This window comes from Varanus komodoensis, unplaced genomic scaffold (assembly GCF_004798865.1).
Source record: "Varanus komodoensis strain SLA01 unplaced genomic scaffold, ASM479886v1 scaffold16, whole genome shotgun sequence".
Taxonomy (NCBI): Eukaryota; Metazoa; Chordata; class Lepidosauria; order Squamata; family Varanidae; genus Varanus; species Varanus komodoensis.
This window is the reverse complement of record NW_025335468.1, coordinates 22889509-23033687: the sequence shown is the minus strand read 5'-3', so window position 1 is coordinate 23033687 and position 144179 is coordinate 22889509. Positions and strand designations below refer to the sequence as shown.

At 41.6% G+C, this 144179-nt stretch overlaps 1 protein-coding gene across 1 annotated transcript; it reads right to left on the bottom strand.

Moving 5' to 3' along the window:
• Positions 1–94250: 94250 nt before the first annotated feature.
• On the bottom strand, positions 94251–142628 carry KIF18A (kinesin family member 18A). Its single transcript, XM_044425897.1, has 16 exons — positions 142301–142628; positions 141499–141656; positions 139668–139772; positions 134831–134941; positions 133820–134017; positions 131088–131264; positions 130416–130490; positions 130017–130126; positions 125335–125497; positions 122755–122919; positions 121261–121382; positions 118281–118519; positions 100923–101400; positions 99465–99569; positions 98187–98296; positions 94251–94499 (listed from the first exon to the last, which is right to left on the bottom strand). Exons 1-16 carry the CDS (start codon positions 142626–142628, stop codon positions 94384–94386), a joined length of 2760 nt encoding a protein of 919 aa, XP_044281832.1. The 3' UTR covers positions 94251–94383.
• Between the last annotated feature and the right edge of the window lie 1551 nt (positions 142629–144179).

Genomic DNA, 144179 nt, shown 5'->3' with positions numbered 1-144179 from the left:
TTGAAAAATATAAGTTGTGAAGAATGCATCTCTTGTGGAGAATTGGCACATGCTCAGCACATGCTATCTTGGCTTCTATAACTAATTAGGCAAAAGTAAGCACAATTTGCTTAGAGAGTTTGCAAAAGTGCTTGAGAATTTGAAAATTCTATTTCCATGTGCACTAGCTTTCTTGCAAACTAGTTTTAGCCAGAAACCTATACGTAACAGCCTAACCATATCCATTTGATTTGATTTTTTATGATTGCTTGGAATAAACTGGCAAAAGGAAGTCTTCTCTGACAGTCTGAAGTTTCCTAAATCACAGGGATGCTGAAGGGACAGGCCAGGGAAGGGGGGGGGCGGTGCTGCCTTTTATGTACTCTACAACCAAGCACTGGACAGCACATGAGAAGGTCACAGCTTCTCCAATGCAGCTGCCAGGAACTTTATACATTTTATTTGTTATATCCCACCGTTTTCCTTTCCGGGAACTCAGGGATGCTCACATAATTCTCCTCCTTCTCTCAAGCTTATCCTCACAACAACCTGTGAGGCAGGTTGGGCTGAGAGTCTGTGACTGGCCCCAAGTCACCCAGGAAGCTCCAGGGCTGAGTGGGACTAGAACCTGGATCACCTGATTCTGACTCCTGTGCTCATAATCACTCCACCACACTGGCTTCCTTTGAGGCTTCTGCAGAGCTGCATGTTGTCTTAGAAGCATCCTCACCATGGGAGAGAGTAGATGGCAGATGTTCCACAACTCTCCTTTGACACTTGTGGAATTTCATCACTCGTGAACCTTCTCAATCCTCCACATTTTGTTAGTTGCTTCTCAGAGGAATCCACTGCAATGCATAAGAATCTGTTGAACATAAGAAACCAGAAGCAGGCCATTAACCCATCTAACTCAGTATTATTTATTAAGTATTACTACTTCCTTACAGTCTCCCCCAATCTAGTGTCCTGCAGATGTTCTGAACTTGCCTATCACCACAGTCCACAATCAGGAATGTTTTGAATCCAAAGCCTCTGGAAGGCACCTAGCTAACCTACACTGTTGGGCAGTGGCACTTCCCAGCCTTACCTGGAGATCATGGGATAGTTGAGTTGGAAGGGGCCAAGAAGGCCAGCAGGTCCAACCCCCTGCTCAGTGCAGGCCTCCAGGTTAAACCATCTCTCTCAGATATCCAGGTGCCTCTGTAATGCCTCCAGTGTGGGACAGCCCACAGCCTCACTTGGTCATTGGTTCCATTGTCATACTGCTTTCCCAGTCTGAAACTTCTTCCTGATGTGCAACTGGAACTGGGCTTCTGGTTGAGATATTAGGGACTATACCAGGGGCCATGGAACAGTGGCCCCTTTCCTAAACATAGGGGACTACCTTATACCAGGTCAGGCTAATGGGGTCTTCTGTTCCAGTACCATCATCTCTGATAGGCAACAGCTCTTCAGGGTTTCCAATGGAGCCCCATGTTGTGTGCTCCAAGGGATGCCCAAAGCACCGAGCTGCCAGAGAAAAAGACAAGATGGACATCCATCCCTAGTCATAAGCAGAAGCTGATGGAACTGACAGTTTTATCTTACATCAACTCCAGTGATAGGGCAGCATCCTCTACTGTACCTGAGGGCAGCAGGCCAATTCAGGGAGTGCAGAGGTGTGTACTCACCTCTGACACACCTCTGCTTTCCAGCACCCTGTTGTATTGCAGCTTGAGGAAGCTGCCTCTCTCTGCCTAATGACAGGGTTGGCCATGCCTGCTCCCTTTAAGACCATTGAGAGACCAGGGGCCAAACTCAGGACCTCGTGCTCTACAGATAAAAGCATGTGCTCTACCACGAAACCATGTTGCTCTGTAGATCAGTGAACATGGAAATTTAGCACGAAGTGCATAAAAAAACAGTTGCACGCATATCAGTTTGAAGGTGTGAGTGGGAACTCTGCAAAAAGACTACCATAGATCTGGCATTAGTTATTTATTTAGCACAATTTACTCTGATGGAATAATAACTCTGCAAAAGAATGTGATTTCTCTTGGAACATTTAATTTGTGGGGTCATGGGAAGAATGAGGTAGAAGTCAAGACTGACTGAAAGAACATGACCAGTTCAATGTCTGTGAACCTCTTTCTTGCACAGATATGTATTGCAGTCGTGATGCTGTCATGGTTAGCATTCCCGTAATGGAGAAAATTTTATTTTTATTACCATATCAATAGTAGGGATGGACAAATCTGCTCAATAACAATTCTGGATCATTCGCATTTTTTCAAACACAAATTCCTTCTGCTCCATTTCCACAGAAGTTTATGATTTAGCAACCTGAACATCTTTAGCATTTATATATACATGAAAATTCTTGTACCTTTTTGTATATAGTTGCCCCTAACAGATGCATTTTTATTAGGGGATCAATAGTAACACATTTTACTAACATGCCTTTTGTATGCTGTTTTCCCAAGTGAATGCATTTTTTGCATTTTAAACTGGAGAACCACATCACAAAATTCAGAAGAGTGGGAAAACCAGATAATTTGGGGTCAGTGTATTAGTGTAAGGAGTGTGAATTTGGTCATTTTGGAGGAAGAAGTAAACCAAACCATTTTCTTGTCACCCCTATCCTATAGCATGGGATCTAATTTCAGCCATCCATATTTCATTCAGGCCACGCTTCCATGTGCTGGCTGTTGGAACTGCCTAGAGCCACCGCGAGGTAATAATATACCTGGTCTTTCTTAAAGGGACACTGTCAGCTGTGTCAGGGATATGCATAAGCCTTCTCTTTTGTTAAGTAAATTACTTGCTAATGGCTCAGAATGTGTTGAGGCAAGAGTCCCAAGGCATATGAAGATTTTTCTTGAGAGGCTGTCATCAGAGAAGAGAAGAGAAGGTCACACAAATGCACACACTAGCTAAGGGATGGAAACTATGAGAGATACACGAGTGTGTGTGTGTGTGTGTGTGTGTGTGTGTGTGTGTGTGAGAGAGAGAGAGAGAGAGAGAGAGAGAGAGAGAGAGAGAGAGAGAGAGAGAGAGAGAGAGAGAGAGCGCGCGCGCGCAAAAGAAGCTGATTTCTTTTGATGAAAGGGAAGATTTTAGGAAACAAGGCTGGAAACATCTTAGGCTGGTGATTATTTCCCCAAGATGTGAGATCTGAAATGAGGGTGCAGTTCTAGAGCTTGGTGTGCTTGGGTACGTTTTTTTCTCCTCCACCTATGCTCTACTTGGATACTTGTAAATCAGCTGAATATTACACGAATGCCAGAGATCTCCAGTGCTCCTTTCTTCCAGCATCATTCCTTGGTGGAGTGGGCAGTGTGGAAAAGCTTCTACATCTGTGTTGCCACTCTGCACCAATATCGTCCAAACTAGAATATCCTGAGCAAAAGCATCTTGTTTTGTCCAAATGTTCTTCCCCTCACACTCCTGCTTACAGGGGAGGCGTGGCCTTTGATTCCCCAGAATTGTGGAACTAGGTGGGCGACCAAAGATGAGAACCTTTTCTGTTGTAAGACCACTTTGTGGAATGCTCGGCCATAAGAGATTTGCTTGCTCCCAACATTGTAACAGTTTAATTTGTATATGAAAATGCAGCTCTGTAAGAAGGCAGCTGGTTAAGAATTTTAATAGTTCCTGAGTGTGCTTTAGCTATTGTTATTAACACCTGTTTTTCTGAACGTATATTGTGGTTTATTTATTTGGGTTTTTCAGATGGTAAAGACAATTGCTGACTTTGTTTTCTGCCCTGAGTTTCCTTTCAGAGAAATAGGTAGTATATATGCTTTAAAACTAAAAACTGGAATAAAATATGCTTGCAAAAGGGAAATAGCACTTATGATTTTAAGCTATTTTAAGGTTCTGTTTTTGTTTCTTTTTTAATTCTGTAAGTGGAAGTTTTTATATTCATATTGTGTTTTTACTATGTTGTATCCTGAGAGTGCAATCTTTTTGAACTGCCTAGAGAGCTTTGTCTATTGGTTGGTATAGAAATGAAATAAATGAAATGAAAATATAATAGACAAACCGTGAAGTACCAGTTGTTCAAAGCCCCTCGCCAGCCTTACCAGGAACTGTGAAAGGAGTAAAAAACTCTTTGCTTGGAATGGCCATTTGGATTGAGGCTTCTCTTATTGTTTTTGCATCAAAACACTCCTAGGTTTGGTTCTTGCTGCCTCCAGCTAGAAGGTCACTGGTAGGTGAACTGGGGAATATTGTAGCCTCACATCCTGCAGAATTGCTATTAGGACCAAATTAGGCATTACTTTAAACCTGAGTCTGGCAGTCATGTGTTTCTTTCATGTTTCACACCAGGGCAGGTGCAGGAGTTAAATATTCCCCTATTCCACATGTGAGAACACAAATCTGAACCTGAAGCCCTGCACTTATTCTAGAATAGAAAAATTATGGAGAAGGGGAAAAAATGTGGCTGCTAGATATACATTTAAGTAATGTCTCTTTGGGTCCTAAGCCAGAGCAGACAATAGCAGGCCAGATGAATTGATGGCCCCCACCCGTCCCTTCCGCTGATGGCTCACTCACGCATCTTATTGTATCCAGCCCACATCTCAATGGAGGCTACCTGGTGAGCTTCATTATTACACAAGTTACTCAACCCGGGACTCCTGTGTCCAAGTCTTGGCACTGTTCACAAGAACACCCATTTATAATGTATATATGCCAGCATTCAAAGGATGTTCGCAGAGAAACTGAATCAGAAAGGAGGTCTGCATTTTCCCATTACTTTATCTTTAACATTTCTATTTGTATTCCTTTTCATGTTCACGAAACCACGTTCCACCTTCTGAAAACACAGATGTTTCCCAGATGCTACAAATGCTGGGTTGAAGTCTTTTTCAAAATTTAAGCAGAAATGAAAGGTGCACCTTTTTCTCTGGTTGTATTATACAGTATCAACACCTAGATACTTTCACTTTTCTTTTTTAAGCACACTCTTTAAACTGTAATCCTATGCAACCCATATTCCACTTCATCTTGTTTCAGCACAAACGCAGCCCTGCTCATTTCCTGGTGCAGAAGGCACGCAGATTGCATGGAGGGCTTGGGGTGGCGGTCCTCAAGTATCAAAGCTCATGTGAGAGATTTCTCATGTTATCTCACTTTCCTGTTGCCTCCGTGGTGCCTCTCCAGGAACTCTAAAATGTTCCAGTATTAGTACAAAGAAGCCACATGAGGGAGCATTTGGAGAATTGAAATGTATTTATTTCATCATTGTAACTAAGCAAGAGAATTGAAGTGTTCTTGGAGCCAGAATCTAAGCACAACTCCAAATGACTGCTGTTTCACAACTTTTCATTCAATATATGAATCATCACGAATGCAATGTGCATGTGTGTGTATGTGATGTTCACCTTATCATGGATTCCCAGTATTATAATGCCAGGACAATTTTGGACACCATCAGATAGTTATCATCCTCATGTGTTCTTAGGGCAGGGGTCCTCAAACTACGGCCCACGGGCCAGATATGGCCTGCCAAGGTCATTCATCCAGCCTGCCTTAGAGCTTTCGGACTCGATTGGAGAAAACAATCTCTGAATGAGTCCAAAAGCTCTCAGCCGGCGCAGGCGTGCTCTGAAACTCATTAAGTTTCAGAGACTAGCAGAGAGCTGGCGCACACGCCAAATTGTGACAGCTCCCTTCAACTGTGCGTACGCCGACTGTCTGCTAGCTCTGGCTAGCTCCTGCTGCTGTGCTGGTCTTGCCAGAGTGAATTGCACATGCGCTGGCTCTTCCCCCTATTGACCATCTCATTAGCCAAAAGCAGGCCCATACTTCCCATTGAAATGCTAAGTTTATGTTGAGTAAAATTGTTCTTCATTTTAAATATTGTACTTTTTTCCTGTTTTTTGCACTACAAATAAGATATGTGCAGAGTGCATAGGAACTCGTTCATATTTTTTCAAACTATAGTCCGGCCCCACAACAGTCTGAGGACAGTGAACTGGCCCCCTGGTTTAAAAGTTTGAGGAGCCCTGCCTTAGGGTGCAATCTCATGGCTTCTTGACACCATCTGGGGGTGGAGTTGGGCATAGGATTCTTGGGAGTCCCAGCACAGAGGCCCTCTGCTCTCAGTGCTGATTCCAGCAGCTGAGCCCTACCCTATCCCTTCACAACCAACATGGGACGAGCTGTACTGCCTGCCACTCCAAGAGTGGATATGCACTTTGGAGAGTGGGGGAAAGGGGCCTTCCCGGGTCCGGGGAGGGAAGAGGCTATGCCAGTTTCTATCAGTGCCCCAGCTCCTTCCTTGCCCCTTCCATGGCACTCACAAAAGCAACTATCTAGCTAAAATGCAGCCTTCACAAAACTGGTGCCCTCAGATGTGTTGGATCACAATGTCAGTTGGGGATGATGGAATATTCAGTACCATAATCTGAAAGACAACAGTTTGCAGAAGGTAGCAGGAACAGATTGGTGCTTGTTAATCAGAGGCTTGTATGACCCTGAATCAAAAGATGTTTGGCTTCTCGTGATCATGTGCACGCACACACACACAAACTGAGCATCTATATGTAAGTTTTGCATGTAGAGCAGAAGCCTGTCCAAACTTCAAGGAAGTCCATTCAGCCATATGCCATGCCTTTATTATTAATTTCACTTAGTTATGGGTAATTTAGTATTTATTTTCAAACATCTCAACACTGCTTTCCATTACCTATTAAGATTTCAGGTCAGTGTACAGTCATTTATATCACAAAATAAAGCAACAGATGAAAATTACCAATTAAAATGTTTACAACAAATTAAAAGCAACACATGCTTGTATGAAGAAGATCCTGGCACCAGAAAGATTGCCTTAGAGGGGACATGCCAAAGCTGAGGTACCACTGCCAAGAAATCCCTTTCTCTCCCTCTTGCATAATGTACCTCTGATAATATACCTTTCTGTGGTGGGAGCCCCCTTAAGGAATTACAAGAACTTTGGCTTCACCAGCTCCATCATGGGGGTGCAGGAGGGGCTCGTCCGAATGGCTTGCACCACCATGAGCTTCAACACTTGAGCTCCCCATGGTGCCCCTGGCACACAAGGTGCACTGAAGCTGTTGGCCAGCAGGACGGCGGATCAATGGCTGGATCCATGCCCTGTGTCGTTTTATGCTATAACTGATAAAGCTGCAGCCAGTTTATTAACGCACATCAGTCTCAGACAGAAGCGCGATGGATCGACCTTCGTGCCCTTCTACCTACCTCCTTGTAGGCTCTGTCAGTGCCATGTGATGACACGGGTACTCCATGCGAAGAATGACATGATGATCAGATTTATGTGAAATTCCTCCCGCTATTGCTGCTTTTTGAATTAACAAATATGCAGGCAATGCAATGAACATATGATAGTGATCCAAACACACAAGCAAAGCAGCTCAATAGTGTCATAACACGTACTGCAAACTACCAATAGCACAGCCAGTTTAGACATTTTATATAGATGCGTAGATGTGCTGTTGGCAGTCATTTTGCCTGTTTGGGCATTATTTTAGGTTTGTCTTTGCAAAGGAAAGAATTGCATGAATTGGACCATCACACACATGGACCTTCATGCAGATTACCTGGCTGACGTATTGCTTGAGCTTTGCAGTGAATAGAAGGGGCACATGTCATAGAAAGCTTGGTGGCACAGGGTGTGGGTCTGGTCTGCACATCCCCATGTACATGGATGCCCTCTAGGAATGACTCTAGAGGAGTTATGGGTCTGGACCAGATGTGGATCTCCCTGTACAGAAGCAGCCTGGGGCCATGTGTCTCTTCAAAGAGAACCACAGAACCAGAATTCTACTTAGTATTCAGCCTGAATTTTCATCCACTTTCTATCCTCACTCCCGCATAAAGCAAAGTGCCTTTCAGTATGTTCAAAACGGCATTTCCATAGAATGGTAGATCTGGGAGGGGTCTAAGGGGTTATCTAGCCCACCCTGTTCTCCATACACACTCTGCAAGACAGGAGGCAGCTACAGACTTAAATACTTTCAAAGACTGAGCACCACCACTTCCTATTTATTAATATAGCCATGTTGCGTGGTCATACAATGAAAGGGAAGGGCCCCGGTCTGGATTTCATGACCTTCTGCCCTACCCCACAGAACATCAGCAAGATGCTCTGGTCTGTCTTGCATGTGTCTAACATTTAAGTTCTGCACTCTCTCCTACATTTTTCATCAAATCCTAATTATAAATATCACACTGCAATGGCAAAAGAAGCTGAGAGGCACTGAACTGCTATCAATTTGACTGAGGTTAGTTTATTTTTCATTATAGGTAATCATCTGATCATTTTTATTAAAATGAAGCAAGTCAGAGAGACTAATGTTTGCCATTAATTCCCTCTCTGGAGAACTATTCTTTCTAGCTCCACTGAGTTGGACTTAAAAGGCAAATGGTATTATAAGTGTTAATTTCAAAGTGAATTATTCAAGAAGTGCTCTGTGTCAGCAAGCTTCATTTTGTGGAACTATATTTATGTCTTCCTTAAATACAGTTCACCCATTCCACGATCTTTTATAGATCCAGGAAGTATGTCGGGCATGAAGAAGTGCTTATGGTAAAAGGAAGTTTGGGCAGTTAAGTCTAATTAATGTAAAAACAAGATGCAACCTTCTTTCAGGAGTAGCTTAGGACCAAAGCATGTTACTTTAAAGACTTAGCAAGGAGACCAGTCTTTACTCTGTCTGTGTGTGTGTTACAAGAGTAAGAGGCAGAGGCCTTTAATCCTTTCCTCCTGCTGTACTTGCAGGCCAGTTTTGGGCTTTGTGACGAAACTTATTTTGCCAAAGAGTGTTCCTTGAACAATGGATGACTATTTGGTAATGTAGACGTTAAGTTTGGATCAGGAATGTGGCAGAAGAGAAAAGCTCACAGGCTCCCACATATGAGCCTTGCATCGCACTGGCCCCCTGTGCTGGCCTGAGCAGACAAGAAAAATAGATGCAGCTGCTTTTGCCGTGTTTCCAGCCCTCCCACGGAAACACCCACGGGGTGCGGCTACATGTGGCCATGGGCTAGCTGTTGCCCATCCTTGCTATTAAGTAGCAGCTCATTTGGCCCCAATTTGGCAAGTTCACAGATGTTTGCAGATTTAGGATAGCCACTTAGGCCCATCAGAAAAGAGGAAATGCACCATCAAAACAAGGGGAAACATTACAGATGCCTATGATCATTTAGGAAAAAAATGATAATAATCTAAATAGAAATGCAATATATCTAGGGGTTGGGTGCAGCTTATTCAATCTGTGACCATCACTGCAAATCCATCCACTTGCAATCTCGGCTGGCATCCAAAAATGAGGGAGTGCTAACCATGGGGCATCTTTCCATGTCACCCTGGCAATATGCTATGGTTAGTTGGTTATGGTGAGAAAAACCCACAGTCTGCCCAGCAGATGATCATCATGGACTGTTTACCTCTCTCCCCCTCCTTTGCCCTCAGGCCTCCCTTGGGTATCCCAGAAAGCCCCCAGAAGACCTGTCTGCCCTCACCCCATTGCAATCCTGAGCCATTTTGTGCTCACCATGGCCTTTTTCTCCCTTTTCCCCTCCTTTAGGAAACCACATAAAGCAATCTCCAACTGATAGAGGCACATGGGAGGACAGTCTGTGGTTTGTCACCTTTTTTTAAAAAAAAAAAAAGATTTTTGTTGGGCTTGCACAAGTCAACACTTGTGCATTTGTACAGGTTTGAAATGCCGTGCCTCATCTGTGCATTTTTTGCTATGTGCAATAGGCAACCCCCATGGGCATCAACCCAGCTGCTTTCTTCTCGCCTTTGATTTGTCTTGACAGCTGTGAAGGACCTCTTACACTGCTCTTCTCTGAGTAATTTCTGCCCAACAATCAGCAACTTATTGTTACATGTGCTCTCTATTCTTTAGGCAGTTTGGCTCAGAAGTAAATCTTATTACGTTCAATGGTGACTCCTGTAAGCGCACAGGAGCCTGCGGCCGCAGAGAGTTTCAGAGTGTTTCATTCTTGACTTAAGATTTCTGTGACAATGATGGCACTGTGAATTCAAGAGAACAGTGCTGTACACCAACACTCGTCGATTGAGCTAAGGACATTATGACTGCAGAGAGGCATGGTAAACTGCTTTGGAAAGACAAACTAGAACTTTTCCATTCCAGGACTGCATCCCAATTAAAGGCATTTTCATATAGCAGCCACGTGAATGTTAGCTGATTGATGACTCTGTTGAATACATTTGAGAAACATGCTTCCTTTGTTTTTATACCTTCATGACTTTATATATGCATTGCTATAAACGCCTTTTATAAATCCCCCAAAAGAACATCATATAAACAGTTTAAAACAACAACATTAACTAAACCATACAGCACTGCAATAATAAAATAAGACTTTAATCTGTTAATATACAGCCATGGTGGAGAGCAACATAAAATCCAATACCAATTACTGGAATTATACACCAGCAAACACTGAGGTCTATAAAGAGTTTTCGAGGGGCACTGAAACAGGACGTTGGTGCCTAAGTCCATTCCATGGGGAGGGTGCCTCCACAGAGAAGGTCTGTCTCCTGGTTGCCACCAAATAGAAGCTCTCCAAATTGTGGCACAACCAGGAGGGCTTCCCGAACTGACTGATCTAGGAGGACAGTAAGGGAGAATATGCTCCTTTATACATGAGGCATGTAGCAAAGCATAGATTTAGGTGAGGTGCTAGCCCTCTGATTGTGGAGGCTCCTGAGATTCCGTGCCCTCACAGGTTGCTGCAAACAATGCTAGAGGAGCAATGGAAGCAATTTCTTCTCTAAGAACATAAGGGTTCTGCAGGATCAGACTGGGGTCCATCTGGTCCACCATCCTGCTCACTCAGTGGCCAACCAACTACCTTCAGGAACCCACAAGCAGGACATGAGGACAACAAAGCTTTCCATGTTCCCCAGCAACTAGCATACGTAAGCATACTTCCTCTGATACTGGAGGTAGCATATAAACATCAAGACTAACCAGAGTGAGCGGCATAGTTTAACTGTGTGGAGAAGTACTTCCTTTTATCTTTCTAGAACCTCCCACCAATTAGCTTAATGGGATCACCCTGGGTTCTTGTATTATGGGGAAGAGGACCTTGACCTTGTCCTGAATGGGGTTGCACTCCCTCTTAGGGACAAGGTCCGCAGCCTGGGAGTGCTCCTCGACCCAGAGCTTTCACTTGAAGCTCAGGTGAAAGCGGTGGCGAGGAGAGCTTTCTTTCAGCTTTGACTGATCCATCAGCTGCATCCCTACCTGGAGAAGGACTGCCTGGTGACAGTGACACATGTGTTGGTAACTTCCCGACTAGACTTCTGCAATGTGCTCTACGTGGGACTGCCCTTGAAGACGGTCCAGATGCTTCAATTGGTTCAAAATAGAGCTGCCAGGCTGCTGACAGGGACTGGGCGTTATGTTCACATGACTCCAGTCCTCTGTCAGCTTCACTTGCTCCCCATTGAAGTCCGGGCCCAATTCAAGGTGTTGGTGATGACCTATAAAGCCCTAAACGGCTTGGGTCCTGGTTACCTAAAGGAACACTTATGTCCATACATGCCCCCCCCACCGTTCCTTGAGATCAGCAGCAGAGGCCCTTCTCCGGGAGCCCTCCGGGAGGGTGAGTACCCGGAGGAGGGCTTTCTCTGCGGTGGCGCCCAATCTATGGAATGTGCTCCCCAGAGAGGTCCGCCTGGCGCCGTCGTTATTTGTTTTTTGGCGCCAGGCCAAGACCTTTTTATTTAAATGTCATTTTAATTGTTAGCTTTATTTATTGATTTTATATCTTTGGCCAGGACATCTCCAATTATATTGTTTTTATATGTTTAATATGTATTTATTTATTGTTGTAAGCCACCCCGAGGCTTCGGCGAATGGGGTGGCATAGAAGCTCACTAAATAAATAAATAAATAAATAAATAAATAAATATGAGAAAGGCAGAAAAATGTCTTCCACACCATGTATAATTTTGTACTCCTCTATTACGTCACTATTTACTGGCTTTTTTTCTAAGTGACACAACCAAGCCGTTGCCACTTTTCCATGTAGGGAGATGTTCAAGCCCCTTGGTAATTTTATTGCCTTTTCTACCCTTTTTCCAACTTTACAATAACTTTTTCTGAGATGTGGTGACCAGAAGAATATACCATATTCTAAGTGTGATCATAGCATAAGGGGTGTCTGGTATTGACAGTTTCATTTTCCGTTCTTTTCCTAATTACATCTAACATGGAGTCTGCCTTTTTCACACCCACTGCACACAGGTTGACTTTTTCATCAAGTTACCACAACCTCAAGCTCTTTTTCTTGGTCAGTCCCATCAGCTTATACCTGAAGTTGGGAGGTTTTGCTCCAACTTTACACTTGCTTATGTCTGTCATTTTGATGCCCATTCTCTGTGTTTGGAGTTCCTTTTGGAGAGCCTCAGATCCCTTTTTGTTTTACGCACCCTAACTAGCTAACTTTCTTTCAGCCACTCTAATTATTTAGGCCGGTTTGTCAACAGCAAACCTGGCCACTGCTCATTCCAAATTCCAGATCATTTATGAATGAGTTGGAAAGCACTGGTTCCAATACACTGTTTACGCACCTCCTTCGCCATTCATTCCTTCTTTCTGCTTTCTGCACCTTAATTACTGATCTGTAAGATCCAGCCAGCATTGGTTTTTCCCCACTAAGCAGGCCTCTGAGCTGACCTGGAAGCGTTGCACTGGCAGAATGGAGAGGCTACAAGGCAGGACAGAGTCCTGGCCAGAACTCCTCTCTGCCCCCTAACAATCCCCCCATACACAATTTCCCCCTCTCCTCTTCCGCATCTGGGGCTGCAACACTGACCTCAGGAGAGGAATTGCTGCAGACATTTCTATGGTGGCTGGGAGGGGGCAGGAATGAGGAGCTGAGCAGGGATTCTCGCCTCTGAGACAATAGCTTGGAGGTGAAAATCCACAGTAGTCCTTGGCCCTATTTAAATTTAAGTACTCGTTCCAAAATTAAATTGAGGACACCTTTTTAGCGGCTACTATGACTGAAGTTGGAGCCCTAGAAGAAAGTTACATGCACAGCATGGTTGTAAGAATACCTCACATCCACAACAATCTCATATGGGTAAAAGGGGCTAGTGTGAAGAAGAGTAAGATTCTAATTCCTAACAGCCATTGTGCTTTAAACAAATAGTAGGCCAAGTCCCAAAGTAACGTTTTTCAGCTGAGTATCAAGAGCAGCACTGCACACTTTAAAGTCAGCTTCTGTCCAGAGGGCTGGAAGATTTATGATGAGCTACAAGCCTCCTTAGATTTTTCCTCCTCTACAACACGGATTTGGCAGAGGGGCTCTGCTTGACAGAGATAAGTGGTTCCCCCCATCCACCTCAGGGCAATGCGCGCCCAATGTGTGCTGAGCTTTTAAGTAAATCGGAGTCCCTAGCAACACACTTCAGTGGATGTTTATTTGGAAGGAAGATCCCGTGCATCTCCAGCCGGAATGCGTTCCAAGGTTGTGTCCTACTGGAATCATCATCAACAACTTCAGCAGTGGATGCTTCTCATTCTAGAATCACAAAGTCAGCCATGGTTGCGGTTGCCCCACTGAAATGAACCTAAAGCTGAAATTAGGAATGACGAAAAGGTAGGCCTCTGGATTGTACATTGTTCTCAGTACCCAACTAAGTAGGTATATGTATATTATTATTACTAATATTGATTTTACAGTGCTTTTCAACAAAACAAAGCCATAAAAAGACACACAGACATAAAAAGAAACAATAAAAGGAAACTATAAAAAGAAGCAAATACATAGATATAAAGAAACACATACATTTCTTACATAAATTGAAATAAATCATTTACAATAAGGACAAGTGAAATATGCCACTGTGTGTTTGCATGTGCGTGTGTGGAAAATACAGCTATTAATAGAAAGATGTATGCATAAGCATCAAGAGGGGAAGATCAAATAACCATATGTTGCTATGACATTTATCAACTCCAAATAGCACGTGGAGGTGGGGGGAACTGTCAGTTGCTTTTAGCAGGTATAGCTGCATGGATATGACTTGGTTGCTTAAGCTGATAAAATCTGTGTTTCAATCTTAGTGAAATTTTATCATGTTTTTAAAATGTATCTACATTTTATTTTACTTTCTTAACTGTTGTACAACACATAGAAAGTGTCATCTATTGGGCAGTGTAAAAATAAAATAAATAAGTACAGCTTTGTTGATTTACAAGAGGGATTTTTTGTAGGAGATTGTAGAAATGTAGATTGTACAGATCTAAATCTACAGATTGTAGATTTGCTGGATTTTAATGATGGGAGGGAGCCTGGAATTTTCAGACAAAGCCACAGTTGAAAAGTTCAGCAATATACTGGGACCTTCCCACATATAAGAGGTGTTTGCTGAAGGACTGCTCCCTGGGACTTCTTAAACCTGAATAACTTTTTAGTATTGGAAAATGGCTTCACATGTCAAGACTGACTGTCACCTGTTGTTGACAAGATTAAAGTTTCACACCCATAGATAATCTTCAAAGCAATAAGATTAGGAATTATTTCCATTAGTAATAAATCATTCTTGGTTTTTTATTCATCCAGGCCATATTCTATTGTAAGGAACCTTTTGAAGTGGCATCAAAAATACATTAGGCACTACAGAAAAGATAGCACATGTTTGTGATTGAGTAATTTAAGAAATTAGGAAATGGGTAGAGATGATAAGGTCCATCAATAAAAAACCAATATACTTTCTTTCTAAAGAGTTATCCATCACTGATGCTTCAGATATTTGTTAAAGAAACTCTCTCTTTTATTCCTAAATACAGTATAAGCTCAAAGATTATTAAGGGATATGTACACCAGATTTATTCCATATGCAAACCAAGTTCATCCAAAATTGTTCATTAAAAAAACCATTATCATCTAAAGTTTCAATGACTTAGGAATGTTTCTGGTTTTCCAAAATGAATGTGTGTGATTTTTACCACACAAGAGTACATAATGTGCAGTTATGAAAAAATTAATATGGAAATCATATTAAATTCAGAAGCAAGGTGTAAGCTTTCAGCATTCTTAATGGAAGAAATGGTAATCTGAAGTCTTCAAGTTTGTTTTGTAATTGGACCAGCCAGAAAAGTGATCATGTTTTTCAAGTCCAACATAATTTAATCCATAAGGATGCCAAACTCAGTCAGCTCTGTGCACAAAATTACATTCAATAAATGTGCTAATTGAAGTGGACTGAAATATGGATTATGTTCAGAATTACGTGAATTAAGACAATATGCAGTTTCAGCACCTAAAGTTACCAATAGGTGGCAGAAAGTCAAAAAATTAAAAGTTCCAGATTTTAATAATGATCAAATATACAGGAATTCCCCTCCACATCTTTTCACATCCGCGTGGAATTAAAAGCAAAGAGAAAAATATTTGTCAAACAAGGGGATTACTTACTAGAATTTACCATATTTTTAATAATTTCAGCCATTTCCCTTGAGTGTGTGAAAATTCCTATAGTGCAAATGAACTGATCCCTGTTATTTTCTTTTTTCTTAAAGCCACCTATAAGTTCTTATGGAATGCAGCATTTTCCAAATCCTTCTTGCTATCGTTTTCCTTGCTGTTCCACGTTAACATGGTTTCTCATGGATTTTGTCACCTCTGTCAGTCTTTACAAGCTATACGCTGAAATCAATTAGTTGCAAGGCACTACTTTTGATTCAACATTAAGTGATCAGAGAGCAAACAATTTGTCTCAAGAGGTAGTCAGAAAAATCTGAAATCAGACTGTGATGTAAGCCATTCCAATCTGAAGGTGTTCAAACTGGGTCAGACATAGAAACTGATATACTTATCTAAAAGGGCACTGCTTTGTGCTCTCCCCCCTCTCCCCTAAAAGTTAGGCTATCTAAAGTGAGGAGAAAGCCCTTTAAAACATTAGCTGCAAGACTATAGAACAGCCTTCCAGAAGATGTTAATCCCCTCTTGTCCTTCAGAAGGAAGTATGAGGCGTCAGAAGTGGGAAAAGCACCCAAGAGAGTCCTCTGGGGGTGTACAATCAAAAGAACATTTACAGTTTATTCAGACATACAGGAAATACACACAGGATGTAGGCAGTCCTCAAAGGGACTTCAAAAGATGGAGTCGGGACAAGATGCTTTTATAACCTATCCATTACATACACAGTTTGGGGATGGTAGGGAATTATGTACACAGGATGCTAGAGGTACATGAGGGTAAAACAAAAGGGATTAAGACAACACAATATGAAAAGAACCTTCAGGACAGGTAAACCATTATTCCATGTCCTACACTCTGGGATCAGCAAGAAAAGATCTTGACCTTCCTCTTTATGACAGCCTTTGAGGTACTTATAGAAGGATATCATGTCCCACCTCAGTCTTCACTTCTCAAGGAGGAACATGCCCAGTTCTCTCAGTCTCTCCTCATAGGGCAGTGTTTCCAAACCCTGGATCATTTTTCTTGCCTTCCTCTGGACCCTTTCTAATTTCCCTGCATCTTTCTTAAATCTTGGTCCCCAGAACTGGAGACAGTATCCTAGATGAGATCAATGAAGGGGCAGTCACAAGAGGCGGGAGGCAGCATGCGTAAAATCACAAAGAGTCGCAGTAGGAAATGCCAATCCATCATGGGTATGATTGCCTCTAGAATACGCCATGCGTTGTCAGGGTGGCTGGTGCCCCAAAACACAGCTGTGCTGTGGAAACTGGTCCAGGTCCATACAACATGACAACCCATTGTGGTTCACTGCCTATGATGGAGTATCATGCCATGTAAATATATTAAAATGAATAAAATATGGCAGGTTTTAAAAAATCTTTAAAAGATTCTGGACTGAAAACTAGAGAATGCTTCAACCTGCATAGGGTGGCATCAGAGAAGAAAGCAAGCAGGATCTCTGTTTTTGTTTTATGTATGAAAAAATGTAATGGCTTCCTCATTGGGGTTTCTTGTCCAAGATGACGGTGATGGCGATGGTGAAATAATACACTGTGTTGACTGTGTCAATGAAACAAAAATGCAAGAAGCAAGCAAACAAAAAGTTTTTAAGTGAGTTGAAAATATTATTTAATTATCAAAGCACTAGCCAGTGTAAGACCAGAGGCAAGGCTGTCCTGTGTCAGTTCAAGATCCACAAAGCCAGGGAAGCTGGACTGATGCCTTGCCCGCTGTGTTCCGCAGTCAGAGATGATGGGGTGCAAAGTTGCAAGTTGCGCTTGTGTACGGCTTACCCTCCTTGCACCACACTTCCTTTAGTTTTTCAAGCCCAAGCCTGAATGGAGGAAATGCCTGGGACCAGCAAAGTTGAGCCACTGTATAACCTTGAGGAAGCAAATGAGCCTTAAGATATTGCTAGAGGAGTCTTCCCATGAATTGACCCGTAGCCATTTGCTGCTTGTAAGTGAGCATGTTACTGATCATGGGACATTCCCAGTAAGGCTTCAGCCTAGCCTTCCAGTGCCCTGGGTACGTGAGATAGCCTCAACTCTTTTCTTAATTGGCTGGAGATTTTTATCATTTTAAAATGATAATCATCTCTAAAATGACATCATCTCTGTTTTTTCAAAGGGAAACTTATTATTACACTGTTCTGAAAAACAAAACAGAAACTCAGTCTAAAAAGCAGAGCACAAACAAGACATTAACTGTTGAATGTGTACAAATAGTTTACTTCTTGAGTGAGCCTACGCAGGATTCCAGAATAGGTTTTTCCTCTTTCTTTCCCCATTTATCCATGACCAGTCAATCAGCAAGAGTGATTCCATTAGCCTGCAGAATTATCTCACTCTTATCACTTTGACAATTTCCTGTTACCCTTCTCCAATGTCCGAATGCTGACAGGGACAGCAGAACACAGGGGTCCTGGGAGCATCCTACTTCAGAGTGAAACTGAGAATGCTTAGCTTAACTCTGCCAGGATTTTCTGCTATAAGCTTACAGGGGGTAGTAAACGATGGATTTTAAACCCCTGCTCAGAATTTCTTGAAAGACACACCTCCTCAACAAGCCTAAGTGATAACAGTGGTTTCTCCCAGACTTTTGAAGAAATCCATGATATGCTGAGCAGCCATATGACTAAAATTACTAATCCTTCCATTTGCAGCACCTTTTAACTTACTGTATCAGCGGCAATTTGCACTGGATGGGTTTGAAATTTTTCACAACGGTACAGCAGATCAGTTATGGATGCAAAGTTTTACAGTAATAGCTCAGCAGGTGTCATTTTGAGAAGCAGTAGAATTGTGAAGCTTATAACATGGGAACTTTTTTGAGGGGGAGAGTTACCTTACCTAAGGGACACTCCTATGCCCCTTTAATGATCGTACATTGTTTTATGGCAAGTACAAACTTGTTCATTATATCCCATTTATGCCTGCTTGACTCAAAAGATATCTCAAGCTGCTTTACAATGTAAATGTTTGAAACATAATATGTCCAATAGGGGAAGCAGAATACATAGAAACGCAGAAACAGAGCGAGTCAGATGGGTCCCCTGGGCCATCTAGTCTGACCCCCAGCTCCAGTCAGCTCCGCCTATAGCATGCCTACCATGTCATGCTTCTGCTTCATTCTCCCAGCAGCCACAGTGCTTCTGAATGCTCTTGCTGCCCACACCCCTTGGGAAATGCATCCTGTCATGCCCATCTTCTTCACTTCCCCTTCCACCAGGAAACACTATGCTATTTCCTCTTGCACCACAACCATGCAGCAACTGGGTACTGTGCATTCCTGTAACCTGGAATTATGGCATTTGACTGTTTTGGAAGTGAAATGAAGGAATGGCTGGGATAGTTCTGGAGGTACAATATAAGTGGAATGCGCTCTGTTGCAGGGATCAAAGTTGGAGTTCTTCCTCTTTTCCAAGCCATGTTTCATTTTACTGTAGTTGCTTTTCAGTGACCAATCAGACCTCATTCAACTAAATATTTTCAAAAGCCCTCATCTGTATTATCCATTGAGGGCTAGAAAGAGACACACTTTAAATCTGTATCCAGAAGCCACATCCTTCATCATTTGTACTTTATAGCAAGTATAAAGAACCAGAACCAGGCTGATGTCAGTGGGGAAAGGGTTAACCCTACCCCAGGCTAGCATTTTAAACTGGAATGGGACTCTGTGCTTACTTCAGAACAACACGGAAAAGAGGGAGCTGCGAGGTCGGGATTTAAAGTAATATCTGTTTTGACCTTTGTTATTTGGGTTACAGAGAAGGATAGACCATTCAATGGTCTTAGATATGATTAAGGATATGATTAAGATTATCTTTCATATTGCTTTGGGTCTGTCCTTTTCTCAGATTAATGGGACCAGCCCCTTACCTAGGGGAGATTTCATGGCTCATTAACCGAGCACAAGCTTTCCATGCAGAGAGGCCTAGGTTCAGTCCTCCGTGTCTGCAGGGGGTGGTATGTGCCACCAGGCTATCTCTGACTCCAAGCAACCCTATGAATGAAAGGCCTCCAGAATGCCCAGTCCTTGCCAGCCCTGCCCAGCTCTTGTAAATTCAATGCTGTGGCTTCCTCTATCAAGTCAAACCATCTCTTAGCTGTTCTTCCCCCTTTTCTGCCCACAACTTTCTCTAGCATGATTGTCTTCTCATGCCTGAAAAGTTGGAGAACCACATCTAGTCCATGTTGACTGTCCTGGGCAAGCTTGACCCAGGATGTGACTCAGGACAAGGCAGTGTCCTGAGTTCCTGTGTTGCACCTAAGAGCAAATGGAGCTCAGCTCCATTTGGGCGCCCCAAAGCAAATCTTCCTGCCAAAAAGCAACTGTCCCATTTCCAGTAAGTGGAAAACATTCTCTCTGGGTATCAGCAGCCAGCATCAAAAAGACAAAGTGTTGGCTATCATTTATTCATAGCAACACAGAAAATCCTGCTCCCCGGAGCAGATTTTGTAGCCTTCACAGTTAACTCCCAGGTTGCTTTGCTGCCTTCCTAGAAATAAAGGCAGGGAATTTCGCCTCTGTCTGCAGCAAAGGCTTTTTAAATTAGACAATGTGGAAGAAAAGTAATCTAAAGAAAAAACATGCCAGTGACTTCAAGTAAATAGATGTGAATAAAATCACACAAAGAGGCTATGTGTTCATATAACAATACAACAATATAACAATTTATATTGTTAATTTATATTATTCTATTGAAGTTTATTTATGGTTGTGAGCCGCCCCGAGGCTTCGGCGAATGGGGTGGCATAGAAGTCTCCTAAATAAACAAATAAATAAATAGTGTGTGTGTGTGTGCACGTGTGCACACGTTATGGAAAATGTGAATTGAATGGTTTATATGCATAACAACTGGACCTAAGGCACATTCAGCACACCTCATGGAGAATGTGTACATTATCATTCTATGAAAAAGGAGTTGTCCACATTTTGCAGTCACTCTAGACTCACTTGGAGGGGAGTGTGACTATGATATGATTTTGTATATTTACCAGAGTCCCGATACAGTGGGAGCTTCTGTGAATGGAATGAGAATACATTTTGCTTATTTCTCCATTCCATCTGCACCTACCCAAACACTTCAATCGGCTTCAGAGGCTTGTGGGATCCTTTGGAACAGCTTGGCAGGTAGTGTGGGAAACTGCAGAAAAAAGGGAGAATTTTCAGAAATCACATTCCTTCCTTTGTATTCACAGAAGTTTCCACCAGATCTTGAAATCTTCCAAGAACAAAACTGGTTACAAACCTCTCCCTGTGTGTTTCTCTCTATGTGTGTGTCCTCAGTGTCCCACCTTCTACAGAGTCACTTTTGGTGCAGACTTCTCTGATGGCAACATCCTGGTTTTGGACCCCAGGGAGATCAATTTGGTTCCCTCATTATCAGCTTTTAGACAGCTGGTAAAAATTGTACAATTCTACAAAGCTTTTAGTGATTCCTATAGCTTTTTATTTTAGAAGATGCCTCTGTTTTATTGCCACACATGCCTTTTATTAGCTTGGGTTAGTTTTATTAACAATTGAGTTTTATTATTAGTGGTAGAGATGTGACTTGGATCTGGATGAAGCCCATGAACAGAACTTGGGTCCAGTTCTGTTGCTGCTCAAGCCGAAGTGGGCTTTCCTCCAATGTCAACAGAAATGATTCCAGAGCCAAAGATGCCTTCATTACTGAATCGTTCCAGCCTCCCAAAATTGAGGACTCCCTTTTTGTGTGAATTCCTTTAGCTATCCTTCTGAAATGTTCAGCTTTCCTACTTAGGAACACCTCTAGGCTGTCTGTCTTTTGCAGCCCAAGAAACATAGGAGATATGCACATCTCCTTTTGGAAAACTCCGACATGTCAAATCAGCTCCATTCAAAACTCCCTGTAGCCATCATTTTGAAGTCTGGCAGAATGAACTTCATCTATTCCTGAAGTTTTCATCCAATCTGCAATGGTATTAAAAAACACTTGATCAGCAGCTCCCTTTAGGAGAAAATTAAAATATAAAGACATGATGCAAAAAGACCTCTGCAGTTATCATCCAATTCTGAACAAGAAAATAATATAGCAATTTTTAAAAAATTCCCCATGATAAGTCAATGGGAAACACAAAGCTTCACTTTTCTGAATGTGGACTCTGAATCAATCCAAAATGAAATTGGCTGTTTTCCAAAGCTGGGGGTTGTTTCGCACTTCATTTATTCCATAGCTTTATTGGAAGTCACCTTGGGCACTCTTGAGTGGTAGACTGATTCAGAATACACCATATAGAAAAAGGTGCTGATGAATATGTAAATAAAGGTGGGTGGTTGGCTCTGTTCTACCTTGATGTCTTAAATGATTTCATGTTGGAAAGTTGGTATTGTTTTTCAGAACCAAGAATTAAGGGCTGTTCTGTAAGCCAAGACTACACAACAGACAAGTAACATTTCCAAATGCTTAATGGCAGTGTTGGGAGGGGAAGACCTTCAGTGGCAACTGGTTGGTGTCTAACCATTTCCTCACCTGTCATGTGGACATGCTTGTCTTGTGATGGATCCATGCAACTTCCTTGCAGATCAGGTAAATGTGTAAATATATGTGCGATAAATGTCAGAATTTTCTGTTGAAGTTCAAAGCATTTAAGAACTGCCAGCAAATCTCCATTCACAAAGCTTCTGGCATTTATTGCCATAACCATGCATGCTAAAATAAATACCCAGAACATAATGAATGTGAACACTCCTAGTGTTTTGGAATGTCAATATAAAATACTGAATATTTTGATACATGTTTGTGTGTGTGTGAACTAGAGAACAGTGGTATTTCACATACACACAAACACACACACACAGAGAGAAACGTTTGACATTTCCTATTTAAAAAAAATCCAGCCAGCTGTGTTTTGCCTGTCTGTTGCAGAACTGATTCCACAGCTCTTACATATCCAAATACATTAATAAAAATCTATTGTAATTTCAAGAGACTCGTGATGGCAGGAGCAGGACAAATGGCCGTGCAGATCGCTATTTTGTGCATTGGGGGTTACCTTTTACAGGAACTCTTTACCTGCAACTCTTCCATGTGCAGAATTTATTGCAGAGAAGTATGTTAATTATGATACAGCTGATAATTAATCATAGAAATCTATAACATGCTATAGCCTCTCATTTCCAGGTAGTGCTAAATACTGGAAGCATTAGAAGCCAGCTGAAGTTTGCGAAACATGCAGCTAATACACTCTGCTTTTCTCTTGTGGCCCTTTCCTTCCAGACTTCAGCTTGGGCTGAGTTTTGAATTCAGTTGATCTGCTGGATTCAAGATTCTGAGCTGAAACCAAGCTCTACACTCATCAAATCTGTCACAAAATTGCTATGCTTTAATGTTTGGCTCATATAAAATTATTCTTCTGACATAAGGATAACACAAACATCTTGAACCAAAGTGTATTTATAAACATCTGAGGGCCATACTTAATGTGGGTTGGCGAATCTGTGAATAAGGTCTCTTGCCACTTTTAAAGCTGGCAGTTCATGGGATAGAATGGCATCTCCCAGAGCAGGCACTCAGACTGGCCCTATAAAATTGGAGGGTGGAAGAGTAACTCTTTCCTTCTGTTTTCTCAGTTGAAATAATGCTTCCCTCAGTATGATTCTGAGCTTATCCACTCCAGAGTAAGTCTCCAGAGATCTCTTCTCACAGAAGTATACGCAGGATGCCAGCCTGAGCAGAACTGTTATTTGTAGTATTGGCCTCTGAGAGCAGGACACACATGCAACAATATGATATCGGTTAGCTTTGCAGTGCAGGGCTGTGCCTCCAGTCTGCTTTGCACGCACAGACTTCCTGCGTCACATCAACCTTTGCTCTCAGCTGCCAGGCCCTGATTCAAAGGGCTCGTGTTGTCCCAGCATTGGGAGATGTGCTGATGTGCCTGAGCTTGGAGCCAGGTGGGACAGGTCAGCTTCATTCTTCCTCAACATGTCAATGAAAGTGTAAGGGGATGGCGTTGGCAGGGCGACTGAAGCCTTTTCCTGATGGCTCTTCCAAATCTGAGGCTATGTCCGCTACATCTGTGGCCTCTTGCCTAGTAACTGATATCAGATAGGAAGATCTTAGGGAAAAATCTATAAGAAAAAAGCCAAATCCATGGTCAGCTAAAACCTTTATTGAGACCAATCAAAGCTGCACAAAACTGTGCGTAAACCTTTGAGATCACAAAATCTCTTAATTAGGCACCAAACTCTGTGATAAATCAGCCATTATATGAAATGGGAAATCAGCCATTATGTGATTATTACAAAAGCAGTCTAGCATCAGTAAACCATGCTCTGGTAACCTGATTGGACTATTGTAACTCACTCTTCATGGGGGCTACCCTTGAAGATGGTTGAGATACTTCAGTTGGTTCCAAATAGAGCAGCCAGGCTTCTGACAGGGACTGGCAGGTACAATCACATAACTCTGCTCCTGTACCACCTGCACTGGCTACCAATTGAAGTCTGGGCCCAATTTAAGGTATTGGGCATATAAGACCCTAAATGGTTTAGGGTCTGGATATTTGAAGGAGCATCTCTTTCTGTACATACCAGCCCAAGCCCTAATACAGCTCTGAGGTCCTTCTTCAGGAGCCCTCCTTGAAAGAGGTCAAAGAGTGGCTATCCAGAGAAGGGCCTTTTCTGTGGTGGCACCCTGGCTCTGGAACATGCACCCCAGAGAGGTGCGCTTGGCACTGACCCTTTATTCATTTCAGTGCCAGGCCAAAACCTTTTTATTTACCCAAAATTTTAAAGTTTAGTGTTATTTTAATGATAGGATTTTATTACAAGTTGATATTCTGTTTATTTGTGCTTTATTTCTACTTATTTGTGCTTGAGACCTTCAGGAGAGACTGGATATAAATGTTTCAAATAAATAAATAGATTCAACTGAAGCTGGCAAAGCCTACTTCATTTTTCATTTAAGTTTATGGCCTTATCCTATACTCCATCTAAAGGCTCTGAGAATGCAGACTATGGTTCTCTTTTTACTCGTTCTTCCTCCACTCCTCACTTTTGTAAATTCTTGCATAAGAATGTAAGATCTACACTGCTGAATCAGACAGTAGTCTTATCCAATCCAGCCTTAAGAACATAAGAAAGGCCATGAAGAATCAGACCAAGGGTCCATGTAGCCCAGCATCCTGTTCATAGAGTGGCCAGCTAGAAGCCCACTAAGAAGGACCAGAAGGCAAGAGCGCTTCCCACTTGTCTTCTTCAGTAAGTGGTATACAAGCTATACCACTTGCTGAAGAAGACAAGAAGTATACAAATTGTATACCTCTTATATACAGAGGTATACAAATTGGTGGTAGGCCAAAAGCCCCCCTACCCTTTCACAAACTCTTTGTTTTCCTGTAAAAGAGGCAGGGTCTCACCTCTTCTTTCACAGGGATCTTGACAAACTCAGAAATGTATCCAGGTGTGGGGCCTCAGTGCTTAGCTTACGGTACGTTTAATGTCTCCATTTTTCCTTGCTTGTTCCCCTGTTGCTTGAGCTTTCTGAAGAATTCCCCGGAGGACTTAAGAAGGACTTCCTTCCTTGGGGCTTTCCAGTTCTGCTGCTGCCAAGTTCCTGAAAGCTGTTCAAGGCTTATTTGTTTTTATTTGGTTTGATTATAAAAATTCCTTTTAACAACCATCATGAAGCCTCCCTTAGCTTGATTATTGATTTGGGAACTTTCTCCTTGATTTGGCCCATTCGTGATGGGTTGGATTGTTCCTGGCTCTGAAATATTATTTATTTATTTCATATTTATACTTCTATTTATATGCCGTCTACTACTGAAATCTCAAGACTAGCACTTAAAGAAGATTAATGCTGCTTGAGAATACATACATAGCCCAACCCTGACTTGTTCATAACTTCCTAGAAGGCAGGTGTGAATTGGCAGCATCCTATTTTAGCATTCTGGGCTACCATACACATCCTTCATGTTTTACAAATAAATTAACTCAGGTATCTATTTAATCTGGTTTCACTGTTGTTATAAGCCACTTAGACAATATAGTTTTTTGGAATTATCTTAATATTTTAAACAAAGATTTAAACAACTCCTCTCTAGCAATGGCTACAGATGAATATTTGAGGATCAAAATAATAGCAGAAAGCTTTGTATTTATCTTTTACCATTAATGCCCAACAATATTAGTGCTGTTGCTAGTCTTTCTTTTCCACACTCCAACTTGTCATTTCCATTCTGCATTTTATTCAGGTTTATATAAAGAGCTAGTCATAATTTCTAAAGAGCAAGTCCATACACTACACATCCACCAATTAATGCACACACACAAGCGAGAAACAAAAAAGCAATGGTCAGATTCTAGCACCAGACCAGTGCATTTGCAACGTTTCCAATGTAATATTTATCTCATTAGAGGAGAACACGTCCCTTACCTACAGATGCATTAGCAGCATTGTTACCATGGGAATAAAGATGACCTCCAACACTATACATGATTCATACCTGAACAGCAATATTGATACTACCTCAACCTCCAGTTACCATTATTTCAATTTCAGTGGCAAAAGTAAGTACATAATGGCAAGCCTGTAATTTTTAGATGATTGAAGTCCTTTAGCATGATTTGGACCCAGAAACATTGCAGATTATATGACTTCACTTCAGGAGACATATTCACTCCTATTCATGTGCTTGTAATGGGAAGATAATTAGCCTTTACAGCAGGTTATCAGCCTTAAAAAAAAACCCTTGCCTGCGACAGTCATTTTATTTTAACAATATTCTGTGACATTAGCTCATTTAGTATATGTTACAGAAAAGTGCCTTATGAAGGAGCACTTAGAGTAAATAGATTTCTAAAGCAAGAAAGATAACAAGCAGAGAGAGAGAAAGAGAGAGGGGGAGGAGGGGGGGAGGAACGTACATTTGTGAAATAAACTTAAAATCAAATAAGGATCAGAGAAAGTTGAATGATGTTCAAATAATGGAGCCTTGTAGCTCCTTAATTTAAAAAATGGTTTTCAGAGTCAAGAGACTGCGTTGCATTACAGCTTAACTGTTGCTTCCAAGCTCAGCATAAGACAATAAGGTTGTAGATTTACTCATCAAAGGCTCAAGTTTGTTAACCTGATGTGTGCTAGATGCTTTCTGGTTCTGAAACAACACACACAGTGAAAATATGGACCTGCTGGAAAATAAAGGATATCATCTGACATATACTATATTTTCTGCAAAAAATTTGTAATTGTTAAAACATTAAAAGCCAGTGTTTAATAGGCCTGAATTATTCATATCCTATTTATAAATTACCTTGAATTACCTGATGCTGGCTACAATTAACTTTTTCATCTTCCATTCAAGCTCTATAACAGAGTAAATTATTCTTCAGATAGTAGAACCAGATCGCAGTGACACCTGCTCAGCATTCTGAGATACATTTTTGAACAATCATCCGGATTCTGACATTTATGTATTCGTGTTTTTTGCAGAGGTATGACTTATACACTTATATCACTTGCCCAATTCCAGACAATTATTACTTTTCACTGAGGTGCCAACCCCGTATTGTGTGCATGTTCTGGCAAGATTCCCAGGCGCACCCAAGAAGCTAACTGTTTTGGCGGAGCTGAGAGCTCAGACTCTCCTAATGAGCTTTATGAAGGGGAGTTGGCCCATCCCAGCAGAGATGACAGCTTGGGCTCTGATAACAAGATGGTTGTTGAAATGGACACAGCTCCAGCTGAGGCCCAAGGGTTTCTGTACCTGCCTGTGCCTGCTCATGACAAAATTAGTTCATGGGCAGCTTAGGAGCCCAGTCAACCCGCCTGTGGGGACAAAGAACAAATCTGGGGGCGGGGAGGGGGGCGGTTAGAGATGGAGAGTCTCTCGGATGGAAAGTTCTTTCTCTCCCAAATACGAAGAACTTGGTGAATTTCAGTACATTTTTACCACGTCGGAACAAAAATGACATTCACCTACAGCAGCCAAATTCAACAGATGCAGCTATTCCTGACCTGGAGAGGATTATGGTATACCTGCTTGCCCTATTTGTTATATATTATGGTTTAATTTGACTCAGTTTGATGGGCAAGCCCAGTGCACAAGTCTGATCCAGTGGACAAGGTGCTTGACCCTCAACCTGTATATTCAATTCTTGCCCTCATGGTTGATCTCCAAAGCCAAGGATGGGATGCATATCTGGGTCCAGGAAGTTGGAAGCCATGCCTGGCTCTGCCATGTTTGATTCACTTACCTCCTTGTAGGTTCACACAGCCTTCATTTGGATTCAGATCGTGGCCATTTGGGAGGGCAAACTTAAGCATTCTACCATCTCTTTTTACTGCTGAAATTCCATCCACCCCCCCCCACCCAATGGCAAAAGTAGTGGTGATTAAAAAAGAGGAAACCTCTCCATGGATTCCAATGGTGGCACACTTGCCTTTTCTAACCCCCTCTCAATACACACAAAAGGGGATGGAATTTCAGCACAAAGGCAAAATGGGGGAAAGTGTAACACACAGACCCTGAATCGCCATGATCCCAATCTGAATAGGGGTCATATGTGCCTACATTTGTGGTTTTGGAAACAGCAACAAAGCAACAGAGCCAGAAGGAACTTTATGCCACAGTACAAACATCTACACCTCCCTAAATAGTTGTTTATTATGGAAAGGAGGTGGTTCTCCTTTGATTGAAATAATATTTCAGATGTTGATGGTGGTTATTTTTAATGCACTTTAAAAAAAATGACTGCCAATCTAAAAGCTAGGCTGGTGCAACATCCATATTTTAACAAAGGACTTAAGTTTATATTGATAAATTAAGAACAGCACCTTCTGTAATTTAGGCCTACTTGTACTTTGACCAGCAGACAGACTGATATTCTATCCTCTTCATTAAGTTTGCACACAGTATATATTACCATAAGGGGAAAAAGCTTTCCAGAATACAGTGTACAGCCTTCCACATGTGAGCAGCATACACAGTTGCCAAATGGAACTGTGTGTCAGATGGATAAACATATCAGAATTCTTCGGGTTCCTGGAAGAGTCACCTGCATTCCGTTGTTCAAATGTTCGACAGAAGAAGGTCTTACGCATTTAACTTGTGCAATATCATCCCAGCTTTGAAAACCCACTGATATTCCATTTCCTAGCTAGTGCTGCAGCTATGTTATTTTAGACTTGAACGAAAAGTTCTTGTGCTCCTCACCTCCTTTATATGGCCATGGGTATTACTTCATTTGTGAAGCATGCAACTCATGTTTCGTTTCACCATCTCCACACAACCTTCCAATGGCTTCTACATTACTAATATGCTATAGTGAAATGCAGGACAAAACCTGCTTGCCAACCCTGATTTTAAAAAAGAAAAGAAAAAATGCTTTGGTGATGCGCAGTTTTGCATTTTGAGCTCACTTAAATCACGGCACAATAAAGATTACAGGTATAAACTGGAGTTTGCATCTGTTGCCCCTATTGCAAAACACATTTACTCCTTTCCTCCCCACCCCTTTCAACTCTTAAATTCAATTCTTGGTGCCACTCAGTTCTTTAAAAATAAAAGTATCCACGTCAACAGGAGTCACAGCAGTGTTTTTCACACACGTTAACTGATTTAACCTTTGGTCTATGAAAAAAGAAGTAAGCAATGTTCTTATTTTGAGCACTAATTTCTCTATGTTTTACCATTTATCTTAGAAACCTTTCTCTAGTAATGAGATATTGATCCCTTGTGCTGGATTTACCTCCTGGTATCAAATGAACCATCCAGAAGCAGGAGTAGTTGTTTTCTGCAGGACTACTGAGGCAATAGTAGGTGGGTATGTCATGACAGTTACCCCGTGTTCCATCTTGCACTGCAATGTGGCTTTTACTTATTTATTAATCCACCCTCCAATCCAAAGATTACTAGGATTATTTAATTACTAGATTACTAAGATTACTAGGAAAGGCATACAATGTTTACAATAAAACTGAACCCACAAATGCATCATAAAAGGGACATTATAATCAGAAGCTGTATGATCATGATTGCTATCATAATTCATTTATATAGCTGTATCCATATACATGACAGTTTACAGATTATCTTGTACAAAAATGGCAACACCCTTCCTTGATTATTTTGCAGGCCAAATTCTGATAGTGGGAAGCCAATAGAGGGAAAGGAGGAGCAAGAAAGGCCAAGAGGAACAGAGAACAAGTTTAAACCCTTTCACTTATATGTATACTGGCTGCATTTCCATTTGACGTATCAAAGGAATGTTATCTATTGTATTTCATATGCTTTGTACAAATATATTTAACCCATGGACTAAATATTATTCAAAGACCTTGAAAGCATTAGCAATACTAGAATGTAATGGCCGGGTTGTCCCATGGGATTACATTTACTCTCATCCTACATTAACAAACTGCCCCTGATTAACCTTAGGCACACAAGATGTTTCAAAAGTGCACCAGTTAACTGTGTGATATATCAGCAATGGATTTTCAAAACAGCACCCATAATATAGAGTTAATTTGAAAATCCAGCTGGTGTTTATAAACTGTTCTCTTTGTGAAATGCTAGAACTAGTGACTATAATAGGATCATTCATTGCAGTAACATGGATGGCTGTTAATAATATATTTATAAAGTCAGCCCATCCACCCACCCACTCAGAAGATAAACAGGGATCAGATAAAGCTATCCGTGATGCAAATTTGCTAAACATGTGAGCAGAACTTGACAACAACTGATAGGAACCGAGGTCCCCCAAACTCAGCCTCTGCCTATTTGTCTATGGCTACCTATTATTGACAGAGTTAGAGATTCTTCTCCCACACATTCTGATCGGTTTCCCTTGACTGTACATCCGGACCCTTGTCTTCAGGTCCACCTCCACAGTAGGCATCGTGTGACTCAGAGCTAAAAGGGATAAGCCAAAGCTCCCAGTGAGGTGTATATCCCTGGGCTGTTCCATTTCACGTAGAGGGGTGTGTGTAGGAAGAAGGGTCAGAGTGTCTGAATAATCTCTCACATAAAATACTGTAGAAGTGATTGTTCCTTTCCTGGTTCAGGGGGTCTGGGTAGCCAGGTGGGCTTCTGGTTGCCATTGGCATTGTGTTTTGTCCCTGAGCATTGCTGCTTAGATGCTAGATGGAGAAAGAGCAGGGCAGGAAGGATGCAATAGACCAAGCAGAAGCAAAAGCAGCAATCTCCAAGTTTTTCGTGTTAGTAGGCACAACTGGAATTTTGGAAGAATGTCGTGGGTGCTGTTACAAAAGGGCTGCCAAGTGGGGAGCCTGCTCATTCATAAAATGACTGACATGATGGACATGACTTGTGACAAAGCTCTCACTCTTGGAAACCTAAGGGGTGAGAACCAAAGAAAAGCACATTGCCCAATAAACTAAGTACAAGGTAGAGGTGGAGTCTGAACTCCAAAACTTATGAACTGAACTAAAGAAGGTGCTAGAGGGCAGCACTTTGCTTTGCAGCATGCCAGCCTCCTAATTAATGTTAATTATTATTAATCTCAAGAGAAAGAGCAAGGAGCTGGTGGGTGCTGAGAGGTGTCCTCAGGCACACCCAGCTCTATCCCTTTTCCAGGCAGTGAGCAACACTGCAATCAGTGAGATTAGATAGGGCTATGCTTTTAGAAAATGTTTTTCCACACTTATAGCCCTAAATGTAACCTAAACATACAGTAATGTAATCCTGCAGTGCCATGGAGCACCACATATTAGGAACTCAAGCGGAAGGACATTATGGCACCCGTGCCCTGCTTGTGGGCTTCTTGGGAACACTTGGTTAGCCACTGAGTCAACAAAAGGCAGGGCGAGATGCACCTTGATCTGAACAAGCATTGCTCTTGTTATGTTCGTACGATCACAGACATCTAATGCTGCTAGGTGAAAATAGGCTGCATCCTAATACAGCATGGCAGATCCTGGGTTGCTGTAGAAAAACTGCTCTGTCACTACAGGACACTTGATTTAATGTGAGGAGAATGTATAAGGGCCCAAAGGGGGAGGGGGATATGGAGTGTAATAGAACATTATGTATTATTTTTATATAGGGTTATAAACTTACGGATAATTAAAGCAGAAGATGTAACCTTGGGGGCAGGCTATTGTGTAATCCTGTCGCTTGGAAGAGACAATGAAAGGCCTTTTTAAATAAAGAGTGCTTTTTTCTGGTGTGTGTGCAAAGACAAGTTTTAAAAGTGTGATTCGTTTCACTATGAGTCATCTCTTGAACATTTGATGGATATGAATCAGATGACCTTCCTCTGGCAGCATTTGATGAAAAGAAACAAATGTTTCTGATTGTTTAGAAATCTTCAAAGACATCATGATCATCTTTACCATTTATTGCTTTACCTTCCACATCAACAGTGAAAAAGTAATACTCCGTGGTTTATACCTCTGGACTGTGGCAAGTTAGGTTCTTAGCAGATTCCTTTCTTCTTTTGGTCCTGGTTTGCAAGTGGACAAGCCAAGGGGAAAATTCAGCTGAGTGAGTTGATATTTGATGTCAACTCTGACAAGGGAAGAAGTGTTGGGAACAATGGGTTGTCTTGAGAATTCTCAGGCAAAGAGATTTGACTCCAGGCAAGGTGGACTAACAAACAGAGCTCAAACTTCAGTGGCATGACCCAGCTATGTCCACAGTGCGAATGGTGGGAAGTTGTTCAACTGATGAGAAGCTAGCATGGAACTGCAGACCTTGCCGGGCCCCAATGAACTTGCATCATTATGGTTGGAACAAGGCAGCCAGAGGGCTTCAGTAGAAGGGTTCCTAGATATCCCACTACCTGAGCCAGTTGATTCTCGAGTGACTACTTATGCATTATGAAAACAAGGAGGAGGAGGAAGTGGGATAAAAGAGGGCATCGATTTGCCTGATATTTGCATATCCAGATTTATTGGTACAGATGCAAATTTATGCATTAAAGAGAAATATAAGAAAACTCAGCACAGTGGAGAAGACAGACCAGATGGCTTGTGTGTCTCTTCAGTTTGCTATGTGCCAATGGTTGACAGCCCCCTGCCCATCCTCCCTAGGGTTGATTTTAAACCAGACTTCGATTGGACACCCTCAAAAAGAGAACTGTCCTCTGTCAACCCTCCAAAAATGAAGAATTGTCCTCTGCAATGTATGACATCTGGCCACCCTAGATTACTCCAATGGGAAAGAAATCCCTGGTCCAAAATGAAAACCTTAAAAATGTTGTAAATCCCTGAAAATTCCCCCTGGTCTGTAATCCAAAAGGCTGCACTGAGTTGAATCCAGCACAGGAGACATACAAGACATACTTCTGCCCTTCTTAGGCCTGGTTTAAATGTTCCTTTTGTAATATGCTAGTCACCAAGTTGCCATGAATATGCAAATTTTTAAACGGTCTTCCATTTGTGTGAAAAACTAGCCAAACCCAATGGCATAATTTCATTTCAGAGCCAATGGGGTTGGCAGGTTCCATTTCCCATGCAGTCTGGGGGATCCACATGGGAAGTACTTTTGAAGATCTCACACACCAGTGTGACTATATGGCTGTGATTTTTAGTAGCAGCAAATGTGTAAGGGTGCAAGTATGAACAGCCGCCTAATCCTCATTTGAAAACCTCCATCCCACGCTTTGAAGCAACCTGAATTAGCACCATTGCCTGCCACTTCTCCTGTCATTGCAGCCCTATATGGAGGGTTGTGCCGAAATGCAAGCTTGCACTATAAACACCAAGGATAAGGAATACAACACCTTCCAAACCCCTCCTAATTCTCCTTCAGTGGTACTATGCACTGGCATGTGCCACTAGATCCTGTGACAAAAGCACAGGCTACTGCACTGTAGTCACCAGTGTGTGCCCAGAGAACAGCAGTATTGCTTGAAATAACAACACCAGCACAGTGCTGCCTCAGAGATTGAAGAATGTGTGCAAAGGCAGTGCACACATTTTACTTCTGTCTTAGTCTGTGCTATGTGTGGACTACAGAATTCTACTAATCCACCTGAATAGAACATCTTGCTCCTTACTGAATATTTCAATAGACAGCTGATTTGTCTGCAAATTGTAACTATAAATTGGATCCAGACCTTTTCATGCTCACACTGAAATGAAAGAAACAAGCTACTATTCTTGTCATGTTGCATTTGTACCCCTCTTTTTCTTCTCTTGGTAGGAACTCAAGGCAGCTTACATGGTTCTCCTGAACTCTATTTTTATCCCCACAACAACACCCCTGTGAAATAGGTCAGTTTGTGGCTGGGCCAAAGTCACCCTGTGAGCTTCATGGCTGCATGGAGACGAGAGCCCAGATCTTCCATGTCTCCAGTGCAACACTCTAACCAGCACATCACACTGGAACTCTTGCCCAAATCAGGTCTCAGTGATTTTGATGGCTGCATTCTGAGTTGACTAAATCTAGAACCAACACAATGTCATCTTTGGGTATCTTCTAGTAAAAGGTCATGCATATTACAAAACAGCAAGTAAATTCTGTGCCCCTTAAAGCATTTGAATTATGAGAGAATTGTGCAATGGTGCATCTCTTTTTTCTGTTCATTCTTTCATGTGAATTGGTGACTATAATCGGAACTGGTAATATGTGTGTGAATATTTTGGAAGAATTAATCTATCAGTATTTTGCACTGTTGGCATCTGTTGAGATGGAACTGTAGCTGCAGACAGCAGTGCTTACAATGATTCATGTCTCTATAGGGAAGCTTGTCAAAACAGTTGGTGCTCATATCGATATACAGGAGAACAAGGTTGATTTAAATTTTAGCCCCTAAAAGTAGGGATATTTAATTCAAATTACTAAGAGAGGCTTATTGTCTTGTGCTTGTGAACAAGCATATTTCAGGGCATCTCTGTTTAGTTACTGAAATGTCCACCATAGAGAAACATGCAACATGACTTTCTTGGATGAATTTCTCTCCAACAGAATCACCCTGGCAGACTCTGGCATTTACGGTTAGTACCTAAATAACAGGAGTCATTTTCAAAAATGGATATTTGCAGATGTGGCCACCATGTTCCGAAGTGTCTCTTGCCAGTGTTTAAAACTTCAATACTAGAAGCTCAGAATCAAACTAGACACAACACTAATTTATTTATTTATTTAGAATATTTATATGCTGTCCTGTCGCGAAGGCCTCAGGATGGTTTACATACATAAAATAATATAAAACATAACACAAATGAATTACAGATCCACACTGGCTGCAGTTAAAAACATATATAAACCAATATTAAAAGTTATTAAAATATTGTTGGAATAAAAATGAATAATAATGTCATTAGCAATAATGTTTGTGTTTTATTCAAAATTATAGTGGGGATGGGAGTTATTCTCACCAGGATCATAGAAGGAAGAAAAGAATTAGCACTCCCCTCCAGTTTGCTAAAGTTTTAATAAAAACATATCTATCCAGGAAGAAGTGGAGGAGGAGGAAGAATCATCCAAACATATAGAGTTATATGGATAATGAATTGTTTAGCATCACATTTATCTGGGCTTCAATTAGACTAGGAAGAACAATTTAAGAAAGGTACAAACAAGCTTAAGTCAGAACCAGAGTGCAGAATAAATAGTTCAAAAAACCTTGTCAGTCTCAAATAGTTTGAGCAACATACTTGTTAAACAAAAAGAAAAAAAGGTGAGGGGGACAAAATCCTTCTTAGGACAAAAATAAGATCAGAGAGAGAGACTAGGGGCAGAAGAATCTCTCAATTTTGGTATCTCTCAGTTTTCCAATCTTAGGTTCAGTTCATCCCTAATCATGAGAATTTCCCCAACTTCTATTCACATCTAGATAGCCATAAGATAGATCAGAGTCCTAGATCAGATCTCAGAGATGCATTTGGAAGTCGGAGCTGGGAATTCCATAGCCCTCACACCTGGCCTGGCTCCTTTCAAGACTTGGGAGTAAGGCTTCTGAATAAGGAGTGGAATAAGAGGCATCCCAGGGTTGCCTCAGCTGCTTCTTCTCATGAACACCTTCTTTGCAGGGTAGGAGAAGCTGCAAAAGTCTATTGGATGCCCAGAATCCTCTGAGCTTGGAGCTACCACATTGGAGTCTGGTTTGTCCTGAGAACTTTTTTCCCAGAATTGTATGAGAATTCAAATATATTTTTGTATGCATGTCTCAATACATGTGTTTTTGAATATATTTTGCCTAATGCCTGCAGCTGTGAAAGGATTTTTCCTAGTATAATGCATTTTGACAAATGTATTGTGATTCATGAATTCTGCTGCAAAATTTGGAGAAATGTGATCTCTTTTAAAAGCATAATTTTGTTGCAGTTTGCATATTGCTGCAAAGGTGCAGAATTAGGTAAGTTCACATTTTAACATTTCCCCCATCCCCAGCCCACATATAAAAGAAAATCCCCCCCCCCACAAATGAATTTCTTCCATAGGGCTAACACCCACACATAAAGGATATCAGCATGAGACACATTCATAGATAAAGGCTGCCATTTTATACACATTTATGTGGAAATTCCACATAAATTAATTGTCACTGGAGAAGATCCTGATGCTGGGAACAATTGACAGCAAAAGGAGAACAGGATGCCAGAGGTTGAGGTGGCTAGATGGGGTCACTGGGGCAGTGGGTGTGGGGTTCAGTGGTCTCTGGGAGATGGTGGAGGATAGGAGAGCCTGGAGGAATGCTGTCCATGGGGTTGTGATGGATCGGGCATGACTTTGCGACTGAACAGAACATGTGGAAATTAGTCCCACTGACCTAATTGGGGCTTACTTCTGAGTAGCCATGGAATGGATGTACTGAAATATATAATGAATCAAAGAGGATGAGAAAATGGTAGCGAAATTAAATTAAATTATTTGTATCCTTTTTCACTGAAAAGAGGCATGATTCCCATTTCTAAAGCACAATTCAGGGAAAGAATGTATGAAGAAATGTCAAATAAATATGAAAAGGGATTAAGTTCCATGGCAAACAAACCAAAAATTAAGTCACTGGGTCAAGGTGATAACTTGTATCCAAGAGTGTCAAAGAAATGGGAGTGTAAAAATATTGATGATATGTGAGAAGACCCTAGATGTAAAGGGACCCAAACTTAATTTAATTTAATTAATTTTTAACTACAATCAGTGACCTTACTATGGGACTAGCAAGTTTAAGAAAGGGAAAGTCAATAAAATTATTGTTCTATTTACCTAATGTCTGTGCTGCATAAATTAATCAATTTAATGATTATACCTTCAGTATGTTTTCCTTAATAAAATTTATTGACTTATGACTCTGCTTAGGAAAATACACTCAAGGGTTAATATGCAATTTAGTTACATTTGGACAAAGGCTTGTACATAGTTTACATTAGTTTTTTTTAATCATAGAAGATCAAGTTCTGCTGTGAAAGCACTGATACAGCTCTGCAAAGGAAAAACCTCAATTTCCTCATAAATATTCTGTACTTGGGGAAGAACAGTGAAGAAACCACTTTTTGCAGATGTCACCAAATCATCCAGGATGGAGACTTTAAAGGGCCCAAAAAGAAACCTTGCAGAACCTTTCCAAACTGTGACACTCTTGGAGCAAAAATATCCTTTCTTCACACGCATATATTATTTATTTATCAGTCTGATCCTGTGGGCCAATAAACAAATAAGTGCTGTGCATAAATAAAATATAGGTAGAAAGCTGCGGGAGTGGGGGGAGGTTGCACATCAGGACAGGCAAGGCTGGGGAGGTTGATATGATTGGAGGTTTTCCCTGACAGACAATCACAGGCCCTGACTTATCCCAGCAACCCCTCCTACAAAATCCCCATCTGCATTATATATTCCTTATCTACCTCAGCTGCCTCTCCCTAATTGGTCCACTGAAGTTTTCGGGTAGGTTATTCCTATTTCTGACTGTTCCTCTGCCACCTTAAGGCTTGCTAACCAATCCTGTCCCCCAAGATATTTTTTACATTAAAATGAACACCTTTGCTGATTCCCTTCCTTGTCCTGCTTTACCTGCTTTTTCTGTTTACCCTATTTCAGAAAGTAAACAGGGTGACAGGCACCGTGTTCAGCTAATAGGAACAAAATAAGCGATAACATATGTGCTGTTAGGAAGTCATGGATAGTAGAGACTGGATGCCTGGAGCAGCCCCTTTGGTTGCCACTCTTTCCATGAGACTCTATGGTGCTTTTTCACCATGAACAGGACCCTACAGTGGGGTGGAGGGGGCATGACTGCTAGTCATGATATGCAAACCCAGTTAGAGAGAGAAGGAGGAAGGGAGGGAATGTGAAAATGAATATTTTGAATCTATGTAGTGGCTGTTAGTGTATTGCAGGTTTAAACGTTTTGAGCAAATAGGGCTTGTGAAGCAAAGATAAAAGAATTAAAGGCATTGATGGTATTAGTTACATACTACTGGGAATCACCTCATTATACAAAGCATGTTAGCATTTTTAATTCATAGAAGAACTGAGAGGGAAGAAAACATGGCCTAGAGGGCTCTCTTTTAAAGAAAATGTGAATACAAAGAATGCGTCAACAGTACAAATGTTCATATCAGTTTTATACCAGTTAAACCATTGTACATCCCCACCCAAAGAACTTAAAATTTGGTGGAAGTACCAAGAATTCTTCATTAGGGTTCCTTAACTCCCCCAGCAAACAACAATTTAACAGCAAACAACAATTTAACTCTGTTAAATTTATGGAATAGACAACTTGTAATGTGGAAGCCCATCACATACATCTCACAATGAACTGAAACAAAACTACACATCATATTCATAGATGTAAGGAATCAATTGAGGCCTGTGTTTAGCTAAATTCCAAAAAGCCCTTTCTTTACATCTTTGTCTAACAGCTACATCTTTCTATATTTTTTCTAAAGTAGACATAGCCCCACAGATCCAGATCTTAAGAGTTCTCCCACCCACACTATTAAGATCCAGATTGGGCCCCATCCACCAACTTTAAATTGTAAATGAACAACAACAAGAGATGTAGCTACTAGACAGATTTAAAGTGATATTAATGGGGACCTGTGTCTTTGGGATACACATTCTCTGTCACTAGGATGAAGAGGACTCACTTACAGGAGGTACAGAGCAGATGTGTTCATTACAAACACTATTCACAATTCACAACAAGAGGAAGGCGCAGGATACATGTTCTTTTAAAACAAGGACCATCTTTTAATCCATGGTTCAAGATCTCAAGGGAAAGAATGGAAGGTTTGGCACATAGGATTGGGATAATTAAATTAGGCAAAATAGCAATGATAATGATGCTGAAGGGACTGATGGATTGTGCATGTGTGCTTGAGGGAGGGGTGGGGTGGGAAATGGGGCACTCCTCTCCTCTCTTCAAGGGAAGAAGGTGGGGAGGGGGCAGAAATGGCAACATGTACCTGAAGTGAAGAAGATGAGTGAAAAATGTCAGCTGTAGGATGATTCTTAGGAAACTGCCAGAGATGTTCAGCTGCCTGCCTGACCTGCAAGGTAACATCGTTAGTTATTCATCTACCACAATTAGTGCTGTGGCAAATCCCAGACTGCCACTCTGTTGCCCCCCTTCCCTCCTTCAAGACAAATTCTAGCTGAATCCCAGCATGTTCCTAGTCACTGAGTCACTGATGAGGTCTCACAGGAAGCCAAGAAACTGAGCACCATCAAGGAAAGGGGGAGGGGGGATGCGTATACATAATTTATAGACCAAATAACACAGAGAGATCTCTCGGATTAAGATTCAGGAAATTCAGAAGAAACAATGTAGGCCATCAAGATAACAGATGAGACAATTGGCTTCTTCCATGTTTCAGGCCCTGGAGTCCACTTTGCACGTTGTCAGCCCACTTCTCCTTCCCATGGCAGGGTTGAATCACACAGCAAAAGAGATTCACTTTTCTCATAACCACAGCTTAAATCATCGCTCTGGAAAGAAAGATGTGACTTCATAAATAACAGGATCTGCCCTGTTAAGGAGTATAAAGTGTGGTTTATATTAAAAGGAAGCATTAATCTTTACTGAAGAACAGACACAGTTGTGAGCAAATGCAACATTTTCTTATTCCTATCAAATAAAGAACAGCTGAACAGTCAGAGGAAAGAGAATTGGCCGACATCCTTGGATTCAGCAGTGCCTATGGTGGAAAAAAATGCCCTGCACTTCAGAGCCCATCCATCTAGGTCAGCTAGATTTCACTGGTGCTTAGTTCAGTTGATTGCGAAGACTACAGGCTAGGGGTGGACAACACACATTTCACAGCCACACGTGGCCCTGGTTGCTCTCCGCCATGGCCCTTGCCAACCCTGAATTCAGGGGCAGTGGAAAAAAGAAAAAAAACCTCACAGGAATGTGGTGGTTTTAGTGCTGTGTAGTGCTACAAGGTCAAATTTCAGCAGCAAACCATCATTTCTTCCCCCAGATATTTAGAGTGTGCCTTACAAAACCTGAGCTGCTCAGGAGGGCCCCCAGGCTTCCCACAGTTGCTTGCCCCTGCTGGGGGCATAACTGGCCCTGCAGGATCAAGCCTGACCTGAGTGTAATTGCCTGAATGCGATTAACATGCACTTTTAAAATATATAAAGACTGTGGTGAAGGGTGGGGAGGGGAATTTGACCTCTTTTTCATCTTGCCAGGGTTGAAAGAAAAATTTCCTCATTGAAGCCACTATCTGCATTTCAGGGGAAACCTCTGCTGGTGACAGGGGTCCTTCTGGAAGACAACTGAAATGCCAGACAACATGGACCAGGATCTACATAACCAAACTGGCCAAATGGGTACAGAAATGAAATGCCTGTGATGAGGGCCATCTTAATGCATGGGCCTGATTGGCACTTGCCCGTGGGCCCCATACTAATCTGTGTATGTTAACCCTTGGAAAACTTCCACAATTAACAGTAGTTGTAGTTGTCGTAGGGGCCCTAGTACACTGCTTTGCCTGGGGCCCATAATGCTGTTAAGATGGCCCTATCTGTGATCCCAGGCGGCCATGTGGGGCAGGCACTGTTCAAGGTGTAGGAGGAAAGGTAGGGGGCCCATAATGAAATCAATATTCTCCCCAATAGCAGCCAATGATTTCCCCACCCCCTGTAGCTTTGAAAAATAGTCACTAAGACCTTTGCTTTGTTTTGTTTTCACCCACAAACAATTCAACAACTGGGGGAAGAAAAGGGTGCCTGTTTCCAGAAGTTGAATCCCCTGAGTCAGAAACTTCATCTTTATAATGAGAACTAAGTATAAAGGAGAACTAAGTATTTACGTAGTGTTTGTATGATTTGCTGGAAGAGGAAAAGGAAGGCAACGTTGTTGGCGTAATCTTTCCGAATCCCTAGGTCTACAAACAGAGCTTTGCTTTGCTTTGCCTTGCCTTGCCTCGCCTCGCTGGAATCAATACACAAAGGGTGCAATCCTATTGACAATTATCTCTAGTGCCACTATACTTTGCACCCTTCATTTTGTCAAGATTGCCTTTTTCAGCCCTCTAGATTTAGAACCAATGGGAGGGAGGAAAGAGGGCTGGATACCAACTAAAATTGGCTTTAGTCCATGGTTCCATCTGTGGAAGCTCGGTGGGGCTTGACCTTTGGAGACTGAGACTCATGCCAGAGTACCATGAATGATGTTCGGAAACCATAAGATTGCACACTAACAGCGCAATCCTATGCAAGTATAGTCAAAGATAAATCCCATGGGATCATTAGAATTTACTCCTAGGTAAGTGGGAATAGTATAGCAAACTAAGACATTTTGGATCTTGGGATAAAATATAAGGAGTGGGGCTTTTCTCAGCACCCCAATATAATTGCTCACATAGAAATAAAGAGGAAGATAGAGGCAAATGCCTCTTCAGTAGGGGCTTGACATTAAATGGAATCCTCTTCCTCCATCTCCTCCTCCCCTTCCTCCTTGTCAGTGATGATGATAATGCCTCTTTGCAATCCTTTGACTGTTGTCAAATGGAAGAGATTAAATGGGTTTCATAGCGAAAGGGCACCTGAGGGGCTGGTCCAGTGTGCGTTGGCTGTGGAGTCTGTCATACACAGTCCCTTTTGTTTGTTTTGTTTAGATTGCCCACACACAGTGACTACAGAAATAAATGCTTGATGCAGAGGGATAAAGCTGCCATTTGGAATCCACCTTGTTAAAAATCTTGCCATCAATTTTTGTTTCAAGTAGTAATGCATTTATCAGGGACAGATGAATCTGGCAGTGTTTGGTTTCAGTTTTCTTATTTCCATTTTCTGGGGATTTTCCCAACCTTAGTTCTGATTCATTCTTAATATCAAGGTTTTTTCCCGTTTGAATGGGAGAACGTGTGTATTTTGTGTGCATTTCTCTTAATATATATGTTTTTCCTGTTGTGCATACTTTCTCTAACATACTCATTTTTGTACATATACTTTGATTGCAGAACTCAGTTCAAAACTTTAGGAAGTGTGGGTTTTTCAGATGACTAAGTTTTGCATATCGGCATAGTGGCTCCAAGCTGCAAAATTAGGTATATTTGCCTTAAAATGTGAACAAAACAAAATTGTCTCCCATCACTACCCTTAAGAAGCAAATAACAACAAAACAAAAACAAACAGCTTCTGTTCCTTTTATGCTAATATTAACAACACCATTCCCACAGCATCCATTTCCCACTTCCCATCTCTGTTTGCACAGAATGTGCATTACATGCTGAGGCTGCCAGGGCCAAGCCAATTATCTGTTTTGTGGTAAATCAAGTATTGTGGAGAATCCAACACTGAAAAGTGATCACCTTGTCTGATTTTGTTTCTTCCATTCACTGGGCCAAACTTTTGAGTTCCTCTTCAATTTCACATTTTTCAAAATGTGTTCCTTTAGCTCAAAACAATAGCCTCATCTGTGCAAGAATTTCTCACTAGGATGCAAATAAGTGGCAAAGGAATTGAGGAAAGATTTTATCTACCTAGGGCACTAGTATAAACTGAATGGTCATTTATGAGCCTAAGAAAATAGTCAGTTTTAGACCTGCTCATACCTTCCACATCAAATTGTACAATTTTCAAGACATTGTACATTGAATTTGTATGCAATGATGCTGTATTCTGCTGTGCAATACAAAATAAATAAAACTAGCATATGAAATGCTGAAATATGCATTCGGCATGTTTCCTAAATATCAACTTATATTCATGAAACCTTATAAATTATGTGACATCATGGTTTCTTCTTCCATGAACAAGGGTAATCTTTAAGCTCACCCTGCCACAGGAATGCAGAACATCAGGCCAGAGGTCAAATCCAACCCTCCTGGTTGTCCAATCCAGCCCACTGGGTATTCTTCCTTCCCTTGGCCCCCTTCCCCTCAGTCAGCAATTTTTAATGTGCAGTTTTTCCCTAGTATAATATCCCTCTCCTAAGACTAAGTAACTGGTAATTACAGCTTTAAGCTACAACATCCTGTTTTGGATTTTATTTTTTGTAGGTTTTGTCCCATGCCGTTTTGCCTGCCTACCACTGCAATGTGCCCCTCAGGAGCTTCCCCAAAATTTTGTCCTCAGACCAAAAGAGGCTCAATCCTGCTGCCCTGCAGCTTAAACCAGTGGAAGCGCAGCATGGGACCTTCATAGCTTTTGGACTACCAGAATTACAGTCTATTTGCCAAGCTTATGAGCGTTACAGCCCACCAAGTTGCCTACCCATGGAAATAGAGCCTTCAACAATCAGTAAAGGGGACAGAAAACCAGGCAAAGTGGTTACCAAGCTTACCTTCAGAAAATAAACTTCCAGTAAACAGACCTTTTCAGTACCAGGAGTTGCTCCCTTTGAACTGGATTAGTAGAACTGCTTTGCTGCTTTTGTACACACCATAACTAAGCACACAGGCTTTGGTCATTGATGCCAGGGGTACAAGTGAATTAATTTCCACTACCACTAAGGAGGCTTCTCCAGCAGCAACATTTAGGAAAGCTCGAGCAGAGCCCTAGGGCCACTGTGCTGCTACGGGTTTTAGATTCTGTGCAGTCAGTGTTTTTATTTGAAGGGGGATTGCTGTTCCAGGAGGGTCATGTTATGAAAATTAAAGCAAGGCCAAAGGAAAATAGCAGTAAGCCTGCCTGATCTCCCCACCCCACCCCGCAGGTGCCCACGGGCAATATGAGAAGGCTTCTTGCTCCCTGGCAGAAAATGGCACAAATTCAATGGGGCGGGGGGCATATGTCCTCTTTTGCAAAGGGCAGTCCTCTTTTGAAGGGTTGTCCAGCTGCATTGCATTGTAATGTTAAAGAACTACAAGAACTTTTACCCAGGTAAAGTGAGAACCCAGACAAGAGACTAAACAGAGAGACACAGAGGGGGGCTGATCACATTCTTCCATATTATATCCTGTATTTCTGTTTAAGTTATGATAAATGTTTCTAAGCTTACATCCAAACATAAATTAGCACGTGCAAAAGTTATGCAGATTAGTCCCCCTTTCCTGATTTTTGGAGATTCATAAGTGGCTATGATAACTATAAGATTCACAAGGGCCAGGAAAGATCAGGTTTATTTTGTTTGTTTGCTATACACTTAATTTTAAATTAACTAGGTGTAAAAGGTTTCAAAGATGTCCTCAATCTTGATGGAGCCAAATCAGCGAATAAATTTAGAGAAGTCTGTAATCCATGGATTCTTGGAGAAAAATGAATGGTGCCACACAGGATTCTCTATTTTATTAAATAAAAACAAAGATAGTAGAATAGTTCCAATAAGCTTTTCAGTTAACAAAGGGTGCTATGGAACTCCCAAATCTGCCACTGCCTTCTTTTCTGTAGAAATGTTGCAAATGAAAGGGAATCACTTTGTCTATGTTATATCCTGACTTTTAGGAATCAATTCCCATGTTGAATCCATCTGAGTAGCTGCATCAGAGGTGGGCTGCAGGCTTCATGCAGTCCCACAGACCTGCTCTCCCCAAAGTGTAACCTATTTTTTTGCATGGCATGCAAACAAGCTGAGTCTGACTCTTTGGGAACCCTGCAGCCGCTATTGAGATGTATATTTTTGTATGTAATATGCTGCAGGTAGTGGAGGTACAGGAAAGGTGCCCCTTGGACCACCCAAGGTTGCCTATCTTTATTCTACATTATGTTCAAATATTTGCAAGTGGAACTCCAATTATTTAAAAAAGAAAGAAAACCAGTGGGGGAATTTTTAATAGTGATATGGTGGTAAAAGGCAAAACTTGCCCTCTACTCTAAATAATTCCATAGCATCCTTTTTCCTTTGAGATTGCAATTGGTTTGCACCTCTCCTTTTAGCTATGAGGAGAATGCAAGGGTGCGTCTTAGAGCAAAGCACTCACACATGGGAAAAGGGTTAATGTCCTGTAATATTTCTGCTGTCAAGCTCCCTCCATCTTCCTTTCTTTGACAAAATCATCATTAGAGCTCCATTTTATTGGGGGTGGGGAGGGGATTGGCATAATTAACCCTTGAAGGAATGGCAGTACTCTCATATTAGAGAATTCCATTTCATTGGTGACCTCTTAGCTTCAAGCAAAGGTACCACAATTTGGAGAAAAGAAACCCCTATGTCCCCTTCCAGTAATAGCTGAACAAGTGAATTATCTGTGCAATCTTTTAAACCATGGCTGGGCAACTTGTGACCTTCCAGATATTTAGCCTACAACTCCCATGATGCCTTACCATTGGCTTTGTTGGCTAGGGCTGATGGGAGTTGCAATCCAAAATATCTGAATGACCGCAAGTTGCTCACTCTCACTTTAAACCTTTGCCTAGTACACTTGGGCTCAGAATAACTAATTCTGCACCATTGGGTACAGCAAGATACACCATCCTGCAGTTCCTGCATATTTTCTCAGCACTTCAAGCATGCATGTAGAAATATTTACTACGTCCTCAAACCTTTGAACCAAAGTATTAGCCAGCAGTGACATAAAATTTTGTGTAACTAAAGCTCCTTAGTGCAGTTGGTTCTGCTTATTTGTTGCTGTTTTGTTTTGTATTGTTTTGTAGTAAAATCTGTAAGGTGGCATTGTTTTGCTCAAGGTAACAATCTGCGATGGAATCCTGTATGGCTTTTTTGTGTGCAATGAAGAGTTAACATTCAGAATGCAAACAGCCAGAAAGAAACATAATATAGAATACAGAGAAGGAAGCGACACTGGAGATTGTATCAAATGCACTTAAGAGCAGGTTAGATCAGAAGACCCATCATGTTCCACATGCTGAATGTTTAATAACAGGAGCCTGAAACTTTGAAAGCATGAAACAATCACGGCAAGCATCTTCCTGAGGTCAAGGAGTCTTTGTTGATGTCTTAGCTCGCTCTGAAGGCTCTTGTGTGGGCATTGGCCATAACTTTGCTTTTCAGACTAAGGACCTAACCTCTTCAGCATCACTCAGCTATTCCTATGCATTGGCTATATTCCCCGCACACCTGAGAAGATTATTGTGATGCTTTTTGTCATGAATGCCTGGCACCTGCAGCTTCTATTCATTACATTTATTAGCAATAAAAGGGCACCCGACTTTGCTGAGAGGGCTCCAGAGATGAGGCATCCTCCAAGCTTGGAGGGAGTACTGCTTCCCCAGTACCCAACACTATTTTAGTCCATCCACATAACAGCCAAGAAGATCATAGGTGTGACATGCATGGCCCAGTCCTCCTGGAGGATCATTGTTCTAAAATCTGCCCAGCATGGTGTCCTGTGCGCACCTTCACTCCATCTTGCATTTTGGTTGAGTGCCAAACCCTCAGTTCAGCAGTCTGTGATGCTCCTGTATGAACACCCCAAATGTGGCCCAATTCAGGCAGGTCAAAAAGAATTCATTAGAGCATTACAGTACCGATGCATCATAGCCATTACGGGCACCTGTTCTCTTTATGGTTTTGCACACATACATTCCTATAGACATAGTTAGTTATTTGCATATTTGGACCAGTGGTGTGGCATTTTGGCATGCAATGTGATGGTGTAGCTCACTTATTTTAAATTTTTATTCTTATTTATTGTGATAGCAGTGGACATGGTGCTTTACAGCAAAAGACTTGCCATTTCACTGAAGCACTTCCATCTTCTGGTAGGTGCTGGGGAGCATTGGCGAGTAAATCAATGAAGTCCCCTTTTCTCTCTCCTCCTCTCCAGCTATTCACGCACTGTGTTCTGTGCAGACAGTGTGGTGAGCTGGTGATATCTTTCAGGAGGCGATACTCACATCTGTACCTAGCTGTCACTTCCCTCTTCATGGGAACAAGCTTAGATAAAGGCCCCGGGAGGGGAAAAGACCACTTGTTGTGTCTATGGGAGGTGCTTCCAGATGGAAGTAATGACCGGCATGCTCTGGTGTGGATGCAGAAAGAGAAAAGAAAAGCCTGCTGATGCCTAAGCCAGTCCCTCCCATGCATGCACCTGCCCCCAAGGGGAAATGCATTATGACCACGGAGGCAATACGAGGAGAGAAAGAAGGCAGGCAAGACGAATAAGCACTGCAAGAGAGCCAATACAGTTACTGTTTCATAGTGACCTGCACTATGTGTCTCAGTTGCGGTGGGGTTCTCTGGATAAAAGGCCTGTAAGAAAGTGCCTACCATGTGGCGCTTCGTGCCTACCATGGCGCCTCCATGGGGTATCACGATCATAAAAGTCAATAGAAATGATGGTTTTTAAGAGCACTGCACAAACAGCCAGGTGGAACAGGGCATGTTCCTAACCTGAGGCCCCCAGGAGTATCAGTTGGTGATAAGTAACCAGATCCATTGCCCTGGCATTGTCCTGTGCTGCCTGTGGTACTGTAGGAAGGCGACAAGCCAAGAGCTAAAATCAAGAACAGGTACAAGAGCTGCTTTCTATAAAACGGAACGAAACAAACAAAAAGGTTGTAAGGTAAAACTGATCATACAGTTGACACTAGGTGAGTCAGGAACACAAACACCCAAGAACAAAAGCCCCAAAGCTACAGCAAAGCAGCTGCCATGAAGAAGGGAGGACGGGCTGGAGGAAGTTCAGGAAACAAGAAACGGGAGAGGTGCTGAATGCACAATGACGGTGTGATGACAGGTGAAGTGGTATTGCTTACCATCACCCTAGCGCAGATTCCAGACCTAGCAAGCAACCGTGTGCATGGAGAACAGACGGCTTTGTTTGATCATCTTTGCTTTTGAGAGCCTTAGGTGCAAGGTGCTAAAAATTCTGCTACCTGTCTGGCCATTGTTACTGGAAAGCGCAAGCTTCGGACTACAATATCCATGCTCCATTTATTTGTTTGGTGGCTGCCTGATAGGAAAACGCTATGGCATATTCACTCATGAAACAAAGGTGTCCCTAGTGCAGTTTGCTTGGGGTGGACACCTTGGCTCTGAATGGTTTGGATCCAAATCCTAACTCTGTTTGGCTTTGCTGTGTGGCTTTAAGCAAGACACAACTCCCCGGCCTTCAGTTTCCAGTCTGTGAAAGGGGAATGGTACTGGCTTGCCTTTCAGGGTAGAGAAGGAAATTAGAATAAGGACTGAAGTGCCTTTTGAAACTGAAAATGCTAATTAAATAGTAGCTGGCTAGTTCTCCCTGAAGCCAGAAACCTTTAGCTGGTCTATACCATTCCAAAGGGTGAATGAGGGGCTCCAGTGGCTGACTGTTGTTCTTATAAAATATTCTGTAATCAGGGATATAGTGATATATCAGGGATATATCAGCTTTCACTCCGACAGGCTTGTTTTCAGTGGATTGGACCCAGCCCTCCTATGGGTGGAACTCCACCTGTGGGACCCTCTTGATGGCAGTCCACTGTTTGTCTTAAAGGACGATGGTGCCTCCTAAAGGACCTGCTGCAGATGATCAGAGGACCTCCAGAGCACCATGGACGATGGTGCTATGGGCTGTGGAGAGAAAGGGGAATCAGCAAAACATTACCTGCTCATGCCTCCAGTACAGCTCAGTCTTTTATGCGACTGGAAGTAGCCCTTCTGCTTGTGGAAGGGCAGCTCTGGGGCCAGTCTTTTGTGAATAGCATTTTTGTGTACAGGAGATAGTCCTGCCAGTGGCATATAATTGCTGTGGCTACCTGTTCATTGGTGATGCAGGGATGCATTCCTGCATGATTCCAGTCAGAGAGAGGAAGCAGGAGTTTGTGTCCCAGCCTTCCTTTGCTTTTCCTTCCTTCTGCAGCCAGCCGTAATTCTTTCCATCACCATGTGCCACAAATGTCCATGGCAGCATAGGTGGAGCAGGAGTGGTGTGTCCAGTCAGCACAGTGTCCATTCATTCACATAAGGCAATAGTCTCAGTGGTATCCATTTGCAGTTCTTTTTCATAATGAAATGGAACCGAGAAAAGCCATTTGATGAAAGTAAATGATATGTAATCAATAAAAACTAGTATTTCCCATTTGCCAGGTTATACTTCAATTTAATTCATTTGTTGAATAAAATCTCCATTCTCCAAGCAATGCTTTGTGTTCTGGACACAAGATTGCAACCATCTGAAGTAAACGCAAATAAAAATAGCCACAGATTCCTTGGAGTCCAGTAATCTACTGACATGAAAGTGGTAGAAAAATGAAAACATAAAAACAAGATAGTTTTCATCAGGTAACATCCCTTGCCAAATAGAAACCAAATTTTAGACTATGTTGTATGTCCTTAGGATCATAAAAACTCCAGGAGGTATCATCTAGATGTTGCTAAGGTACTCTGGAAGGATCAGGCAAGGCATATTTACCTTCTGGAGCGGTCTGTCTATCTGCCTGTGTCCATCTGGGCTGCTCCAAAGAACAAGACCCATCAAGCTTTTTAATCTGTGGGAGCCCAAGGTAGGTCTTGAGGGACTACTCTGTATTTTTCATTTCATTTTTTTATTCATCTATAGGCATTTCTAGGATGACAACTATTACTACACCGTTTCTCAGGCTGACATAATTATGTTCTCAAACACTGTCCACCCTCATTAGGTCCTCTCTCTGCAAAGTTCTTTCTGTCTTCTCCAGAAGTTTGGGATCAAGGATTACACATTCAGTGGTGAGTCATCAGGTAACGATAAAGGCATATATCTATGTGAGCTGGCATGAATCCTCATTATCTATTGTTTCAAGCATATTCTGTTCCCATGCCTGATTTTTACTGTTGCTTCTAGCCAAATCCACCTTGGGTGGTAACCCACCAACCCCTCCCACTGAAGGAATAGCTTCCATGAATGGATTTCCCTCACTGCTGTTGCCTCACACCTTTGCCCATAAGACTGGAGGACCACCTCAAGCAGAGAGCTGGGAGTGGGGCAAAAGAGTGGCTGGTGGCTCTAATTTCATTGGGCAGTGCATTCTCTCCGCCTTCAATCTGAAGTTTCATGAAGCTGTCCACAGTGCTGAATCAATTAGGGAAGAGAGTTCAGCACTGTGGGTAGCTTCTTTAACATTTGGACTGAAATCCAGAGTGGATATACTGCCCCACTGACACTGGAGCTGCCAGACTCCGCTGGGGGGCAGCAAAGGCTTCAGGGGAGAGAAAAGAAAGGGAATCTTCTGATGTGTGAGTGATGTCCCCTTCCATGACAATGGATTCCTCCTTTTATCTGAGTTACCAGTGTGCTATATGCCTGCTTATGCTTGACTTCACTGGTTGCATAACTCTATCAGCCTTAGCCTAACCCTTCCAGGTTTTGATGAACCTGCACGTTAATTTTGAAATTTGACCCATCTTGTTCACACACCTTACATGTTCCCTTCTGTAACAGCCCTTCTGGAAAACTGAACTTGCAGCTCTCTTATAGGCTGGACATGCACATGGTAGGCATGTCATGAACAGAGCAGGCTGGATCCAGGGGTCGGACTAGACCCTTCTGACTCGCTCTGTTTCTATCTTTCTTATTATTGGGTCACCTCTACAGTACATGAAGAATCTGTCCGAGATGTGTGTAGTTGCTGGATCCATCCCCAAGAATACTAGAAGTCATGAAACTACTTCCTGGTGCATAATGGCATAAGATGGGGCATTTAGATCAGTGCTGTTTATCAGGTCCAGTGTCTTACTTAACTCTTTTAATTTTTTAACCTGTTTTGAAATTATGTTTTTATTATTCTGTATTTATCATTTTGTGAGCTATACAGGAAGTTTTGATTGCTGGGTGGTCAAGTGAAAATAATAATAAATATAATAAATAATGATGAAGATGTTTGGGATGGTGAGGATTCCCCCCTTCCCTTTATTTAACCTCAATCTCTACCCAAACAAACAGTGTTCCGTGCTTCTTCCATGTTCCACACAGCAGTAAAACAGGCCTGAAATCATGTTAACTGAGAGCATCCATCTTCAAGCTTTCTGAGCATCTTTTTGCTGCTTTTCTCAATGAAGAATACAGCTCATTTAGATTGAAAGCTTATGTTTGCCTTAGCTAAATGTGTGTACTTCTTTACCAGATCAACTGGGAAAGTGACATCAAGAAAAAGTTATTTTTTTTTAGCATATAGGTAGGAAAGAAGCCCCCCAACTAAGCAGTATCAAAACTGAAATGTCCTACAGTCAAGTTTATTTAGAACACCCAAAGATTTGGCAACATGCACCCTACTACATTTTTCCTCCCCATGCCCCTTCCCACTGCAAGATCATGTGCATACACCCCACCCCAAAGTCCACTTTAGCTTAAAAGAAGGCCCTTTTTGATGCTGCTGCAACACCAAATTAGTTGGCATACCACTTGCTTCTCCTGTTGAATGGCCAAAACTCAGCAACCAATGAGGCAGCATACACTGGGTTCCCTGACGTGGGGATAGGAAGTTATCCCCCTGGGTCACCAGAAACCGTCCATCCCTGATTTAGGACATAAGCAGCAAAGACCTTGCAAAGCACCCCTGAAGCTCATCACTGAAAAGACAGGAACACCTCTTGGTCCCTCATTCATACAGCAAAAAGGGTTAAAGCCAGTGTACTGCTTGCAAGGTGTACAAAAATAAATTTGCTACAGAGTGCTAACTGCAAAAGAAATGAGATAGTGCCTGTTTAGCTATCTGGATAGTATCAAATGTTAAGGTGTAGTAACTGGCAATCAATACCAGTAATTTGATGAGTGTGTAACTGTATCTTCCTGTCTGAATCTGATCAATTTTTTTCAAGGTAGTTTAGTGGATTTTTTTTAAAGCAAACTTTTCATGTCTGTACAACTGCTATGGCTTAACCAGCTAATCAATAAAAAACATGCCACAGTTAATGAGTTTGGGCAGTACAGTTTGGAAATAATTGAAGGCCTTGCAAACATTTATGTAACAGCTGAACAGATTGCTTCCTGTTTACCGGCTGTACATGTTGGTTGCCTCTACTAAAAGGCACCTGAAAGCAGTGCAGAGGGGATAAGAAATTGGAGAAGAGATAACAGCTATGAAACACTTGAATGTCACATCAGCATCTAGACTGGTTGTCAATTTTGGACCGATCCATGCCAAGATGTTGGCTCTAATCTTTACCACTCTAATGGTATAGTGCTTGGCTATCTGAAGCACTGCCTGTCTTGGTATGAATCTGCTCAGCTAATGAGATCAACGGGAGACGACCTTCTGTGGACATGGTGCTTGCAGAGGCCTGATTATCGGATACAGACCCACACATGTCCCTTCCAAACTCTGGAACACAGTCCCTTGCATAGCCAACCTGGCACCTGTGCTTTTTGTTTGAACATTTTGTGTTCAAAAATTTTATCCAATCAGCTGTCTGTGGGGAATCCACATGTAGGACATGAGGCAATAGTGCCCTCTCACTGATGTTCCCAGCATCAGCATACGTCAACATGGTGTCTCCAGTATGGGACCCACTTGCTCTCCTGTAGGACAGGCCTGGCACTGCTCTCTGCCTTGGAAAGTCTGTTTCACAGCCAGCCGGTGCGAGCTCCTCTGGAGTAGAGCAGGGGGCAACACAGGGAAGGAGAGAGGGAGGAAAGTGCCATTGCACAAGTACACATTTCTTCACATAACACTGGCCTCTTCCTATTCCTAGTCACTGTCGTGCACTACACCAATTCTCATGTCATATAATATAATATAGTATATCATTGTGTATTATATCATCCATTGTGGTTTTAGTACATGATATTATGGACCATATTTATTCATTTATTTAAATTTTTTATCCCATCTATATCCAAGATGGTTCTCAAGACAGCTTACAAAATCAAAAGCGTAGCAAGACATTAGAGAACATAATTTCCATATATAAAAATATGCTGTAAAAACAGTTCTTTACCCAGCATTTTAATGGTTGAATGATTGAAAGAAATGAAATGAAATGAAAGAAATGAAAGAAAAAGGTTTAGGCCTGGCACTGAAATGGATAAAACATCAGCTCCAGGAGCATACATGCTTTCTCTTCTCTGAATCTAGGAATCCAGTGGCCACCGTTATTTTCAGCTGTCCAAAAATATATAGTTGCAGCAGCAAAACCATAAACAAGACCCACTAATGGTTTACTTCATCAGTTAAGAAATGCACCTATTCTTTCCTACATGCAAATTACATGTGAAACATCTATGAATGTTGATGAATATTGGTTCTTTAAGTAAATCTAGAAGAGAGTTACAATTTATGGCATGACTCTTAGATAGCAAAAGAAGACATTTGAAACAATTAACTTTATATTCCATTATAGAAAAAGAAAAACAACCTAATGGCATAATGCCTAGTAGACTAAAAAACCACATTCCTTTGAATTACCATATATGTCCCTCCAAGAACATAATCAATACAAATTATTCTCTCAGGTTACTAAGATATTTCATTTAGGTGGTTCTTATGCTGTAATAAAAGAACCATTCCCAGTAAAATCTTTCACATTTGCAAATGTTTACTTCTCTGGGCCAGGCAATTTTGACCTTTGAATTCTGGCACGACATATATTACCTCTCCTTTGCTAACTCTGTAACTTATTACAGCTGAATTAGCGGGGAGTTTCCCCACCTGCTTGCAGCCTCAGGAACCTCAGAATTGCTCCTAGCAATACTTCTTGTGATGGTAAAACTTAGGAAAAGGCTTCAAGAGAAGCAGTTTCTCATGAACTGTCTAGTTCAGCATTGCTAACAGCACCACTGGGCAACACATTGCCACTGGCCACTTTTGGCCCTTGCCAATCCTGCCACACTGCTGAATAGGACAGTGGTGGCAAATATATTATCTATAGAAATATATATTGTATAATGTTTAAGGCTGGCTAAAAGGATCAAATTTAGCTACATTTAGAATATGCTTTCTTTCACTATTTTACAGCAGAAAGATGATTGCTGCCCACATTCAGTCCTTTTGCAGTCCTGGCAGCCCCCATCCTTCCAAAACTACTTTTTCTTTTCATTTCAGCATCCTACTCTAAAGAGGTTGGGGGAGTCTTCTTCTCATTGCTCTTGCTGGTGTTTCTATACTAGGGCAAGAAACTTGAGGTTGTGCAGATGTTTCAGCCTACAAGTTCCATCAGTCCCAGCCAATATAGCCAATGTAGAAGCATCATGGGAGCTGTGAGTCAAAGTATATGGAAAAATACAAGTTGCCTATTCTTGCATGAAACAAGGAGTGTCAGAAACCCTTGCAGAACTACTGTATCTGACTCAGAGATCTACCAGCGAATGCCAGTCCACCTTTGGCCCACCCTGGTTTACAGTACATTGCCTGCAAGGGCTTCTCCAAGAATGTTTTCTGGTAAGCTTTTATCCTGAAATCATTTCTTCCTTAAAATTTGCATGGATCCCAGTGGTTCTTTTAACTGCTTCTTCCATCTTTTTTCTTATTACTAAACATCTGTTAAGGAGGAAAAGATGGACTATTGGAGTACTTTTGTCTTAATTATGCTAGGATTCCTCTGCCTTGAAACACCCTGTGGTTTTAGACAGAAATCTTTCCCCACCATACCTAGAGATGTGCTGGGTTAAACCCTGGGACGTTTTTAAAAATAGATCTAAACAGATCACTTCACAAAACAAGTCAATGCCAACACTAAGAAGTTACTATTCACTAGACATTTGACTCATTAAAACCTATTGAAAACTTTAAAAAGGAGTAAAATCTATCAAATAGTTTTTCACAAAAAGGGTCCATTCCTATGGTCTTGCACCCTTTAGAGGCTATAGGACTTTCCGGAGTTTAAGCACTAACAGTCTGAGAATCAAGCTAGCTGTGCCCCTTGGGTACCAACTGAGCCTCAGTGGGAGGAAAAGGTGGGGGGCACGGTGGAGGGTAGGGAAGGAGGGTAGAGGGGTGGGGATGCACTGATTCCAACCAGTGCTCCAACCTCCTTTCCTCCCCCTCAACTTCCCTCATTCTAGACAGCTGAAAATGCCAGTGTGGTGTAGTGGTTAAGAGCCTGGGACTGGGACTCAGACGATCTGGGTTCTAGTCCCTGCTCGGCCATGGAGCCAACTGGGTGACTTTGGGCCAGTCACAGACTCTCAGCCCAACCTACCTCACAGGGTTGTTGTTGTGGGGATAAGATGGAGGAGGAGAATGATGCAAGCTGCCTTGAGTCCTTTGAGGAAAAAAAGGCAAGATATAAATCAAAATAAATAAATAAATAAATAAATAAATAAATAAATAAAATGGTAGTCTAGATAAAATGCAGGGCTTGAGTCATGGGGCAGTGGTGATTGCTGCCACCACACCGTGCACCTTGCAACGGATGCTTGCAATCCTCTGAATTCAGGGGTTTATGAGCATTTGCTGAGCAGGTGCTAAGAAAGCACCCTAAAGAATCCAGACATAAACAACATTGAAGGATTAGGCATTACAGTAAAGGAAATGGACTACCATGTATCACATCTTGCCCAGCGTTTCATAACCTCCCAAATGGCTACCATTTCATTTCTATTTAATTTCTCCTGCATCTTCCTGGCTTAATAGAAAGAACCAATATAATATTGCTAAGGTTTTCCAAATCCCACATGTTAATATGCCACTCTTTTTTAAAAAATAAGTTTTATTTGAAATTATAATCCTAAAAAACAAAACAAAACATAAAAACAACATCAATCATCAAAAACGTCGGGCTCGCTGGGTCAGCCCCCACAACCTTCTTTTTCCATTTATGATAACTTAAAAACATATTTAAGTCTATGCAAAGTCCCATTTCTCTAGCCAATAATAAAAAGAGTCCCAAGTTTGATAGAAGTAATATGCCACTCTTTTAGTCAAAATATTCCCTGTCTTTTCCAATATTTGGAAGGAAGAAGAAATGCCGCTAATATCATATGAAAGAGTAGGTTTTTGTTGTTGATGTCATCTTTTCAGATAAATTAATAAGCTAGTTCTAGGATCAAAAGGTGTGGTACATTGCATAATATTAAAAATGTTTTACCCAGAATCTCCTTATTGCCATTCCACGGAGGACACATAAAGTCTGCTTTTCCCTTTCCATACTTCCAGCAAACATCCTTACAATTTCATAGTTCTTAGCTGACTGTAAAGTCAAAAGTTCCTCTGAGTTTTCTATTAAAGACAAGGAAGCGGTGTAAAATATATTTCTTCATTTCAACTGATGTAATTTTTCCAAATATTTTCTCCCTCCTTTGAACATAATTTGGTCTTCCAGGTTCTTGAGCCTTAAACTTCCCTCCAGAATTTTTAACCAGCTCTTTAAAGATTCTCTAATGTGAAAGTATTCGAACCAGACCAGTCTTGCCGTATGCATTCTATTGTCCAGTTGGCCCAAATGTTATTACCATCAGATTACGTGGAAACGTTTGCAGGCAAAACAGGCATTCCACCTCTGAGATGAGGTTGGCAGCGCGTTCTGAAAAGGACATCCTGTGGGGTCAGCATGCCAAGTCTGCAGCCACCAATGTGCCTGGACATTTTTCCCACTGCTTGCCAAGGTGCCCTACACTCCCACTTTTAAATCCATACATTTTCTTACTAGCAATTCGAATCACTATGAAATAGGTTTCTCTGGACAATGAATATGGCAGGCTCTCAAAGGACTTTAGTGTGTTGGGGAACAGACCCCAACCCTGGCTGTGCTTTTTCAACCAAATTGTACTGGTGTGTATGGGGTTGAGGGGGAGGTTATAGTCATATTTCATTATTTAACATTATATATTACATTATTGTACTAATTAATTTTATTTTGATTTTATACTGCTTTGTTGCTAGTATTATATATTTCTATTTGAACTTGTATTTTTTCTGATTATGCTAATGTATTGATACTGACTTTGTATTTTCTGTCTTACTGTAAATTGTATATTTGTATTTGACTTTGTCTTTGCTCTGATCATACTATTGTATCTGTCCTGATTCTGTATTTTTCTGCCTTATTGTAAGCTGCCCAGAGAGCCCTAAGGACTATGGGGGCAACATACAAATATAATCAATCAAGCAATTCTGCTTTGTACTCTGTAGTGTGGGGTGGGGGGGGGCAGGTTAATTGTCCTTTGTCACTCCTACCATGGCAATCATTTTGTGCCGATACCCAGCTCAGTTTCTCAGATTGCCAAATGTGTCCATAGAACCAAAAGTTTGCTTTCTCCTGGCACAAGGAATCAGTGAAAAAATCAGCAATGAATCCGCAAGAAAACTGGAACAGCAGGACATTGCTGCTCCAAACTTCAGCTGAAGTATAGTGAATTTAAAAAAAACACTGTGCCACACCCTCAGCCCTAGCACCCTGGTTTTGTTTTAAATTCTCCCTACTGTATACAGTAATGTAAGTAGTACTCGATCATTGTATAAGAAGCACTCAGTCACCTGGGCACTCTTGACACAAGATTTAGGGCTCTGGAAAGGTTCATCAGAAGATTTTCCTGAGTGAAAATGTGGCATCAGTGTCCCTTCTTACTTTGCTCCTTGTCACTCAGCTGTTGTAACTGCCAACTACTGTAAAGAGAAATGATTGGCCTGTTCAATATTTGGTGTATGTATTCCTTTTGCAACTTTCCCCCCTGTTGTTGTTCAAGCAATGGTGTCGTATAATGGCCAACCTCATGATCCAATGCTTGTTTCCTCAGGTGTTGGTTGCATTGTGCTCAGTAGGGTTTACTGCTAGGTATGCACAGCGTTGTAGCACAGATCTCTTTTTCATACATTCACAGAATAGTGGGGTTAGAAGAGGCCAAAAGGCCATCGGGTCCAACCCCCTGCTGTTGCAGGACACCATTTTACACCATTCCACTCTGGTGAATGTCTCTAGTGAGAGAGAGACTATGAACTCCCTTAGCAACTGGTTCCAATGTCGCATTGTTCTAAGAGTTGGGAAGTTTTTCCTAGTGTCTATTCTGAACAGTGCGCTGCAATTTAAGTTCATTGCTCCATACCCTACGCTCAGGGATGAGTGAGAAGAGGTCTTTTCCTTTCTCTTTGTGACAGCTTTTGAGATACTTGCAGAGTGCTATCATGCCCTCTTGTAGTCTTCTCTTCCCTTCCCAAGGCTGAACATGCCCAGCTATCTCAGCCTCTCATCATAGGACTTTGTTTCCACACCCTGGAGCATCTTCATCGCCCTCCTCTGAACCTTTTCTAGTTTTTCTGCATCTTGTTTACATCTTAACTTCAGACACAAAGCCAGGTGGCTTTAAACCACATACTATTCTCACTGCATTCTCCTGCCACTGATTAGCAATATGGGGATAATACTAGACGGCTTTACACTGCTGTTCTAAAGGTTCTTGAGATTGTATATGCAATGTATGGTGGACATTAAGAAATGGGTTATCTCTACAATAACATTTTTTAAATTCCTTTCATGTGTTACATTATTGCTTCACTACTGCCACCTCCAAGTCATTCAAGTTATACCTCACTTCAGGCAGATTTTTTGTTTCTGCATTTAATTCCATATGTGCAGAACAAACAGTCTTGAATGCTTTGTGAATAGCTCGTTGAGGCAGTATATTAGTAGCACTTAAAACACTTCCAGTTAAATTGTATAAAAATATATTCTGTTTGGAAGAAGAGCTTATGGAGCAGCAGTTTCAGTCAAGCTTGCCCATCTGGGATTCCATATATAATGAATTTGTAAACTGTGCAGAGTGTGTCAGCTGTGGGGTGGCATAGAAATGAAATTAATTAATTGATTAATTAATTAATGTTAGAATAAGAATGCTTGCTGAGAACTCAAGTTGATTGTACTATATTAGTTCCTATGAATCTGAAAACATCTGCTGTGTGATTAATATGTGAGTGTTTTGGAGAAGTATCACCAGGAAAAGGCATTGTTTTGGTCAGTAAACACAGTCCTCCATTACAAGTTTGGTTTCATTTACTGTTTCTTTATAATACCTAGGATTTTGCTCCGAGTGCATATTCATGTACTTACTGGCAGTGCTGCAGGTGTTCTCCCTATCCTAATGCTAAACAGAACATTAAATACACAATTGACTTTAGGAGCTTTCCTCTTGTAGCATAGCTAACAAGCAGATTTCAATATTTACAATTCAACTTTGACACTGGTCCCAAAGACTGGGAAAGAGAATCAAACGAACATATGTTTTGAGGTTTAGACATGCTTTCTGATCCGTAGGAGTCTCTTCCATTATAGAAAAGTTGGGCCACATTTCAGAGTAAATTCAGGTTGGTCCAAAAGCAGGTATACAGTACTGAATAGGACCACACACAGTGGAGAAATTGAGGGAGTTTATCTCGCAAGCATTTATCAACTGTGGTGCTAACCGGACTTTGTGTCAGAATGAACACAGTGCACAGTCCTGGACAGGCTCCAGGAAAGTTGCAACATTGATGGAGAACATTTTGAGCAGCTAAGAGACTAAACATGTCCCGAACAGTACTGTATACTTACTTTTGGCTCAGCTGGTATAGTCCCACACTGAATGCTTTCATAGAGATCCTGTGCACTGTAACACTAAGGCTTCTACAATAAGTATTGATTTACAAAGGGTTAGGGAGAATGCTGCATTGATAGAAAGGAACAAAATACAACGCAAATGCTTGGATCCAGACGGAGATTCACTGAAATGAGTAAATGGCAAATTTGTTAGTCGTGACAAATTTGATTTCCATTTGTTTTAATTCAAATGGGCCTCTGATTATGTTTGTGTCTGCAGGCATGAGCTTTTGTCAGCTAGAGCAGTGGTTTTCAACCACTGGTCCGCGGACCAGTGTCAGTCTGCGGGGGATGTCCTGCTGGTTCTTGGGGGAGCCGCTGTGCCCCACCACCTCTCCCTCAGTTGACATCGCATTCTTGGGGGGGGGTGCATCAGTGCTGCCAAGAGGGCTGGGGGGGAGATACATCTCAGTGGGAGTCAGCTGGGGGCCACACTGTCCCAATTTCAGTATTTGTTCCTTTGTTGCTCAGTTACTGGTTGTTTTGGAGAATTTTCTTTTTTTTCGTATTGTGTTTGGAAACTAATACTCAGAATACTGCAGTATGTGTAAGGTGCTTTTTGTTTCTGCCTCAGCGGTCCCTGAGGCAGTTTTCCTGTTTTCACCAGTCCCCAGCTGTGGAGAGGTTGAAAACCACTGAGCTTCACTTCATCAGATGCATGATGAATGAGCTGCCTCTGAAGCTAACTCTTGTCCACAAAACCTCATGGCAAAATAGGTCTGGACATCTTTAAAGTGCCACAAGAGTCTTTGTTATTCCTGTTGCAACAGACTGACCTGGCCCCCTCTGAAAAGGAACAAGAAGAAGATGTTATCATGGGTAAGACTATGTTTGTTGCTCTATATACCATCCCTTCCTCTGTTGCCTCCTTCATTATTTCTAGATTGTAGAGCCACCGTGGTAGTCCTCCATGAAGGTTTAGTCAGACAAATGCATCCTGCCCTCATAAACAGAAATTAGGAGGAGAATAAATCCTACAGCTCTTACTCAGAACATGGCTCAAAGGATTGTTCTGAAATATGGCAGTGCAAGAGAGGCTGCTTTGAGGATGGCCCTGTGCCAGTTTTATTTATTTTGATACTTACATACCACTAGATGTAATAAAACCCCAAGGAAATTTCAATGCAGAAATGGCCTATTTGGAGGGGTTTAATGCTTGATGAGTGACCATTAGAAGCTTGCCAGCTCTTGTTTGTTTTCTTTTCATAGACTTGGCTGAGCTAAGATTTATGGGATGACCTCTCTGTTGGTGCAGCATCTTTCAGGAAACTGTTGGTTGTGACCAAGACAGAGAAAGTCTAGCATGTGCCATGACCTCATAGTAGTGTACCATGCTTGCAGTTTTAATTTTTAAAAGTCCATTTTCCCACCCATTTTGTGCCATGGGAGTACAACAGATCTGCCTCTGGGCATGCCCAGAATGATCCAACAGGGTATATTGTGCAAAACTGTGTTTGGTTTCCAAGAAGAAGAGGAAGAAGTGGGGCAGAGTAGTGGGGAATTCGTATTGCTGCATTATTGTTTTTTGAAGAGATGGTAACCTTAGAACTAAAGCAACCATCTTCAAACCACTTATTCTAGCGAGATCCTACCAAAGTCAGATTAAGTCATTCTATTGCTCTATTTTTTCTAGCAAGTTTAACAGCACAACTATGCAAAATATACAAAACACCCCATGTACAAGGAAAACAACCGTTTATATTGGAATAAATTATACAAACCACTACAGAGGTCCTTGATGCCCTGATACTTAATTAAATTGAAGAACCTGGGACCTCAGCAGCATTAACAAGTAATTAATCATAGCACAGTGTGGCTGCTGATTAGTATATGTATTATTTATGCAAATTCATTCACATGAGAGAAAAGTCCTCATAACGCTGAGATAATCTTAATTATTATCATATTTGTGACTGGGTAGATACATTTTCAGACTGTTTCCTTTTTAAAAGAAACAAAAGGGAATCAAAACAAGCACAAAATGCCACAAGGAAAATGGGGGAAAGTATGGAGATAGCCTAAATGCTCAGTGGGTTCTACTCTCACTTTTCATTCTGAAAAACACAACATCCATTTGCTAGCTATTGCAGAAGCGTTGGTAGATTATAATAATTAGACCATCTACCAATTAAACTAATGTTAGTTCATCAATCATATGCCTATTACTCAATCAGTTGATTAAATTTAAATACATTTACTGCATATCAAAAGCTCAACAGAGGTGCCTTTTGGTGATAATTTAATAAATAGCACTGACTGACCATGAATTTCCAGAGGCAGAGTCACCTATAGATATTCTCTCTCTCTCTCTCTCTCTCTCCTCCCCCCCTCAACAGAACAAAAATGGTGCCATAAGTCAGGCGTGTCTACCCTTAACACTCAGTCCTACCAATTAATCAACTAAAGATCTCATTTGTGAACCTGTTGGCTAAAGTGATTCAAATGAGAAGCCCCAGTAAATTAAGAAATAGCTTTAAGAGCTTGTACTCCACTCAGACAGGGTCAAGGGTAGGAATGGTTGGCCTCTTGCTGAGGTCCCAGAACCCACAAGGGCCCATTGACAAGAACTTCCTGGAGTACTTTCTCCCCTTCCTTAGCACTGCAAACCTGTTTGTTCCCTTGTCTGTACCTGTACAGCGATTGAAGTGAGGAGGAGGAGGAGGAGGAGGCGGCGGCATGGTGGTTGTCACTGCTTGCTTGCTCTCTGGCTCTCTACCTGTCAAACCAGCAAGTGGAAGCACTTATGAGAAAGAGGACAAGGCAGTGTGCAATGGCAGCCTGTCAAATGGTAGGTTGTGCCCAGCATAGTGCACATGGGTTTGTGCACATGACGAGATACGCCCATTCCACACTCAGACATTTATTTTCTAGAGACCCTGGGGAGCGATCTAGTCATGAAAATGGTCCGCAGCAACAGCTCATACTAGAAAGCATCCCTGGCCAAAATAGGAAGAGGCATACACCTGGCACAAACACTAGAAAAGAAGCATTTTCCCCAAAAGCGACAGAATCCTACCTCTGGGGTTAGCTAAATTCTAGTACTTGGGAAAGCAAACTGAACAAGCCATTGGACTAATATACCCTCCATGATCTCTTGCCACGTTAGGAACTTCAGTCTCTTTGATTCAGTTATTATAGCACTTGCAGATGCATCACATTTGTAAATATCACCGTTGTAAATGTATCATTTAAAAAAAAATGCACTTCAACCTAAAATGGGACAAACAGCTAAGTTCTCAATTGTTCTAATGGATACAATGAAAATTCTGAACAAAGGAGTGACCACTGTTGCTTTTTCTTTTTTTTTTTTTTAATAAGTTTTATTCTTAATAGACCTAACAAAAAAGGAACTAAAAAGTCATCAATCATCAAAAACATCAGACCTACTGGGTCAGCCCCCCACATTTTTTCTTTTTATGTTAAACTATAAACATATTTAAATCTATGCATAGTCCCATTTCTCTAGTCAATAATAAAAAGAGTCCCAGGTTTGATAGAAGTCTGTATCTTCTTTCTCCTTCAGAGACAAAGTCAATCTGTCCATTTCGGCACAGTCCAAGATCTTTTTTAGAATCAGTTCGTCGGTAGGTGACTCTTCACTCTTCCAGTGTTGGGCAAATGCAATCCTCGCCGCAGTAGTTACATGTGGAATCAAATACATTGCTTGTTTACCAACATCAGCAATGAGGGTATTGATCCTGCAAAACTTAGGATCTAAACTGAGGAAAAAAGTGAAAGAGGATGAGGGCAGGGGCACATTTACCCGAAAGTAAGTTCTGTTGAACTCAGTGGGACTTACTTTTGCATCTATTGAGGTGGAGCTGTAGGGAAGAAGGTAGAACTTAGGGAAGAATTGCCTGCACCGTATTTTTGATGGCCAAGGCCTCTAATTAAAAAGAGAATAGATGAATGCCTTCCACTTTTGTTTCTTCAATGGTAGAAACAAAAAGAATATGAATAGTAGGCTTGGTTTTTGTTTAAAATGTTGCTTAATGTACAACTTCATCATAATGATATTCCAACTTGAAAAGCAGCAGGCTATTTCAACTAATTTCTTCTGCCTATAAATTGCATTTTTCATTATACTTGCAATTAATCAATTGTCTGATATTATGATATCAGGGTGGCTCATATTGAAAGTCTATGGAAAGAGGAGAATTGCCTACAGTACTAATGACATCCCAAATGAGAAGTGGCAAATGCCCCCCCCCACCAAAAAAACCCCCCAACAACAACTTTGTGAGGCAGGTGGGGCAATAAAGGAAGTAAATCATTTAAGCACATTGGGGAGTTATTATGTGGTCCTCTTACCCCAGTTCCTTTTTAATGGAGGAAAAAAAATAGGATTTTTACCCAATTTATTTCTTCTGTTGTTCAAGGAAGTGTGACTAAGGCCTAATGAGCTATTGTGAAGCAGCAGGAATCTTCAATTCACCCTCAGGTCACAATTAAACAAATGTTATGAAAACACCGTTAATTGGAAGCAAATCAAGCACATCTCACTGCACATGTATGAAGGAAAAAGTAGTTTTATTTAGCGCTTATGACGACAGTTAGTGACACAAACAGTTTCCCAAAACCGATGGGAGAAACTGTGCCTTGATTCTCATGGGAATCAGGACTTTGACTATCAAGTATACTGAAGGTCGTTCTGTAAGTCCAGTGATGACATAACACTAGCATCTGCATTTTGGAATTCAAGAGCCAGCTTCACAAATGGGCATTTCCGTTTCTTCCCTCTTCCCCTATCCAGATCAATTTCTTCACTGCCTTTTCTTTACAGAGCAAACCACAATTTTGTGTTGCATATGCATAAATTAAAACAGTGGCTACTTCATAAACCAGAACATGTCATTGTACTTGGAAGAGGTCTTGCAAACTGTAGGGAAGCTGTGTCTGTGTTCACCACAGTTTGTGTGATTCACCATGCAACACAAACCACAGTTACAACCACTGCAGGGACAGATGTGTTTGCATGGCTGGCTCCCATGCTTTTCTGGGAGCCAGTCCTGAGTCTTAGAATTATTTGGATTAGAAATTCCAGGTTGGTGGGGACTCCTGCAGGAAGTTTTAGCTCAGAGCACTTAGGGACCAAATGCAGCCAACCCAGCGTCCCAGTCCAGCCTTCTGGGATTTTCTAAATGGTGACATCCCCTTCCTGAGTCCACAATTCCCCCCAACCATCAATTGCAAGATCATTCCTCAGCCTTGTACAGTTTTTCCTGAGATTCTCTCTCTCTCTCTCTCTCTCTCTCTCTCTCTCTCTCTCTCTCTCTCTCACACACACACACACACACACACACACACACACACACAGCGAATTATATAATATATATGGGGGCGGGGGGCTTAGTTACTGGCAGTGAGAGATATCAGCTAAAACTGCTGGGTCAGGTCATTTTTGCCAAAAGAGGTTTAATATCCCTGCTTTAGTTATACTTCTTGCTCATTCTTAAATGTGATCCTGAAAGATGCTTCTTACAGATAAGTCTTCCTCAGTCCTCTTATATCTGGGTTTAGGTATGTTCTATAGAATTGTTGTGCATGGAGCAGAATGCAGCTCTGGGTGTACAACTCCTGCTCTCCCAAGTAACTACAAAGCAAAACACAAGCATAGAAAGATAATGCTGAGAGAAATCTGATGTCAAAGGATGCCAGTGCAGAATACACAGCAGTCTATGCATAATCATTTCTTGTCCTTCCTCATGGTTAGTAGAAATCGAATTACGCAATATAAAGCTGTATCACATAAACACGATTTGCAAGGAGTACTCAGTTTTCAGAACCTGATCATTTTCGGCACCAAACGTGAGGGATCCAAATTCTTTCGAAACGTTGTCCCCTTTCACACATTTCACACACACAGTGAGTTACCTGGGAACAATCTTGTCATGATTCCCGTCCTGCACACCTGGCATGTGAAATCACATGACTTTGGCCAATTCGCATAAAGCCTTTCTTCACAATCATTGATCACTTTCTTTCCCTCACCTCAAATTATGGATTCAAATAGTAAATATAATGGTAAATGTAACAGCGCATTTGCTTTAGCATAAAGCACTTGTAAACTGAAAACTAAACAAAAACAAATCTGCTGTACAGGCAGCATTTTGTAAATGTACATTTTAAACTTAACTGCATATCATTGGACTGAATGCATAAAATGTATCTTTATTTCATGCTACAGCTGAACAAAACCTGTAAAAAAAGCTGCTATACTGTGAACTCATAAAACCGAATGCAATTTGCAGTAAAGCAGAAAAAGGCTGGATCCCAATGGGACTAATTTGTCCCACTGATTTCAATGGGTCTGCCCTAACTATGAGTAAATCTGCATCAAACACATCATCTCTGATTTCCAGTCACCTTATCATGAACTCTAGATGCCATTTCATGTATGTATGTACGTATAGATGATATCTATATCCCACCTTTCTCCCATTGTGGAACTCAAGGGGAGTACATGTGGTTCCCAGGCAGTCTCCCTCCAAGCCCCAGACCTGCTGAGCTTCAACATGGTGGATGCCTTATGTAAACAGATAAACGTGAGTCAAAGGAGATCACCGAATAAATAAAATTGGAAGAAAGGAGGAAAGGAAAGAAGATGCACACATGCTCACTACTGCCAGGACAAAAGGAGCAAAGACTTTGCCATAACATGGCTGCTAAAAACCAGACAGTGTAAAACAACTTTAGACTTAAGATGGGATTCCTGATCAGATCAGGGCTTCCCAGGTACACCTTAGAGATGCTAATGCTTTCCTGTCCTTTGGAGGTACACTCTTAGACATGCTGACGTTTACCTGTCCTGAAGGTTCTCTTTGCATTGTGTTGCCTTAATCCCTTTTGTTTTATTCTAATATGCATCTAGCATACTGTGTACATGATCCCCCATCTTATCCCTAACCCCTCCTCCAAGCTGGAACTGTCATTGAACTGTTATAGAAGCAACCAATGTCACTGTTGTAGAAGTAACCAATATGGACTGTAGCCCTGAATAAACTGTAAATGTTCTTGTGATTGTACACCCCCAGCAGACTTTTTTTTTTGGGGGGGGGAGATTATTTCCACTCTTGTCTCTGCTCAGGCAGCTTGCATGCAGCAGAGAGACAGCCATTATTCAAACTTCCAAGTTGGGGCACAAGCCTAGTATCAAGAAAAGTTTGGAATAATGGACAGTATTCAGTGCCATTTATGTTCTAGCAAGACTCGCAGGGAGCACAACTGGAAGTTAGCAGATCCTCAGGCAAACAGAAGCAAGCCAAAGCACTCATTTCCCGAATAAAGTGAGCTGGCTGAGTTCACAGAAGGGTGTTTTGGTGACAGTCCCCTTCCAGAAATGAGTTATTTTTCTCCTTTGTAGACTGTTTTGGGAATTCCCACTTGGTCCTGCTGATGCAACATTAACAGTGAGAGCAAAACAGTGTATAGGATATTGAACAATCATGAAAATGTTCTACATATTTTATCCTTTTGAAGCTTGTTTAGGAAGCTTTGAAACTTTCTCTTATTTTTGGCTTCACTTTTAAAAAATCAAGAAATTTTAATTTAAATTGCATATCTTCTGAACTGCCCCATGCATAACATACTTGGGATTCAAGTGTAAACAGAAAGCTTTATCTGAACACACATTTGGGAGGATGTCGAGATAATAGGCTACCGTATTTCCTGGAAGCTTTGAAAAGACTGGACAGAGTGGCTGTAAGCCTTGGTTTTGCCTCCATTGCTGGGGAAACTAGAATGCAATAGGTGGAACTCCAGTAAGGGGAACTGAGAGCCCTAGAAAGTAGGGGCAGCTCCAAACAATGGAGAAGCCTCAATTTGGCCCAGTCAACAGAGCTGGACTATTTGCTCTTCTGTTGCTTTTCTGTACCAGAGGGCTTATTTAAACTGTGCATTTAATCACTGGTGTATCACAAGTCAAACAATAAACAGGACTAGTGAGCTTGTTTTGATCCATGAAACCAATCCGACTGCCAGGGTCGCATGCACAAAACAGAAAGTGAGACTCCACACATGCAAGGAAGCTTTTGCAGCTCTTCCTTCCTGCTATGACTCCATGAACATTGACTCCAGTGGGAGGAGAAATCCACAGTAATGATATCGAAGAGGGTATAGAGGGCTGCTGCTGGGGATGGAAGATTTGATAGAAGTTCATGGAAAGGAAATACCTCATACCTCATCCATTCACTGCTGACACTAGTGGAGGGATGCTTAAAAGGAAGGAAGGAAGGAAGGATGGTCTAGCTCGTGGTGTGCAGGAATATTTTCTTGTACCGTGATTGCTGCTCTGTGTTTCTAGCTGTGTTGAATCATTTGTCACAAGCAGAAATGGCAATTTGGAACATCACCATGGGCATCAGTGTGGGCTGAGTAGTGGTGCATCAGATTATTAAGTTCTTTATGAATGAATCTGACAATCCATGTGCTTCAGGCTTGAAAGAGTTGCCATGGTTACAAGAGAAACTTCTCTGCTCACAGAATAGGTTCTAGGTAGCTACAACTCTAGAAACATCTGGACTCACAGCACCCCAAGCATGATAAAGCAATGGATCCTGGACATTTGCTTCACATGTTTCAACAGTGAGGGGCCAAAGCCAATCAGTCTAGAATGACTGCAGTATTGAAAGATAGTTACTCTGAACCAAATTTGTGACATTTAAAGGTGGCTTTAGTGGCCTTCAAGGATGCTATGATGGAAATCGCTCTTCTTCTAGCCTTTGTAAGCCTGGCTCGCTAAGGACCATGGAAATCTATTTCATTATCCAGGCAACAGTTCTATTATGAATATCTGTCTAGACATGAGAGAATACTACAAAGCATTATTCATGGTCCAAAAAATACTATGACAAAAGACAGAGAAATCACAGTGGCCTGATCGCACCCTTGCAAGTATGTATGCATTTGAGTGAGTGAGTGTTAGGGAAAGAGTGATAACAAACAGCAGCATGGGAGAAACTCATAATGGTTCTTCAAGCAGGATAAGTATCCTTTAAAAACACCCACAAAACCAGAGCACAGTGGAAGAATGCATGACTTGCATGCGGGAGCTTCCATGTAGGGCTAGCAAGAATCCTTCTGGGAACCTTGCAGAGTCACTGCCAGTCAGTGTCAACAATATTCGGCTACAGGGACCTGTGAGTCGACTTAATAAGGCAGCTTCATATGTTCCTAATGAAGGTAGATTTAATTCTTCTAATTAGTTAAGTATGATGATTGATTTTTAAAGTAGGAAGATTCAGAACTAGGTGCCTTATTAGAGCAATCAGCTGACCTCTTGTTCTCAATCTGCTGGTGAACAATAAGTCATAAATTAGAGGTAATGGTGTATCATAAGTAGGAAACCATTATTACATTCTTCAAGTGGTAACATCAGTCACTTTCATGCTTTTAGCCTTCATCCTGTGCATTCTACAGGAATTGCACGCTTGCTTGCCAGTAAGCCTTTGCTCATGCAAACATTACAGAAATATTTTATAGAAACGGTTGTCAATATTTTTTTCTGGTGTGGTTCTCATTCCATCATGCACACCATTTCTGTGTACATTGTGCTGGTATTATTGATAGCATGTCAAGATTTACATTATCTGTATGTCTCTTTCTGCATAAGAAAAGCCGAGAAAGAGATGACTGGGCAAACCTCCATGGATAAGGCCATACATCTAAAATCAATCAATCAGTCAAGCAATCAATAGAACCTAGATGCAGAGCAGATTGGCAAAACCAATGTTAGGTGAGCCAAACACAGCCTATCAGCCATGTAATGCTATTTATTTATTTGTACATCATCCTATAGCCAGATCTGTCTGGGTGGCTCAAAGCAGCACATAAAATACAAGAAAAATGTATTCATAACTCCTGTGCTTGTACGTTTCAAAGCAGGAAGTACTTACAGAAGTGAATCCCATGCCGGGATGTGTTCTGCTTCTGCAAGTTCTCCCCTGCAGAGACCTGCTCTTCCCTGCAGAGGAAGGCAGAACGCACTCCAACAGAGCAAAGCTCAGGGAGCCAAGGTTTCGTTTGGATGCCAGGAAGCACTTCCTGACAGTCAGAACCCCGAGGGTGTGGAATGGGCTTCCACAAGAGGTCATTGAGGCCCCATCGGTGCGGGTGTTCAAGGATAGGCTGGACGTCCACATGGTGGGCATGTCGTGAACAGAGCCGGCTGGTGCCGGAGGTCAGACTAGATGGCCTGGGAGGTCCCTTCTGACTCGCTCTGTTTTCTATGTTTCTAAGTCCAATATCAAGTGTTCCTTAAGTCTAAATCTGCTGGAATGGTACTCATTCTCCAAATACAGATCACATTGTCTCTGTGTTGTGTGGTGAGGAAGGGACCTCTCTTCCCACAGCCACTGTGCCACAAAGAAGCCAACCAATCTGACATGGCCAGTACATGGAGCCAAGTATGAGTGTGCCTGATAATGGGCAGCAGAATGAAGAGTATGTTGTAATCTGTTTATATACATATGTGAGACAGAAATCTGTTGTGAGAATGTGGTGAATATGTTAGTGTGTAATTGGGGTGGGGGGAGAAAGAGAGAGATTCTCTCTTCTCTCTTTCTCTCTCTCGCTGTGTGTGTGTGTAGGTATTTGGGCTCACTCACTTTTGTTTTGATCAGACCCACTGCTGATAAGCCCTAGCTACTTTCCTCCATAAAAATGAGATCTTGAGGGAGAGGCCCAGCTAAGACCATGATATTAGGTCCCAACCAATCTCAGCAAAATGTAGACTACAATTGGGTGACAATAATCTAAAGAAAGAGAAGGTGACTCAAGAAATTAATCAAGCCACCTATCCAGCTTGAGGGAAAATCACATGATCAAAGGAACAAGAGGATGACTGCTCCAATCAACACACATTTAATGCATCATTATAATATAATATATTTTTTCCATAACTCAACTTCAGCAAATTCACTTACATCTCTCAGTTAAGTTTTAGTTTCACTGTTCAATAGAACACTTGGTGTTCAGCTATTCCTCTCCTTAGCTCCAAAGCCCTCCTCATTGCTTTTCCAGATCTGAGCAAAAAGAATGCTCAAATGATTTTCAGAAGGAAAAAAAGGCACACATCATAAGTTTCCTATTGCTTTATGAATAAGAAACACATATATACATGCCAAAGGCAAAAACATCTGCTAAATGAGAGAAAGCCATTTGGCAAGGTTCTCCAAAGCCCCCCTTTCTAGTAATGGCAGGTAATATAGAGACTTTTAAATTGCCTAGATCAAAGGAGTGCCTTAATCATTATCAATTTCAGCAACAGTGTCAATGAGAGAAAGGCCTATCATCATTTTAAAAAAATTATTCCACCTGCAGTCAACATTGCTCTTTATGAGTAGTATATTACAAGAAATGACTGGAAACATGTGCCTTGGATGTACATTTGTGGGTGCAAAAAGCATATAATGAAATAGCAGATGTGACATAGGAAAACACATCTAAAAGCATTTTTAGACTTGATTCTCTTGTTACTTCAGTGGCACGGGGTTATACTCCACGCTGCTCTAGCAGTGATGACTGCCATATGCCCAAGAAAGGAGAAGCAAAAGAGTGCAGTAGCCATAGCACTATTGCACTAATTTCCCATGCGTTGCAACAAGAATAGTAACCTATATGGAGTGAGAAATATCTGGTGTTCAAGCTGAACATCAAACATTTTTCAAATGTCTGATTCAAAGAAAAAAATCAAGATCATATTGCAAATGCACATTGGCTACTGAAGTGCACCAAAGAGTTCCAGAAGAAGATTGGTCTGTGCTTCACAGACTACAGCAAAGCCTTTGACTGTGTAGATCATGAAACACAGAAACAAAGAGAGTCAGAATGGGTCTCCTGGGCCATCTAGTCTGACCCCTGGATCCAGCTGCCTCCACTCATGTAATCTCCAACATTGAGAAGCTATGGATGGCTCTGAAAGAAATGGGTGTACCTCAGCACTTGATTGTCCTGATGCAGAATCTGTATTGTGGAGAAGAACCTGCTGTTAGGACAGAATATGGAGAAACAGGAAGGTTTCCTTTAGGCCAAGGCATCAGACGAGCCCATATTCTGTCTCCCTATCTATACAATCTGTACATGGAACATACAGATGGGAAATAAACTTGGCCCGTATTTCTAGATAAAACCGGCAGTAAAAAATAACATGTTCAATTGTTTCGAGCTCTCCGGCACCACAAAGGCAAACCCTCTCTGGCATTGGCATCTTGCAGTATTTCCCCTCCAAGACTGCAGAGGGGAGTACTCACCATCTTGCAAGAAAGAAGGCCCTTTGAAGTGTGGGAGACTCCAGGAGTGTCATATAAGGTGCTGTGGAAACAAAGTATATGGTATTCTCCCATGCCAGAAAATTTGGTACTCTGCTGATGTCACGTTGCCGCTCAGTATCTAACACTCTCTGTTTAGTAATTGCTATTGCCTGATCTATGTAGTCCCATCACTAAGAGTCTGTGGTGAGACTTCTTCAGATGTGAGTTTTAGGAGGACTGCAGATAGCCAGGATGATTGAAAACAGTCCTGAAGGGGTAATGAAGTGAGTCTTTGGGGGCAATAGTTTAATCTAAGCCAGAATGTAATAGGGGTTTACCCTAGCCTCTAGTTTAATCAGTCCTGATTCTAGGCACATACCAGCGTAAGAAATGCAGCTAGGCATACGAAAAATTGCCCTTAGAAATTTTGACTGAACTTTTCCTAATGGGGCAAAACTAGAGGATATTGGACCTAAGAGAGTCTCATAGAGGAGTTGTGGTAATATTTTGCCCTGGAACAATTTGAGGGCAGCAGGGCTATACTATCCTCCATTGGTACAGAAAAATCTTAATATAGTCTGAGCCAATCTTTGGGCCAGCATGGCCACATATTCATGATGGGCATTCCTTGCTCCTGAGGCTTGCAACAGCACCCCTAAATACTTAAAGCATATAACCCACTCTGCTCTATGTCCATTGATACTCCAGATCCTGATTTTGGGTCTTTATCAGGAAAACTGGTATCAGAGGGTTGAAAATAACTTAAGAGACTCACGTGATACCATCCTACTGCCAGAAAGTAGCAATGACTTGAAACAACTCCTGATCAAAGTAAAAGAAAGTGCAAAAGCAGAACTGCAGCTGACCACTAAGAAAACAAAAATCACAACCACAGAAGAGTCACAAAATTTTATTATCAACAAAGAAGATAGCAACATTGTAAAAGATTTTGCATACCTTGGCTCAACCATCAGCTCAAGGAGAGATTGCAGCCAACAAAGAAGGCTGAGATTTGGAAAGGCAGCAATGATAGAAATGGAAAAGATCATTAAAGGTAAGAATATTTCACTGGATACCAAAAACAAGATCATTCACACTATGGTATTCCTGATCACTATGTATGGGTGCAAAAGCTGGACAGGGAAGAAAACTGGTGCATTCAAAACATGGTACTGGAGGAAAGCTTTGTAAATACCCTGGACTGACAGAAGGATGAACAAGTGAGTCCTAAATCGAATCAAGCCAAAGCTTTCCCTAGAAGTAAAAACAACAAAGCTGAGGCTGTCGTACTGTGGTCACACCATGAGAAGGCAAGACTCACTGGAGAAGGAAATCATGCTGGCGAAAGTCGAAGGCAGAGGACAAAAAGGGAAACCGAACAAGAGATGGACAGACTCCACAAAGGAAGCCACAGCCTCGAATTTAGAACACCTAAGCAGGGATGTCATGGGCAGAACATTTGGAGGTCCTTCATTCATAAGATCACCATAAGTTGGACATGACTTGACAGCACATAACAACAACAACAACAACAACAACAACAACAACAACAACAACAACAATGTATCATTTCTATACTTGGGACAGGCTGAGCTTGCAACACACATAAAGTGAGAATGAATATCTTTCCTCTGGAAGTGATCTTTTGGGATAAACATTTGGGCATGCCAGGCTGTTCCACATCTCCTTTTTTCCTGCAGGAATGATTTTTATTTTTTCTTCAAGTGCCAGAATTTCTTTGAAGAATGTGAAGGATTTCAGCAAATAGGTCAAAAAAGAGAGGAGTGGGGATACTATGGAGCTCATTCCTCTCTTTGCACTAGGTGCCATCTGGAAGCATGCCCTCTGCACTGCTCTGACATCTGCTCTGGAGGGGTCTTCCCCCTCCCCCCAATAATACAGTAGCCACAATGGTGACGGCTGCAAAGGGATCATCACCCTTCCTTGTTCCACTTCCATCACTTGAATGACACAGTTAGATGCAACCTATACGGGCCAGTCTTGACCCTACAGAATGAGGAGATGTTTGAGACCGGGAGACATAAATTCTTCCGATTGTTCAGCAAAGCAAAGTTAAAAAATGCAATAGGTAGGTAGTCAGAAAGACATCCAGACAGACAGACAAGTCTCCTGTTCACACATGAAGAACTACTCCAGTTCCAAGACTTCCTTCCTTGCTTTCATGACCCTTTGCTTCTGGAGGGCAACTTTCTGAAGAGTTTACCAGTGGAGGCTTCTCAGACAGTTGAGGTCACTGATTTTCCACCATTCTCAATCACACAAACAGCCTTCATTAATGCAGGAAGTTCTCCACTTTGGAAAGTTGCCCTCCATGAGTGGAGGGTGATGACCATGACTACACAAGAAGGAAAGTCTGCAGTACTTCCTTTCCTCACACATTAATTTTTACTTCTTTTAGAATGTCTGGATGGAGATAGATCGGGGATCAATCGATTGATTGATGGTAGACAGATGTACGTGTGTGAACCAAATATAATTTGAGTAAACCCAAGAGGTTGGCATACTGTTTCTGCATAGTATAATAAACATAATCAAGTGTTGCATTGTGCATTAAGAAAAATGATTCAAGTCTCTTTCAAACATTGACTTCCTCCCTTTTAAACACATATGGTTTATGCTTTTGCCAAAATAAAAGTATGTGCATGGATTCCAGAAACTACTTAGACCCAGGGAAGTCATCTCTACCCAAGAGAATTTTTAACTATTTTTCCTAATTTTTCCATTGCCAGATTCCAGAGTAGCTGTGAAGTTCCCCTCAAAGTCCATACTGTTTGCACTGCAACTTGAGAGAGAGGTGGTGGGTGGTGGGTGGTGGGGAGAGATAAAGCCTCACTGCCGGTCTCAAATTAGTTGTTTGGTTCCTTTGATCCTGGCCTTACAATGCTACTCACTAAGCAGAGGCAGAAGAAAGGCACTCTGGGCCCCGCTGATAGTTTTCTGACCAGCCTCAGTCAACCATAACTGCAGCTGTGGCTTTCTCTCCCCTCCTCTCTTTCTACGTTACGTGTGAGCATGTGTGTCGTTTCTGTGTGGGGGCTGCCATACAAAATCACAGGTGCCTTATTGCTGAAGAATGTTTAGGCATTTAGTAATCACACAATTGACAATTCTAGATAGATAAGAATGATGCTAGAATTTAAATTACATAACGCATTACCTTATTTTTGTTAAATGACTTAGATCACTCAAGAGGAGATATATTGATTGAGCAGAATGGCCAAATAAGATACTGTTGAAAAAGCAACGAGTCAGATAAAAAACACAGAGGATTTATGTACTGAACAGGCCTTAGGCTGCTTGCCAAAAGATAAGGAAGAGTTAAAAGGAACACAAGGGATTAGCGTGCATTTTAAAACAAAATGAACACAACTCTTCTCAAAGCCTGGAGTGAGGCAGGAGCTGTGATGAAAAGCTCTGCCTTCTCAGCAACAAAAAGTGACGTGTTAACTGTTGTGCCTCACCCAGGTTTGGTGAAAATAACGTGTTTTCCTCCTTACATAATCAGTCAGACACTTGAAAAACAGAGCTCGGTTGACATGGATGTGGTGGTCTTTGCCATTCTAAATTAAGCACTGAAGGCATCGTGAAGAGAAGAGGTGGGAAAAGTGACTGAGTGAAGAAGAGAGCAAAATGGAAATAGATTGGGAAACCTAGTGCAAAATTAGAGGCAAAGAGATAATGAGAGGAAACCTCATTCAGTTTTGGTTTTGAGGCACTATTTGGTGAGGGTGGGTTACTGAGGCCATATTCCCTCTGCCATTTTCCCATCACCAGCAGTTAATCCACAGGCAAGCCAAGGGGTTAGAGCCAGAGCTGCTCATTTGCCAGCTGAAGATCACTTCCCCATACAGAAGGGCCTCTTCTGACTTCATGCAAAGAAGTGAAATCCAGAGGGGTGCCCAGTGCATTGCAACATCCTGCCTACAGGGCACAGATCCAAGGTGATAGATGGAGGTTTTGAGAATAATTCAGTAGCTTCCTTTTTATCCTAATTAATCTGATTCTGAACACTTGAACTCATGTAATGCAGCTAGGCATTTGCTAACTCATTCTCAATCTTGTACCACAGTTCTGATTCCTCAAGGTCCTGCCACTTTTTCCACTCTTGAGAGAAAATGGAAGCAAAATAGGAGTTGAGCCATTTTACCTTCTCTTTGTTACCTGTTAACATTTCCCTAAATTGTACTGGGCCTACCACCTTTTCTCCCCTCTTCAAACATACCTGTCACTTCTTTTATAAGGCTGGGCTACCTAGTAATACTCATCCTAGTGAAATATAATTTTTAGAACTTTTAGTTCATCATTTAGCCTTTTTGGCAGTCATACTGTGATGTTTAGATGTTCCCTATTTGTTTTTTTATTGGAACTGCTTGCAATTGTGCCTTTATAAGTGCTTTGTTCATGATCTCCACCTGTCTTGGGCTCCTTTCCTTATAAGTGTATCTAGCCATTGCATCCCACCTGCTTATTAGTTTTCTTAAAATGCAAAGTATTTATTTATTTATTGAACTTCTATGCCACCCCATTCACCAAAGCCTCGGGGCAGCTTACAACAATAAATAAATACATAATAACCATAAAAACAATATAATTGGAGATGGCGAAAGATATAAAATCAATAAATAATATTAACAATTAAAATGACTTTTAAATAAAAAGGTCTTGGCCTGGCGCTGAAAAACAAATAACAACGGCGCCAGACAGACCTCTCTCGGGAGCGCATTCCATAGATTGGGTGCAGAGAAAGCCCACCTCTGGGTACTTACCCTCCTAATATCCTTCACGGAGGGTTCCCAGAGAAGGGTCTCTCCTGCTGATCTCAAGGGGCGGGAGGGCACGTATGGACGTAAGCGCTCCTTTAGGTACCCAGGGCCCAAGCCATTTAGGGCTTTATAGGTGATAATCAACAGTAGTCAGGTATATGTCTGACTACATATTCTGAGCCTTTCCTTTGGCCAAAGATTGTCTGATGACATGGGCTTGTCTAGTCTTATAAGGAGAATTTGCCAAATTAATGGAGGATAAGGCTATCATTGGCTAATGATCAGGAAAACTATACATTACCTCCAGTTCTTTAGCAACTGCCTCTGAAAGTCAGCTGCTGAGGTACATAAACAGAAGAGCCTTGTTGCATTTGTGTCTTGTTGTGGGATTCCCACAGACATCTTGTTGCTCACTGTGAAAACAGAATGTTAGACTTGATAGGCATCTGCTGATCCAGCCTGGCCTTTCGTAAGTTCTTATTTTCATTTCCCCAAAGTTCCTGCCACTTTAAGCTCACTGGCCAATTCTTCCCTATTGCCTGTTATCAAGTCAATGCCTTTGTTCCTTCTACTTCCTAGAAGAAGACCTTGCAGCAAGACATGCGAAGGATTTATTAGAACTTCCTTGCTTAGCTGAGTTAGTCTACCAGCAGATAGCCAAAAGTCCGCCTTTACAACTAATTCTTGATTCGATTCCCTGAAACATCTGTAATTTGTTGCAGAAAAGCATAATCCACATCATCTCCTTAGTATAGCACTCTGTTGTAAACTCTGATCACAGTACTATTTTATGTACTTATTTCTCCTTTTATTTTTGTCCAGAATTTCTGCAATATATATATATATATATATATATATATATATATATATATATATATATAATGTAAGAGAGGCGAGTATATATTTAAGATACCTGTATAATGCTACCCTCCTCCCTTTCTGTCACCTCTATTCTTGTAATATCTTGTAATTGTCACATTTTAGTCATGAGAGGCTTCCTACCAAGTCTCTGAGTAACAAATGTCCCTTCCTGTAGTAGGAGTACAAGTGCACCATATTTGTTTTCTATAAGCTCGGTATTAGGTATGGGCAGTGAAAGAGGAGGATATTCTGTCCCTTCTATATTTCTTCTACTGCTTTCCTGGGGGATTTGCTAGGTCCACAGCCTGCCTACCCACTGTTTTTCCATAGTATCTGCCCATATATTTAGCACTTACCTTTGTACATATATTTGTGCTTCTGTTTCTGTCCCACACAGGATTTAGACTAGTGCCCTCTTAATCAACCTTGCTACACATAGTTTCCCCAGTTCTTGTGTAAATCCTGCTAGGTCCCATGAAACACCACCATGTATAGTGTTGCATTTCTAGAAACTTCCAGCAGCAATTGTACATAAGCCAATGGGGTGTGGGAAAGCCATTGTGCATGAGTGTTCACCTTGGACTGGCAAGACCTGGATTTATAAATTGAACACAAACATGAAACTTACTTGCTGGGTTACCTTGGGGAAATCACTTCTTCTCATCATACCTTGTCGTGATGAAAATAAGGTGTAAGAAAGAGAAGAAGACAGGAAGCAAGGTGTAGTACACTTCATAGTCACTATGTTTTGTTGTTGTTAAAGGAATAGGTAAAAAGAGGAGGAAAGTATGGACAGAACAAGGAAGAGAAACAGGATCGTAGCTGACTAACATCAGCAGTTGCTAATGTTTAGCTAAATTATCTCACAATATATGACAGATGTCAAAGCTGGAGATGATTATAAGCAAAGAAGTGGCAGAACCTTCCAAAGAAACAAACAATGGTTTATTGATTGATTGTAACACAATGAGGGGAAAGACTTTTTATTCGTTTAACAACCATTTGTCTTGGAGCTTGCCACCCACAAAGGCTCCCACACAGGTTGTTACATAACTTCTAGACAGGATAAAGTAGGTACTGCTGATTTCTATTGCAGATGAATCAAAATGCCAACTCGCCTGTCCCCACCTACAAGCCCTGGGGAAGTGTGCTTCAGATGCTTTGTTTCCTTAGGAAATGAAATTAGAAGGAAAGTTTACTTACACACACACACACACACAGAGTTCATTTCCTTAAAACTTAAAGAACAGAGATAATGTCCTACCACAAATTTGAAAGGGCCAGCAAAGGAAAGCAACTTTGACTAGAATGAAGTAAAAGAAATCCATTCCTTCTCCATATAGCTATAATAAGCAACATACTATTAGAATGCTTAGTATGGGGTAGGTGGGCTTCCTTTGGGGTACCCAAAGGTCTAAAAGATCCAAACATTTTAACATTCAAGCTTCATAGAAACAGAGTAGGGACTCCAGGCATGAGATACTGGAAGCCGAAGTTCAGCAGAAGAGTGTTTGATCATTGAACATTCCCATGGAGGAATGAGAAATGTAAAATACTATTTCAAACTGATTGCTGGTGCTCTTTTGCTCCATTAGAGATCTACTTCTCTGATCAAAAATGTGATGGTGCAATACTTAGATGTTTGTGTTCTGCATAGTTCATGAGAGTCAGACCCCTTTGAGATCAAGGGCCAATTTTAATTTCACAGAAGGTTTTGAGGGCTACCTTCCGGTAGTGGATGGAACAGAAAACATTCCACTGTCAGGCAAGACAATCCAGGAAAAAAAAAGCAAAAAGTGGGGAACAGGCAGGAAGAACCATGTCCATGCATCGTGGTGCAATTTGCAAACTCAAGCCTACCTTACAATCTCTGGATGTTCCTTAGCACAACTTATCCCCAACTCTTACTTGATTTCCTAGGCTAACTAATCTAAATGAAATCGCAGAGCAAACAGACTATGATTGCAATGACTTGTTTATTGCTATTGTTTCCCAACAAGGAAGAGGGGCCAGTGTGAGGCACTTGAGCTTGTCTATCACATTATTGCCTTCATCTGAGGACTCCCATGCCTCCTTAAAGTGCAGCTGTGCTGAGGTCTCCCTCTGCAACTTGATCCTTTGCCAGCAGGGCAGAGATAGGGAGGCAGTGCGTCTTGCCTGCGCACAGGCTTGTGAGCCGGGGCACTGCTTCTGCCTGCTGGATGAAGGGCCATGACCTTCCATGCCAGCTCCAGTAACCTCATTGGTCACATGCCTGCTAGGTTAGTACCTGATTGGTTGAGGTGGTGGCAGCCCCACCCCCATTCCAAGATTTTTCAAAAAGATAGGGTCAGGCCAGAGAGGTTGATCAGGAGACTCCATTGGCTTAGAGGGGCTTAAATTCAGCATTTTGCACAGCAAGCTAAAACTCTGCCTCGCTGAAAAAGGATCCACTTGACATGGCATGTGGCAACCCTTGTAGTGCCAGTTAGATCCACTTCAGTTTAACTAGTTGATTTATTATATTTATATCCCACCTTTTCCCCTTTTATGGAAAAAAAGCTTAAATAATTCTCCTTCTCCTCTCAGTCTTAGCCTCACAACAACAACCCTGCAAGGTAGGTTGGGCTGAGAGTCTGTGACTGGCCCAGAGTCACCCAGTGAGCTCCATGACTGAATTGGGAATAGAACCCAGATCTCCTGGGTCCCAGTCCACACTTTTAACCATTACACCACACTGGTTTAAGGTTCTTCAATATATCAGTCCGAAGAACATTTGAGCAGACATGTGCCTTGATAAAAAGAGAAAATATAAAGACAGCATTTTGACAAATATGAAATACAGAACAAGAAGTGGAACATTGATTAATTGCACTACCCTGATGCTTTCTGAGACAACCTAGGAGCCCAGCGTAGTGCTGATGGATTCCCCAAATCTGCTTTTCCAGAATTATGACCTGCTCTTAGCAGTGCTAAATCCTACAAAACTATATTAGTGGCATGTGTAGGGCCTGCTTCCACCAGCACTTTTAACAATCTGATATATTCTCCCATTATAGGTTTCCTGTATCAGGCAGGAACGCAGAAAAGCCATGAAGAATGACAGCTGCTGTAAATCTACTTCAACAAAGCTTACTTATGTCACCATGATAAATAACAGGCAGTCAGTTTAACTTAAATAGACAATATTCATGCTACATTAACTTTAAAGGCTTCATAATTGTAGGGAAATTAAAGTTGAAGCAATGAGTGTAATGGATATTTTCTTGTGAAACACCAGACTGCTGTGAAATAAAATGGGTCATTTACCATTACAAGCTCATACATTCCCCATTAGATAGCCTACTGGCATATCCCGTAGGATAGATCTAATCCATTTCATACCATTGTTGAATCAAAATTGCCCGACACTAGACCAGGATTTAAGCAATCCACTGTGTTAAGTGCGGGACGGGGGATGAGAACAATCCTGGCCTCTCAGCTAGAGGAATTAATCAGAAACAGAGAAGAACAGCATGAGCAGAGGGTTGTCCTGGTCTCTGTGTAGACTGCCACACTCCTGGTACCCCCCCTCCTCTCCCACTTAGCAGAAAATGTTAAAACCTCTTAGGTAGATTGATGCTTATGAGAAGGGTGTGGTTATAAGTGTATTCAATTCACCGGACTGGTTCCAGATCAGTTCTCTGTAAGAGGAAGAGCTCAACTCACAGATGGTTTCTGAGCCCAATTTTTGGGAATACCTTGTATCTCTCACACACATCACTGTTAACACCATTCAGTAGTGTCCTCTGACTCTATGTCTAGCATTTCCAGAGGCCTGGAAGTGCTGCCACGGAAAGGAGGGGCTGGGGAAGTCCACTTCTTTCAGTGCAGTTGATGCAGCATAGATCTGGTGGATCTTACCCTCGATCATTGCTGTTATGGCTTACCTCTAGACTGGTGAGGTTGCATGCTGAGATCCTTTTTAACCCAATTCAGTCTACACTTCAGTCCCAATTCAGAAACAGCAGCATGGCTTCTTCCATCCATGCATGATCAGGCCCTCATGTCCCCCTTGCTGAGCAAGCAAGACATCACATATGCTACATGTAGGAGGTGGAGAAGAAAATGTTTATGGCCAAGGGGAAATGAGTGGAAGAAGAAACAGCTGCCTTGTCGCCTAAAATTCAACATTTGGTTTAAAGGGTTGCACATTGGCAGCCATGCTTACCAGTGAAGAAGCTGCAGTTTCATGCCATTCTTCACACAGAACATAACTAACTCATGCCAAAATGGGGTGATGAATCTAACTTGAATGGGTTTAAAATAGGTTTGGGCAAATTCACGGACCATAGACCAGGGGTGTTCGCTCTTTCAGCCAGACACTTTACTCAGCTGCAAAAAAAGCTTCTGAAGGTGGCATTCCAGTGCCAGACATGGCTGAAGGAAAAAGGAGACATGGTCAAAAACACCACCATATTTGATCTTAAAGTTTTTGTTGCTAGTAGCAGCTTTAGGGAAGACATTTCAACAGCTTTAAAAATGGGGGGAAATGTACATAAGCTTGGAAATCACCAATCAGTGACCAGGTGAAAGGCGTGTGGCCATCTGGGAAATACCTGAAGTCTCACCTGGGAGTCCATGTGGGCTGGATTTGACCACAGGCCTGACACTGACGAACCTGGGATAGCCCCACCAATAGCCATCAGTCCCAAATTTGCTAAAAATTTACCTTTCATGTCCAGAGGCAATATATTTGAAAATGATAAAGAGGAGATGGATACCAGCATCCTATCTTGTCCTGCTTATGAAATGTCTTGATGTACCTGGCCACTCCTGGAAAAAAGTGAAGATGAACCTTTGGTCTGGTCCAGCAAAGTAACCATTATATTTCATGGGTAAACAGTGGCAGACAAAATGGGACTTCCAGTGCTCAAGTGGAGAAGCTGCATACAGCATCCCTGTTTCTCTTGTATGCCTTCTTTCTTTTACCCTTACTCCACACTATGACTGTCTCCTTCCCAAATTTCCTGGCCACATTTCATGTTCCTTTTTCAATCTTTGCAAAATAGAAAGCTGATTAATTTAAACAACCTGTTGGCATTAACCAAATACAACAGGAAAATGTGTGGATAGTTGCATTTGCTGGCTTTCAATTGCAGAATTTTGATCACCTTGGTACAAAAAATGGAATTTTCCTAGCACTGAATGCATAGAGCTTCATTTCCAGGACTGAGAAATACTGTTGTACAACAAGCTAGATAAGCCTATGGTTGAACTGTGATTTAAGTTCATGCAGAGTCAAGTTCCAATGCATACAAGACATTCATGAACATGGTACTTGGCTCATGTCACTACCACCTACCTGAAAATACCTAATTTTTGTTTTATTGCGATCTATGTACAAACAGCTAAATGAAGGGAAGTTGACTCTCTCTCTCTCTCCTTGTGGTTAGAAATAGAAACCTGCTATTAAAATATTTATTTCCATTTATTTGTCTAATCTTTTAATGGTCTTTTCAGTATCTGTGCACTTCTGTTAAGCACTATTCTGATCTTTTGTTCACATATGAGACTTGAGCTCACACAAGGCTTGTTTAAGAGCTTACCAGAACTCTGTGTCAAAGATGACAAGCAGGTTCCAGTCTGGAATTCCAGGAAGCTCTGATTTGGGATGCAGAAATGAAGTTCAGGAGCCAAATATCTTTCAAGATCTGCGTCAAACGCAAATGCCAGATGCACAAAGATCACACCAGCTAGCACAGCAAACAACCCACACATAAGCACACATTGCTGCACTTCTCATGCATGAGTCATTCATTACCCATCAACCTTCAGGTATCTAAGATGTTATGATCAAAACTATCTGAGAACAGCCTAGGAGATTTATTCTAACATACCAAAAAAGAAAAAAAGTAAAAGGATCCAAACCATTTTCACACTCTTCACATTCTGTTCTCTATAATATTTCTTTATGCTGTCAATATGATTAAGTTCTAAGTGCCATTGCATAGACGAGAGTTAACTTTAGCTTAGATATGTAAACAAAGATGGAAACAAACACTTCTATTTTTAGAATGAACAATGTCACTCTGCATCCCTTCTCAGTAAAGGTATGTTGTGTTACATATTTTAATATTTGCAAAAGGCTAGTGTAGTCAGGCCAATAAGATGGGAATGTACTGGTTGCTGAGATACTGAAGAGGAATAAAACCAGGAACTATGGCGCATGGAGGATACCGTCAGCCTCAAAACTTGCTGCTTGTCATTTGGTTATGAGCTCTCCCTTGGTCCTGGCTGACTGCCATGAGACCATGGTGCCTTCTCTAATATGAACTGAAATGTGAAGTCATAGAATGTTGATAAACACGACAGGCTTTGCAGTGAGGTCTAACAAGAGCTTCTTTGACTTTACCCAGGGTTTAGGGCAGGAGTCTCAAACTCGCGGCCCGCGGGCCAATTGCCAGGACAGGCGGGGCACGGGGAAGGGGCCCTGCGGCCTTCAAAGCGCTGGCGGCGCCCGGGCCGGCCGCGGGATGAGCGGCCCACCGCCACCGCGGTGGTGGAATCCTTGATGCGGCCCAGCCTCACCCAGACTGCCCCCAGGTAAGTTGAGTTTGAGACCCCTGGTTTAGGGGGACCTATGGGGCAGGACAGAAGCAGGAATGCTAGTGAGGAAGGGAGACTAAGAACTGGGAAAGGGAACCTTCAAGAAGCTGGGGTGATGAAGGGAAGAGAACAGCGTAGGTGATGAGATGCAGGTTAGGAGAAAGTAGCCAACAGGGGGAAGAAAATGGGTGTAAAGAAAAGGCAGGTGGGTAAAGGATAAGGAGGAGGGAGAAAGGAGATGGCAGAAGCTGGAACAAAGTAAAATTAAAATTGGGGCTGGTGTTTCAGCATGAGACTAGGGAAGCAAGGATCTCCTAGGCTTCAGAAGTGAGGGATACCGAGATCACAGAGGCAGAGGTGTGATGTCAGCTGGAAATTAATTTGGAAAACATGGCTGGAAAACATTGACCGCAGATCTCTAGTTCTATGTACTTCTGATCACTGCATGACAGAGACACTGGGAAGCCTGTGGAGTTTTAGTGCTTTGCAGAGCAGGCTCATGGTTATGGGTCCTGCTGCCAGGGACTGGAAGACTTTTCCCGTGGGTGATCACTGTGTGAAAGATGCAGCCATGTGAGGAGTGCCGACTGAAGCCTTCCTCAATCTGGCACCCTCCAGATGGTCTAAGCTACAGCTCCCAGTGCTCCTGACCACAGGCTGTGGCTGATGGACACTGGAGTGGAGGAGCTTGCCTTTTATGTTTTCTCTCAAATGTGATCAGCACTGTCTGACCTAGCCAGATGCTGCTCAGGTAGGAAAGACCCGGCCAATCCCCTGTAAAGGTTTGTGTTGGATGGATGCGGCAGGCGGGTGCATGAGGCTGATGCAGGATGGTGGCACAGCCAGGTGAAGTTACTTCTCCGCTGTGTCATTGCCAGAGTGCCCCGTGCAGTAACATACCGGGTCACTTTTCCTTCAGTGGGAAAGCTAGCACAGCTTCGTCAGATGCTGTTACAGACTGCCGCATGCACTTCACCTTTGTGGCACTGGTGCTGGGCCACAGGTGCTGGTGCACTGTTAGTGGTTAGAGTGTTGGCCTAGGCCTGAGGAGGCCTGTGCTCAAGTCTCCACCCAGCCATAAATCTCACTGGGAGCCCTTGGGCCAGTCACTGTGACTCCCTCACAGGGTAATTGTGAGGCTCAAAGCGGGTAGGAGGTGAACACTGAGTGCTCCCTGGAAGTGGCATATAAAGGCCAGGCAGAGACAGCAAGACGGTGCTCACTGCTTTGCTCCCTCCTGGAATAGGCAAGCAACTTCCCCTAGCAGTTCCTCAGGCTGGCAGGTCCTAGCACTGTCCGTTGGCCAGAAGACCAAGGGCGCTGTGATATTTATCCTGCCTCCCAGGATAAATATCATGGCAAAGAAGTGACCAGTGTAGCCTCATTTACTGGCCAGAGAAGGGGCAGCTTGTTTAGCCCTTTCCTACCAGAAGGTATGCTTGTAAGAACTTTGAAATTAAGCAACTAGTACCTGAGTTTTTCCTTCCCCTTTTCTTTTTTCCTTCCCTCCTTTTCCTTCCCAGTCCATTTTCCTTTTGTGCCATGTTCATTTGCCTATATGCCTGCTGGCATGGATAACTCTTGCTATTGGTCTCTGTAAACTGCTCTGTGACCGTTTTGTTTTTTTGTTGAACAGCAGGATAAAAATGCTGCACAGAAATAAATATAAAAGCTAGGCTGCTCTTAGTATCAGCACATTCTCCAGTCTGAGCTTCAAATGTTTTCTGCCACTATGGTTGCAATTCTTTCCTCACTTTTCAGAGAGTAATTCCCATTGAACTCAAAGACATTTACTTCTTGGTGGACATGCACAGGATTGTATTGTAAGAGGTCTGGAAGAAACTGAATCTTTTTGTTTGTTTGTTTGTTTTCGGCAGTGCTTTTTTTGTAAGAAACAAGGTGAAATTATTCATGAAATTATTTACCTTTCGCACATAGTCAATCACTGTACACACACTCACACACGTCAGTTGTGAAACGAAACATAATGGTGGCCCCCACAGTAAGCACTCAGCGCGCGACCACACGACCAATCACAAGCCAAGCAGCGCCATCACAACCAGCGCGGAAAAAGTACGCATGCATCGGATTCGACAAACAAGCAGCCCACGTGCACTGTTTTAATGATTTTGCCACCGACCTGCTACACTCGACAGGGTGATTCAAATCCACATGGACCAAACATCAAATTTTCAAAAGTTACTTTTAAAACTTGGAAAATCTGTTGAAAAAAGGTGCCGGAACTCTGTTCCGGTATGTTCTATGACAAAAAAAGCACTGGTTTTCAGATTCCATTTGAAGGACTCTGTTACTTAGTTTGGCCTACGATTGAGTTAGAATTTTACCTGGGGCATTGTGTGTGTGTTATTATTTAGTTTTAATGGTGAATGTTGATCTTCTGAGGGGTTTTTTAATTGTTGTTTTATTGTGTTTTGTGTTTCCTGGGCTGTGATATGCTTCCTTGGGAGGATTTACTCTAATGGGGATCTTGCAAATATTTACATCAAAACGTATTTTGTACTTCAAACCTCACACTCACTACCACTTTTTGTATTATCACCATTATACAGATGCAAGGTTTCCAGTGTTGCTCTTTATGCAACTTTTGGATAATGGGCCAAGAGATTTCACGTCAAAATTTAAACCTATGCGATATATTAAGTTTTCTCTCCCCCAAATACTACTACTACTACTCTCTCTCCCCCTCCAAAAAAAAGCTCTTGGCATTAAAATAAAGAACCTGTTATGTTTTTAATATTTCTGTACCAGCTAGTATCTGGAATGTGTTCTTGTAAAGGTCTGTGAAATATATCAATAGCAATAAGATGTTTACACTTTGTAAAAGCTTTTAAAATCTTGCCATTGAAACTGTGAGGCTTTAAATGTGGAGTTCAAACATTAAGGAGCCTCCATTTTGTTTATCATAGCAGAGTTCTTGAGAACAGGCTTTGCTGTTCATACCCTCCTGGCATTTGAGGCTGTGTGATTGCTGAGGAGGTCATTTCTCTCATTTCTATTAGACTTGATAATGCCTCCTCCAATAATCCCTAATCCCCGTCACTCAATTTATTAATAAACAGGCATGCAGTACCTGTCGGGGTACAAGTTGTAGAAACAATACCAGAGGGTAGCCAGGACAACATAATAATGGCCAAACTTTTATTGGCAGCAGGTTACATGGGTTTGATGCAGGGCCAGAATCCAACTGTTGAGCAGACCCATGGCTGGCCAGCTCCTCAACTCAGCAGGAGTGCTGTGGGTTGGACAATGCAAAGCAAGACAGGAGGCCCCATCCCATGATGCAGAGAGGAGCACTGTATAATCACTCCAATCAGAATCCTGCAGATCAGAAAGTCCCCCCATAGGATCCCTTATGGGGAAACCAATCCCATTTTATGTATGCATTATATTTATATCCCACCTTTCTCCTATTGTGGAACTCAGTTCACAGGTGGTCTCCCATCCAAGCTCAAGCCAGCCCCAGATCTGCTTAGCTTCAACATGGTGGATGCCTTATGTGTCTTCAGACCATACCCTGGGCTAGTATCCACTTACCTTGAAATGGATGTAGCTTAATGCTTCCAGTGTCTGACACAAAAAGTTGTGATAAACATGTAACAGAAGACTTCTATACAATACACCACAAAGTTATTATTATTATTATTAAAACATTTCTATGCTGCCCCTTGCCGAAGCCTCGGGGCGGCTCACAACATCGAATAAAATACACAATAAATTAAAACAAAAAAAGTTGTTATGAGGAAGGCAAAACCTCCATCCCTTGTAACACACTTGCCCAGTGCTGCTGGTTCACTCTCAGGTTGTCTTTGGGTTACCCTGTGGATGCGATTGCTCCTTGGCCGCTATTACCTGCTTCCTCACCAGGCCAGGTAACACAGAGACAGCCGCCCTCTTGCATCTGCTGCCCCCCAGGGAAACACAAGCAACCCCTTGTGTAAATAGTCCCCCACCCCGATTACATTTTCTCCATTCATCTCTGAGCTATGAGCAAGGCTACGTGCATGCTGCACTTCCGCAATCACTTTCTGTACAGTCATGGGTTATGGATGTGACTGCAGAATTCATCTTCCAGAGAAGCAGAAATTTCCTTGTCTTTTAAAAGCAAATTTCCAATCTTTAAGACTGCAGAAGAGAGACTTGAAAACACACAGGCTAGGATAGGCAAAATCTGAGGAACTCATTAGGATGATGCAGCTATTTCTCCTTCATTATATCTAATAAAAGTAGGATGAATAATCTGAGTCAAACCAACATATGAAAACTGGCAGTTTTTCAGATGGCATAATTTCAGTTGTCTGTACTCTGATTTGGAACAGAAATGGGAGTTTCCAGATAAATATTATTCATCTTATCATCCCAAACCTAAAACACAGCTATACCTCAAACACCAATATTCATCCCGCATCCTGGGGGCTATGCAATCCCCTGGCTTACATTCTGTAATGCAATCTACAGACAAGTATGCTTGCAGTTCAGTCCTTCCAGGACATTGTGACATTCTGCCTAGTCAAAAGTCCCAAGATTTCACCCTTTTGCTTTTTATGGTTTTCATTCTATAAACCAAAGCATGCCTGGGGCCAAAAAACATCCCCAAATTTGCATAAGAATAGTTTTATGGGATACTTTTATACCCTAAACCAGGGGTCCTCAAACTACGCCCTGTGGGCCAGCCAAGGTCCTTTACCTGACCTGCCTCAGAGCTTTCGGACTTGTTCAGAGAAAACGATCTCTGAATGAGTCTGAAAACTCTGAGCCGGTACAGGCGTACTCTAAAACTCTTTCAGTTTTGGAGACTAGCAGGGAGCCAGCGCACGCGCCAAATTGTAACAGCTCCCTTCAACTGCACATGCCCCGGCTCTCTCTGCTAGCTCTGGCTAGCTCCTGCTGCTGTGTTGGTCTTGCCAGCGTGAATTGCGCATGTGCCGGCTCTTCCCCCTATTGCATGCATGTGTTGGCTCTGAATATAGAAGAGAGGAGCGAGAATACAGAAGAGAAGAGTGAATATGGAACCGGACATTAACCATCTCATTAGCCAAAAGCAGGACCATACTTCCCATTGAAATACTAATAAGTTTATGTTGATTAAAATTGTTCTTCATTTTAAATATTGTATTGTTTTTCCCTGTTCTTTTGCACTACAAATAAGATATGTGCAGTGTGCATAGGAATTCATTCATATTTTTTCACACTATAGTCTGGCCCCCCAACAGTCTGAGGGACAGTGAACTTGCCCCGTTTAAAAAGTTTGAGGGCCCCTACCCTAAGCAAAACCTGCAAACAAGGGGATAAAGCCTCCAGCAAAAAGAATTAAAATCCTTTGAAGGAAAGCATTTTTTGTGCTAGTTGAAAGTTTGTAGAGCAAACTATTGTTATATGGAGAAGAGTAATTAGGTTAAGCATTGTTTGTCACAATTCATTGTTATGCATAGCTTCAGGAAATATTAAACCTTAAGTTATCTGTACTTGTTGAAAGCTAAAAGCCATTCTTATGCTGATTCAAAGCTCAGGAGCAGGAAGCAGGGGAAAGATTCAGCCAAAACAAGAGCCTTTCCAGTGCAGCATTTTCCTTGCCTCTGGTACTTTTGCCTAGATGCAACTGGTCCTCTAGATCTCATCCTGACATAGGATTATTTCTGTCTTTGAAAAACCTTGTTCATCTTTTCATGGAATTTTCTCATTGAACTGTTATCTAAACCACCTTTTACCTCCTCATCTTGAACTTTGTGAATGGTACTCTTGCAACCTTTGCCTTGAACTCTTCATCACCTACTTCACAATTTATTTCCTTTCCCTTTACAATACCTCTTTGAAGCTTGCTGAGGTTAGTCATACCCAAGATCGTGACAGACTCTCAAGTTGCTACAATAACTCTCTCTCAATGACATTGGGGTAAAAATATAGGGAAAGGGGGACATGCTTATATAAGATTTCTATTAACCCACTTGCAGTCGTTGCTCTGAGTCCAGGTTGCTGCTCGGTGTGTATGACAGGAGATCACAGAGCCTAGGCAGTCCGAAATGTGCCTGTAAGCTATGCAGTACCTCTCATATTATTTCTCAGATTAAAAAGGTCTCAGCTTGCCAAATAACTAGACAAACCCTCTCCAGTCATACTGCAAGAATTGTATGTTAATTTTTTCCAGGCAAAGCTTTTCAGAAATATGATTTTATTTTGTTGAAGATGGGGTGCAACATTTCACAGTTCAGAGTCCTCTTCCTATGGGTTATATAGCCAGTGCTAGCCCAGCTGAAGTCCCATCCGTTTTTTAATCCCATCCCATCCATTATCTTTAAGTAAGATTGACATTGGACACAACCCAATGTAATGATGTTCTAATTTTTATTAGTGAGAGTATGCTTAGTTTGGCTTAGTGGTACCTCTGCTTTTCCAAATGTGGTTTGGACAGTGCTCCTTAAGAAACATTATTCTGGGAATATTCTGCTGTATTGAGCTTGCCCAGGCTTTTAGTCTTCATCACTTAAACAAGGAGAGTGTTTAAGAGAGACCACACTTTCTTTACTCCAGCAAAATAAAGCCTTCTCTTTTTCTTTAGTAAAGTTTCTCCTGAATTTTGCTCTGGGCACCCAGACATCAGGAGAGTTACAATGTATTCTGAAATCTCCCTGTAGAATTTAAAATGGGTACATTAACCTAGCAATATGGCTTCTTTTTATTTCATTAACAAGGTGTCTTTTCCTCCCATAACATAAACAAGTGGGAAAAGGTGATCTTTGATGCCTGACTAGAACTTAAGAGGCTGATATTTGTGGAGCTGGACTATGGGTCCAGTGTTGTTTACACTGACTGGCAGTGACTTTCAGCAATTCAACTAGGATTCTTTCTTAGTTCTACCTGGAGATGCTTGGAATTGAACCCAGAACTTTCTGCATGCAATCTAAAACTGAGCTTTCTTTCTTCAAACAAAAACTTTTGAGCAAATTACCAGTCTATTCTATTCAAATTACCAGTCTATTAACTTGTGCATTACTAGTTTTGCAATAATGCACAAGTTAATCAGAGGAAACTTGTGCAAGGAAAGCCAATTATTTAATCAGAGGAAGAACAGATGACAAGTTTGGCTCCAACCACCTCTCCTCTACCCCACCTTCAATTGCAGCCTCTTGCACTCTCCTTGAATGCATTCCAGATGCCAACTCGGCAGGGCTTTTGAGGGGGCAGCCATGAGAAAGGACTCACAAGTAACCTTGTGCTACTTTGGGTATAGGATGTGCCTGCATTGTTTTCAAGCTTCTATTTTAGACCAATCTATAACCTCAACAAGAAATAAAAAATGTCACAGTTCATTCCATTATGGGTTGTTGTTGTTGTTTTACCACGCAGTACAAATGTACCAAAACACTTATTTTCACAATAGAGCTATTTTTCAGACAATACTATGGAGAACCTTCTGACCTCCAAACATGATGTGAATAATCCCTTGGGTTATCCAAGAACTGTGTTCATATAATGTGAGTTTTGCTTGTGTCTGAGCTTTCATCTAGACTTGGGAACCATGTTAACTAGGTAGCCTTGTCACATTCCTTGTTGTATAATAGCAACCATAGAATTATCTCAGCACTTTAAACCAGGCAAGGGCAACTTTCAGTGCATGGAACTGTCATGTTGCCCCCTTGCCCTACTGAAATTTGGTAGCAGAAAACACCCTCCATTTTAAAGGGCAAAATCAGTGGTCTGCAGCCAAAGCATGGGGGTAAGGGCCAACTTTGTTGCATCTCAGCAGCAAACCTGATGTTTTCCTTAAAAAGATTCACATTCCTGCTGTTACTCTGCCAAATTTGGTGGCACAGGGTGTGGGAATGGATTGGGGTAAGGTATGCAGCCTACGTGTTGCTCAGTTCTGTACCATTGCATTTGAGTGGCTCTGCCTCAATGTCTTGTTTCTTTAGATAATTTGTCCAACTTCTTCTTATGACTGAAGAAACAGACTGCTGGTTCACTTGTCTTCCCTGAACAGTGAGTACTCTCCTTCCCAACCTAACAATGCTAGATTTCTTTTATCAGTAGCTCTGTTATTTCAACCTGGAAGGAACACTTAGCATCTTCTCCATCAACACTCCCATTTGCTGCCCAGCGCTGCTTATTTATGATGAGATACAAGTATAGATTATCCTCAGTACATCTCTCTTGAAAGCTGTACTGCATTTCACATATGTCAGGACAATTTTCTAGATCAAAAATGACAATGCATTCTAAAACAGGTAGCTTATTGCTTCCTAACCGGTGGTCCTCTTGTGTTCCTTTTCCCCAGTGCTACAAATGAAATGAATAAGCTTATGCAATAACTCTTTTTTCTTCTAGGTGGTAATCACTCAGAAGCCTCATTAAGTCTTTTCACCAGATTTTGTCCACTTCCCATCTCACCTCCGTGTATTTACCAGAAGGTCCAAAAGGGATGTCTATGCCTATAACTGCTCCATAGAGTGGCAATTCCTCCTTGCAGGACAGGAGGGTTTGAAGGAGGTGGCGGTGAAATGATGCCTTTGAAAATCTTTCCTGGACCCAGATTACAAGTTGCAGGCTTGGGTACTGGGGGCACTTGCTCTTCTCCATGGATGACTCCTTCCAGAAGATGGTGCTAGTGGACCACTGCTCATCTCCTTGGCATTTCTGGATTAGCTCCTACAAGGTTCTGCCCTGCCCCTATGCTAATTAACAGTCATCCGAAATTGCTTAGTGAGGTCATTCTGTGATTTAGAGTTGGCTGCCATCAACATACAAATGGCAACCAGTTCTCTCACCTGAATCTCACATAATGGAGAAGCAGAAGAAGTGCTGAATAATGACTGGCAGAGGACCAAGAAATTAAGCTTACTTCAGACCAGGGGAAGTGCTGTTGGAAAGGGGAATTCAAACTGTTCTGAATGAAATCGCTGCCTCATTAAAAGGCCCAAGTTTCCACTCCAGGTTTAACACCAGATTCCAAAATGGCCTCCTTTGAGTGGTTGGGAGTGCCTTTCTCCAACTGAGGCTGGTACCTGGCCCATTACCTGTTCTCTAATAACCTCTAGGTCACTGTATGGTGATGTGTGCAGGTGAAGCTGCCACTGAACTGCCGCTAGGCTGCCAACAGTGACCAGGTATTGGGATCATATCTTGCCAGTGCTTAAGCAGCTACTCTGGTTCTTGGTCCATTTCCAGGAGCAACTCAAACCACGAGTACTTTCCTTCAAAAGATCTGTATGTCTTAGTGCTGGTGCATCTGAAGGAGTTCTTGTGTCAGCTTTGTGTCCCACCATTTCAGGTGCACTGAGTCAGGGCCTTCTTGGTGGTACGGCTCTGGCTATGTAATAGTCTCCTTTGGAAGTTCACCTACAGTAAGACCAGCCTCTTTCTCAGGCCATTTTGAATATTTTCAGTTCCTTCACTGATGAAAAATTCATATATACATTTCTTCTCTTATGGTTTACTGTTTGTACCAACTGTTAAACACTTGCTCTCCTCCTATCACCTTATTGTAGTAGTCTGACTAAGAAGCTATGCACTACAGTGTTGGTTTTTGTGTGTGGTGAGAATTAAATCTGATGAGAACCTATTGCCACCTTTCCACATAACCAAGTAGTAAAGACAGAGGAAAGGGGACACTCCTTTGATCAATTTCAGTCCACTGGAATTATTGTAAATTCTTCCCGTTGAGCTGGCAAATGGCGTGTCAGATGCACTTTTTTTTTTAGGTTTAAGCACGAAACTAACATCGCACATCAAATAAAGATTAAAGCAAATAATTGTAGAAACCAGACAGATACAAAGAAATATAACAATAAACATTTAACAACAGCTTGGGTTTGGAGTTAATAAAACTTTATTTACAATTAGCATACTACACCAATCTAAAACACACACAAATGCACACATTTGCGCACACAGAGAGAAACAATAAGGATTGCAGAAAAACTAATTGCACAATGACATTTTTTACTTCAAGTTGCTCAGGAAGTTCAGTAAAAGGTTTGAAACTAAACACTAGCTAACATTTTACTTTTAAAAAACATCCTTCTAATAACATCTTATTAAAATAAAATCTTCAGTGGTTTGTAAAAACAAAAACAGAGAGACTTGACACTGGTATGGTTACTCATTGCATTAATTGACATTTGCTTTCTTTTTTCCCTGAAGAGGACGGATAAACACAAAGAACCTAAAATGGTACAAAACTCATGTGCACAGTCCTACCACCAAATATACCTCACAACTCTGCATGGAATGTATTCTTGAGCTTGCTGCCTCCACATGAGCATAGTACGTGCGCTCGTGCTCTCTCTCTCTCTCTCTCTCTCTCTCTCTCTCTCTCTCTCTCTCTCTCTCTCTCTCTCTCACACACACACACACACACACACACACACACACACACACACATTATAAAAAGATATCAAGGCACACAAACACCTTCTAAAATGGAATCCACTACAATCTTTTTGCAAAGTATGATTTCACCGAAGTATGTTGAAAGGCAGAGTGCTCAAAGCAGTATTTGTTAAGTTTAATACTACATCCAATCACATGTTAAGTGCAATGAATGATAACTACAGTCCATATGCAAAAACTGAAATACTTATTTGTACACCAAAAATGATTTTATTTGAAATGCTTATTGAAATAGCATTTGAATGCCATACATTATCCAAGAAGTAGAGTGCCACAGTGAATAAGAAAGAAGTAAGACAAAGAAAGGGCAGATGGAAAGTTCATCTATTTCTCCTCCCCTGCTGATAAATAAAAATATGTACAAACCATAGTGAGTGTCAGCTTAGATATACAATTCAAAATGTTTTTTTGGATACTCTTGGTTTCATGCCTGTTACTGCATTTTCCTTGAAATTACTTTTGAGATGTTTTCTTAGCCCATCATGTTGCTTCCAGCTTCTTGTTCTAATTCCTATGGAACAAAGAGTTAGCTATGTTTTAAAAAACCATACTGACTTCCCTGGTTGCGCAGTATTGTAAATTAAGATTTTTGCACAAGCAGATCCCCTCCCCCTCAAAGTGGTTCCTGCTACCCAAACAGGCTTGAAGCCACACTCAGCTTTCTGATCAGGCTAGAGTGTCAAAACCTTAATTACCAACCTTGTATTGTCACAGGCACAAATGCCATGTCTGAGTGGTAAAGCAGCGTGTTCTTCCTCTGTCTCTTTTTAGATTACAAGTCCCTTGGAGAAGGCACCAATGGAATCTGTCCTTTGCAAAGCACCATACACACCCACCCACCCTGGTACCTCGGTTCATGAACGCCTCAGTTCACGACCAAATCACGAACAGAAATTTTGGCAAAATATTGCCTCCGTTCGTGAATTCTGAATCGGGTGATGACCACGATCGTGGCCATGTTCCCGCACAAACACAATCACGATTGCGGCCATCTTCCCTGCACGAACACCCCAAACAAGAACCTTCTCCCTACCTACCATGAGGAGAAGCCATGAGGGTGCACTCACCTCGGTTGAGGCCTTTCCTCACACTGCCCCACTTCCAAACTGGAGGAAGGTCCTCTCGCAGGCGCTCACCCGGCTCCAGGAGGTGAAGCAGGAGGCCGGAGAGGCGAGCACGGAGCCACTCCCCCAGCTGGGAGAGGGCTGCGAGGAGGGAGGTAAAGGCTGCTTTCCACTGGCTGAGACAGGGGAGGTGAGGGATGGGGCCACAGCCAGCCAAATGGGGTGCCTCCCACCTCTCCCTGCTGCAGGGGGAAGAAGCATAGTGGCTGCTTGGCAGTGGTGGCTTGCCCTGAGAAGGCTGGGGCGGAGGCGTGGGAGCCACAGCCCTGCTCCGCCTTGGCCCACCCGCCCCCGGGCTCAGCAAGGAGGCTGCAGCTTGGCCTGCAGCCTGAGAACGTGGCTCCTATTTTTGTGGTTTAAAAAAAAGGTATTTATTTATTTAAAACTTTTATATGCCATCCTTTATGTATAACATAAAGTTATGGTTCAGAATGGATTAACCTTATTTACATTGAACCTTATGGGGAAATTTGACTTGGTTCGCAACCAATTCGGTCACGACCAGAATCATGGAACGAATTAAGTTTGTGAACTGAGGTACCACTGTAGAGAGGGTACTGTGGAAAAGCTTTTATTACCTTTATACCCCACCTTTCTTCCTTTTGTATGGAAGCCAAAGCTGCTTACCAGGTTCTCTCCAGTTTACGTTCAAATCAACCACCTTGTGAGGTAGATTAGACTGAGAGTCTGTGACTGGCCAGAAGTCAGCCAGTAAGTTTCAAGGCTGAATGGGAATTAGAACCCAGATCTCCTGAGGCCCAGCCCAGCACTCTTAACCTCTATATTGTACTGGCTAGTATAATGAAAGGATGCTATTCTCAGCAAGAGGGACCACTTTTTCAAGGGTTACGGAGAAACATATTCTGGCTGCCCGTGGGGACAGCTCCAGGGCAGCAGCGAGGCTCACGCCTGTGTGCTTTGCACAGTGTGCACCTTGCGATTCCAAGCAGGTCCGGTGTGCTGCAGCTTCTGCATTAGGCATTCAGTTGCATGATTCTTTTAACAATACAATTACAGTAATTGAGGCTGGTATCCTTTATTACCCAACGTTTACTACAAATAATTAACAGGAAGATAGCACTGTGTGCAGCACTGATAAAGCCTTATTCAAGGCTTGATTAGCTCTGGGGATGTAGCACTTCCGCTCCACCAGACCCAAGGAGAACACTAATTTGCCTGGGGGAAGGACAATTAAAATGACTAGGTCTCTGCTGCTATCACTGCAGGCTTTCAAAAATAGAACAGAACAGGGAAATGCAGACACTACAGCTCCATCTGGGCCAGATCCATTCTGGCTGGGTTTTCCCTGAAGACCATGCCCTCTTCCCCGAAGGCTATGCCCCCTTTCCCCAACCACCCATTATTTGGTGATTTCCCAGCTACAGCTTTGCACATTAAAAGACTGGAATACCTCTGCTAAGTCTGAGTCATATGCAGTTAAAAAGCTTTAAGCTAAAATATGCTGGCATTTTGGCTTTGCCCCTTTTCCTCCAGCTCCATGCTACCCTGGAATACAGCCACTAAGCTTTGCCAAAATGGGCTCAGTCCTAATGTAGAAAATGCCTAACATTCCTTCACAACAGGAAGAGGGTGGCAAAGCTAGGGAAGGATCGTTTCCTGTAGTTTCAGGAGACACTGAGGATCTATGGGAGGGAGCGGGATGACCTTTAGCCACAGCAGTTGTGGGCACTTCCTCTGAGCCCCTCAACAAACTGCCTCAAAGGACGTCCTCCCAAAAATGGATGGGCAGTTAGGCAATCTATGGGGACTCCAGCCCTGATGTAAGGGAGAATGCGTAAGAAGAGCCCGACCAGCTTCAAAGGGTCTATTTAGTCCAGCATCCTTTCTACCCCAGTGGCAAACCAGATGCATTTGGGAAGCACATGGAGCATTAGGTCTTCCTTGCTTTTGTTCCCCAGTCACTTGTCAGAAGCACAGAGTGGATAACCACTATGACCAGTAGAGCCACTGAATTGCTGAATCCTCCTTGAAGCTAAGTTGGTGGCAATGGCTACATCTAGCGGAAGTAAATTCCACAGTGCAAAAATGTACTCTGTACCTCTCCTGAATCTCACAGCATCCAGCTTTACTGGATGACCCTGGTTCTAGTACCTGCCGTCTTTTTCCAAGCCATGCATAATTTTATATGCCTCTTATGATCCCTAACTTGGCACTTAAAAGCTGCCACACACTGGACTGATGTTTCTTTTGAGCTATCCACAAAGACCACATGATCCCATTTGCACATACAGGCTGCTTTGTTTGTTTGTTTAATATCGCACACTTTTTCTTGTAGGGGACTCAAGAAAGTTTTCATAATCTTCCTTCCCTTCTCAATTTTATTCTCACAACAACAACAACAACCCTGTGAGGAAAGTTAGGCTGAGAGCTTGGGACAGCCCAAAGTGAGCTCCATGGCTGAGAGAAGACTAGAATCTGGAGGTCCCAAGCCCAACATTCTCACCACTGTGCCACACTGGCTATCTTTCATGTTCTCCCCTTACTAGCCTTTTCCCCCCTAAACCAAGTAAACCAAAACTTGGCTTACATCTTCTCACAGAGGACTGTCTCGAGCATCTTGATCATTTTAGTTGCCCTTTCCAGGTCTGCAACATCCTGAAACTATACACAAGTATTCCAAGAACGGTTGCCCCATAGTTTTGTATAGAACTGCTACAATATGCTTAGTCTTATTTTAGCTTCCTTTCCTAATGATTCCTAACATAGCACTTACAAGCTGCTACACACTGGGTTGATGTTTCTATTGAGCTATCCACAAAGACCACAAGATCCCATTTGCACATACAGGTTGTAATATTTACCCCCTTCTTGTTCAGAGTAAGAAATTAAATAACTATGGGGTCCTCAAGGAATAACCCATGTATCTTGTTTTTTTCCTGAGTGGCTACCATATATCAGCCAAACTGTGCTTCTGAATCACAGTAGTAAAAAAGAGGGAGAGACTATAAAAAGAACACAATGAAAATGTCAGCTAGTAAGCTTGAACCTTCTATGTAGTCACCTATTGCTTACTTTTAGATATAACTACTGAAAATTGTAGATTTGACACTTACCTGTGGTTTTAGGTATTCTTAGAGGTTTATTGCTTAAAATGGTATCTTGCTTAATACGTTTTGCGTCCATGTGACCTTGCTGACTTGATGACCCACTGCTTGATCCTGAACTGAAAGAAAACGTTTGAACACATTTGTTTTCAGCACAGTTATGACAAGCAAGCACACTGCATCTTGGTTCTTCACAACACAGTGTCCATGTTCACAAGCCATCCAAAACCAGACCCCGCCCCCATGGCTCCCCAGCATGCGGCCCCCACCGTGTTCCACCACCACTGGAATTGTGCTCTTCACACACCCTGTTTCCTAGCAGAACCACTGTGTCCCTGTCGTACTGCACCTCTCGTGCTGCCAAACAGTGGTCTGGTGAGCTGCAGGGAAGTGTCATTATTTGTTTCTCATCAAAATGACTTGGTTTCCACCAACCCTTCATAATGGTGGCTGCAGATAGTTCTGGCCTCTAGAAGGCCCCAGGGGAGCAAATACAGCCACCTAACCCCCAGAAGTTGCCCACTCCTGCGCTAAAGCAGAGTGTAGCGTACAGAAGATGAGCTGGAATGTGTTCCTTCTGTATAACCAAGTGGAGTTTGAAGGTTTTGTTCACACTTTAACTGTGGTCTATTATGTTGTCTGGATCATCAGACTTCTATAATTGACTGAAGTTAGCTTCAAAGAAGCAGGCTTCAAAGTCCAGTTACTGAATTTGACTTGTTAGTTAATGTTAGCCGTAACTTTGGGTCTGGACAACAGGGCAAGCTGTGATTAGGGTTAGTAGAAGTGAAGTGAAAACTTCTGAACCCTTCCCAGAGTCCTATTGGAATGGATAAGAAACTGTGGAAGATGGCCCTGGACTTCTGGAATCCCTGTAATTTCAAGCCCCATGGAAGAGAAGACTTACACTTTTGAAAAGCTGTCTTAAAGCTGCTTCAAGTATCATTTTCTTGATGGAAAGGCAGCGTATACATTGAGTAACTATCTCACCCACTGCAATCTCTGCCACTCAGAAAACTACAGCCAGGGAACCAAAAATGGCAGCTAGGATGAGTGCCTTGAGAGGGGTACTCCCCGCCCCTTGTTCACAACACGACCCATTCTGCACCCAGAAGTTGTCTTGACATCCAGGCAGGGACATCTTCAGTGGAAGATGCTGGACAAAGGATACACCAGTTGCACACCCAGCTCCTGCGAAAATGCAGCGTGGACTTACTGCTAGCCACTCCTCTGCTGTGAAAATCTTGCTGTGACAGTTTCAGCATAGCAACTTGTAGTATCACATACCTTAACAACTTCCGTTTCCTCTCAGCTGCAGATGTCATGGCCATATAGGATGGCTTCTCATGTATGGACCCTGGCTGCCTGTTTAGCAATGAAGGAAGACCAAGTCTGTAATAAAATTAATAATCAACATCACAAACCGTCCTCTGGATATTCCTTTGAAACCAAGATTATACCTTCTGAGAAGTTATTTTACTGGTGACAGTAGTACTGCTTGATGAAGTAGTACTGGTGATAAAGTAAGATAGGCAAGTGAAAGATAGTCAGTTTGCATAAACGCTGCTCTACCATCTTCTTTCAGCTAGTTTGCTAGATGTTCCAGGGAGCTCCGCAGGAGGACTTGAAGGCAACAGGACCACTTCTCATTGGCCGCCCCCGGCCTTTGATCCCTGTACTCAGAAACATGCTGCTGCTGAACCTGTATGTTCCATTTATTCATCCCAGCTCAGCCACTGGCATCCGTATCAGCTACAAATGCACCCAATTCCTCCTCAGCCAGTGGCGATCACCACACCTTGTCTTTGTTGAAAGACAGTGCTCTGGCCAGCACTGGGTGAGCCAGAGTTCTAACGCTCTAAGACAGGAAACAGAAATAACCTCGATGTATTTATAAAATGTATACACTGCTCTTCTAGCAGTACTCAGGACATTGAGACTCCTTCTAGCTTCTCTGCCCATCTTCTCCATGCGTTGCATAATTTCATTCATCCCACTTAACTTTTTTTCAAACTAAAAAAGTTTTTCAAACTTTGCAGGGAAGAGACTCCTGCTCCAGGTCACTTTGGTTGCCGGAGAGGCCTGTTCTACCAATGGTGGCCTTACTGCCAGCAGACTGACACTGTTGGGTGTCATCCTTTGGCGTTTGTTCCAGCCTGAATAAGTTTAGTGCTATTTGCAAACTTGCCTGCCTCAGTTAATGATTAGTGCAATAGCAGCAGTCCCAAGCTGGAGGATCCCAGCATTTTCCTTTGCTCTATTGTGAAAAGTTTGCTTTTGCCCTGAAATTCTCATTCACGTGTCTTATTGCCATGTTTTTGTCAGTGTTGGTGTTCATGAACTGCAGCTCGTTAAAGAGGAAAAAGGGGGAATGGGGGAGAGGGCAAGTTGATGCCTTCACCAAGGCCATGGACATGCACAGTTTATCAATTCAGGTAGGAGCTCCAGAGGCCAGCTACAAGTTGGCACAACCTGATGTGCTGGGACTGTGATTCCCATTATCCAACCACGCATTAAAAATACTGGCTAGGGCTGATGGGAGATGTAATCCAACACATCGGAAGTTCACCCGGTTGGAGAAAGCAGCTTTAGACCATCATCATGAATTTTCTATCAAGCCTCAGGTTTAAAACTAAACTGCCATAATAAATATATATAAGCAAAGATGTGAAAAAGAGGAAACTAAACAGAAGAAAGCAAACAAAGAAAAGAGGATTTTATACTCCCTTCTTCCACACAAAATACCTTTGTAAAACGCTGCTGCTGCTGCTGCTGGTTGACTGCAGTTTGTTTTCAGATGCATCGGAAGGGCACTCTGTGCGGTCCGTGTTACTTTCGTAAAGAATAACAGTCGAGTTCACGTCGCGTGCAGGAGTCATGGTACAGGTGGCGTCCCCAGGGCTGTCCTGCTTTAATGGCAGCTGAACTGGCACAGTGCAACTGTTCTTGTCCTCAAGTCTTGCTGTATTCAGTACTTGCTTTACCACAGTCCTTGGACACAGGTGCTCCACCTGCTTTCTGCAAACCTCTGGCGTATAGACAATGGGATGGAGTCCTTTACTGAGAGAATCCATCAGGTGATTAGGGGTTGACTGAACAGAATTTTTAGGACTCTGTGCTGTCAGGGGAGACTCCATCAATTTTCGCCTTGTCCTTTTGTTCGGAGGAAGTATACATTCTGCCTCGCCTTGCGCACGTGTCTTGACTTTGTCAGATAACACTCCTGAAGGTGTTCCTAAGTGCAAGACAGGCAAAGCCACTGAGTTAGTTATACTAGATTTTCAAACTGAAAACACTTGCAAATCTATGAAGATAGCTGTGACAGAAGCCTCTTTTAAAATAAATTAAATTAAAATAAAATAACCCAGCAGTAAACCTGCCTCTGTTCAAGCAGGAGCTTTGGTAAGCATGCCTCTTTAAGGGTTAATCCTGCAGCCTGGTGGGTTTTCTGGTTCCTGGAAGAGCTTTTGAGAGGGTAGAAATGACTGAAACATTTCTAAATGAAGTATTTAGCTTCTCCTTTTCTTGATGGTGCAAGTGTACTTTTAAAATGCAAGTGGAACCTCTTTAATTATATAAGGAACCACAGTTGGAGAAACATTTTAGCATATTAAACGATGCTTAGTTCCAAGGAGTTACTCTCTGTAGCAGGGGGAGTATTGTTAACATTGAGAGGAATTAAGTTAATTCAAATGATTCAGGCCCATGAAGATGACAAAGCTAGTACTTCCCCACTACTCTTTTGAGAAGGAAGAGGAGGAGGAGAAATCTGCTCAGAGAAGGTAAGAGACTTCAGTCATTTCTTTGCAGAAATGCCATTCATCATGGTACCAGTAAAAATGCAATAAACTCTCTGCTAATCTGAATTATGCGTTAAGCAGTAGTCGGACTTCTAATGAAATGCAAAAGCCTTTTCCCCAGTTCCATCCAATTTTAGACATATTGATCCCCTGCTCAGACTGGTATCTAAAAGGGTCATCACAAACATGTAAAGAGGCCAAGCTTCATCTGCAATTTACTTTACATGACTGGACATGGAGAGATAACCTGAGAACTCTGAGTAAGGCATGGCTGGGGTGCTTCAAGGTAGAGGTTTCCTAGAACCAAACAAGCAGAAAGCATTGCACAACTATGCTGTCTCAGCTTCCTGAACACTCCCCATTTTTATTTTCAGAGATGAAAGAAACAAAAAAAGATGGAAAAAGCGGGAAAAACTGGAGATCCAGTCATTAAAGGCGATTTCATCTAGACAGCCCTTCTACACTGACATTCCTGAATGACACAAGGCAATTGTACAATTAACACACCCGTTGGGTCCAGGTTGCCTCCCTCAGCCAGGCACACAGCTGGGGAGACAAAGGGGAGGAGGATATGCTTGAGGCCTGCCTATAGGAGAGCTTGTCCAAGATAGTCTTTAAAAGCGGTAGCCAAGAAAGCCCATCACGAGAGGCAGGAGGCACCCCTCATTCTGTGCAATTCAAGCACTTCTAGCTTCCCAGTTTCAGAATCACGGCAGCATAATTCCACTTATGTGAAATGGCAGAAGGATCCCCCGCACACTTTTTTGAGCAACCAATTGCTTGATGTCGCCTTCTCAATTGAAAAAGCACCCTACATTCAATTAATTAGCACTGGTGTGGAGTGACAAATTTCAAAATCCCTTTCACGTGCTTAGCCCGCAGTGTTACCTATCATGGCAAGTGAGTGAAAGGGAAGACAGAGGAATGGTCGCTGACTGGGGTGGTGGCAGGGTAGAGGTTGGCTCTTTTGCCCAGGAGCACACCTTCCCCCAACTAGTAGGCAAGGCTGGGGGCCAAAGGATTATAGTATGCAAGGGCTGATGGAAGCTGAAGAGAAAGGCTCAAGGCACAGCCCATAGAAGTAGCTGTTGCTGCAACACGCGAGGCCCCGTGTAAAGCAGATTGTGCCAGGCCCCACAGGAGAGTTATTTCTGCGGTTGTAACACAGCCTTCCCCAGCCTGGTGTCTCAGCGCCTGTTGTCTCCAGCCAGCATGATCCTGATGGGTGGGGGTGATTTAGTGCAACTGAAAAGTGCCAGACTGGGGGAGACTCCTATAACCGTTGAGCTTCCATATATGATCAAATCAGAATCAATATAATATCTTGGTGCATGTGCTGGATGAACTCTTCCCAAGTCGAAATGAGCTGCTCCCTATTAGCTTCTCCTAACTTTATGAGGGTGCTAGGAAAAGGTACACGTGAGTGCATGTGAAACATTTATGCCACCCTGACATCCTTGGAGAAGAGGCATGTATACAGATATTAACCATGAGTTAACAGCAGCCACAAAAATGACTGCCAATTATGTTTCCCATCTTATGAACACTTTCCCATTCATCCTATGATTGGAATGCAGGACTGGAACCACCTTTTCCCAATGGTTATATTGATACACAGCCCAGCAGGCCTCTGACTATTTTACAGTAAGGGTAGAGACAAAGAAGTGCAACAGCAGCAGTGTGGGAGAAAAGGAAATGGGGGACTAATACACTAATTTATCAATGCATAACTCTACAGTTGCTGACGGCACCAGCTTATATACTGTAATTAAAAGCAGCTGAGCTGGTCTGCCATACAAGAGAGCCATTGTAATAATGCCTGATTTACAGTAAGCATCACACAGTCAAGGAGCCAAGGGCAGCAGGGAATAGAATGAGCAGAAGAACTCAAGAAGGCAGCAAAAGGACCTTGGGAGGCAGGAATGGACTATGAAGGGGTCTTCTTGACTTTCTCCATCTTATAAGATAGCATTAGGTTTCTGTTTCCCATGATGCTTCAAACTCTTGTATATGTAAGTGCAAAGGTCGTGACTTCTGATGGCTTTGTTTAAGAAAATTCAGCAATTCTTAAGTGAACCTAAGCCAACATTCATTTCATACTATGCTCCTAGTCTAACTCAGAATGAGCTGCAAGGTGGGAGGTCTTTGGTTCAAATCTTACTTCATCTCTGAACTTGCTGGATGGCTTCAAATAATGCATTCCTTCAAGACCCCGATCCCCATTTTCAACTCAGAAAAATAATAACATTGACCTATTTGGCAGAATTGAAAAGATTGATGAGATACAATGTCTGCTGAGAAACATCCCTTAAGCCTTCTTTTTATACATTCTTCTCTACATATTCTCTCAGTGTTTGGGCTGGAACACCTATAGCCCTGCAGATGCCACTAGACTCCAAGCCCTGTGAAGCTTTAGTAAGCATGGCCAGTGAACAGAACAGGCATGCTGGATTAAAGCAAGGGTCTATCTAATCCAGCATTCTGTTTGCACAGTTGCCAGAAGGAAACCCCTGAGTAGGAGACAAATGCAATTGTTGCTTCCATCTTGTGCCCCCAGCAACGGAGAAGTATGCTTTCTCTGATACTTGACGAAGCACCAGGGAATTCCCACTGAAGTACGGTACCAGGGGGCTTGCTTACACTTGCAATTACAGTACAAGCTACAGAACAACTGAAAGTTGACATATTGGCAGGCAGCAACAAGAAAAATATTTTTAGACAAGAGATGACTGAGAAACAATAAAAACACATATAAGATCTATCAGACAAGAAGTCAATGGTCAGTGTTAGCTACAGGTTAAAAAAATTCCTAAGTAATTTAGGAAGTATTATAGCAGTACCTTAGATCAGTCATCCAACAAGGTGGAGTGACGCATGATGAATAACAGGCTAAAAGCATCAACATGATGCACTGCCTGAAGGAAAATACAATCAGATTTTTAATCTCAAGAACAATACATCCCAGAAATTGGGGAAAATGTCATCACCGTGTGCGAGGTCTCAGCATAAAGCAGATGGGGCATGAGTACATAGTCACTACAGGATGCCAGGAGTGTTATCCTTACGGGCAACACCGTTGGTTCTGTGCAGCAGTTGAATTAGGCTGCAACTTTACTGTGAATACATATTGGTTAATGTATTACTGTGGTTGTTCCCATCTTACAAGGAACAGAAGCAACAGAATTCTACTTGAGACACACAGCATATGCATTTATTCAAAGCTCTGTGTGCCCAAGGCAGGTCCCCCTCCCCAAACCCAGCTCCACCTAATTATTCAGACTGATGTTTAGCTGGAAATAATTCCATTACTTCCAAGTTTACACATTTGAGTCTTAAAAACACCGCATTGCATTTCTAGACAACAAACTCATTCTGTGTGCTCAAAATATTTACTTTCCAAAACCCGAAGGCAAGCAAACTCAGTTTTAAGAATAGTGATTCTCCCATCATAACCTCTAAAAGAACCACCTTTCTAAATGTCAACAATAAGCTTTGTTCAGGGAATCCAGTTTTAATCTTTCAAATAGCTATCCATTAAACATTTTAGGCAACATTTTAAAATATTAATTTATGAGGTGTTGCTCTAACTTATGCATCAGAAAGTGTGTGTTTCGGGAAAAAGTAGCAGTTGGCAGCCCCACTGGTCTGCGTTTATGCATTATAGCAATGAGGTACTACTTCCAGAAGAGGGGGAAAAGTTTGCTTACTGTAAGGCACTGAGGTTTTGTAAAATGTCCTAAGAGCAACTGTGAAGGAAGTCTGAGAGAGATATTTTGGTGAGAGTGCCAAGTTTTAGAAGCTTCTCCAAGTCTAAGTCCCTGAACCACTTTTAAATTAACCATAAAAGCAAGCATTTAAACTATAAACCAGATTGGTGCAGAACACACACACAAATGTGGCCAACAATTTGCTGAACTTCATCATAATGAGCCACGTTTCTTCCTGTGTTACAAGTGTATTAATCAAACGCAGATTGCAAGAGTTCTGTGTAGCACATTAGGAAAAAGAAAATCCCAAGCCTTTAAACATAGCTACCTTATGTCATCAAAATGAAACCCAAAGGAAGGGATGCCTTAAAATAAATTTTATAGGATAGAGTATCAACATTTATCCTGCCATCAACACACTTGCCTACCTGCTGGATTCAAACAGAGCTGTTCCTGTAGTTTATTGGGATTAATTAAGGTGGGCTTATCTAGGAAGAAATATCTCCTAACAGCACTGATAGGTTGCTTATTCTATACACAGTGCAATCCTGTACAAGTTTATTCAGAAGTAAGTCACTGGTGCTTTACTCCCTAGGAAATGAACTTAGGATTGCAGTCTCAGCTTTCATTTCTTGGCATCCAGCAAGTAGTAGGCTAAATAGAGAACGGTCAGAATTCAAGTACCCAAGGGCAGAACATTCCTGGGTTATATTAACTATATAAATTTTTAGATTCCAAGAAATCAATCCTATGCAGTTGTTTTCTGAGGACAGAGTTGAAAACAGCACCAAAACCTAAACTAAAATACTTAACTGGGGGGTGGGGGTGGGATGGGCTTGTCCAATGTCAGCATAAACAATATTTCATGCTGGATGAATGAAGAGCACTTAACCCATGCAAAGTGCCATGCAGCCTACAGTCACACTGAGGTGCTTCACCTGTGCAACCGTTGCAGGTTTCATGACTGCGGTGATGAAGCGAGGGGAAGTTGCAAGCCCACGGCTCACTCAGGCTCCTCCTCTCTGTGGTTCAGTGTTAAGCTTGAACTCAGCCAGTGAGCGCATCATTGAAGCAAGCTTTGAACTAAGGACTTTATGACTTGAACCCCACTGTTCAGTCCGCCTTTTGATGCCACTGAATTCATAGTATGAATGACTTAAAAATAAAGCTGATACTTCAATAAAAAGAGTATGATTAGGAACCAGATTTTTTATGATTAGGCCATAGAGTATCCAATAAGACAAATAACTAAGATATTAAATTAGTTTTAAATGTTATGCATCATGGGGGAAAAGCTCTACTAAGTGCTTGGTTAGGCCATATATCAAAGATGTCTTAAATGCAAAGAAGAGTATAAAAGATTATTTAAATGCATTGGCAGCCTAGAAATGGAAGCATATTTACTTGCAGTAGGAACCACCTTTTCTTTCGTTTGTACCATAACAAAAAAGTCAGAAGGAAGAACCAACACTTTTATTGTCAGTTCCATATAAGCCACTGACTGATTGGAGACACACCAGGAACTCAACAAGGATATAAAATTGACCACTATATTAAAGCTGCAGTCCTTTGTACATAGACTTAGGATTAAGTCCACCGCACACAGTGGGACTTACTTCTTAGTACATACAGATAGGATTATGTTGCACATGCCAAATCATATTTGTGGCATGCTTTCAGAATGCTGTGTAAACCGAAATGAGCATGAAAACATTTGATTAAACAAATTTGTTCTTTTCCAGCTAAGAAGTTTGGGGCAGTTTTGGTTATGTCATGCCACCAGAAATCTCCATCAATAAGGAACTAATTTATCAAGTAACATACAGACACAAGAGTTAGCACACTATTGAGCAATGTAAAAAAGTGGGAAAGTAACATTTAGCAAACATGAGTCACAGTCCGCAAATGTCAAGCTTATGTCAAAAAGACATTGATGAATGGGACTAGTTTTAATTGGGTTTGGGACAAAATAATTTTTGGGGATTTTTGTTCTTCTAGAACTCATGTTAATACATGCATAAGAAGATATTTCTGGAATCTGTGCTAAATTAAGTCTGCTAGGTTATTCGGCTAAAGTGAAATCAAATATTAATACATTCATTTCAATAAACATTTCTGGGCTCCCAGTGATTGATCCAATTACTCTACTAATCATAAATTTTGATTCTTTTAACAGCTTTCTGACTCACGGAATTCTGAGCTGCAAATGTTGCCTAGTGAATGAATGTTAGCTATTTAATATTCATGTGACCCAAAGGCGTTATTATACCGGGCAATTTAATGACATTCTTAAAGCAATAAATGCAATGTGAAGAATCTACAAAACAGCTTGCATTCAAAAGAATGGCAACACGGTTATTAGTGCTATGCTATCATTCAAGATGAAGAAAGGAAGCTGTAAGTGGTCAGCTTGAATGGAAGTTGCTCTCTGGGTCATGATGGGAGAGTGCAGGTGAGAGAGTGAGAAACAGACAATCCTGTGCTTTAAAGTCAATATTTTTACTATCACAAATTCATAGCAATTAGCAATCCCCAGAGCAATAAACTGGCTTTGCTTCTAGCCGCTAGAGGAAATAATGGACACTTTCCCCTACCTTTAAAAATGTATTTCCCCCTCTACTAATGCACAGCAAGGATTAAAGAAATGGGATACCTGAAACCATGCCAAGAACTTTCTCCTTCACAGAAATACCAGCAAGTGCCTGGCTGCAAGTGGAGCTCTTGCGTACATCTTGCACACAGAGAGGGCATGGATCGCACCATTAATCAAACCCCCTACACAACATGCCTTGAATGTCACTCTTAACTTAGAGCTTGTGTTTTACTTGACTTGTATAATAATTTATGTTGCATTCATGGAGGAAGTTAAATATCACAGCTGCATGTGATTTTGCAGTCTGTTAAGAACTCACAGTTGTAACCAAAAGGCAGGTCTCTCAGTTCGGATAACAGTCGATTTGAAATTAAAGTTTTAAGAGCAAATCATGGTGCTATTCAATGGTCAAGTTTCAGCTCCATGGGCAACTAAAAGCCTGCAATGACAAGGCTCTAAAGTTTCCAGAAATGTAGGAAAGTAAAGCTTTGCAGACTGGCAATGAACCATATCATGCCACAGCACCTCTCTAGTTAGGGATGGAGAAATCTCAAGCACCTTGAACATCTTTGGAAGCAAGCTACCAAATTAATTATTGTAAGACAGAATGCTGTGAGATGTTTGCGCTAATACAAGGGGCATGACAATTCTTCTGTACAATTCACAAAAACTGAGTTTTGCAAAGGGTTTCAAAAGTTCTGCCAGATATGTTAATTGATCTTTTTGCCCTTTAAAACCTTCTTCCTCAGTCTGGTAGAAGCATGTATACAAATGCAGGTGGAAAGGAATGGGAGGAAATAATATTTCCCTTGTATTTACTGCTATAGCTTAGCATGCTCTCCTCACTCACATTTAAAATTATTGGACTTTCATCCTTCCTGACTTTCATTTTAGCAGTTTCTTTGTTCCTAGTTATATCAGAACAGCTGTTAAGATTGTTCCCCATCACCTACCCTCCACTCTATGGCTTTCTATATCAACTTACAGTTGCTAGTCCTCACTATCCTCTTCTCCTTTTTAAGACTGCCTGCTGCCTTTCTTTGTTCGCCTACTCCATCCTTACATCCCTTGATTAGAATGTAATATCAACTTTGCTGTAAATTGTGATACCAGCTAACTCTCCCACAGTCCGTTTGTCAGGTCCCACCCATTTCTCCTCTTACGTTAGAAAAGTAAGCATGTCTGCTAGATCAGAGCTGTATAATTTCTTTAGAGCATTTGGCATGCTGCTGGCGACATAAAGATTTAAATAGAAATGGTAGGAGAATACCCATTAAAAAATGAATGGGTGTAACTCAAGTTAGAATTTAAGCATTCCTTCTTAATTTTCATCCAGGAGCTATCCTACAGCGCCAGACACTGTCTGAAGGGCCATGAGACATTTTGGATTCTCCAGTACTGAGATCAGAGAGGGTGCTCTGACCTTAGAAAGGTGAACTGGAACTCTGAGCCCCTCTTCTTCACTGCTGGCATGGAACAAACTGCCCCAGATGCTCTGGGATGCCAGAAACTGAAATGGGAGATGGGAGACATCCTTGTGGGAACAGAGGAGACTGGAGATGACAGGATATGAGGAGGTAAGACCCCTTCCTCCATTCTGGTGGGCCCCAGCTACATGTGCTAAGAAGTATGCCTAGTGGAAATGCAGGGTAGGAGGTCAAGGCGGCAAAGACCACCTCTGCCACTCCTCTTGCCCAGTCTAAGATGCTTGTAAGCCTAAGAGTTCGCCAGGCTCATAATCAATCATCAAGGGTACAACCCACAGGATTGTAGCCTAAAATCTTCTGAAAAAAAAAAAGCAATAAAAAGCAGGACAAAAAAGTTGTACAGAATTGGAAAGGGAAAGAGGTGCCACCTACATTAGGTTGTTCAAACCAAGTTTTGTTTCAGCATTCTAAAATCTGTTCCTATGGGTGGAGGAGCCCTTCAATAAAGCAATAAATTGGGTATTTAATAGTCATTTAGTGATTAATGGTTTTAAAAGAATATTATTTCTTAACTATTGCAAAATTAGCAAACTTAAACATTTCCATAGAGACCTTCCTGATATCTACATCTGCTCCCAAAACTATTCCTTCCTTTTTGTGAATAAGCTCACAGATAATCATTTACTCTGAACAAAGAGATACAAAGATGGCAGTCATGCATTCCATCACCCTAACCCTAATATTTTAGTTAACATAGATAGTATCAAATGAGAGGGAAGATGGCTCCATAAAATCCTGGAAGATCCAAAAGAAAAAAAAGTCAGAAAAAGTATCTTCAGTAAAAATGGAAAGTGCTGGGACACAATGAGTTTAAAACCAAGCCTTTTTAAATTAAATACACATGCACCATTCAAGCTGAGCTACTAATACAAACTATAAAACCTTGCTATAGAGAAATATATATAACATGCTTCTCTTATGGATCTTTACTATTCACTTTGTACTCATTACACCCTGGAAAATCTTATATTGTTATTTTTGCATTTTAACTTAATGTTTGTATTTTTTAATTTAATGTTATAATTATTTTTTAACTTAATGTTGTAAGCCGCCCCGAGGCTTTGGTGAATGGGGCGGCATAAAAATGTTTTAATAAATAAATAAATTAATAAATAAAATCTGAAAGCAAGAATAAATATAAATCTCATAGGCATACTTTCATATGTTATGACTTTGTGAACTAGTCATTGGCACATTTCATACTTTGGTAGCTGCATGCATTCACATTACCCCCACCCCCCTCCCACTGCACCTTACAAGCATAAAGTATGTGATGGACTCAAGCATGTTTGCTAATCATACAACATAGTAGTGTAATAGAGCATTTTCTTACTAGCATCCCTTGCTTCGTCATTGCAAGTTGTTCATCTCAGCTCAAGTTAGTTCCAGTATCCAATTCAAACCTAGCTTAGTTTTGGGGTGATTTTATCACCCCAGAAAAACTGCTTCAGGCAAAGCAAGTGCTGCATATGAATGTTACCCCCAGGAGATTTGAATCAGTAGAAGAATGGATTTCAGATTACAGCTAGTACAGGAAATTTAAAATTTAATCTTTCCTGCAGCAATACGTAGTAATAAAATTTGCATAACAATGCTTGGTATATTGACCTTCAATCATTGTAATAACAGTTTGATCTGTAATGTTCAAATCAGCATACAAACGTTTTTCCTCAATGGATTTTAGTCTTTTTGCCTGGTTTTTAGCATCATCTCTTGAATTTCAAAAGGAACTATGGGGACCTGCAGTTTACTGCCTTTTGTGTCTCCAAGCCTGCCACAAAAGCACTCTTCAGGCCTTTTCTTTTGAACATTTGGGAGTACTTTTGTATCCAAGGCATGCTTTGGTTTATAGAAAGAAATCTATAAAAGGCAGGAGGCTGAAATTTTGTGACCTTTTTTTGCTACCATGGATTTGACAGTGTCCTAGAAAGACTAGATTGTAGGTCTACTTATGTGTACACTGCAAAGGAAAATGTGAGCCTAGGTTGGTTTATTTCATTTCTATTCTGCCCCATAGCTGAATTTCCTTGGCAGGTTTACATAAAACATTGTCCAGAAACCCCATGATATAAGATGAAATTAAAAAGCAGTGTATGAGTAAACATCTGTACAAGGGGCTCCTGGTATGTACAAGCTCTGAGGGCATGTGAGGCTAGTTAAACAGTTTCTAAATGGTGGTTAATGTGCTCTCTTTGGTATAAAGAAGGGGGAACAACTGAACATTCAATACGATCATGATTATTATGATTCTGCATTTACATCCCAACACTAGTCCTCTCGTGAAAAATCCAAGGTAGCTTACACAGCTCCATTTTATCCTCACAGCAACAGCCCTGTGAGGTACACTGGGCTGAGAGTCTGTGACTGGCCTAAAGTCACCCATTAGGCTTCATGACTTGGTGGTGACTGGAAATGGGATCTCCTGGGTTCCAGTCCAGCTCTCCAACCAACACTCCAAGCAGAATGGCGTTTAGCATAAAGAACACCTGACCACAATGTGACTGGAGTTAATTCTACAGCAGTTCCTAGCCATAACATTTTTAGCAATCTGCCAACCTGACTAGTCTCCTCCTCCAGTATTTGGTACATCATCAGCCCATAGAACCAAGTGCCATATGATTAAGATTCTGACTTTGGTTGCTCAGATGATTTGTTCATATGAAAATTTTATTGCAGCAGGACCCCCATATCTGCAGGGGATAAGTTCCTAGTCTCCCAGCAGATGTCTATAACTGTGGGTAGTAGTGAACACTACATTTGTGGTGGTTAGGGGTGCAGAACCCCTGCAAAAGTAGAAAAACCGTGCATATCCCTGGGGAAAGTTTACCATGTATATCAGTTAGGCAAATGTTACTCTTGGAATTTTTTAAACTTATGTGATAAGTTATGATCTAATTGTTCTTGCAACAATCTTCTTCCTCCTTCCTGTAGCCCCCAGAGCAACCTCAAGCACTGGTCTAATTTCCAGCCTTACCATCAGATTTTGGAGAGAACAATGGGGGTACGGGGCTAATTTGTGCAGAGCACCTCACCTCCTCTACTAGTGAGAATGCCTACTTTGCAGCACTCTGTGCAACTCTACTAGATCCAACCCACAAATGGTTTGCAATATTGCTTCAGACCCTGAAGCAGAATTCGATTCTAAATGCTGTAGGCACAAGTAAAAATATATCACTCCATATGTGGTGGCCCCTTCCCTTCTTTTCCTTGCATTTGGTGCTTTCCTTTTCTGATGCGGATATTGACTGCCTAAGCCAAACTCTTTGACCAGCAGTTAACACTACAAGAGCTACTTTGTATTGGAGAGACACACACACATCAAGAACAACTATACTGAGAAGGCTTTCACATTTCTGTTTACGTAATAGCATTAGTTGGAATGATGCATTGCTATAATGGTTTTGCATTTAAATTACCTCACATTCACCAAGAACTATATTTGGATACTGGGGGAAGAGGTAATTGGTTTCTGTTACAGATTATTGCCACCTAGGTAGATGCCTAGTTCATGAATACAGAATGTGCATGTATACTTGTAAGGGTGTGTGTAGGATCTCTAGTACTTCATCCTCCCATTGCCATTGCTCTGAACTCACTTCTCTCAAATACCCATCAATTAAAGTTCTTTTTAACAGCACCCTAGGAAGAAATGGCTTCCACATAGCACTGGATTCTAGTATGTCCCTCTGTGTCCTTCCGCCTATTCCACAGTGTAGTCCAATGTAAAAAACCGCCCTCAAGTTCTTTACAATTTAATTCTGGATTCTGCAGGTTGTTCTGCCTTTTGATACTGCTGGAGGGACCTTTGCTTTCAGGCTCTTCTCTTCTTAAGTTTAGCAAGGAAGAGAAAGTCATGGGTGAGGGAAGCAGGGCTATCATGCTCCAACATGTCTAAGCCATATCTGCCTGTGCTGACATGTCAGAGGTGATCGACCAGATCTTTTTCTTTTCCCTAGGCAAACTCCCAGTTCTAGCATGAACTCCTTTGTGATCTGCAAACTACTAGACACTATTCAGTATTGTCAATATGCTGAGAAGTAATCCATTGGTCACTGATAATTCACAACAGGTAGTATTAAGGATACCATACAGAATAGCTAGCATTGATAGGCATGACTCCACTTTTCCAATTCATGGATAGAGGAAGACACTACCCCACCCATTCAAAATTACTTACTGTTTGTAATCAATTTAAGAGCAAAGCAGTATAATACAATACAATACAATACAATACAATAATAATTTAAGAGCAAAGCAGTATAATACATATGTTAGCAAGCTGAGCTAGCAGCACACCCACCCTTCCTGTTTGATTCCCAAGATGCCTATTTTATTAAAACTAAACTGTATCCATACTTCAACTTTAATGCAAATAGAACAATATGATTGCCAATTTATTCAAAGACAGAGAATTTTGTAAATCCCCTGAAACATTCTCATAAGACCATATTATAAAGTACTGTGTATTTGGGTCTGTACGTTTGTACATGCATTTGTGTGATTTTCATAAATTCCCCTCTATCCTCTGCAATATATGTATATTTTAAAAGCTGGCTTCTCACAGTACATAATCATATTGAAAACCAAGGGTATGGTGCCAAAAGGGAACTATAGTGCTGTTATGCTGACAAGTAAAACCCATACAATTATGCTGCATGTGAAATATGGATTTTAAAATAAGAAATAATGACCACTGCGTAACAGGTGGTCAATGTTTTTTCAGCCTCTGTGCACAAAACCCCATTTCCTGTCCAACATCTTGAAGAGATTATTAAAAGGAAAAAATCAGCACACCAAAAGGTGCAATGGGACCTGTATAAATCTGGGTTTTAAAATTTCCTTATTAAAGATCTAAGATAGGAAGACTTGACTCAACAGCCACCAAAACCTCCACTCCCACAAGAATGAATTAAACCCAGGAAATCATTTATATTATTAACAATAGTTTTGTGTTGAGATATAAGCAAAACTGGAACAGCCATTGATTAGAAGAATGGTTGTTCTGTTTTGTGCAGTGATAAAAATTTACTTGTCCAGATTTAATGAATGAATTGGTGGCATTTCAGTACAATAATATCCCTAGATGGTTCACATATAGTTTATATCATACTTCGGATTGCAAGAGTTGTATCGCAGTGCTGGCTTTCCATTCATGGAAGACCCTCTGATATAGCAGATTCTTCCATGAATGGAAGCAGAAGTGAAGCAGGTTTCTTTTTGTTCCCTTCCCTCTCTTCCAGAGGGTTAGGGGAATATTTTGGGAGGTGGGGGGCTGCAGAGGATAGAGGGGAATTTATGAAAATCACTTCCTCCTCCCCTTTAGTTCATAGAAGCTTATGTTGAATCAAAATATTTTCCATAAATGGTTTACAGTCCTGCAAGTTCTAGTACACCTACAAAACAACTCAAATTTCCATTTTGTTCCCTGGCTTCTGAGAATACGTGGGTTTTCAGATAGCTTTCAACCTCCAGGAAAACTTCTCCCACCTGACCATATCTGCCCCTGCATTATCACAGATGATTCTGGGCATGTTCCATGGTGCATGACAAGTTTATATTGAGTGTTGCAAGAGCTATTGGGCCTTATGATTACTCCATGGAAGCTGAGTGTGCATCTGAGAACACAGACTCTCCTGCTACTGTGAATGGCTGAAGACGAACTTTAATGGAGGTCTTTCAGGAAACATTAACAATGTTGATCTTCCCAATGAATCCCCCCCCCATCCCCAATATCGAATTCCCTTTGACGTGTTAAATCCACTGGCTGAGGAAGAGAAAAACAATAACACACTGCCCCACTCAACCATTGCATAAAACAAAACAACCTCACAGCTTAATTGGTATCTTGCTGTAATTCCTTTCTGAACTACTGCTCTGACTTGTGCTGCACTTGGGAAAGGGAGCAATCAGAAAACAGCTGTCCCAGAGGCACAGAGGCTGTACAAAGGGTGAACAACCTATTTCTGGCATATGCAAATTTAGCTTATGTGAAACTGCCCTGAGCACGGCTACAAAATGGCTGCACGTGAATCCTCAGTTTTCAACACCAAGAGAAATCTATTTCTGAACAATCCCAATTGCCAGTAAGAAAATGTGGTGGTGGTAGTGATGATAGTTGTATGGATAGGATAGCTTGCAAGGTGCCAAGAAAGGTGTTGGGTGTGCATTGTTGTCCATAGGCACCATGCTTGTTCTATATTACCACTGGGGCTGGCTGGGGAAGTCATGGCAGCAAAAACTAACATTAGCAGTTGCATTTCCAACAGAAAGCAATACACAGAAGACAGTGCTTCAAGGCTGCCTGCTGTACGTTTATTAAGTAGTGTAAGGTAGTATCCACTGATGGTGCAGGTCAAGTGTTAATGTTGTTGTATAAGCACTAGTTAACACTAATCCAACATTGTTATGCTTGTGCTGTGTCACCATTAGATATTACTCCACTTGTTTTTCCAGTAATAAAATGACCAGATCCTACAAGTCCAGCATACCCACAAGACTGGACATTGTGCAAGATGAATGTTGCTTTAGTAGAAAACGAAGTGTGCAAGCAAGCTAATCAACAGTTGTAATCACAGAGGCACAGAGTTCTGGTCCATTTGCCCTGGCTGCATGTATGCTTTTGACCCTAATTCCAGGTGCTGGTTTTAACCTATAAAGCTTCATATGGTTTGTGACCACAGTACTTGACGGAACTCTTCTCCAAACTACTTGTGTCCACTTGCGCACTATGTGCAGTAACTGAGGCTTTCTTCTGACTGCCATCTCTGAAGGGAGCCTTGGAAAATAGCAACAATGAAAGGGACCTTCTTTGTAGTAGCCCCCCGATTGTGGAATGATCTCCCACCGAAGCCTGCCTTGCTCCACCAATGCTGTCTTATTTTTGGTACCAAGTTAAGACTGCACTCCATTCCCAGGCATTTGAGGGCATATAATGCAGGCATTTATGACACCTGTCTTTTAAAAATGTCTAGTATTTTTCCGAAACTGTGTTTAGTTGCTTGAACTGTTTTAAATGTTGTGTATTGAAATTTTATGTCTTATATTTATGATTTGTGTTTCTGGTTTATACTCTGAGGAGCCGTCCAGAGAGCTTTGTGGCACAGAAATGAATCATTCACCGCTTATGCATGTGTACAGTGGTCAATCTCCCTTGCCATTCCAAGACAGCCCCCGTCTCCCAGCTATCACATCACAAGCCGCTTTTTACTCTGGAGGACTGCAGCAAGGATGGTATTTTAAAAAGCTTCATTGTGCTAAGATCACTCTGTACAGTTCTCTCAATCAAGGCTTACGTCAACATTGCTTCCTTCCTTTGATAATCTGGAAAAAAGCTATACACAGATTCACTTCAATGCCTTGCCTAGAACTGACACTTTTTAAAGATACTGCTAAAGGTACCATTTTAACTGCTATGTAGGGAAAATTAGTTGTGTATATGCCAATACTTCTGAGAAGAAGGTGCATACTGTGTTCAAAACAAGGAGTTATTGTGTTAGCTCATGCCTTATTATCATAATTATAATTATACATTTCTATACTGCCGATAGCTGAACCTCTCTGGGCAGTTTACAACATTTAAATTTAACATGCCTTAGTTACTGCACCAACTGAATAGATAATTTCTTAATTTAATAGAGTTTCAAGGGAGAGTTTTCTCTGATTCTGGTATCAGCCTCATAAAAGCATTTGGGTACATACTCTATAGGCATGCAAAGAACTTTTGAGAAGATGTATGTCAAAGTTAGCCTAGCAGCACTGGAGACTGAAACTGTCAGCACTGGCTGACAGAATTCCAACACCACTGCGCTTTTCAACCAGCCAATGCTGAGACGCTTTGCCATTATTCTAACTTTTGTTTTCATTCTTTATTGTATTTTTATTCCTTTAATATCACACACACACACTTTATACACAATTTGTATGTATAAAGCATTCCATTTTCACCAAGCAAACCCCTAAGGTGCACACGCTGAAGGAATCTTAGATGGCCAAATGATGGGAACTCATTTTCTCCAATTGTAACTAAGATGGATTTTCAATCTCTGTGGGGCACAATAGCCTTGACACAGTGGTTCTTTTGAGAATGAGAAGCTCACAGCCCTTATATTGGTGGAAGGCATGTGTGTGTGGGGGACACACTTAAAGTTAATCTTCCCCGCTCATCCTTACAGAACCTGGAAAGGGAGGGCTGTGATGGAGAGAAGGCAGCAGTGAAAAGAGAGAACACTACAGTCAGGAGAAACGAGAAGCCATGTGTAGTGGAAGGCCCCAGGATGAGGTCTCTCTGTAACCTTCTTAGCCCGACAGGGTTCACACAATTAAAGCCCCCATTTCAAGAGCAACCCACACTCAGCCGTAAGCATGAGTTCTCATATTGTGGAAACTCATTCAGCAGCCTCTGAATTTTAGGGAAAAACACTAATTAGTACGGGATAGCACTGTATATTTATTTCAAAACTGAATGCTTTCTAGGAAAGGTAAAACATTTTCTCCACAAAAGGTAACTCTTTACTTACGGCAAGGAGTATTCCGATAGCTCACAAGTTGTGGAAATGCCATGACAGCAGACATTATCGGTTCATCGCTTTGTTTTGATTCTTCTTCAACCATCTGGTCAGCCCAAACTACAGCCTTCTCTCTGTGAATCAGCTGTTCAAACTCCTTGAAGTCATCCTCAATGGCACCATTTGCTAACCCTGCAATTTTCAAAGTGGTATACTGTTTCCGTAGAACAGGAAGCAGAGCACTTAGTATCCTGTAAGAAAAAGAATGAATCAGAGAAATATAAAAACTTATAAGAGCAACAGGGTGTGCTGGCACTGTGCAAGTTTTAAGGTATAAAATATCATGTGAAATTTTGCCACAGGAAGGTGAGGAAATGGCTGCTGACTTAGATGGTTTCAGAGAGGAATTCAGACAAGTGCATGGAGGATAAGGCAACAGCTAATCATACTACCTCTAGGATGCCAGTTGCTGAGGAGTAACAGTGGGAGAGGGCCATTGCCCTCATGTCCTCTCTGCAGCTCCCCAGCAGTATCTGGTTTATCACTCTAAGAAATGGGATCACAGAAAGCCACTTCCAACTGAGTTGAACACTTAACCCATCTAGGCCCGTATTTTCAATGCAGCCTGGCAGCAGTTCTCTGGAGTTTCAGGCTGGAGTTTTTCCAGCCCTACCTGAAAGATGCCAGGGATCAAACAGGGCTGCATGCGAAACATGTGCTCTGACACTGAGCTGAGAACCTTCCATAGGGCCTGATCCACTAGGATCTTCTTTTGCTGTTTAGTGACAACCCACCAACCCACATTCATTGCCTCAGAGCAGGCTATGTACCTTTTCATCATGCTCACGATTAGTGCCAACAAAACACCTCTCTTTTCTTTCAACACATTTGTTCTTTTTCTCTCTTTGTGTCTTTCTCTCAGATTCCTCCTATGGGAATCTTAAAGCATGCTGTATATTTTTCTTTCCCTCTTCTTAGACATGAATGAGGACAGTCAAACTATCTAGGTATGTGGGTTACACTTGAGAAAAGTGAAGAAATGCTTTTCATCACTTGGTAAACACGTCAATACACATGTGAGTGCATTACAGCGTTTCAGAGTATGCATAGTAACTAATTCATGCCTCACATTAAGCTGCAAAGTCGTACATTAAATGTGTCAGGAAATATATATTTATCCTACTGTCGGGACCATAACTCTGGATTATGCACTGGGAATGGTACTGTTGCCCGGTAGTTGTGTAGTGCTGCTACCTGCATCTCTTTCAGATTTGTGTTAAAAGATCTTGAGGCTCCAAATTCGGAATTTTTAAGTTGTTTCCCAAATGGTTGACTTGGTTTTTGTTGAGTTCAACAACGTGCTGTTGAGTGTTTTCAGGAGCCTCTTTTTGAGAGCTGAAACTTTTCAGCTGCTAATGTACACTGACAACAGGATTCCTTGTACCTTAAAGCAGGATTGCCCAGGTTAGGACGCTCCAAGATGTTCTGGATCACAAATTCCACAAGCCCTGGCCAGTATGGCCAATGGTTAAGGTTGTAGTCCAACACTTCTGGAGGAGCCCAAGTTGGGGAGATGCTTCTTTCTATACTAATCCCAGAATTATTTGTTGCAAGAAACAAGTGTAGTCCAGAAAGCTTGATTACCTTTATATTAAAAGGCAATTGTCTATTTGGAGATAGGTGCCACAAGAAGCACAATGAATGTGTGTTGTGTGTGTGTATTTCTGGAGATGGCTGCAAAACATCTGGACTAGAGCATGAAGGCCTGTCCCTCAGACAGTGATGGTATAGAAACATGATCATTTTTCCAGCCTGCATTTTCAGTATCTTTTCCCCAGTTCAAAAGGTAAGAGGGTAGGTTTTTTTTAAGATACAGTGAGACTACAGATAGACTGTAATTCACAGTACTACAGTTAAAGGACATGCTTTTATGTTCTAAGCTGCGCTTATTTATTTAATTGATGTATCAGCTGTGCCATTAACCATAAGGCTCTCTGGGCAGTTAAAACATAATCAGTACAACAGTACATAAAACAAATAGAAACAATAAAATCAATAAAGATAGTAATCAATAACTAAATAATAATTAATAAAAACAAAATAAGAAAATAAGGATGAAGTGAAATGAAACGCAATGAGAGGGGACACAACATATTAAACCAAATAAGGCAACTATTAAAGTAAAAAATAGACAGGCAAAATTAATTCATAAAATTATAAAATGGCAGGAACAGTTGATAGTATTAAGACCTTGCAGCAAGCTTCCCAAGAGCTAAGCCAGCTATGTATTTTAAAGGTTTAAGAGTTAACTGCAAAGATATTCTGGAAGAGCTAGACTGATACAGGGTGCACATCACTCCAGTGCTGAAAGATTTGTACTGGTGACCAGATGCTACCCAGACCTAATTCCAGGTGCATGTTATGATATATAAAGCCCTAAACAGCTTATGGCCCAGCTACCTGAAGGACCACCTCCTCCCAAATGAATCTGCCCATCCCTTAAGATCAGGTCAGGAGGCCCTTCTGCAAGTACCATCCCTCAGAGAGGTGAGAGGGATGGCAAATAGATGAAGAGCCTTCTTGGTGGCTGCTCCCTGACTTTGGAATAATCTCCCTAGGGATGCCCACCTGGCACCATCTCTATTATTGTTTTGGTACCAGGGTAAAACATTCCTTTTTAATATCTTTTTTAGCAATTGACCCTGCTTGCTTTGTCGTAAGGTTTTAAATTTTGATAATGAAGCTTTATTCTTTATTTTTATATGTACAATATTTTACTTTTTCTTGTAAGCCTCCTTGAGACTTCAGTAATAGGAGGCATATAAATGGAAAAATAAATATTCAGTTAGGTGGAAGAGATGATTGGAAAAGAAAGACTGGCTAGCCAATTATGTTTTCATGTAAAATTATCATGATTGTAATTTCAACACATATCAAAAATAAGCTTTAAATAAATAAGGTGATAAAATATGGCATTTCAACACAGACTTACTTTTCTGTCTGCTTCTTTTGCTGCTCTTGCAGGGATGCTAAAGTCCTCATGTATTCAATCTGAGTTTTCAGGTCCTTAACTTCTAACTTCAAATGACAGCACTGCAGCTCTCTGCTGAGCTCCTTGAAAAGAAATGTGAATTTGACTAAAACTTGCATATGGTCAACCCAGAAATTACATGCCTAAACTACTTTGAAAATAACCATGTAAGCCACCTATGTCTGAACACCGAGCATGGTTCAGAGGCTTATTGGCTGTTACCATACTATAAAAAAGGGTGGGAAAAATAAGTTTAGGTAGAGAGATGAAATCAGAGCTTACTTATCTAGTAGATACGACATCAGGGCATTTCCAGGTGAAACACAACCTGAAAATCCTTAGATCTTTCACCTGATAGTTTGCAGGAACCCCACCTTAAATGTGGGCCTGGGACATACATGGACATGGAAGACTAGAGAAAGGAAGGCTGAGAGAACAGGATAATCAATTCTGTCTGTGTGGAGATGCAAAGAAAATATTTGAGAAGGAGGAAGAGGGGGAAATGGGTCCAGAGATGACCCTGCCAATAGAAGAGTCAGGCCTTGAAAAGTTAAAATTTAGAGTGACAGTAATATGGAAAGGAGAAAAAACCCCAGCATGTTAGCATTTAAAAAGCTTGGCTCTCGTCCTTGGGCTTTGCATTTATTAACCTATTTCTGTATGCCAAGAACTGTTCACTGTCAACAATAACAAGATGTACGAAACAGCATCAGAGATTATTCCATGGTGGAGGTTGTGGGAAAAATCCTACAATCACAAGGACTAATTTAATTGGCATGCTTTATTCTCCTCCCATATTTGTTCCTATGAATCATATGGCGAAAGTCCAACTGTAGTGCATTTGATAGTGCCATGGACTGAAGGGAAACTGCATGCATTCTCTTACTCTCACCAACTTCGTCCCCATCCACCCATCACCTCTATTCATTTTCGCCCATCAAGTTCCTGGTCATGCTCAAAAGTGTAGGAAATGCAATAGCCCTCTTCATCTTCTGCAAGCGAGTAAGGTTCATGGTATATGTTTCTCTCTTCCCCTCCCTTCCACATTCTGTTACTCTTCCCCTCTTCAGACAAGTGTCCATTGAACTGGGGAGAGAAGTGATCTAACGGCCATACAGATGAATGCACGGGGAACTCTGATATTCAAGGAGCAATGCTGCTGAATCCCACACATACACAACTGTATGCATACAGATCTCTTTCTCATGAATGTCCCCAGGAATTATGGCACACAATTCCAGTAGTGGGCAGTGCTGGGCTGTGGGTTCTCAGAAGCCCTCCACACCTTCACTGAATGCACCATGAGCAGAAAGTTGCGAATTAAAACACTAACACACACACTGCAGTTTATAGAGTTCATAACTTATATGAACTTTGCCTGGCTTTAACATTTTAGGTTTTTTCCCAGAAACCAAAGCTAAAGACATTTATCTCAGGAATAGGAAAGATGTTTACCTGAGGAATACAGCCATTTTGACCCAGGAGACGCATTTCGTTTTCTAACCGATGCAACCAATTCGTGTTGTCCTCAAAGCATTTCATCTCTTCCTCTTTTTTCTTCTCCATATGTAAACGGCGGGTTTTAAGTAAAGCAAGCCGGTGCTCATGTTTGCCTGTTGCCTATAATAAGACGAAGTTAACTTTGTAGTACAGGTTTTTAAACTACGGATACAACTTAGTATAGATTTCAGAACTAGTGGACAGAACCACTGTGTTGAAAGCATGGCTACTATTGAAGGCAATCGTCTGGCATCCCTTCCTCCCTGGTAATGCCCTGTAATACATCATCATCACCCTGTGTAACCCAGTTTTCCAATGCTGCTTTCAGGATCAGGGGAAATCAGTCCCCATAGGATTAGCATATTGCTGTTCTTAAAATTTAGGCATTACTAGGGAAGAAGTAGGTTGCTGCATTTGGTGACATGTGCTTTCTGTATCAGGTAATTCAAGTCACAGCCTTCCAATCTACTAGTAAGAGAAATATGTGAAACAGTTTCTTTCACCAGAAACTAGATGGATGGATATATACATGTTCTGTATATGCACCTGACATTCCATCTCTCCAGTCCTGCTGGAGCTAGCATTGGAAAATATGGCCCCAAACCACTCTTTGAACTCAGTGTTCAGGATGCAGTTTGGCTGTTAAGAATGATGGCTTTCCAAAGGGAACACTTTCAGTGCGTGTACACTAGCTGCCCTCATTTCATCTTTTAAAGTGTTTCAAGCTTAAGTTAGGTAACAGAAAATATAGATAGCTAAAGTTAGCTTTTAGGTTCAAAAGGCTACTACTATGCGCAATTAAAAGCAGATGTTGAAAAAAGCTGAAAGAAAGTTGTTCTGCAGCAGGACTCCAAAGATTGTCCTTGATGGTTAACTGCTATTTGAAAGGAGGTTTATATCTACTAGCTACCTGGGCCACTACATCTGTGAAAAGCAATGTACAAACAATATATGATTAAAAATCATTGAAATGTGGAAAGCAGGGGAGACACAGAGAGAGAGAGAGAGAGTAAAAATGGGCAACTAAACCTCAAGCACCCTTTTCTTCCCACTAATGAAGACATGTTATGAAGTTATGGAATGGAGTAACTGCTGAGGTGATAGGGCATAGAAAAACTGCGCATGTCAAGGGTAAGGAAAGGTCAGTTTGGTCAGGGGGCACTTTATATAGGCTCTAGAAACAGAAACAGCAATGCAAAGAAAACTTGGAAAGGTAACTAGAGTAGTGGTTTTCACCCACCAGTCCACGGACCAGCCCCGGTTCATGGGATCTGTGGGGTGGCCACATCCTGGTCGCTGTGGGCTGGTATGGGGGCTGGCTGTGCTCCACCACCTCCTCCTTGGTTGGCCTTGCATTCACAGGGGGTGTGCTGATGACACCGGGGGGGCAGGGAGGGGAGAGAAAGCTCAGTGGGAGCTGACTGGGAGTCCTGCTGGATTTCAATATTTTGTTCTCTTGCTGGCATTTTTTGTTACTCAGTTTCTGGTTGTTATGGAGAATTTTCCTTTTTTTGGTACTGTGTTTGGAAACTAATAACCAGAATACTGCATTACGTGTATGGCGCTTTTTGTTTCTGCCTCAGCAGTTCCCAAGATGGTTTTCCTGTTTTTGCTGGTGCCCAGCTGTGGAAAGGTTGAAAACCAAATGAACTAGAGAGACAATGGATTCTAGGACCAGGATGGTCAAAGGAATAAGGAATAGTGAATTGAGAGACAGAGGTTACTCTGAAGGAAAGATAGCAGTGTAAGCAAGGTCTACAGGGTGGTGGGACCGGAAGGGAACCACCCAAGGATAGGACGAACCAACTGATTTGTGACAACATAAGGGAGTTCATATGAGCCCCTTTGTGTGGTGAATGTCTGTGTGGGAACAGCACTGGTTTGCCTTGTCCCCATCGCTGTATGCACTGGCTCAGCGCACCCACCGTGGGCTCTGCATGTAGTGGATATGAGAAGCAGCCTCATAAATGTGTGCACAGTGGATTTATATAGCTGCTTAGGGGTGTGGGTGGCCCATATGCTGTCATTGGAGGTAGGTGAGGCTGGTCAACCATCCCACATAAACTTGCACGAAGTCCTCTCACACTCAAACAGGCAACAAAGATTTCCATCCGGGCATTGCACCTCTTTCAGCCTAAGGTCAGAGCTCAGTCTCAGGAGCCAGTGGCCAGCAATGCTGAAGGCAAAAGCAAAAGGAGGCAGGGCTGAAGACCAAAAGGGACTGGGCCAACAGTTCAAAATCACCCTCCTTACCACTAGTATCTAAACTTTGAGTCGGTACTTCAGCCTTTTAGAATGGAAACAGGACTGTACAAAATCCAGGAAAGAACCAAATAATTGCCAGTTGAGGGGAAAGGGCAATACCACAGGGCTTGGGTTGGCCTGTGGCTCCACATTCCTGTTTTAAATTAGCACCGTATCAAGAGACCCTGAATAATTGCAGATCACCTGAACTGGATCAACATGACCTTAGATATTGAACTGAACAGCACTGCATAAACATGGCAGAAAGGAAGACGTGTCATAAAAACTTACCTTTTCCAGTCTGTCTGGAGAGCACATCCTTTCAATTTGTTCATGGCAATGTTTTTGATAATGGGTTTTCAGCACGTTTTCCTTAAGTTGTAGTTCCAGCTTGAGAAACTCTTTCCTGATTTCCTCTCGATTTGCGAACACACACTTCAAAATTTCTCTAAACCTGCCCCCAAACATTTATACATATATAAAACACATGGTTACTGAAATGCCACTTAACAGAAAAAAAATTGACAAGAGCCTTACACTGCAGTGGAAAGGTGATTCAATTAAAAAAATATCCAAAGAGGTAAAAACAATAAGCAGTTCATTTGGACATTATGGAGACAAGTACAGAAAGTCCTCACAACTGCAGGAGACTGTAGATTAGGACTATACATTAAAAATCTCAGGCCAGTTTACAAGAAAATTAAATGAACACCAGAACCAGCCAAACAGTACTTAATTTAAAAAATAACATATATTTACATGAACAAACAACAATTAAATAAGTTAATTCCTTAATTGGGCATAAATCTTGGAATTATGTCAGAATTGTGTTCCATACTTCAAAGGTGGTACACTGTAAATACAAATCTTTTAAGAAGCAGTGTGCTTCTCAGGGCTGTTTATTGCAACTTTAATCAAGAGGGCAGGAATTCTGAGGACCAGGGTCCAGATGTACATGCTTAAATCAGCCTTCTCCAGCCCAGTGCTTTCCAGATGTCAGACTATAACTTCCACTGTCCCTAGTCAGTTTCTCTTGGGTTCTCCTTAGAGCATGGGTGGGCAACCCATGTCCCTCCTAGATGCTTTAGCTCACAAAATCAATGATCCCTCCACAATATCCATGTTGACTACTAAGCCTGATGGCAGTTGTAAGCCAAAACATATCTGGAGACTTTATACTTTGGGGTTGCAGTCATCTGTCGCATCCTATCATATGGTTTAACCAAGGAATGCAGTGGTAGATTCAACTGGGGTGGTTTTAAGTGTCAGACACTAAACTGTCTAGTGCATGGGTCCCCAAACTACGACCCGCTGGCCAGATCCAGCCCCCCTTAGAGGTTTTGGCCTCACCATGCATGCAGGGAGGCGGCGGCTTGCTCACGCAGAGATCGTTTTGGACTCGCTCAGAGAAAGTGATCTCCGAGCGAGCACACCGCTGCCTCGTGCGCCCGCTGCTGCCTTGTCACGCGCCCACCCCCACCTCACCCGTGCTCCCCCTGGCCCCCCGTTGAAAAAGGTTGAGGACCCCTGCTCTAGTGCGTACTGAGTGACTCTTGGCCATCCAATTCCATCCTTCAGCTCTTTTTTCTCAGGGGCTTCAGGAAGTTAAAATCACAAACATCTGAAGATCTACTGTCTGCCCATCTCTCACAAAGCATTAAAAAGTGGCACAGGTCACTTATGGTAGTGATAACCTAAATGAAGCAGTGTTCGCTTAAGTGACTTCTGGTGCAATGCCAATAGTGATGGGTTCTTGGAAAATTTGTCACGCCAGCAAACACTGCTCTGGATATGCTATAGCAGGAGTAGACAAACTTTTGGGGGCTGTGGGAACATCTGACTGTCTGAGAAACTACCCAGGGTTCTGCCACAAAATGGCTGTCATGCCAGGCATGGCAAAGGACAAGTAACCTGCCCAACATACTTTAATATAAGGCAGAGCCCTGACAAACAAAACAACTCACTCCTCGGAACCTTTTCAGCAGCCACTTTCAATGATAGAATTAAACTGAAATGTGTCAGTTCTTTCCATTGACATTAATGGGACATAATTAAGGGGTGTGTGTATGTATTTGTGTGCCGAGGGGGTTGGGGGCCTGGATTGTGCATTTGGTACTTTATAAACAGCTCTTTTATAAATAGTTTCTCTTTTTCAATAGTTAAAAAAAATACTTTTTAAGGGGGCTGGACAAGAAGTAGACCATGATCCACCAGTAAGCCACTGGCTAGTTTCTGATAAACCACCATTATATGTTGGGATCTTGCAAGGCTGAAATACTCAGACCTGGATCTAATCTAGTGCAAAATGTTCTTCAGCAAGATTGCATGGTGAGGGTCACTTGTAAAGCCTTATCATCCCATTTGTTGATAAAAAAAAAGGTTAATAACAAACAAGCAAGGGATGTGGGATAAGTAAGGTGCCTTGAAAGGTACTAAGAAAGGTGTTAGTAGGGGGAACTGGTGTGCATGGGTATCCCACCGCCTATCCCTACACTGGAACAATGTAATTTTCATAAACAGTAGTGTTGGGACTGGATACTTCCTAGATATTTTATTTTATACCTCTAAGAAGTTATCAACACAGGCTCTAAATTATTAGAACTAAAGATTTTATATACATTAATTGTTGTGCCTTCTTTGACTGCTTTTAGCATAAAGGCTAACAATTCTTTAATTGGAGTATTAAAATTCTGGTTACCATGGGAAAGTTTTATTGTAAAAACTGTGATGGTTCACACAGTAATTAGTCCCTATGATCCTCTCCTTGGGTTCACTTCTATATATGGAAGTATTGCAGACCCAATTTAACCATCCCAGCAATATAAGAAACGTAAAATTACTTAATGTGTTTATTATACAGCAAAAGGTGATAAAAAGTTGTCCCACTGTATACACAGTTTTGCTTAACAAGTTTTCCCAGCTTATTTTTTAAATCTTTATGCCAGTAGTCATTGATCCTCTCTTTTAATAGTAGAAGCATGTGTACGCCCACCCCAGAGCAGTATTTTTAAATTCGTATTTTAACTCTCATTATAACTGAACTAATAAAACTGAGCTGCCAAAATGTGCTCTGACATCACATCTAGGGACTCAAGTTCCCACGCTTATCATCTCGTTGCATGAAACAAGCCCCCACATTTTCGCTAGCCAGAGCTTCCTGGCTCCTGCTTAGAAAACTGCAGAGCTAGAAACTGCCAAGAAGTGTTCACCTTTTTGCCCATAAATGTGCATGTCTAACAGCTGCACTTTTAACCCTTCTATGCCCTTTGGGATTGCTTTAGAAACCTAAAATATAAATTAGGAGTCTCACTAGCCACTCATCCGACCTAACTACAGCTATCTACCCACTCATCTGCATTCTAGAAATTGAGGACAGAATTCAATGAGGCACTTAGGGTCCATGCCTACAAATCCTGTTGCACAACTTGCTCATCTTCAATTTTGCACTTCCAAAATGAACAGCAAAACAAAGGACAGCAGAATACAAATAGAAGCATCCATTAAAACTCATTTCCAGTGGTGCTTGAATACATGTAAAGTACAAAAGCCTTTCTGAAAAAGGTCTTAACAGCATGATAAAATATCAATAAAATGGGGACATCCCAGAGGAAGGCTTCTAGAACCTGAGCACAGCCACTGGGAAGGTCTTCTCTCCCTGACATCAAACATATAAACTTCTGGGGACAGACAGCCAGGCAAAAGAACTACTGTAGATGGTCTTATTAAGTGGGCGGTTTATATAGGAAAAGACTGCCCACCTGGCCCCAAACACTAAGTGACCACCATTTTGAACTGGCCTTCAGAAGTCATGGCAGTTGTTTCAGTGGCAGTCACATGCTTTCACTAAAAGGACCTTGATAACAGTCTGGACTGCTTGAAGATCCTGAATGCTCTTCAAAGGCAGTCACATGAGTGCCTAACAACAGGGCAGATGTGGATCACTATGGTCGGATTGCCAACATACTGGAAAGTCCCACCAAACATACATCTATGAAATGCGCTCCCTGGAGAGGTCCGCCTGGAGCCGTCATTATATGTTTTTCAGCGCCAGGTTAAGACCTTTTTATTTCATCAATTATTTTAATAAGCTTTAATATTGTATTTTTAATATTATATTTTTAACTGCAGCCAGAGTGGGTCAATTTGTTTATGTTGATTTTTATGTTGATATTGTTATAATTTATGTATATTGATATTTGTATTTTATTTGTGTAAGCTGTCCTGAGGCTTTTGCAATAGGATGGCATATAAATAACAAACAAACAAATAAATCTGGTCACATCTATCCTAGGCTTAAGAATAATCTCATATTATCCATTTTCATCAAAAGGAAAGCTAGCCCATTGAACACAGGCGAATTTCCATCCATGGGTCAGCAATGGTAGTGTTTTAGGGATCTGAAGACATAGGAGGCTACCATATACTGAGTCAGAACACAGGTCCATCTAGCCAGGTAGTATCAACATTGACCAGAAGAGGCTTTCCATGGATGAGATTCTTTCCTAGCCTGGGATCAAACCCTGGATCTTCTGCAAGCAAAGCATTTTTTCCCATAATACCATCACATTGGTCAACAAGAGTAAGGCTATATTGTATACACATTGGAAGGATCACCATCCTCACCCCTACATTATGGAATACTTCTTTACTCATAATTGCAGGCACCACTTGTGTATGGGAGTCAGTCACCATAAGACATAAAGGAGTTGCATCTTAACTCCATTAACCACAAGCCTTACTACAACTACTGCTAGCTACAAGTCTTAGGCACTTGGTGTGTGCAAGCCCTGGGGAGTAGCAGGAAACTGGACAGCAATACGAGCAGATGGATGGGGACAGCCAAACACATCATAGCATGCTGGTTGGGAACAAGAGGAAAGGACCTAAGGGTACAAACATGGACACTTTTAAGCTGGAAAGACGTCCTGCAATTTCAAGCATTTCCCACCCAAGACAGCATAAGAAGTTTTTACCTTGGTATCTCCACCTGTTGTTCCTTTGTAAGCACAGCTGTGTCGGGATTGCTGGGAACAGACAATTTTTCTGACTCATAGACTCTCAATTTCTCTTTCAGCATTAGGATCTGAAACAACATGACACTTTTTATTATGAACAGGGGGAAATTTGGTTTGTATCCCATTTTTACTGTCCTGCTTCTATCTTAGAACAGCTTCTTCTTTAAGAAAATAAAACAGCACACTTATTATCTAAATGAAATGTCATTAGTTAAAATGACAATGAAACATCCAGCTGTTTGGAAATTTGGCAAACAAATTACTTTGTGCAGAGCAATTAACATTTGCACTGAGCTACATTGTCATTCTTTGTGAATCCATCAGAACATTAACTATCAGCTACAGCCAATGACATACCTCTTTCTTTTGTTCTTCACAAATCTTAACATATTGACTTATATGGCTGTCCAGACTCACAACGTTGCTCTTCAGCTGTGATGGAATAAGAAAGGTTAGCTTCAGACAAGTTGTGACAAAGTATATCTTCCTCTTTGTTACAATAATTCCTCTTTAAATAATCCTATTAGGCACTACTTGCCAGAACAGTTCTAACTGAACCTAGGAAAAGACAGTTACTGGCATCCAAGTTTGCATGCATGCTCAGGGCTTCATCTAGTTCTTCCTCTTGGCTGCAGCCTTCCTCCCATTGCCCTTAAAAAGTCTCTTTTTGGGTTTGGGAGACTCTCTGGAAAGAGGCAAGCAGTGTGGAAGGAGAATGCAGTTGCAGTAGGGTGACAATCAAGTGGAGATGCAGAGAATCAAGTAATTTTTTCTTCTTCATAACAATGCCAAGAGAGGTTGGGGTTGGAGGAAGGACAGAAGCAAAGGAAATTCCAAAAGTTTCGTGCATTTCAAACAAACTGTGTTATTTCTGTCTTATGAGTACTACAATAACTCTTTGCAAATATAAAGTAAAAAAACAAAAGAGAATATCATAGTTTGCCTACAATTATCTCTGCAGCTATAATTAAAAATACACATTCACGATTTTATAATTTTCTTTTCTTTGAAAAGAGGAAGTTTACTTACAGAAGATTTTATGTCCTTGGCTCGGTTGGCATATTTAAGTGTGTTATATGTGTCATCGTAGAAGAGAGAAGAAGGACTAATGGCAGCTATAATTATAGTACGGCAATTTCCTCCCAGAGAATCCTTCAATAAACGAGTAAGCTTGCTGTTCCGATAAGGAATATGCTGTTTCTTACTCTAGAAGAAAACCAGAAGCAGGGGAAAGGCACCCAGACAATCAAGATGTTTAATGTACTGTAGAGACTACTAGACTTGACCTGCTGTGAACAGCTGTTTCACACTACACATCAGTGACAGATGATAAAATCTGAGAAACTTTTGCTTCCATTAGTAGGCTTCTGGCAACACTTAGCCTATCTTCAATGTGTCCTGTTCCAATCTTTGCTTTCCAGTAAATTAGAGGATACCAATTTCCACTAATTCTTAAACTGAGGACTGGATTGAAACTGCAGCTTTGCAACTACTTCTGCACACCTACAGATTTGTCTCCTTTTCCCTTCACATACAAGGAGTGAATAGAAGACGTCCCTTCCCAAATTCAGCAGTAGTTCATACTCCCAGCTTGTGCAAAGCTGTTCTGATTCTTGGAAGAATCAGAGAAGGGATACCCAAAGGGAAACCATCAATGGACAAAACAGTTATCCTACAAGCATTTACTTCTTTTATGTATTGCAAAATGTTGGACATGATTCATGGCAACTTTGCAGAACCTGCTACTCCTAATTACATCTGTGTTTTAATGGTACAGATGTCTGTGTAAAACCTGATGAGTTCAAAACATAAACATTACAATCACTGGAGACATACAGGTGGATCTTGCTGCTGTCTGCCTGCTGAGGAGCAGAACTATAAGGTGGTTAAGGCAAGATTAAATGTCTCAAAGCATGCAGTGGGGAAGCAACCAAGGATCACAGTACTGCTGCTTGCATGTGATTAGATGCAGTTGCTCTTGATTGCCTGTATAAAGTCTTTAGAGAGACTTTACTTGCCCCTCAGATTTACTGTCTTTCAGTGAGTCACAGAATCATAGATTTGGAATTCATCTCGTCTGTCTGGATGCATTCACAGTATACCTGAAAGATGATCATGCAACTTCTACTTAATTATCTACAGAGGAGAGCCAAACTTCTCCCACTGTATTTCCCATCCAATCAATGCAGGAGGTCGGCTTAATTCAGGAAACCAGGAATCATAATATTTGGAGGTTTTTAACAAGAAGGTGAAAAAGTGTTTTTCATTTAACTGGCTACTGCCCAGGAGTCTGCCCCATCGCAATGATCTAGTTAAGGAAAAAGGCTAGTCTGTTTAAACTTTGTCAAACTGCAGACACAGCAATGTTGATATGTGTTCTCAGAAGTGGCCTGCTCACCCATGTGCTGTAGGGATCAGATTACCTATTTAACCTGATAAAAGAAGCTGATTAGCTCCACTGTGACTCCTACTCAACAGTTCAACTTTAGTCCCATGTTAATATGGTCAGTTTTCTCACAGACAGAGTAATCCTTATGATTAAAATTATACATGAATAGTAAATATATTTAAAAGATGTAAGTACTTGGTGAACTGAGCTGCCTTGGGGCCTTAGCAATAAAGTTTTATAAGCAAATAGTTATATTTTATTTATTTATTTACCACATTTGTGTGCCACCCAGACTCAACACTCTAATAAAAAGTTAATGCAGAGCAGTGAAGTAAGATGACGGATGCCTGGTTCAAATACCTTCCATATTCACACTGGATGTTTATAATCTTTATGATACAACTAAATTGTTCAGGATTATTATCCATGACAGCTGTATGTCTGTTTAGTGAGTACATGGGCACAGACAAAATTTGTACTGGGGACCATCCAGTCTGTAACTCTTTCATATGAGACAATAAGAACAGCTTGTGTGGATGAGACCAGTGGTCTATCCAGTCTAGCACTCCATGTGCACAAGTGGCAAACCATACCCAGGATCCCTCAAGCAGGCTGGGTACAAAAGCTGCCTGGCAAAGTTCCTCAGCAACTGACCTCTGCAGGCGTGTTGCCTCTGATAATGGGGGTACCACACAGCTAAAAGGGAATCTCATGACCCCCATCACCCACTGCCCATGTGTGGAATGAACTTAGGTGGCACTGAGGTACATTGAATGGCCACACATCCATTCACACAAGGTGAAGCCATGCCTGGGCCAGGTCCTCCATAAAGTAAGGAAGACTTGCATGTGTATACAACCCTCTCCCATACTAGCCAAATTCACAGACAGCTAGGAAGCATTTATGCGATTGGAAGCACTCAACAGCAAGGGTTGTGGCTGGAGTGGGAGTAGGCTGTGATTCTTCTCCCATGTTCTTGGCATATATGCGGCATTGCTGAGCTTCCCTTTAGCCACCATACCATACTAGCTGTTTCATTTCATTTCAATACCATCCAATAGCCAAAAGGCTCTCTGGGCAGTTCAGAAAGCTCTTTCCCACTGTGGATTAAAAAGCGACAAGAGCAATTCAACATTCTGCTTGAGATAATGAAACAACCCTAATTTATGATCACTGGATAGAAAAGGAATCCTACAATTCCATTATTAATCCCCCCCGCCCCCCGCAATACATAGCAGGGGATAAGCCTCGCCTGGAGACACTGGGACTTGGTTTCCAGGAAATAACAGGGGATAAGTGTGGCACATCTCATATTGAGCAATGAGAAACCTGACTGAAAAGTACTGGAGAACTGGAAGTAAATAGTACTTACCTTTGGGTCTGCCAGGGCATTAATGACATTGCCAAGAGCTAGCAGAGAGCGATTAATATTTGCTCCCTCTCTGAAGCGAGCTCCTTTAGCCTTTGTTGTGCTTACACGCTCCGATCCTGCCAGGTCAATGAGACACATTTTGGCAATTCGGACATTTTGATTGATACTTGCAGTCTTATCTTGTTGCCTTAAATAAATCTGTAAGAGACATGTAGAATCAAGAGCATGAAAATGAAGCAAAGATCCAGGAAAAAGAATTACACGCTCCACCATATATACAAATTTAGGGGGCCAATTTTACCTATTCTCAAACTCAGGAAGTACATTAATGTAAGCTTTCCATAGGACACATTTTCTTGAACAGTCATATACAGAGTATACCATCTGAGTGTGTACATAGGATTAAAATAGAGTCCCTTTTCTCATGTCTTGACTCAGAAGTTTAGTCAGAAGAAAGCTAGACTGATTTCACTTGGATTTTTTCTTTGGTTACTGTTAAGTGTGCACAAAATAACCCCTTTTATGGAAACACTCCTGTGCAAGCTGATCTGAGAATAAGCCCATTTGACTCGATTCAACTTATATCTACATAAATATGCATCACATCAGGCTGTTAAAACACCAGCCCAAAAAATCTAATAAGAGTTTTCAAATTAAATTAACATAAAATAAAATGAAAATTAGCATAAGAAAATATGCTTGAAAAATAGTGGTAAATATGTAAGAGCAGGAAGCACATTTGTTTCTCACAAGCAGCTTTGACACCTCAATAGATTACTCCTCTGAAGTCTAATGACATCACAGACCAAAAGAGCTCTTCTCCTGAATGCTATTTAACACAAAGGATTTAAAGCAGACAAGACTGAGAGCAGAATCTCTCTTCCCAAGACCAAAGCTATTATGGCTGGAGTGCCATAATCGGAGGGTACTCTCTCTTTCCCTCTTTCTCTTAAACAAAGCTTCAAAGGTTATCTAAGATCCTCAGACATCTTATCTGCCATATCACCTTACCTGAAAGACAGCATGGGACCGGGATGAGGAGGCATTCACATCAGTGGGATGTTGTGTTCTGTTTTTGTTTCCATAATCCAACATTTGCAAGATTTCGTCTGCAGATTTGGGCTACAAAAGATTGAGAGAGAGAGAGCCAACTAAGATTAGTAAATCTTTGTTAGATTTTAATCAGGGAGTTTCATTGTCACAGGGTTTAGTAATAACCTTAACATTGCAACTTCGGCTTTTATTGTCATCTTGGTCCCAGAGGATGAGACACACAAAGCAAGAAAGATGATACCTTTGATCAAACCAGCTTCTGTTTGTGCACACAAACTTCAGCACCTGTCCAAAGATTATTTCAAGATTAACTTGCTCAATGTTGCTAAAAGATCTTGGTCAGAAAAATAGGTTTTACTGATTCCAAAATAATTTGTCTGTTCTGAGCAAGCTGAGCAAGCTGAGTAGGTGGTAATGCCAGTGAAAAGTATACCTAAAATTAATTTTAAAGCAGTCGAAAAAGACAAGTATTCACAGCCACAGAACTGGATATGTAAAGAAAAAAATCATACATAAAGTTCAAGGCTGAGAACACTGATTGAATCCATTTATAGCAAGTTTTCTGCCAGGAAAAAAATTCCCATACAACCTTCTTTGCAAGCTAATATCTTCGTTTCCTCAGCATCTAACAGCAGGTTCCATGTCAAGATGTACAGAAAATCTCTATCAATTCAGATATCTGAAGTGAAGCTTTTACATTTATTTATACATCAATCATCACATTTCAGCTCAAAAAGGACCCAGAAGATAACTTGCAGTTAAAAACAGCAAGAATATAAAAACTGTAAAAATTGTTTAATTTTAAAAACAGTTTGCAATCAATTTTTAAAAATAGTAAAATAACACCAACAGCAGAAATTGAGATAAGAGAAACTTGAAAAAAGTATAGAGCTATGAGATTTATGGGACAACCCTATAAGTCTGATGGAATTCAATGGAGTTTAACTCCCAGATGAGGGGTATGGGATTGCAGCCCGAAATTACATTCCAATAGATATTTACTTGGAACTTAATGGATTTTATTTCTGAGTAACATTAATAGGATTGCACTGTTAAAATACTGGAGCAAAAAGGTGTTCACATCTGGCCTAAACCTGAACAAAATATTATCCAGTATTCATCAGGAAGCTGGAGAAAAACATTTGCAGACCCTTTATTATAAAGTTGGGGAGGGTATGAATACTTTCTTTCCAGTTGGCATGATATCATCACCTCCCCATTAGGTTGATTCCCCATCATTCTTTGTGCCACCTTGAAGCTTCTAGATCAGCCTCTCTCAATTGGGTATCCTCCAGATGTTTTGGACTATAACTCCCAGCATTCCTGACTGTGGGCCATGCCGGCTGGGTCTGCTCAAAGCCGGAGTCCAAAATATCTGGAAGGCAGGGAGATAAGATCATAAGAAAAGCTATAGATGGATCTTTAGTATGATCCAGCAGTCCAGTACTCCGTACATACAGCGGTAAACTAGCTGCCCACAGGACTGATCATCAAGATGAGTGAAAGATCTCCACCTGCCCAAGCTCCTCAACAACAACGTCTCCTTCTCCACCTTCTCCACACCATGCATTATTTTAAAGACCTCTATCATGTCTCCTCTTAATCACCTTTTTTGAAGCTAAACAGTCCCAATTGTTATAGCTGCTCCTAATACAGAAGTTGTTCTAGCCCCGTGATTATTTTATTTGTCCTTTTCTGTACTCAGTTATGTTCTTTTTCAGGTAAGTGACCAGAACTGAACACAATGGTCTAAGGGTGGTTGTACCAAAGATTTGTATATGGGGAGTAAGAGCTTGGCAGTTCTATTTTCTATTCCATTCCTAATTATGCCTAGCATGCAGCTTTCACAGCAGATGAGCAAAAGGCCAATTTTTTTATAGAGCTATTCACCATTACCCCAAGAATCCTTTCTTGCATCATCACTGCTAGTTCATCAGTGTATACGTGAAGTTGAGATTTTTTTGCCCCAGTCTGCATTACTCTAAACTTGCTTTGTCTTTGCCATTGTGATGCCCATTCTCCCAGCTTGGAGTGATCCCCTCTGGAGCTCCTTACAATCCCTTTGGGTTTCAGTCACCCTAAACAGTTTGGTATCATCAGCAAACTTGGCCACTTCACTGCTTACTCCTACTTCAAGGTCATATATGAATGGGTTGGAAAGCACTGGCCCTAGAACAGAACACTGCAGGACTCCACTGGTCACATCCCTCCATTGAGAGAAATTGCCGTTTATTCCCACTCTGTCTTCTGTTCTTTAACAAGTCAGAGGACCCCCTCCTTTATTCCATGATAGCTTAGTTTCCTCAGGAGCTTTTTGGTGAGGGACTTTATCAAAGGCCTTTTGGAAGTCCAAGTAAACAATGTCTACTGGGTTGTCCTTGCCTACATGCTTATCTCAAAAAACTCCAGTAGGTTAGCAAGACAGGACTTCTCCTTGCAGAAGCCATGTTGATTCCCACTTTCTGCAGTCCCAACCCTGCCTGATTCCAGAATGGTTCTACGTGGACTGAACATGCTTGTTGTCAAACTGAAGGTATGGATGGATGAAAATCCTTTGGAAAGGAGTGGAAAAGAACATGAGTGAGTGAGCGTGCAAGCACATACAGAAGCAAATGAGATCTGGCCTTACCCAGTCTTCTAATAGCCTATAGGGTGCAATATGGAATACACATTCTACAACCCTATTCTCTCCTTCAGACCAGCATCCTATATAAACTTTTAAGGGCTCTGAGCCTCTTTGAAGCTAAAGAAGGCTAGAGTATGAGGATTAATTAGGATCAGAGGGAAAGCTCTTCCATTGATCCTAATTAAAGTAACTTTTTTCAACTGCCAAGTGGACAAAACCAAACTTAAAAGCATCTGGGATGTTGGAGAAAACACTTGGATATGAAGCAAATGTCCTTGGCCCCAACTCCCCCCCCCCAAAAAAAAAGCATTGGAAGAAAAAAATGCCCCCCTATGGGTAACACCCTCTACATACATACCCGGATATTGGGCTGGATGAGCAAAGCGGCTGTAGATCACTGAAGTTCAGAGCCAGGCAAGCAGTAGCTACACATCTAGCTACCAAACTCAGGCTATTGCACTTCCATTTACAGTGGTACCTTGGCTCACGAACTTAATCCATTCCGGGACTCTGGTTGTGACCCAAATTGGTCGTGACCCATCAAATTTCCCCATAAGGGTCAATGTAAATAAGGTTAATCCATTCTGCAACTATTTTTTTTACTCACAAAAATTTGAAGCAAAATGACAAAGAACAACAAAGATCGTAGCTATCTCCCCCCCAAAAGTGATTGTGTGGGGGGGTGGGGAAAGGTGGGTGCGATCGCGGGTGCGCTGGGAGGGAGGCGGGCGCGTTCGGGCAAGGAACATGGGCACAATCGCGCCCATCTCCCCGCAGCACGAACGCAGCCATCTTCCCCCCACCAACATGACCGCAATTGCGCCTGTGCAGGGAAAATAGGCGTGCTCGCAATCGTCACCCGATGCAGAGTTCACAACCTGAGGCAAAATGTTTATGAAATTTCTGTTTGTGACCCGTTTTGGTCATGAACTGAGGCGTTTGTGAGTCGAGGTACCACTGAATTTACCCCAATATCGAACAGCCCCCACTTTCTCCAGTCCAATATATGTTGGCTGCCATTTGGGCAAGGATCATGTCACTTTACTTTTTGCTCCAGCGCATTACCCAGCAGCAGCAGACTCATCAGCTGCTGGCATTATTGGAGCTCAGATTGCTGTACAGAATCGAAACAGCGGCATAAACAGAGCAGGGGATTGCCTGGAAGGAGGTTTCCCCATTCCTGGAACTCTTAATGAGCCACCTGCCAGATACCCTCTAAGTCAGGATGCACCACTGGGGTGGCGGCGGCAGAAACAGATGCTGCAGGAAGGCAGAGCATAGGGAAAGAAGTGAGGGACGGATCCCAAGTGTGTGTGCAGGAGAGGTAGGCTTTCTATTGAAAACATGAGAAATCAGATACAATTTTGTCAATGGGATGTTATCTTGTGTCTGGCTGAAAACTACAAGCCTGGGCTACTCTGCCCAAAATAATCATTTCAGTGTTGACAGCTCAACTTTGGAGCTCATGGTTCAAGAGCACTGCCAAACAACTTAGTTCTGTTCTTGTTTTGTGATTTGGTTTTGTTGTTTTGGCTTTAAACATTAATTTCATAGCAACTACCTTTGCTAAGGAACAACTTGAAAACTGGTCCATATTTAATCAGTATGTCAAGAGTCTTGAGAAGGTACTATTGCTTCTTACATAGCAATTCCCTACATTTCTACTGATGAGTAGGGAAGGTAAGTCCCATTAAGTTAATGGGGATTATTCTGTTATAGGAGGGTGGGCAATTTCTAGCAGTCAATTTCATTTCCTTCCCTGGTCTATCCTCTACCACATTTGCTGGCAAAGACTGCAGCCATCTTGCAACCATCATTTAGTGGTATTATAAAAGGTGTGTGTGTGTGGGGGGGCTGGTTAGCTTTATTTTAAAGCTACATGGACCTTCTTTGCTGCTGTTCTATTAATATTGCTATAAGCATTGCCACCCATTTTGGCGGGGGGGCAGGTAGGACTGAAACCTCATTTCCCTTCCCCTGAGAGCTCAGTTCTGATTCCCCACTCCTCCCAGTAAGACTCCTTAAGAGTAGAGACTAACATTGTTTTACTGCCTTTTGTGAGCTATCCCGAGAGCATTGCTAATACAAAGTGTGTACAACAAATAATTGAATAAACAAATTCTCAATTGAGGCACAATGTGGATAATTCGGATATAAAAAGATGTATACCTGATGTAGTGTTAACCCATGAACCAGTACTCCTTTCTGAGGATCTTCTCGAACAGCCAGTGGTCCTGAACTTACTAGTAAGTCACGTATCTGTTCATTGTAGACCTTAGAAACCAAGGGGAAATCATCATAAAATGAAAGATCGCTAGATATCTAGTATCCAGAATTGATCCGATGTAAAAGAAGGATAATACATAGGGTCGTATTAGGTGTTAGTCTAACATCCTGTTTGTTTCAGTAAATCTACTAACTTTGGATATAACCAATGTATAATACAGCATGCAACCCTGGTTTTTCCCCGCATTTAAACATTCATTTTAAGGTTCCAACCTCTTTCCCCCATATATCCAAATCATTGTAATGGAATGAAGGAAGATGCTTGGCAATTTGACAACCAGAATCCACCAATGAAGCAGAAAGGCCAGGGGGACCTCACGAACTCAACTATACACGCTGTCATTCAGCCCAATCGTATGCAAGTTTACAGAAGTGGAAGTATGCCCTGTAAAGGCAATCCTATACAAACTGGCAGCAAAGGCCTGACTCCTCAGAAGGCATGCATAGTATTGTTCTAGGTACTGCAGACTGTTTTGTACCCACTGCAAATTAAAGTATTTATATATATAGTTAGATGCAATCTAAATCTAATCAAATTTTAAACAATGAGTCTCTTCACACATAACAGCACTTCACCTATTTAAAGAATCAATGTGTTGCTGTACATGAGCAGGCATGTTGTTTCCACACTTGGTTCACAAATGACGAGAGGCAGACACAGTACTGTGATCTATGGTTAATCCAACAGCAAACCATGTGTTAATCACTGCATTGTTTAGTCTCTGATCAACAGTAATCTGCATTCTGACAATACCTTCCACAAAAGAGCCAACCGTGTGCTGTATCATAATAATGGAAATGCTGAGTACACACCTGTTTTTCCTGCCAACCTCCTTGGAATTTAATCCAGTAGATTGTTGTTACATGCTAACCAGGGCCATGTATATGTCCTGCTCCAGGAACTGAAAAATCAGTTTCTTTTCAAATAAAGAGGGTTCATTTGTTTTTGTGCATCTTTCTGTTCCTTTATGCTAACATTAGATAGTGGAATCATTTTAGTCAGTACCGTCTGTCTGGGTAATGCAGCATATTGTATTAATTCTTCTGTCTAAATATGTCTAGGCTTGTACCTTTGCTTAAGGATATTTGGGATAACAATGTCATTCTCTTTTATTAGAACACCATGACCCCATTCCCACAGTCATACATTGATGTAGAGCTGCTTCTAGGCAAAAAGGAAGAGAGGTTGTCATCTGGCTAAGAAAGACCCTCATGGTTTTGATGGAGCACCTCTCCTGACCATAATTGAGCAGGATACCTCAAACAACATTTTAGGCCTTCTTCCAAAAGGAGGCTCAGAGAGAAGCAACTATGGAGAGGACCTCCTCATCGGTGGCTCCCCAATTATGGAATGATCTCACCGAGGCCTGCCTGGAACCAACTCTCTCATTTTTTCAGCATCCAGTCAAGACTGTCCTCTTCTCCAAGGCATTACATTGGTTTTGAATTATGTGTATTTGAAAAATGTTATGACGTGGTCCATTTATTTATGAACTACCCAGGAAACTTTGGCTGCTAGGCAATATAAAAATGAAATGAATGAATAAAAATAATCAGCCTTAACCATGCGATAGGAATACTCTTGTGTACTCCTGAGCAGCAAGGGAAAGCATCTCTCATGCTTCTGCACTGTCATGCTATTGGCTTGGTCCCAGTCCTTCATAATTTGCATTTGAAAGAACTTTAATTATGCAAAATTCTTCTAGCCACTTACCTCAAGGTATGAAACTGCAATAGCACAATGCTTCTCCTCTTTCATCCGATCAATGGCATTGTAAAGCTCCATCATGGTCAGGTACATCACCCCAGGATCCTCCGAGGTGCCCAGCATTGTATGAGTCTTGCCTGCTCCAGTTGCACCATATGCAAGCACTACATGGTGAGGTCGGGGTGGAAAAGGATAAAGCTGAGTAGCACATCATTACAGAAGCTCAGCATCTGAAACAAGGAAGCCTGGCTACTCATGAGTGTTGAGAGGCCTTTTGCCAAAAAAAAGGGGGAGCCGGGAAAAACAAAACTTATACAACCAAGTTAACAAATCTGAAATTTTACCCACTGCACAGCAGCAAGCATGAAGTGGATGCAATTTGGTTGCAATGCACCACTATTTCCCCCTTAGAGAGAGCAGCTACTCAGGTTAGAAACATCTAGAGCCAGAACTGCTGGGAAGGAACAGTGAGGATAGCTCTTATGCTCTTCACTAATGTCAAGCCTGCAGATAAGATATAGGAAGCTTTAACTTTAATTTGTAAGATGAGAGAACTTAGCGTATGCTAAGCATCAGCCATAAGACCAAACCAAAAGCTGCAAAGCTCAATTTGTTCTGCAGTACAATATCAGTAACAACAACATCAAAATGTTAAGACTTGTACATACATTACTACAGGCTTCAGCACAGGGTACAAGACAGAGTATTCTTTTTTGTCCAAGTACGAGAGTTTTCTTGAAATATCATGTGGTTGTTAACACAGGATCATTTTCATAGCCAATGAAAGGACATCACTGAGGAACATTACCTGTGCAATTATATCCATTTAAAAAGCCATCCAACACAAGTTTAGTAGTATCTTCATATACTTCCAGCTGTGAAGAATTTTCATCAAATACAGCATCAAACACAAACTTCAGATCCTTGTTTTGCCTTTTGGTAATATCACGGTAGGGAAGTTTCTTTCCATGAAAAAAACTGACTTCCTCCACTTTGGGATCAAAGACCAATATATGCTTATCAACAACCTGGATCACTTTGCTGAAGTTGCCATCTCTCTCTTTTTGACTCTCTGGGCGGACACGGATGACTACTTTCACATGACTGCAGACATCTTCTTGAATGGTAGCAGACATAGTGAAGCGGACTTAGGTTTTCTGTAGAGAACTTCTCATCTAAAGTAAATGCAGGTACTTCTAATGGTGGAATAGGAAATTAAAATGACTTAAACATTGTCAAAAGCTGCAGTTGTGCACTCATTTACCCACATGTAAACCCCAAAACTACAACTTCTGAATACACACACACAGTATTGTGTTGTAAAACAAGCAAACAAATCTAAACACTCTGGTCAAATTTTTAGTGTGGTAATTTGTACTGTTGTAAAATGTAAGATTATGCCACTTTAAAAGCCCATAAGCTGACTATTACAAAACACTTTGATTTTTGAACCTCATTACTGTACCCTGTTATAATTGTACCCTGTTATTACATGGGTACAATTGCTGTTTTCATTTTACAAGCTCTGGTGTCTTTTCAACTCCCCTACCACTTGTGTGTCAATGGCCTCTGTCATTTTAATGGCCAAATGACCCAAAAATTGCAGTTTCACTTGCTCACTTCAGTGGGATTGCCACAAGTGCCAGTACTCTTGAAGTTTAGTGAAGTAGCTTTACCAGTATTCCAACTAGACAGAAGAATTCTGTCAAAACAAATATTGTACAACGCTGTCCCAGCACAGTTCTTTCAATGTTATATTGGTTCTCAAAAAGATTTTCTACAGGTGGTCGTAACTAATTTATGTTATGATCTTGGATGTAATTTGTTACAGTGCAATCCTAAGCACATGTATTTAGATGTTCTATTAAATGGAGTAGGGATTACTTGCAGGAGAGAAATACAATCTGACAAATCTAGTAGCTAAAATTTAGGCTTGCTCACATTTGTTTCAAGCAGCAGTTTTATATGAACCAGGGGGAATTAGGGCTTCCCTCACCCTTTACACAAATAACAATGTCAATGCAGATATGGCACACAATGTGAGGAATAAAGTCTGTTCTCATGAGCCAGCCCTTCAGTTCTCACTTTTCTCCTACCAATCTTCCCAGGCAGCACTGGTCAGTGACAAATTGTTGTCTTCGTGAATACAGGATGGTAACAACCACCAGTTCAGTTATTAACATGTAGAATCTTAAGAATATAACAAAATGGAGGCAAAGCCATAAACACTTATGCCATAATAGACACCTTTGGGGGCATGTGGACATACTTGGCCAAAAAAATATTCAGTACACAGCCTGAAACTGCCCACCACGTTTTGGGTACAGCTAATTACAAAAGATAAGTGTTCTGCTCAAAGGGATCCACACACTTTGCTTTGAAGGTATCTTATCTGCCAGTAAGAAAAATAAAAATATTTAAATGCACCTTGGGAGGAACAGAGATTCCTGTTGGACGCCAGGTAAAGTGTGTCGGGGCACGGTTCTGCTGCAGGCACCAAGTTGTCTATTTATTTTAAGGTGTTATAAGACACTTTTGTTATTCTAACAGGATGCTAATATATTGCCACAGTCCCTGCTTACTCAGGTATGTTTAGCGTTCAGCACGGCTTTATTGTAGAATCCCATGCAGGGCTCCTCGAGAGTAGACCCCAGGAGGATCGCAGCCTTAATCTTTAGCTAGCTAGC

Bases quoted from the DNA above. Each gene is read 5' to 3' on its own strand.
- KIF18A (XM_044425897.1), bottom strand. From the start codon at position 142,628: ATGTCTGCTACCATTCAAGAAGATGTCTGCAGTCATGTGAAAGTAGTC. The intron at 134,018-134,830 runs GTAAGGTGATAT...TGTCTCTTACAG, and splicing joins GGTCCCATGCTGTCTTTCAG to ATTTATTTAAGGCAACAAGA. The intron at 98,297-99,464 runs GTATGTGATACT...GTTTTCTTTCAG, and splicing joins AGGAAACGGAAGTTGTTAAG to TTCAGGATCAAGCAGTGGGT.